A 144179-nucleotide genomic window follows, 5' to 3' on the forward strand; every position below is an offset into this window, starting at 1 on the left:
GAGCGTCGGCCTGGCATGCAGGAGTCCCAGGTTCGATTCCCAGCCAGGGCACACAGGAGAGGCGCCCATCTGCTTCTCCACCCCTCCCCCTCTCCTTCCTCTCTGACTCTCTCTTCCCTTCCTGCAGCCTAGGCTCCATTGGAGCAAAGATGGCCCAGGCGCTGGGGATGGCTCTATGGCCTCTGCCTCAGGCGCTAGAGTGGCTCTGGATGCAACAAAGCAATGCCCCAGATGGGCAGAGCATCGACCCCTGGTGGGCGTGCTGGGTGGATCCCGGTCGGGGCGCATGCGGGAGTCTATCTGACTGCCTCCCATTTCCAACTTCAGAAAAATACAAAAAAAAAAAAAAAAAGATATACGGCTGAAGTGATCCTTCTACTATATTTATTAGAAACCTCAATATTGGGGGAAAGAGGAAAGTGAGGAAATTTAACAACAGTTTATCATTTATGCAACATAGTGGATGAATTAATACATACATTTATTGAATTCAGTGAATGAAACGAGCCTCTCTCCAGCACACTCAAGGTAATTACAACTGTATCCATCACTTGTCCCAATAACATAACACTAATAATAATCATAAAGCTGGAACTGTCACGCAAGTGCATATTCAAATGTCCCTTTATCAAACTCTTCAACTTCATCTTCCCACGTAGAGGAAGGCATACTACTATATGGATCTAACAGGATTTTGAAGCATCTGATAATAAGAAGTCCCAAGAAAATACACAAAATCCCAACAAAAGCAAAGCCAGTTTTTTGCTCCAAAGTCAATGAGAAAGCTGATACTTCATTGACACTCATCTTAGCTGAAGAGTTGCTGCAGTAGATACTACTCATTATTCACTGTCACATCATTGTGGTTCTTCAGAATTCCAGCTGGAGTCACCTCTTGGCCTAGATATAAAATTGGAATCAGATTAGTTTCATCCATGTGTGGTATTGAGCAGGTAATTGCCTTATAAAATCTGGAATTTTTTAAACCCTCTTGAGTTAACTCACAAAAGATGTTTGAAAACATCAGTAGATATAAATCAGGACCAAATTAGTATGGGAGATGTGACTGTTATTTTAGTAGTTACAGAATTGTTTTTGTGGACACATAAAACTGTTCCGATATATGCTAAATATGAAATTAAGTATGAAGGTAAATATTCAAATAATTAAATCTAAAAGCTTTTAATTAAAAGTATTGACAAGTCACTGCTTCTTTGACCTAAATTGTCATCTAATTTTCACATGTGTAGATACTACCATAAATAATGACAGGTGTTATTAAAGAGAAATTGTATTTAAAAATTTTTTGTTTATAAGTGCAGTACCTAACATAGCAACTTGCAAGTAACAGGCAGCAGTAGCTATGGATGGACCATTAGCCATCTTTCCACCAACTCCATTAGCTGTCAGAACACCCTAAATAAACATACAGTCCAAATCAGGGGTCCCCAAACTTTTTACACAGGGGGCCAGTTCACTGTCCCTCAGACCGTTGGAGGGCCGCCACATACAGTGCTCCTCTCACTGACCACCAATGAAAGAGGTGCCCCTTCTGGAAGTGTGGCAGGGGCCGGATAAATGGCCTCAGGGGGCCGTAGTTTGGGGACGCCTGGTCCAAATTAAACAGTATGTTTTCTATGGAAATGTAGCTTCAAGATAAGTCCTCTCTCAACCAGATTCCCACCCCTAAGCTCCTACTAGACAGAAATTCTAAAACTACAGAAAAACTGTTGGGAAAGTGTATGTTGAAATAAAATTTAAAAATTTTCCCATTTGATGTTTTAATGTTAATTAAATTAATTATTATTAAGATCTGTTGATTAAATAAGGAGTTACTAATCCACAAACACTTTTCTTGAGAGGACTGTCACCAAATAGCTTATCATCCAATATCTGAGATTGATAGATTGCTAATGTTTTCATTTTGGAATTTTGTTTTTCATTGTTGTTTCTTCTTATAATTTTTAAGAACTATATATATTAAAATGGTCCTTCTGTTTTGAGGAGTGGGAGGTAAGGAGTGAAGAAAGCAAGCAATTAATAAGAACAAGCCTTGCAAATTTCAAAAATTATTTGCCAACTAATACAACCATTAATATCACACATTTTATTTTATAATGGCTTGGATTATATAATACATTCTGGAGTGTGATGATTATTTCACTTTTTCTTTGTTTAATAAAAGAAAAGAAGTATTGTCTCAGTCCCTCTGTTGAATTTATTTCTATTCAATAATTTTTATGTTCTAATAAATATGCTATAGTGAATATACTTTTTAAAAAATTTAGAATCACTTAAGTGGCTCAGAATGGTTTTTCTGAATATTGAGTTATTGTACAATTTATCCCATAGAAGGTATAGGAGACTGGACTGAATATCTAATGACCTTGGGACTTACTAGAACATTTTTTCCTGTTGAAATCTCTAATTTAATTGCTTTTGTCAATTGAAGGTCTTTTGTTGAGATCCATATATGATTTGTTTAATGGGTGGAAAAACTAAAAAGTAGGATGTTTCTACTTTGAGATGATGGACCAAATATCATTTGTCACGTAACTTACTGATTTAGCCAAATAACTTGTTTGAATTATTTTTTTTCATTAGAGCCATGATCTTACTAATCCATCTCATTAGAATATTTTAGGGGACATATGAATAAGAGAAAGCAATAAACCTGGCTCACTGGTGAACACTGTGTGGTGCCCAGCAGACTCCCTTAAATGAATGACTTGCCCAGCAGCTGGAGTGCTGCCAGCATGGACATAGTCAACTGTTAGTCCCTTTTACAGATGGCTTCAGTAGCTGAAAGCTTCCTCTTCAAGGTCAGGACATTTCTTAGAGAAAACTATTTTCAATGACTGATTATGTAAGAAGAAAAAGATTGCTATCTTGACTCCAAGGAGCACAACTCTAAAGGATCATTCCAGCTCTAGAATTGCACAGAGATAAACCAAGACTGTCATTGGTTCTATGCTACAGTTCAACTTCTTTCCACTCCTGCTTAATTCCCCACTCTTCCACAGGGGTTGAGTCCAAGGGCTCTACTTAGTCAACATCCTGCACAGTAAACTTTGTCTCAGAATCTGATTTCTGAGGACCCTAACCTGCAACAATTTGTATCACAAAAGTTAAAACATCTGGGCAGTTTCAATAATCTGTAAATTTTTCAGCTAGTTCATTTTGCCATTGTGTAGGAATAGCCTAAATTGAGTATTTATGTGTTTTTTAAAAATCATAATGTACACAGACACAGGGTTACAGCTGATCATTAGAAGGCTTAAGTCCTGTTAAGTTAGCTCTTAGCCAGTGATTAATCCTATACTCTGTTTTTATGAAAACTCACCAACTGACTAAACAAACAAAAAAGTATATTTTCTAGTTATAGCAATATAACAGAACTAATTCGTCACTATTGTCTTAAAACAAGGTATCTTCCTAAACATGGGTAGCTACAAAATGGAGGATAGTGAGCAATTTGGCCCAAGCAAAGGAGAGTATGGAAGCAAACCATTGGAAAGACAGGTTGAAGCTAAAATGTGAAATATCTTGACTGTTAGTCTAAGTTTGAAATTCATTTGCCTGCAGGCCAAGTGTTTTGATGACAAGACTGAAGTACTCATAGATTTCAGCAAGGAAGCACTGTGGGAAAAAATGGCCCAGGTGAAAAGCAATAAGGGCCTGGGATGTATATGGTTGGAAGAGGGTATGAGTTTGAAAGATATTTATAAACATATGAGGGACAGGATTCGGCAACTGATATAGTGGGACATGAAGAAAGAGGCATCAAAGGTTACACCACTCTACTAAACTGCACAAGTGTAAAGACAGTCTTTTCATTCACCAAAATAAATAAAACATGAGTAAAGTGTAAATTTAGAAAGTAAATGAAAGATTTTGTTCTGGACTTTGTGAATTAGTGGCACATAGTAAATACTTTAATAGGCAGTTTAAAATAAATTAATCCAGATCACTTTGTCCAGCATAAAATTGTGAGTGGGGAGAATATCTTAAGGGCCTTGTTTTCAAATAAAGTTTGTATAAAAGAAAGCATCCTTCCCCTCCCCCCCAAAAAAAAGAAGTAAAAAAGCATCACAGATGGAGAGAGTCCAATTCATAGTAACATCAAAACTTTGCAGATCAAAATTTAAGAGATAGAAAGAACTGCTGAGTTTTGCCTAAGAAAGGAAAGATCAAGATAAAGGAATATGACAGCTGCATTCTAATATTTGAAATGTGGTCCTGTAAGAAGCCAGATTTACTTGCTCTGGATTGATCATGAAAGCAATTTTGTTGTACTTCCACTGAGGTTCTATTTGCAGGTACTAGAAAGGATTGAAAATAGAAAAAAACCTAGGAATGAGCATCAATGAGTGGTTCTCTTACAAGGAGAATATAGGATCTGCTGAGAAGTTGTCTATAGAGTAAGCAGAGACATGAGTAAATCTGTAGTAGGAAGTTCACCCAGAACAAAAGAGGCTAGAGCGTCTAAAAGGTGTGCATGAACAGTGCCAAATTCTTCAGTGGTAATGGGAAATAGGCACTGAAAAACTCAGTGTTGCCATTCAGAATTTTTTCATCATTTAAAAATTTCAGTTGACTGTCCAGGAGGGACACTAAATTGAAGAGGGTTTAGAAGTGATGGGTAAAGAGAAAATGGAGTCAAGCTGTAAAGGAAAGTTGATAGAAAAGAAGTTTTATTTGCACAAAATTTAAAAGTTAGTAAGTTGAGATTATTAGACTAAGTACTTTCAATAATGAGGACATGACCATACATTCAGTTTTTCAAGGTAGAAACAAATAAATTCACTTGGAGTTCAAAAGAGCTATAAAATTTCTATTTTCAATAAAAATTTGAGGTAAGAAAAAACAGATGCTTGGTTAATATCATAAAAGGAAGAACTTAGATTTTTATATTAATCTTAAAATTCTACTTCTACTAAAAATGAAAACAAAATACAGGTCAAGGAGAATAAAGGGTAGTATTTCCAGTTGAAGAAAGTCTGGCCATTGCTGTAGGCTGGGTCTGTACAAGAAATAAGTAAGAAGTTAAGCAACTGTTTAGGAATGTCTTCAGAAAGAAAAAAAAAAAAGCTCTTGGTAATTTAGGCCATATATATAGCAGTTGAAATACCAGTATTTTCAGGCTTAAAATTTTCAAGTATTTGCCCGAACTTTCAGTTTTTATTGTTCTGTGAAATAAACAACTTGTCTCATTTCAACACCAAGTCTAAAGTATTTGAAAATATACTGCTAAATGTGCTTGGCTTTGCATCTTTTTATTGGTATAGAGGATAATATAATATAAAAGCAACGTTGATAACAAGATACTGTTAGGAATAAATAGAAGTCTTCAGTTACAACACTGATGTCTTCGTAATTAATAAGTATCCAAAAATTACTCAACAACTGTGGATAAATGATATATTTTCAATTTCTCTAATTCCTGAAAGAGACAGAAAAGCAATAATAAATAAATAAATAAATAAATAAATAAAGCAAGCAAACAGCAGGTTCTTCCTGCACAACAGACATTTTAATGCCTACCTCAGAGGGAAACCATCATCTTAATATCTTGTTTACTGGGAAATAGTAAATGAAAGAAAAAGGAGAAAAATTAACATCACAAAGTTATAAAACCATTAATAAATAAACATTTATGAGAACAAATAGTTAAATAAAATTTCTGAAAAAGACTAGAATGCAAAATTGTGCAGTGAGAGTTATTTTAAACATACTGCATAACAAAAAAAATGGGTACAAAAATCAACATTGCACAGTTTAAATACCAAGGTCCATATGTATTATGATTAAAGCACTCAAGTACACTTTTGTAGTACTACTGCAATGATAAAATATTGCCTCAAGCTATATTCACTAGAATAAATATTTAGGTACTTTCGGAAATGAACAATTTAGTTGAAAACACATCATTCCCTTCATGGCAATTATAAAAAACTGGGATCTCTAAGTCCTGACAAGTCATAGGATTGGGCCAAAGATATACTTGTAGATACCAAAAGGCCCAAATCTCACTGAATTGCTTTGTAGTTGGTAACCAATAAATAAAATATTTCTATGTTAAGTCTTACAGATCATACCATTTTGAGTAGTCAAGCAAATGTGTGATGTTTGTTTCTTCTATGAAATAAGTTTGCTGATTAGAGGAATAAAAATCCATTTTTTCAAAATATATAATCGTTTAATTTGTATGCAGCAATGTGCAATTGAAGAACCAATATTGAAAAGTATGTGTCCATTAAAAATAAAAAATTCCTGTATTTTATTTTAATCAACAGGTTTTTTTCCCATTTATTTATGTATTAATAATATTCCAAACAGTAAATCTGAAATAACAACTATTATAGTAAAATATGATGTTCTGGGTGAAAAGTATTTTAATATTTGTCATTGGATATATAATAATCTCTAATGCTAATAATATGAACGTTTATAATTTCATTAAATAAGACATATAATAAAATCCAAGCCTAAAAAATAATGAATCCTCCCATATGCACACATACACACTACCTACTATATATCAAGGTTATTAAATCCCATTAAAAGTAAAGAAGGAAAAGAAATATGATTGAGGCTGTATCTGCACAGAGCTAGTTAAACATTTAGAATGGAGTATGTTGGAATCAAAGGAAAACCTTAAATTACAAACCCAGATATCTTCATCATGATGAAGTGCATACATTTCAGGCCTTCCCAGGGATCCAAAACCTTGGGATCTGCCAGAATCCACCCCCCTCCAAACCTTTCATATTTCAACCTTAAGAGAATTTTCTTCTTAAAACAATCTTTGGAAGACTCCTCAAGGACTCCGATTTTCATTCCTTCAAAGCACTAAAAACCTTGTCTGAAAATTCTCAAAATGTCTCACAAAAAAACCCTAGACTATCATTTCTATTCTGCCTTGTTTTTCTCCAGTTCTCTTTGGACATATTAAACTGAAGAAGCACGTAACCTAAAAAACATGGGAGAAGCATCAGCAAACTGATTACACACAAACACATGCTCTTTTGTTTTGTTTTGCTTTTTCTTTTTGGCAGTAGCAACAGCAGCAGAAATATTAGTGCTCTTTCTCCTTTACAATTTAAACTCACCAGACCTGCAGGCTCCTTCCCCCCATCTCCTTTCCCTCTTCCTAGCTTCAGAAATACAAGAGAATGAGGACATGCTTCTCATCTGGACCTGCATGGAAAACCTTTAGTTAATGCGGAGGGTAGGGGGAGAAAGTTACTTCTTAGGCAAGGTTTTCTCACCTTCCATGCTTGTTGCCATGGAGATGAAATCCAGCGAGTAGACTTAATTGTTGGCAGGTTTGTCTGTGATCGCTGATCGGTTCAGTAATAATGTAAAAGGCGTGTCCTGGGAACCTGCGTGGAGACACAGGACCGTGGTTAGCGCTTTCCTGGCCTACGTGTGTAAATGTCTGTATCTGTCGGTGAGAGGTAGAGGACGTGGGCGCCCGCGAAGTACGTGTGCGCGCGCGAGTGTATTTGCAGGAAAATGTGCATGGATTTCTTCGATGTAGCAGTGTGTAAACATTTGCGCGCGCGTGCATGTGTTTGTGAAGGCTCTAAATTCTTACGTTTTTCTTCTCCAATACGGGAAAGACGCGAGTGAAAGGTTTAATTAGGGACTGCATGCGGCGTTTGGAGTTATTTTCCGGTCTTCCACCGTTTCTCCTCTAGGCAAGCCTAACCAGATCCCTTCCCTTTTTCGTGTAAGTGCTAGGCGCTGTCCGTAGTGCTGAAACATTGCGTAGTAAGACCCAGCTTCTACACAGGAGCTGGAAGACACCAAGCAAGGGACACTTGGATAAAGCCCGTATGTACTTGTAAGGCACGTTTTCTAAATAGTGTTAAGTATATATAACCCATGCCTAAATCGCGCTGAAAGCAAAACAAAACAATAACAACAAATCACCTTTCCCTTAGTTGTCTTGTCTACAAATCCCGTTATAAGGTTCCAATTCTATTCACGTTTGGATACTATATCCAGAACCTACAAGTTGCAAACACCTGTAGATTTTCTAAAAATTCAACTATTGACCTTATAAATTATTAAATTGTCAGCGATTGGGATAATGTAAATACAGGATTGGGTCATAGTTCATGTAAAAATAAAATAGTGTAAAGGTGTGTTATAATTTAATAATAAAGTGAAGACAAACTTTGTGGTGATTTAGAATATTTCCCAATTTAGAAAATTTTATGGTCTTACAAAAAAATGGGCAATGTATAACTGGGAGCTCAAATAAGACTTTACTGAAACAAAAAGTTATTCTTTTTCATTTAAAGTTAGTGAACACCCTATACTATAAATGAATTAACTGCCCACCAAGAAAAAAATAGAAGTATCTTCTTTCAGTAACATGATCATAGCCATGATTTTATTGACTTTTCAAAAAGCTCACTAACATCCATAGAAATTTAATGTGCATATGAATCCCCTGGTGATCTTGCTAAAATGTGCATTCTCATTCAGTAAATGTGAGGTTGGGTCTCAGATTCTGCATTTCTAACAATATCCCAGGTGAGGTCAGAGGTTGGTAGTCTCAGAACCATTCTTCAAGAAACAAGGTGCTAGTGATAATTGTATTCTGGCAATGCAGTCACTTATAGAGTATGGGAAAGGAGGTCATTTTTTTCCATCTATTATTCTATGTATGTTTCTAGACTGTTGCAAGATTATTCTATTCATGTAAATGCAGGGGTTAACCATTTTGTTTGTATGATATTAATAAAACTTTATGAATTTAATTATTTGATTTTGATTTTGACATTATCTGGACAAACACTATAGTTTACTCCATTCTGTATTTCCATACAATTATCTCTCATCACCCATTCTCTTTTCAAGTCCAGATCAAGGAATCAGGACTAAGTTACATGATTCTACTGTTGATGTATGGGCCCTACTCCAAGAACTTAATATGATTGGAGACCTTGACATGAAATTTTATGACTTTAAGTATGGCTACATAGTAAATGCTCAAGACATTGATTTAAAAAATCTGGATGTTACAAATATAATTCTAACCCAGTTTAGAAAGTAGAATATGTACATTGGTTCAGAGATCATTTGAGTGAATGCTGATCTGTCATGTCATTAACATAATTAGATATAGTTAGATTTTGAAGGTTTCTCTGGATGGTTTTTGTTTAAAAAAAATCCATACCTACATCAATTGATAAAGTGTTTTTAGTTAATGATTTTGAATTGATGCCAAAGAGAATTTTGACTATAAATTAGGTTCCTTGGTGTTAGTTGGTGCATGACCCTGACCTTTTTCAAGCTGTATTAAAATGAATGATGCTCTGAAGAGTCTGCCAAGTGGCTGATTCAAGAAAACATAATGCATTTAGATTCTGGGTTACAAACATAGTTCAGATTTGGTGTCTACCCTTGATGAGATACATTGCACAACAACTTGGCAATTTCTACAGAGTTCTGCAGAAGCACAGAGGTTAACAATTTATATTTTATTCTCTATTGCCAAAAAATTAATGAAGAATAAATACTATATAATAAAACCCAGAATACCTGTATTTTAGATTCTTACCAATGTTTGCTGCCCAAATTTTATATTTAAAAACATTGTTGAAAGAAATGAAATATTTGAATATTCATCTAAAGAACATGTGGTTAAGGCAGTGGTGCAGTGGATAGAGCATTGGACTGGGACACAATTGACCCAGGTTCGAAATTCCAAGGTTGCTAACTTGAGCGTGGGATTATAGACATGACCCCATGGTCGCTGGCTTGAGGCCAAGGTCACTGGCTAGAGCAAGGGGTCACTCGCTCAGCTGTAGCCCCTCAGACAAGGCACATACGAGAAAGCAATCAATGAACAACTAAGGTGCCACAACAAAGAATTGATGCTTCTCATCTCTCCCCCTTCCTGTCTGTCTGTCCCTCTCTCTGACTCTCTCTGTCTCTGTCACACACACAAAATATATGTGGTTAATCTACACTTCTGGATAGTCTATGATTTACACTGCTCATAAAAATTAGGGGATCAGGGAACATGCAGATACTCTAGTACTTTCAGCCTTTTGTATAGTACATCTTCACCAATGAAATAAAAGTTGGTTTTGCACCTCATTTGCAAAATCAAACAACTTTCTTTGACTTGTCATTTACTTTTCTGATGTTCTTGTTTAATAAATAAATCAAATGCTTCTTTTTTATCACTTCATATTCATTTTGAAATATCCCCTAATTTTTGTGAAGCAGTATATTTTCAGAGTAATCCAAATTATTAGAAAGATAACTCTGTGGGCCTGACCTGTGGTGGCGCAGTGGATAAAGCGTCGACCTGGAAATGCTGAGGTCGCCGGTTCAAAACCCTGGGCTTGCCTGGTCAAGGTACATATGGGAGTTGATGCTTCCTGCTCCTCCCCCTTCTCTCTCTCTGTTTCTCTCTCTCTCCCTCTCTCTCTCCTTTCTAAAATGAATAAATAAAATAAAAATAAATATTAAAAAAAAAAAAGATAACTATGTGGTTGGCATTGTTTAGACTTCTTCCAACCAGAATTGCCTTTACTATTATTTGACATTATACTTTCAGATAACACAAATACTATATATAAAACAAACCTCAGCCCTAGCCGGTTGGCTCAGCGGTAGAGCGTCAGCCTGGCGTGCGGGGGACCCGGGTTCGATTCCGGCCAGGGCACATGGGAGAGGTGCCCATTTGCTTCTCCACCCCCACCCCCCTCCTTCCTCTCTGTCTCTCTCTTCCCTTCCCGCAGCCAAGGCTCCATTGGAGCAAAGATGGCCCGGACGCTGGGGATGGCTCCTTGGCCTCTGCCCCAGGCGCTAGAGTGGCTCTGGTCCCTGCAGAGCGACGCCCGGAGGAGCAGAGCGTCGCCCCTGGTGGGCGTGCCGGGTGGATCCCGGTCGGGCGCATGCGGGAGTCTGTCTGACTGTCTCTCCCCGTTTCCAGCTTCAGAAAAATACAAAAAAACAAAACAAAAAAAAAACCCCTCAGACGTCACGGAAATGGCGCCGTGAGAAGCGCGTCCGACAGCTCTCCCCTAAATCACAACAAATTTATCAACTAGAAACAGAAAAATTTATCCTCGGAGCATTCTGGAGTTCCACACAAACTGAAAGCAAAAGGACTGTTATCACTTGAATCTGAGAGATGAGGGTGTGGAGGAAGCTACCGCAGCGACGCTCATTCAAGCCGCGAGGGAGTGCGCCTGCGTGCTATCAATAAGACCACCCTCAGATGCCAATAAGAAAGAGGAAATCGAATATTATGGATACAAAAGAAAGAGAGGTAACACAAATAGATGTGGAAAAATCTATGGAGAAAAGACAAGATATTGGAAGCCTTGGAGCTAAATGACAGAGAATTTAAAATAGAAATCTTAAAAATACTCAGAGATATACAAGAAAACACAGAAAGGCAATATAGGGAGATCAGAAAACAACTCAATGAACACAAAGAATATATTACCAAGGAAATTGAAACTATAAAAACAAATCAAACAGAAATGAAAAACTCAATTCACGAGCTGAAAAACGAGGTAACAAGCTTAGCTAACAGAACAGCCCAGATTGAAGATAGGATTAGTGAAATAGAAGACAAACAACTTGAGGCACAACAGAGAGAAGAGGAAAGAGACTCAAAAATAATAAAAAATGAGAAAGCCCTACAGGAATTGTCTGACTCCATCAGAAAGAATAACATAAGAATAATAGGTATATCAGAGGGAGAAGAGAAAGAAAATGGAATGGAGAATATACTCAAACAAATAATAGACGAGAACTTCCCAAGCCTGTGGAAGGAACTAAAGCCTCAAATTCAAGAAGCAAACAGAACACCGAGTCTTCTTAACCCCAACAAACCCACTCCAAGGCACATCATAATAAAGATGACACAAACCAATGACAAAGAAAAAATTCTCAAGGCAGCCAGGGAAAAGAAGAGTACAACATATAAAGGAAGGCCTATTAGATTATCATCAGATTTCTCAGCAGAAACTCTACAAGCTAGAAGAGAGTGGACCCCAATATTTAAAGCCCTGAAAGAGAGGAACTTTCAGCCAAGAATACTATACCCATCAAAGCTATCCTTCAAGTATGAAGGAGATATAAAAACATTCACAAATACAGAAAAGATGAGAGAATTTATCAACAGAAAGCCCCCACTCCAGGAAATACTAAGGGGGGTTTTCCAACCAGATTCAAAGAACTAAAGAAAACAACACCACAAGTAACAGCTCCACCAAGAACACAATAAAACCAAACTTAAACTGTGACAACAAAGGAAAAAAAGGGGGGAGAGGATGGAGATTAACAGTAGCAAAGGATGATGAAGTGCAGAAATACTCATAAGATAGGGTACTACAATGAATATGGTAGGTACCCTTTTCATTACTTAATGGTAACCACCCTTAAAAAAACCACCACAAAAACACTTGACTTAAAAAAGGTAGCAACAGAGGAAAGAAGTATGGAACACAAACAAACAAAAACAAATGATAGAAAAACAAAAGAGAAGAATCAAACTAGATACAAAACTAACAGAAAGCAATTTATAAAATGGCAGTAGGGAACCCACAAGTGTCAATAATTACACTAAATGTAAATGGATTAAACTTACCAATAAAAAGACACAGAGTAGCAGAATGGATTAAAAAAGAAAATCCAACTATATGCTGCCTACAAGAAACACATCTAAGCAACAAGGATAAAAACAAATTCAAAGTGAAAGGCTGGAAAACAATACTCCAAGCAAACAACGCCCAAAAAAAAGCAGGTGTAGCAATACTCATATCTAATAATGCTGACTACAAGACAGAAAAAGTACTCAGAGACAAAAATGGTCATTTCATAATGATTAAGGGGAAGCTGAATCAAGAAGACATAACAATCCTTAATATATATGCACCAAACCAAGGAGCACCAAAATATATAAGACAGCTACTTATTGACCTTAAAACAAAAACTAACAAAAATACAATCATACTTGGAGACCTCAATACACCGCTGACGGCTCTAGATCGGTCATCCAAACAGAGAATCAATAAAGATATAGTGGCCTTAAACGAAATACTAGAACACCTGGATATGATAGACATCTACAGGACACTTCATCCCAAAGCGACAGACTATACATTTTTCTCTAGTGTACATGGAACATTCTCAAGATTTGACCATATGTTGGGCCACAAAGACAATATCAGCAAATTTAGAAAAATTGAAATTGTACCAAGCATATTTTCTGATCATAAAGCCTTGAAACTAGAATTCAACTGCAAAAAAGAGGGGGAAAAACCCACAAAAATGTGGAAACTAAACAACATACTTCTAAAAAATGAATAGGTCAAAGAAGAAATAAGCGCAGAAATCAAAAGATATATACAGACAAATGAAAATGAAAATACGACATATCAGAATCTCTGGGATGCAGCAAAAGCAGTAATAAGAGGAAAGTTCATATCACTTCAGGCATATATGAACAAACAAGAGAGAGCCGAAGTAAACCACTTAACTTCACACCTTAAGGAACTAGAAAAAGAAGAACAAAGACAACCCAAAAGCAGCCGAAGAAAGGAGATCATAAAAATCAGAGCAGAAATAAATGAAATAGAGAACAGAAAAACTATAGAAAAAATCAATAAAACAAGGAGCTGGTTCTTTGAAAAGATTAACAAAATTGACAAACCCTTGGCAAGACTCACCAAGGAAAAAAGACACAGGACTCAAATAAATAAAATCCAAAATGAAAGAGGAGAGATCACCACAGACATCATAGAAATACAAAGAATTATTGTAGAATACTATGAAAAATTATATGCCACCAAATACAACAATCTAGAAGAAATGGATAAATTCCTAGAACAATACAACCTTCCTAGACTGAGTCATGAAGAAGCAGAAAGCCTAAACAGACCAATCAGCAGGGAGGAAATAGAAAACACTATTAAAAACCTCCCCAAAAATAAAAGTCCAGGCCCAGACGGTTATACTAGTGAATTCTATCAAACATTCAAAGAAGACTTGGTTCCTATTCTACTCAAAGTCTTCCAAAAAATTGAAGAAGAAGCAATACTTCCAAACACATTTTATGAGGCCAACATAACCCTCATACCAAAACCTGGCAAGGATGGCACAAAGAAAGAAAACTACAGACCAATATCTCTAATGAATACAGACGCTAAAATACTAAACAAAATACTGGCAAACCGAATACAACAACATATTAAAAAAATAATACATCATGATCAAGTGGGATTCATCCCAGAATCTCAAGGATGGTTCAACATACGCAAAACGGTTAACGTAATACACCATATCAACAAAACAAAGAACAAAAACCACATGATCTTATCAATAGATGCAGAAAAGGCTTTTGATAAAATACAACACAATTTTATGTTTAAGACTCTCAACAAAATGGGTATAGAAGGAAAATATCTCAACTTGATAAAGGCCATATATGATAAACCATCAGCCAACATCCTATTAAACGGCATAAAACTGAGGAATTTCTACCTTAAATCAGGAACAAGACAGGGTTGTCCACTCTCTCCACTCTTATTTAACGTGGTGCTAGAAGTTCTGGCCAGAGCAATCAGACAAGACAAAGAAATAAAAGGCATCCATATCGGAAAAGAAGAAGTAAAGCTATCACTTTTTGCTGATGATATGATCCTATACATCGAAAACCCGAAGGACTCCACAAAAAGATTATTAGAAACAATAAACCAATACAGTAAGGTCGCAGGATACAAAATTAACATACAAAAGTCCATAGCCTTTCTATATGCCAACAATGAAATATTAGAAAACGAACTCAAAAAAATAATCCCCTTCACGATTGCAACAAAAAAAATAAAATACCTAGGAATAAACATAACAAAGAACATAAAGGACCTATATAATGAAAATTACAAAGCATTGTTAAGGGAAATCGAAAAAGATACAATGAGATGGAAAAATATTCCTTGTTCTTGGATAGGAAGAATAAATATAATCAAAATGGCCATATTACCCAAAGCAATATACAAATTTAATGCAATTCCCATCAAAATCCCTATGAGATTTTTTAAAGAAATGGAACAAAAAATCATCAGATTTATATGGAACTATAAAAAACCCCGAATAGCCAAAACAATCCTAAGGAAAAAGAATGAAGCTGGGGGCATTACAATACCTGACTTTAAACTATATTATAGGGCCACGATAATCAAAACAGCATGGTATTGGCAAAAATATAGACACTCAGACCAATGGAACAGAATAGAAAGCCCAGAAATAAAACCACATATATATGGTCAAATAATCTTTGATAAAGGGGCCAACAACACACAATGGAGAAAAGAAAGCCTCTTCAACAAATGGTGTTGGGAAAACTGGAAAGCCACATGCAAAAGAATGAAACTCGACTACAGCCTGTCCCCGTGTACTAAAATTAATTCAAAATGGATCAAAGACCTAAATATAAGACCTGAAACAATAAAGTACATAGAAGAAGACATAGGTACTAAAATCATGGACCTGGGTTTTAAAGAACATTTTATGAACTTGACTCCAATGGCAAGAGAAGTGAAGGCAAAGATAAATGAATGGGACTACATTAGAATTAAAAGTTTTTGCTCAGCAAGAGAAACTGATATCAAAATAAACAGACAGCCAACTATATGGGAACTGATATTTTCAAACGACAGCTCAGATAAGGGCCTAATATCCAAAATTTACAAAGAACTCATAAAACTCAACAACAAACAAACAAACAATCCAATAAAAAAATGGGAAGAGGACATGAACAGACACTTTTCCCAGGAAGAGATACAAATGGCCAACAGATATATGAAAAGATGCTCATCTTCATTAGTTATTAGAGAAATGCAAATCAAAACTACAATGAGATACCACCTCACTCCTGTTAGATTAGCTATTATCAACAAGACGGGTAATAGCAAATGTTGGAGAGGCTGTGGAGAAAAAGGAACCCTCATTCACTGTTGGTGGGACTGTAAAGTAGTACAACCATTATGGAGGAAAGTATGGTGGTTCCTCAAAAAACTGCAAATAGAACTACCTTATGACCCAGCAATCCCTCTACTGGGTATATACCCCAAAACCTCAGAAACATTGATACGTGAAGACACATGTAGCCCCATGTTCATTGCAGCACTGTTCACAGTGGCCAAGTCATGGAAACAACCAAAAAGCCCTTCAATAGAAGACTGGATAAAGAAGATGTGGCACATATACACTATGGAATACTACTCAGCCATAAGAAATGATGACATCAGATCATTTACAGCAAAATGGTGGGATCTTGATAACATTATAAGGAGTGAAATAAGTAAATCAGAAAAAAACAAGAACTACATGATTCCATACATTGGTGGAACATAAAAATGAGACTAAGAGACATGGACAAGAGTGTGGTGGTTACCAAGGGTGGGGGGGGGAGGGAGGACATGGGAGGGAGGGAGGGAGAGAGTTAGGGGGAGGGGGAGGGGCACAGAGAACTAGATAGAGGGTGACGGAGGACAATCTGACTTTGGGCGAGGGGTTTGCAACATGGTTTGATGACAAAATAACCTGGACATGTTTTCTTTGAATATATGTACCCTGATTTATTAATGTCATCCCATTACCATTAATAAAAATTTATTAAAAAAAAAAAAAAAAAAAAAAGAAAAAAAAACCCTCAGTTTACACACCTGGTCTATGCCAATTATAGGATTGTTGCTAAAGATTTCCCCAATATAGCACTTTCTATTCTTTTGTGACATCCCTCCAAAAATATCTTTCAATATCAATTTTATGAAATGAACTCTCTCAGCCCTTCTCCTTACTGAAACCATCCCAAGGTAAGTGGTGTGTTCTTTTCTTATATACAATGCATTATATCATGTAACTGATTGCATTTGCCTTTCTTTCAGTTATCAGGTATGTCAGAGTCAAATTAACGGCTAGAAATCAGTAACTATATTAAGAAGTTAAGGCGTTTTTAGATGCATTGTTTTCTCTGTTGCCTTGACAGATATGATTTTTTCCCCTCAGGTACTGGTACATTATTTTCTTTAAATTTTCTGTTTTAATATACATCCACATGTAAATGTCTTCATAAAACCAGAAATTGAGTTAGTAAATAAAAAAGAAGTAAATAAACACATTTATAGCTCTACCTTTTGGCCAAAATTTTTGACTACTAGTGTGTATATATGGTTGTCTTAGAAATTTATTTTTAAGGGGATACTAAAATATGGAAAAAATGATCATCTGGTTAGGCATGAAGATAAAAATCTAATTTATTAGGACTAAATAGTAAATGTTAAGCTATCAAAAGAAAATTTCAATTTATATACCTATAGATTAGTTTTATTTCTAAACACTTTGTTTCTTTATTTCTTCTTCTATACACTATAAATATTGTCCCTTATATCACCTGGACATTTTGTGATGTCAGAGAGTACAAATGTTAAGTATCTACCTTGTAGAAGGCATGATAACTATAAAAATTTAAAGAACATGACAGTTCTGATGTAATGACTATACTCTAGAATGAAAATGTCACAAAAGAACTGAAATCAAGAATTTTATCTAACAAGTCAGCTCAGAGTTCTTTTCGAAGGAAAGTTTTGGTTGCTATGAATCCTTGCCATTTTGGCTCCAGTTGACTTCTTGCTCTCACTTTTAACAGTGGGATTATCTCTTGAATTTATTATATCAACTTGTTACCCTCAGCTTTTCATGAAAAGCTTCTGGCTGAAATTTGATTATTCTTTCTGAGCTGAAATGTTTTAACGTTGCTGTGCCTTTTATTTACAATATTATTTACTCAAGCATTAGATATTAAAACTTTCAAACAAAAAAATTTAAAAATAATTAAAGACAAATATAAGTTACTTTTGTTATAAACATTTTAAAAATTAATCCAATGTTTATTTGGCTTTAGACAGTATTAGATAATTAGCTATATCCAAAAGTAAACTGTTTATTTTTAAAAAATGCATTCCTACCTACTTTAAGTGTCATTTGAAGCTACCCATACTTTTTTTCTACAAAGTGGTAAGGGGGATAAATGGTGATGGATAAAGACTTGTCTGGGGTGGGTGAACACACAATAGAGTATACAGAGATGTGTTGTAGGATCGGGCACCTGAAACTGGTATAATATGTTAACCAGTGTCACCCAATAAATTCAATTAAAAAATGATTTTGAAATTCAAATAAGTAATACATGCCCTCTACCTAAAAATACATATAGAGATAATTTTACTTACAACTCCTGGCATTCAAGGGTCCTTGGAAGTCTGTTTCTATAATCCTGAAGTAATACAAGGAGCAATTTTAAAATCTGTTATTAACTAATGATTCATGGACTCGTTCTCAGTTTTGCAACTAAGTATTGACTGACTGAAAGACCTTTTTCTTTTCTTTTTTCTTATAATCCTATTAATTTTCTCTCTGTCCCCCCTTTGAATTTCCTTGGAAATCAGATGGAGTCATTTTACCATCTATCTGATCTCTAGAAAGTACCCAATGATGAATATGCTGAAATTGGATTAGAGGGTACAGTAATAGGATGACTCCATTTGATTAGAAAATGGCTGTTTGGGATTTTTGTCAACAATGAAGAAATTATCTAAGTAGACTCATAAAGGAATTGAGCATGATGACACTTTAGTGTAAATAATGATCTACTGCTGTCTATTTGATGAGTCCCACCGAAAATGAAATGTTATGTTTTCCTGCTAAACATTTCTGCAAAGAAAAAGCACTAAAAACTTCAATTCAGAATTATCTATAAAGTTTTATTTAATTGGTTTTAATTTTACTGCATATAAGCCTTAAACTGATTCATTTGAAGTGTACTTCAAACCCTCTCTTATATTTACTGTTGAATCTAATGAGTATGGTAGGGTACCTTGGGCATAATCTCCATGAATGTGTGAGCCATAATGACAGTATAATATATTTAACTGGCTTAAATTATTTTGCTGGGTGAAAGAAACAGGGAAACAAAAGCAGTTTATTCTGTTACGCTGTATGTTTCTGTAATATGAATCAGTCATTGGCAAGTAGGGATGTCAATAAAATGTGGAGATCAATTGGTTTATATCTACATGATTTTCCTCAGTACATTAGTGTTTTGATTACCAAGTAAAAGCAGCTTAACTCTTAACTAACACAGCTGAAAGCAGTAAGCTGTGGAGGAAAGCCGTCCTATGCATTATGCCCACTCACCACTCCTTCCTCTTGGCTCCATTTTGCCAAGTGCTCTGGCTTGAAATGCATATTGAATAGTTAGTTCTTCCTGACCTTTATGCATCTGCCCTTCTTTTCATAATTCAAACTTTTTTTTATACTTTTGCATCATCCTTAACGAAATATTTTGTGAATTTCTATATTTTGTAATGTATGTTTTTAACTTTCATTTTTAACTGTGCTAGTATTTTCATTAGAGTTATAAATGTTTTTGTAGTGTCCTGGTTGTGAAGTTGCAGGGATTTTACATTGAATTTTTCTTCAACATCATTCCCCACCCCCCTAAATCTTGCCAGTTGCTTTTTTTTTTAATTGAATGGACTTTATTTTTAAAGCCATTTTAGGATTACAGAAACATCAGCAGAAACTACAAAAAAATTCCCATACACCTCTTTTCTCTTACAGTTTCATCTGCTATTAACATCTTGCATTAGTATGATGCATGTGTTACTATTGATGAACTAATAATGAAAATTTATTATTAAATAAAGTCCATAGTTTAGAGTTCACACTTTATGTTGTTTTGTTTTATGGGTTTTAACAAATGCATAATGTCATATATCCACCATTATATATCATAACAGAATAGTTTCACTTCCCTAAATATCTCCCGTACTCAACTTATTCATTGTTCCCCTCCCCCGATTCCCCTGGTGAAGCTCTGGAGACCATTGATCTTTTCATAGTAGCTGAAGTTTTTTGTCTGTTCCAGAGCATATGTAGAGAGTCATGTAGACTGTTACCTTTTTAGACTGGCCTTTTTCACTTAGCAGTACGCAATTAAGGTTTCTCCCTGATTTTTCATGGCTTGATAGCTCACTTCTTTTTATTGCTTAGTAACGTTCTATTGTATGGGTATACCACAGTTTGTTTAGCCACTAACTTTCTAATTTTTAGAAATTATGATGAAATATGCTCTAAACATTCATGTGCAAGTTTTAACTCATGTAGGTAAGTAAGAAAGAAAATGGTTTCTGGATTAAATGGTAAAAGTATGTAAAAGCTTTGTTAAGAAATTGTAATACTGTGTTTCAAAGTGGCTGTACCATTATGCATTCCTACCAGCAGTAGGTGAGAGTTTTTGTTCCTTCACATCACTCATCAGCATTTGGTGTTGTCAATGTTATGGATTTTAGACATTCTAATAGCTAAGTAGTGGTATCTCATTGTTGTTTTTATTTCTGATTCTCTAATGGCATAATATATTGAACATCTTATGCTTATTATACATCTGTATATCTTCTTTGATGAGTTCTGTTCAGATCTTTTCCCACTTTTTAATTGGTTGATTGGTTTTCTTCACCATTGAGTTTTAAGAGTTCTTTGTATGTTCTGGATATATATCTTTATCAGACATGTCATTTGGTGAAGATTTTATCTCAGTCGAAGCTTGTCTTTATTTTCTTAGGTTGCTAGTTATTTTTAGTGCATAATCTTCTAGAACATGAGGTGAATTTTTTCAGAAATGTGTGAAGTTGCCTATTTGATAACAGATTTCTAAAACCAAGCTAGCCAAACAAAACTCACACCCCTCTTATTTTAAGTAAAACTAAACTAAATAAGTTTTAGTAAGATACAAAGTCACTTTAGACAACTATAGAAGATAATTGGAAAGACCTACAAAGGGGCCTATCTTCCAATGCTAACTAACTAAAAGTCAGTATAAAATAAGTTGAACTTAGTGGCTATTTTATAAAAAAAATATTTAAAATATGAAGATTTTAAGGGGACAGTATAAACTTATTTATTCTGAGGACTGATTAATTTTAAACAGTTTTTTTATTTTTATTTTTATTTTTATTTATTTATTCATTTTTTTTTAGAGGAGAGAGAGAGAGAGAGAAGGGGGGAGGAGCAGAAAGCTTCAACTCCCATATGTGCCCTGACCGGGCAAGCCCAGGGTTTTGAACCGGCAACCTCAGCATTTCCAGGTCAACGCTTTATCCACTGCGCCACCACAGGTCAGGCTAGGACTGATTAATTTTAATAGTTTTTACATAGTATTTTATATATAGTACATAGTTGTTCTTATATGACTGTTTCAGAATTTTAGATGATGCACAAAGCAATAAACAATGTGGGAAGAATAAGGTCTGATTTTCCAGAAATGTTTTTGGCCCTGGTTTCCAGAAATATCAGAAGGTCAGGTGCAGAATCATAGGTGGAAGTAAATGCAAACCTACATTTCCTCAATGACTTTGGGACTGTCAGAACATTTACTTATACAGTATAACCATCCAGTCTCCTTAGTAATCTTAAGAATATCTAGTGGAACTCAAAATTGAGATTGGTTTGTGGATTCAAGAGAATGACATAGGTTATAAGTGATTTTACATACTTAATCTTATTTAGAAGTGCGAGCATTCCTAAATCTAGCATACACAATGAATAAATGAATGAATGAATGAATGAACAAATGAACAAATATAGTAATTCTTTCTTTTGTATTTGAGTACCTGAGAACATATGCCATATGGCTTAGAAACTGTACCAAATATTACTTATTGATACTCAGCATCATCCTTAGTCTTCAAAGCTCTTGCTTGTATAATGTATTTCTCAGAATCTGTTACCAGCAGCATTCCAACTTGAACTCTACCAATGAGAGGCACTGGTACAAAATTTTAGAGGAGGAAAAGAAAGAGAAACTATTCATCTCTGTAGTAGTAACCTTGTAGGTATCAACAAATGGCTGATGAAATGAGACATTATGCTAATAGCTTTTGGGTATAAAAAATTTTGAGACTTGGTGCCACAGGCAACAGGGGTTATTGGTGATGGTTCTCCATGAGTCCTGCCCTTCGTAGTTTTTCAAACTCTAGCAATCACTACTAGACCTTGTTCCCCCAGCCCTACTAATTTTGGTACACTTCTAAGTCTATGCACATTAAATCCTACTTAATATAGCTATACTGTTTTACTTAATTCAAAACTTTATTTCTTTTCTGGGCTGATTGCTAAATAAAGGAAAACATGAAAACAATAGAAATATACCTAATCAAGTTTGTTTAAATACATATTTAGGTGTATATATGCACATATATACATATATATTTTGACATGTTTAAACAGTTTGTGAATTGAGATGTAATGACATGAAATCATTTTAGCCTACTATTCTATAATACACCAGGAAGAATGTATCATATTTGCATACTACTAAATAATCATTGCTTCTAACAAATTAAGTTCATAAGCAGCCACTAGGAACAGTGTGCTCCTTGTTAGAAAGGGCTGCAAAAGGGTAAAAATTTGGGATTCTGTTTGGTTTCATGAAAGTGAGACAGCAGAAATCCAATGGCAATGCCCAGAGGCAATGGTGGTTATTTTTCTCACAAAATAAGAAGTTTTGATTTAGGCAATCCAGGGCTTATCCAATGGTTCTATGAGGTCAATGATGGTTCAGTACTATCTGTAATTTTCCGGCATCCACTGGGGGTCATAGAACATATCTCCTGTGGATAAGGGGAAACTATTTTACTTTTTGGGTTAGAATAATTAAAAGTACTACCATATAATATCCATGTACAGAGAAAGCCCAATACATGGAATTATTTATTTATTTATTTGTGACAGAGAAAGACAGAGAGAGGGATGGATAGGGACAGACAGACAGAAAGGGAGAGATGAGAAGCATCAATTCTTCATTGCAGCACCTTAGTTGTTCATTGATTACTTTTCCATATGTGCCTTGATGGGGAAGGCTATGGTAGACAGAGTGAACCCCGCTCAAGCCAGCGACCTTGGGCTCATGCTGGTGAGCCTTGCTCAAACCAGATGAGCCAGTGCTCAAGCCAGTGACCACGGGGTTTTGAACCTGGGTTCTCCAGATCCCAGTCCAATGCTCTATCCACTGAGCCACTGCCTGGTCAGGCATGGAATGATTAAAGAAAGGGAGGTAGGGCAGAGCTCTTGAAAATTTGCTCTGCTGATCCTCCTTTTAATGGAGTTACTGGGGTGAGATTAAAAAAAAATTTTAATTAAGTGATTTAAATTAAGAAATTAGAACATGAATAAAAATTGAGATAAATATCTGGGAATTAAATGAATCTTTAGTCTTGAAAGAAAAAAAAGTCTCAATATTTTTACAAAGATCAAAAGTAAATGTTATTGGGTCATAACTCCAGCATTGTAAAGTTAAAAAAATCCAACAATTGTCTAAAGAATTTAAGCAATAAATTAAATTGGCACCCTTGGCAATATCTGGATTATTTGAATAATTGAGGTAAATGTAGAATTTCACCTGGATCATTCAGGTAATTGCCTTAATTCTACACTTCACTCGACTGGTAGAGTTCTATCTTCAGGATTTATTTTTAGAATGCTAAATGTTAAAAAAAACACAACAGATTTCTGAATTGAGCAGAGCAATGGGAATGGGAAAGGACAGAAATAGTAAATAATTGTCAGAATATAATTATACTTTTCTTTTTAGTGACAATACCAACATCCACATTTTCAACATGAATGAACTTCTATGATGCGAAAGACAACTGCATATGGATTTCAAATATAACTGGTAGTATTTTTGAAAGTTATAAATTCCTTTTTAAGTTTTAATTCTCTAAAGTTTGGAAACTCAATAGCTCCAAATTCAGACATTTAATTTTATGAAGCTGAGCAAATTGACTTCAAGTCATATCATTTCTGTTTGGTTTTGTCATTTAATTCTTTAAAAATTTTAAAAACTCAATTACAGTTGACATAAAATATTTTATTAACATTCAGTGTACAATATAGTGATTAGACATTAATATAACTTAGGAAGTAAGCACTTAGATAAGTCTATGACCCATCTGACAACATAATAATTATAATATTATTGACTATTGATATATTCCCTATGCTCTACTTTATATCTCCATGACTACTTTTATAACTGGCAATTTGTACTTTTAAATCCCTTCACTTTTTTCACCCAGTCCCTCTACCCCCCTCCCATCTGGCAATCATCAATTTGGTCTCTGTATCTTTAAGTTTGTTTTTGTTTTGTTTGCTTGTTTATTTTGTCCATTACTGAAATCATATTGTATTTGTCTTTCTTTGTCTAACATATCACTTAACATAATATCTTCTGGGTCCACCCATGTTGTTGGAAATGACAAATAATGTGGTATAATGTACCACAAAAGCAAAGATAAAAGGATGATCACATTGTCGTTGTCACTAGAGACTCTTCTTTGGAAGTAGAACTCTGGTCAGTGAGCCCAAATGAAGTTATTTGCCAACCTTTCCTACAGCTGGGTATGTCATGTGACTAAGTTTTGACTCATGCGTGGAAGTGTTGTGTGAGAATTCTGGATACAATCCCTCTTTCCCAGACTCCAATGTTGAAAAGATACCTAGAGCTCCAGCAGCCATCTCAGGAATAGATGACCTCAAGAATTGAAGCATTCCACTAGGTGATATAAGATTAAGATGGAAAGAACCCGAGTCTATGATGACTGTGGAGCTACCATATCAGTTCTGGGATACCTCTCTCTGCACTACTTTTTCTCAAGAGAATAATAACTTCCATCTTGTTTCAGACACTATTATTTAAGGATTAAATTTCCAGATATGTATTATATAATGGCCTCTCTCTCTCTTCTCTCCCTCTCTCCCACAGATGCACACACACACGTAATAAACACACATTTCAAGTTGTAAGAAAAAGCTAAGTGGTTATGTGAAGTTGTACTTCGCATATATTCTGTGCAATTACAAAGGATGACATTCATAATGAGAACTCTAAGAAGACAAAAGCTAAAGCGTTCCTCAATTATTTTACATATGTATATACGGGCTTAAAATTAGTAGAGGAAGAAAAAGAAAAATAAAGAAATGGAGTGTAACAACAGGATGTTAATTATTTTTTGTTTTGAAGATTTAGCTAAGTTAAGTACAATACTAATAGCAAAAGAGGAAGGAAAGATTAATCTATGGAGCAGTCAGATGGGGTGGTAAGAATTAATCATTTTCTCTTCAGAAGTTGCTCTTCATTTTTAAAGATCCAGCTCTTCTCTGAAGCTCTAATGGATCCCCGTGTAGGAACTAACCTCTGCCCTTTATGCATGTATAGAATCAAGACTAAGGCACAGTGAATAAGGCGTTTGTCTTAAGTACAAAATTTAAAAGGGGGCCAGAAAGCTCAATAATCAAGATAAATATTTTAATGGAATATTTTAATTACCACACTACAGCAGGCAGGCTTGTCTCCTTTTGTAAATAAAATTTTAATTACACTTTACTTTAATCTTTATCATAGAATTCAAATAGTGCTTTTTGTAAACATCCTCTCTCAACAGGCCCCTATTCATTTTTGTATTCCTCATACACCTACTATTGTGTTTTCAGCATAAAAGCCTCTTAAAAATATTAAATTGGATCTACTGAAGGATCTTACAAGAATATACTACGAATGTGGCATTAAGTTTTCATCATTAAATACTACTATAGCAAAAGAATAACAGAGTGTGATGAATTTTTTGAAAATACTTGGAGGTATTATCTGACTTCTTTATAAAACCCTGCCCAGTCTGAAGAGGTAGGGAATTGTAATACTACTTTACATTCATATAGTACTTAGACATACATAAAGTACTTTCTTTTAATCCTCACCTTAATCCTGGAAGGTAAATATTACTATTCCTATTTATTACAAAGTAATTGAGAAGTAACTTGCCCAAGGAGTTACAGGCAGAAAAGTGGCAGAGCTCGGGTTCTAACCCAGGTTTTCTGTGTCAAAAGCCCATTCACTTCTTCAACAAACACTAAGTTTTAGGATTGACTGAGGAGAGACAATTTAATAGGGCAACTATAATAGTGTGTATGGTATTTATTTTTTAAATTTATTTATTCATTTTAGAGAGAGAAAGAAGGAGGGGGAAGAGCAGGAAGCATCAACTCCCATATGTGCCTTGACCAGACAAGCCCAGGGTTTCAAAACGGCGACCTCAGCATTCCAGGTCAATGCTTTATCCACTGTGCCACCACAGGTCAGGCGTGTTGTGTTTATGAAACAATGTCGGTAGCACCTTAAACAGTAGTATTTTACCAAGTGTACTTATTAATGATTAAAATTGTTCTGATTTTTATGTGTTTGATGACATGTTAACTTTTTTAGCATAGCATCAGATGCTTTATAATTAAGCACAGAAACCTGCGTATTGAAATGTCCAAGAACGGGAAATTTTGTAATACTTGAGTATGTTTCTAATTACACCTTTACCATTAGTGTGTGTGATATTCTGCAAAGCATGTAAATCATATGTTTGCTTCTTTATGATAAACCTTTGGAAAAGTTTTTAAACTTTTCAGCTGAAAAAGGTTATTTCAATGTGAAATTAAAGCATTAAAGAGTTAGGAGTTGAGCTTAATGGAGTTCTTTTTCATACTTAGGGGGAAATCTATGACTATATTTTAAAACGCTTATATGGTAATTAAAATTTGAGAGCCTATAACTGCTTAAAATATAATTTTCATCAATCTGTAATAAAAACATAACCAAAACCCAAAATGTCTATTATTAGACAATCTAGTAGATTTCTTATATAAAAATTACTGGTTCTCCCCATTGCTGCCTGAAAAATTAAAAAAACTCCAGTCTTCTTTTTATAAGCCGATAGCTGAATTCTAAGGAAAGGCTTATTGTTAAGAACAACCAGAACACAGAGGAAATTCAAAGCCATTCATTTTGGTGAATTGCAACCAGTCATAACTTACTTTTTATTGCATGTCCATAGGGTGCCTAAGCATTGAAGTGTCAAGTGATTTATTTGCATTATTCAAAGGATTTCTGAGGGAAGCCTGAAGATTTACAGATGTCTTTAAAGATGCAAAAGGGTGTGTGCGTCTCTAATTTAAACTTCTCCCACCTGAAATGAATAGTCTGAATTGAATAGAGCTCTAGAGATTTCTAACACCCAGAGCCAACTTTTGGGCGAAGACCCCACTGGCCGCCAAGCGACAGGCCGGCTGGAGGGCAGAGCACGACCCCCCCATCAGGGAGTTCTGGACAAGTCAACCGCCTGGAGCAGGGCCGACCGCACCAATGGCAGCCCTGACCCGCCACCCCATCCTTGCCCTTCCCCCACCCCACACTCCCACCTCCCCACCCCCGGCTCGCACCATCTCCCAGTCGCCAGGCCCCGACTGGTTCTCGCGAGATCCAGGCAACTGAGCGCTCCGGGCCTTTTCAAATCGGGATCCGTTACCGCTTCTCCGGCCGCCGCCATTGTCACGCTCGGAGCCTTTTAGCGCAGGCGGCCGAGGCGGAGGCGGTGGCGGCGGGATGGCGGACGCTGGCAAGTCCGAGGTGCTCGGGGCTGCTGGCGACGACAGCCCGCATCCACGGCCCGCGGAGCCGCCGGGAGAGCCGCGGCGGGAACCCCACCCCCCGGAGCCGGAGAAGCAGCCTCCTCAGCCCAGCAGCAGCTCCAACGGCGTTAAAATGTATTGTCTTTTCCTCTGGGGACCGGGACGCGGTTGGGGGCGGGGAGTCGGCCTTGGGGGCCGGAGGCTGGGCCGGGCCCCGGGGGATAACGGCCCTCGGGCGGCGAGCGGCGGGAGGAGCAGGTGCAGCCGGGCCTCCCCCAGGCCCGACCCGCCCGCCGCGGCCCGGCGAGCCGGGGTGCGCCCGGGGCCGGTGCCCCCTCCTCCCTCTCTCGCCGGTGGCCGCGCCTCGCCCCCTCTTTCCGGGCTTGGGCCGCAGGACCTTTGAGTGGAGCTCGGCGGCCGCCCGGCTGTGCTGGGAAATGGTCTCCTTTAAAAGGCCCGCAGTTGGTGTTCATCACTAGGGAGTATCTAGGGGTGACATCATCGAGCATGTATCCCGGCCGCCGCCGCGGTGATTCAGAGGGAGAGCCCGCAAACCCCGGCCTCGTGCTGAGCTTCGTACATTCAGTTGTTTTGTTGTTTTCCAAAGTAAATATTCATTTCTGTACACATATATACCAGGAGGAAGTATATATAACAGTGCGCTCTGAGACCGAATCCATTGTGTTACCCTTGAACTGGAGGAGGTACTTTAAAAAGGGAAATGTGCCTTGTTGGACTTTCCCGGCCCCCAAAATGTTTGTCAACCTGCGGGCTTTTTTTTTTTTTCTTAAACAATGAGATGGTAGGTTCTTGATTTTGGTATAATAGTAAAGTAAGATTTTTATTTTTTAAATTGAAGGCAACCCACTACTTTTTAAGATTGCAGATGTCATTAGAACCTATAAAGAACTGAGTTGACTTGAATTTCTAATAATTTCTAGTTACTGTAAGGAAATGTTATGCTCCCCATTGTTCTTGAAGATGGGGGTGTGTGTGAAGTAAGGCATTTATTTGCATATGTCCCCATCTCTTTAGACCTCAGGTTGAAAGTATGCTATTTAAGTGAAAACATTGTGTTCTTTCAGTTACTCCTGAGTAGAAAGCAGTGAACACATGCTCACACTAATGTAGACCCGGGAAATGTTATTTCTTAGCTTTTGTATTACAATGTTTGAAACAATGTAGTAAATCCGGATTAGTGGGTTTAAAGGTTGATTGCAGCTAAGGTGTCTCTACCAGCTGGGTTGGTTATGACACTCTTGCTCTCAGCTGGGTTTGAATAGGATAGGCAGAGTAGAGGGGAAGGTATAGGAGATTTCCACCTCCCTAGAGTTTGCTCCTAGATGGAATGTGGTGCCCCTAAGTAATAGAGCAAACTAAAGTGACTGAAGCGTTTTCTACCATGCCTACCAGAATGGGCTTTCAGGGATTTCGCATCATGAATGTGAATAAAACCAGTGCAATAATAAATTTAAATGTGTTCTTTAAAAAGATCTAAGCATGGGTCAGACACCCTTCTCTCCGTAACATAAAGTGCAGCCTTGAATTACAGAGAGAAGCCCTAATATACTTGGATATGATCACGTATAGTAGTGTGAGTACAGGGAAAGCGGATATCTAAACCTCCCATCGGATCTAAAAATCTCTAATCCCTTTTAAAGTCTCATTCTGGTTTAGCTAGATAGGAGAGGAGAGAGGTGGAAAAAGAATCCATTTAACTTCCAGTTGAGGAAAAGGAAAATAAAAGTTGAAGAAGTTAGGAAATGTTACTAGTAAATACAAATGCTGATCTGTTTCATATTGTTTATAGTTCATTTCTCTCCTACCTCCTTTTCCAAGAAGTTGAGTGAAGAGGCCATTAATTCTCAAGTGTTTCTTTTACTGTCTATTCCATAAAAGCATATAATGGCTCCGCATGAGTCACTCACGCTGAATAACTAGGGACATTTACCTCTATCAACCTAGCAACCTTTTTTTTGACCCTGTGAACCAACAGGAGTAGTTAACAACTCAATGCATAAACTTCAGTTGATCTCATGTTTTATATATAATAAGAATTCAGAGAAATGATAAAAATGACCAACTATTGGTCATTAAAATATGTATTGCTTAGAAGGGAACACAGTGTCTGTAAGCAGTCTTGTTACAAGATTGAAATGACTTTTGTTGAGGTTAATCCATAGTCATTGAGGATGGAGACCACTATGTCTTTCATCTTTGTATCCCTAAGGCCTTATGCTTTAAAAGTTCTAATAAATATATGTTTAAGAAGTGTAAAAGTGAACTTTCATGGTCATAAAAGTCATATATAGAAGATTTAGTACACATGTTTACTTCTTTTGAGAAGAAATTAAAGATATTTCATTAGGTGTAGTCTTTCTCTTCATGCCAAATGGTATACTAGCTCTCCTTTTCTTTTTTTCTAAGTGATAGGAGGGGAGATAAAGAGAGCCTCCTGCATGTACCCTGACTGGATCTACCTGGCAACACCTGTCTGGGGCTGATGCCCTTCCCATCTGGGGCCATGCTGGCAACCCAGCTATTTTTAGCCCCTGAGGGGAAGGCTCCAGGGAGCCATCCTCAGTGCTTGGGCTGATGCACTGGAACCAATCAAGCCATGACTGTGGGAGGGGAAGAGAGAGAGAGATAGAAAGAGAGAGAAAGAAGAGGGAGGGGGAGTGGCAGAAAAGCAGATGGTCACTTCTCTGTGTTTCCTGACTAGGAATTGAACCCAGGATATCCACATGCCGGGCCAGCGCTTTACCACTGAGCCAATCGGCCAGGGCTTAGCTCTCTTTCTTAAGTGAGTATGAGGACAAATAGTATTTGTTGAACTCCTCATTATTCAAGTGTGATTAAGTAACACCTTGGAGTATGTGGAGATAGAGAATTACATTAGGGTACTAGTATAAAATATCAGGCATTGGAATAAGGTGAAGTGGTTGATGTAGAATACTATTTTTTATCATATTAGGAGTAAAGAATGGAACTGGACTTAATTTTGGATCTAATGCTATAGCTTTATGTTTTTAAATCATTAAAATGATGTTTTCTTGTTTGATGTTCAATATTGATTTTTCAGAAATTTATGCTATAATTTGGTGGATAGCATCACATAGTTGCATTGTGATTATAGTTTTATAAATTAAATAAATTTTCAGTTAGAGCCTCATTATAAAGTAGATTTATAAAAATCTGGTTTGTGTTGACTTTAAGTACTGTTTCTCTCCTCCATCCCATCGCCCTATTATAGATAATAATAATGGTGTGATTCTATGAAGTACCCTATTCTAGTTTACAGGTTAAAACACAGAAAATGTTGAGCATGAAAATATTAGGACAAGTTATCAGTTTCCTATGTTGATCAAAACAAAATAGAATTATTATTATTATTTTTTTAGTGAGAGGAGGGGAGGCAGAGACAGACTCCCACATGCGCCCTGACTGGGATCCACCTGGCAAGCCCCCTAATGGGTGATGCTCTGCCCATCTGAGGTCCTTGCTCTGTTGCAGTTGGAGCCATTTTTTAGTGCCTGAGGCAGAGGCCCTGAAGCCATCCTCAGGGCCCAGGGCCAACTTGCTCTAATTGCACCATGGCTGCAGAAGGGGAGAAGAGAGAGAGAGAGAGAGAGAGAGAGAGAGAGAGAGAAGCGAGGTGGTGGGGGTTCGAGCGTTGGAGAAGCAGATGGTCGCTTCTCCTGTGTGCCCTGTCTAGGAATTGAACCTGGGACTTCCACATGCCCGGTGGACGCTCTACCAATGAGTCAACCGGCGAGGGCTGAAAAAATTTTTGAGTCACATATACGTATCTGTATTTGTGTTCATATACAGATACGTAGATATAACTGTGTATGTTATGTTTTTAGGCAACGGAGGAGTAAAGTTCTGGGAAGAAACTGTTAACGTTAAAAAGATGAACTTTTTCAGAGTATTGTCTTTTTAGAGTTTTGAATAAGACCCAGAAAGTTAGTTCTGCATTAAAGGTGGCAGTTTTACATATGGGAGGAATAAAATTACCTGTTTTTCCCTCTTAAGTTCTAATAACATTTATTATGTGTTATGATGGGAAAAACTGGGTGATTGTTTAGAGATGTTGCAGCTATTTAATATGGGGGAAAAAGGGATTGTTAAATGAGAATTTTGGTACTATGCCCAAATCCTTGCTTTGAAATGGTACTGGGTGATTTCAAAGCCTGCAGTCTGACTCTCCAGCTCCTTTGCTGAGATCTAACTTAGCGGAGAGTTTTGTGAAGGGAAGTGATAAATATTGAGTCTTAAATATAGACTTTGTTTTGTTTTATTTTGTTTTTAATTCATAGGGAGAATGATGAATCAGTGAAAGAAGAGAAATCTGAATTGAAAGAAAAATCTACAGGAAATAAGAAGGCCCATAGATTTCATCCTTATTCAAAAGACAAGAATTCGGGCACTGGAGAAAAGAAGGGTCCAAATCGTAACAGAGTTTTCATTAGCAATATACCTTATGACATGAAATGGCAAGCTATTAAAGATCTAATGAGAGAAAAAGGTAAACATCTTTGACAAACCCACTGTTGGATAATCTTCATATAGAAGAGGGGGAGAACTAAGCAGACATTTTTTTATACCTCTAAGCCACACAGACTCAAAAAAATGATTTTTATTTCTTGACACATGAATTAATCATTTCCTCTTCTTTCACTTGACACAATTTCATTACAAGGTAGTATAGATAAATAACGTTGTTATTTTTTCTTTTCTTTTTGTTATTTCAGTGGGATAGTAGTGAGCCAGCATATGCATGCCACCAAGAATTTTGTTAAAGTGATTGCTTTGTTTAGTTGAAGTTTTATAGATTTTTAAAGGACTATTGCATTAGTTAAGCAATACATTTAGCTGTTAAAGTATGAATAATAAGGTCTGATTATTATTTTTTTTCTAAAAGCTGTTTTGTTTATTATCTTGGTGGAGTCTGGAATCTGGCTGTGGAATTCATTTTGTTTGCATTGTCATGAATGCGATGATGCTGTCTCTGCAGTTCTATATTAAAATTGTGTTACTGCTGTTGCAGTTTTGTTTTCAGTATAACCTGAAAAACCTTCATAATATATACATAGTTGGTTTTGGGGAAAAATAATTTTAATATTTGATCTTGTAAAAGTTAGTTTTGTTATCTCTTGAAAAATTGAGTTTCATCAGTCCTGCAAACTATGTACTTGGCTTTGAGGCTGATCTCTTCTAATAAATTTTTAAAAATTGCATTGGTGTGTCTGTTGTAAGGTGACAACTATTTGATTGGTTTTATTTATTGACTTTTATTTATTTAGAAAGTGTGTGGCTTGCTGTGAAGCATGATTTGTAAATTTAGTTTGATGGCAAACATGATTGAAGACATTCAGGTAGAAAGTCACCTTAAAACAGCTGTTGTGTGTAGGCGACTAAAGTTATTTGAAAAGTGCTAATGTTGATGTTTTAATATGATAGGCTAAGGGGCCATTTGTATGTACATGTGCATTTGTTCACCAACTATATCATGCTGGCCAAAATATGATCTGTAGTATGAATTAGGTTAATATGGTTGTTAGTTTTTTAGAGAACGTGGATGATGTATATTTCTGAAAATTAGTTAAATTTACATAGCCTTTGACAGGAGGTATGTTGGTCTGGTTTTGATTGTTGGTGAATAATAGGTGCTTCTCTGTAGAGTTGTGCACAGGTGTGCAGTAAAGCAAGATACTGGTGTTTAAATGTATTGTTTCTTGGTATCTTCCTTTTGTGTGTCTTATGTAGTTGGTGAGGTTACATACGTGGAGCTCTTTAAGGATGCGGAAGGAAAATCAAGGGTAAGTGCTGTGGGCAGTAATCTGCTTGAGGTTTAAAAGTTCCTCAGCAGTTTACTTTTTGTATAATACTTGTACCAGTTTTTGGAAACTTAAGTTTCATTTTGTTTTACTTTATTATGCAAGATTTGAGGCTTTATACTAGCAAGTCTGACACTTACAAATCAAGCTAGCTGCCTGGAAGGGATGGGTTTATAAATGCTCATAAAGGGCATTCTCTTTCCTAATGCCAAGGTAATGCTTCTTTTTAGATAGTAGATTTTAATATAGGAATTTTTTTTGTTGTGTTTTGATGTCTTCAGGGATATTTTAAAAGACATTGAATTGATAATATTCCCTAAGAGTTCTATGAGAGGCCTATAGCTCAAAGGTGTTAATTCAGAAGTATGTTTGGAATTTCTACTGATAACACTTAATTTGATTGCCTACAGGACTACATAAGAGGCAGTGCTCTGACCAATTGGTATGAATGACATTGATGATTAAATTGACAGAAGGAATTGGATGATAGTCGATTTAATTTTTTTGCAACAAGAAAGAATACACTTACAAATACAATGGAAAGCTCTTACTAGTGTTTAATCTTATTAGCAAAAACCAGTTGGGTGCATGAAAAATAAAAAACTGACATTACATTCAGTGACACTTTGAACAGTAACAATGACGAAATTATTTTAAAAAATGATATTTCAGATTTGTTTCTTTAAAACATTGGTGACAACATTCTTAAAACTGGGTGCTCTTAAATTGTGTGCAACCAGTTTCCCCTGAGAACTTTGTTATAAGATTGATATTTTCTGCTTTGATTTTAATGAAAGTAAAAAATATACATTAAAAACTATTTGGGCAAAATACAGCTTTTGAAAATAAATAATTGTAACTATGTAAGGATAAGTACGGTGGAGCCTTCAATTATTTCATTGAATTACTTTTGATTGAATTTGTGCAATGATATTACATTAGTTTGAACTTAAAGAAGAGGCATCTAAAATGTGCTTCAGGCTTATTATACTACATCCTACTATCTTAAATTGATTTGTTTAAAAATTTACAGAAAATTTGCCATCACTTGCCTTTTATGTTCTGGAGGTATAAAAGTAAAAAAAAAGAAATGACTGTATTAATGTTTGCTTTTAGTGACTTATTAACTTTGTGTACTGATAAAACATTTTTTCTTTTGCATATATTGAAAAATCTACCTGGATATAGGGTTGTGGGTAAGAATTTTTTTTTAAAGTTTTTTAAGTCAAATTTAAACTTCTGATTGTAAAAAGTAACCTTATATACATAAAAATTTTCCCCTAATTTTTTCCCAATTAAGTGTGGTTGAATTTAAAGATGAAGAATTTGTAAAGAAAGCACTAGAAACTATGAACAAGTATGATCTTAGTGGAAGACCCCTGAATATTAAAGAGGTAAGAAACCTTATGTTTAGTATAATTTAAACATTTGACTATAAGGAATGTCTTCTTTGGATTTTCATCTTTGGTAATGTGTTTATCTGACTATGACACTGATTTAGCATAGATGCTTATTATAACATTTTGATAATAGTTATGCTTGTACATGATTGTTAGCTTTTAAGCAGTTATCCTATATGTTTGATTTACTCTTAATTATTATAAGCAGAGATCCATGATTTAAAGAAATTTTAGGACCCAGAAATTTAAAAATTACACACTTTATTTTAGGTGCTGACTTTATTTGGTATATACGTTTTTACTTTTGAGATTGTGTTGTTTAATTTGAGAAATATAGTAGATATTCTTACAATCAATAATCAAAGTTTGCTTAATAATGCAAATACCTTATGGATTTGAATAAAATTGATACTTTTAATAAAATTCATCTGAAATTATACCAAATTAAAATTTATAACTGGAACTTGGAAAACTCAAAAATGGACATGTTGGCCTGACATGTGGTGACGCAGTGGATAAAGCGTCGACCTGGAAATGCTGAGGTCGCCGGTTCGAAACCCTGGGCTTGCCTGGTCAAGGCACATATGGGAGTTGATGCTTCTAGCTCCTCCCCCCGTCTCTCTCTCCTCTCTCTCTCTCTCTCTCTCTCTCTCTGTCTCTCTCTCTCTCTCCCTCTCTCCTCTCTAAGATGAATAAATAAAATAAAAGTTAAAAAAATTCAATTATTAAAATAAAGGACATGTTTCCTTTGTGTGGAATTTTTGCATTATAAATATATTCCTAAAAGAATGATGGGAAGACACACAAACAAACCTATAGTTGAGTGTAATTGACCTTAGAAATAATTAGCTTGAAAGCAGTCATTATCTTGTCTTCATGTAATTCATAATGTTGATCTTATCTGAACAGTTTGATGACAGACCAGTTATGTATATATCTTTGCTCAAGTATGTATATATTAGAAAAGGATAGAGGATATAACTTTGGGACCCTGAAGAGTCTCTACTAGCATGGATGTTAGTAGAGCAGTACTATCAGTCACAGTTTAACTTAGTGTAGTAGTGACTTGAGTCCCCGCTCTATCACTTTCTAGCTGTGTGAGTAACCATGTTACTTATTCTCTAAACCTTAGTAATTATAATAGTGCTACTGATAATACTTAATCTAATAGGGTTTTTATGAGGATTAAATGAGATATATGGTACAGAACTCAGTCCATGGCATAAGAATTTGTGCGACTGAGGGAAAATTACTTAACATCTCTATTTCTTTGTTTTTTTTTTTTATCACTAAAATGGGAATAATACTGGAACCTATTGATAGTGTTATGAGTCAGAGAGGTAATATATAAAAAAAATAAATTTAGCTGTTATATAAAGCACTTAGCATAGTGCTTAAAATATAACTACATAATTGATGTTAGTTGTAATAATAATCACCATATTTCCTCATGTATAAGATGCACCGTGTTTTGAAAAATTTGGGGTCTAAAAACTGGGTGCGTCTTATACAGTGGTTGTAAAGGTTGCTTTACTTGCATTTCCCGCTTTTTCGCTCTTGTTTTTGCACTCGAAGACAGTGATTCATCATCAGACACAGATGAGGACAAGCTAATGGATGGGAGTTTTGACAGCGATAAGAAGTTTTCTGAATTTTATGACAAATACAATTTGAGTTGAATAACTTTTTATAATACTTTTGTTTCAAGTTTCGGGCTCCAAAATTAAGTGTGTTTTATACATGGGAGCATCTTATATATGGGGAAATGTGGTATGACTTGTTATTCCTGTCCGAGGTGGGAATGTTACTGGTTATTGTTTTCTTGTTCCTGAGTATGAAGTGATAATGCAGTAGTTCTGTTCCTCCTTACCCAAGACCCCCGGAAGATGCCTGAAACCACAGGTAGTATTGAACCCTATATACACTGTTTCCCCTAAATATACATGCCTTTTCACTTAAAGGAAGCACTGTATGGCTTTCCTTTGGCATGTTTGAATTGCCAGAATCTCTACTCTTACTCTTTGGGGCTATTATTTAGTAAAATAAGGGCTACTTGAACACAAGCACTGTGACACTGGGACAATCTGATAACCTCTGTGGCTACTAAGTGACTAAAGGGTGCGTAGTGTATCCAGGGTGGATGACTCTGGAAAAAGGGGTGATCCACATCCCCAGGTTGGATGATGTGAGACTTAATTTGATCGGCTAAGGGATCATTAGTATGTATATGTGGGCAAGATTTTATCACACAACTCACCATGGCACACTATTTAAAACTACGAATTTTTTATTTCTGGAATTTTCCATTTAATATTTTCAGACTGTGTTTGATTGTGGGTAACTGAAGCCAAGGAAAGTGAAACCGTGGACAAGAGGGACTGCTATAGCTAAATGAAAAGCCATGCTACCAACATACACAAATATCCCGAATCTCTTTATTTGTGTCAACTTCTGAATTCCTCTAATCCTTTTTGAGCTTGAGGGTTTATTCTTTTTAAAATATTTTTTTCTGACTGGAAAGTGGAGAATTAGTAGAGAAAATTTAGACTTTTATGGTCTTTGCCAGCCATTTATTTAGTGACTTTTATGTGTAAGCCGGGACCGGTGTTCCAGAAATGTGTTGATATCCTACGATAATTCCCCGTAAAGGTGGTATTTGTAGAATAATCACCCTTCTGGGAAATTATTATTTTGGGGATTAGATTTTGTGTTATGTTTTTTATTCTTCTACAAAAGACAAGTGTTATAGATTCTCAGTGTTATGTTTTTAATTGGAAAAAAAGTTTATTGGATGCTAAAAGTCAAGTCCATGTTATTTGTATTTTTTGAAGTTTTAGCAAATTATAGGTCCTCAGTAATATTTCAGAAACCCTAGAATAAAGTTATCTGATCCATGCTGATACAGGATACTTCCATATTTAACCTTTTTAAGAGGACAAAGTGGTATAGTTTGGCCTAACTAAATGATGAGATGTTCTTGATTCAATTAACTTTTTTGTATTAATATCACTAAAGGCCCCTTTTCTGGAGATTTCTGATATATAAATTGGTGGATGGGGTTAGCGCTGAGAACTACTAGAGAGAGTCTAAGGAAAAGTTTATTTCCAGTGTTTCTCTACAGATACTAGAATTGTACATTTTCATGTAATTTAGTGGGGGTTAATAGCAATTGATAACTTATTATAAGTTCTCTAATAGCAATAGCACGCAATGACTTGCTGGCTGACATCAAGAGAAAAAGAGGAATAAAAACTATGTTATATAATAGGTAATTTGTGTTATATAAATTGTATATATGTTTTATATGTATGTGTATATATTTATATATCATGTATGTAAAAGACAAATCAAAACAGAGTAATATGCTTTATTAATGTTAAGATAAGAACAAACACCTGCTCTGGTTGGATAGCTAGGTTGGTTAGAGAGTTATCCTGAAGCACAGAAGTTGCCAGTTTGATTCCTGGTCCAAGCAAATACAGGAATAGATTGATGCCCCTCTCTCTCTCTCTCTCTCTCTCTCTCTCTCTCTCTCTCTCCCCCTTCCTCTCTCTAAAAATTAATAAAATTAAAAAAAAAGAGCAAACGACTTATCTTAATAGTTCATGAAGATCTGTTCTACTATGTCCCCCTAAGTAACCACAATTCTAAATTTTGTATATGTGTAACATTTTGAAGAAAAAAAGATTTTGAAACCTTAGACCTGCAGAATTTATTTTGTAGCATTCTTTAAAAATATTTTTTTCTTTTTATTTTTCATAGTGAAGAAGTATATTGGAAGCCAGAATACTTTTATTCTTATATTCACTTTTTCACCTTCTGTTCTCCCAGCCTTCCTATAGAATTTATTAGTCACCAAACTTTCCTTTTATTACTATTCCTATACAGGCCAGCAGAGTAGAGTTAATGGTTACATATATAATCATTACTTGGTATTACAGATGATAGCCTATTCCCTGTTTATGTGGTTTTTTGTTTTTTGCATTCCACATAGTAATATGAGAGAGAAGTATGTTTAAGCTTGCTTTTCTTTGGTTTAAAGGTAGAATATTTCTCTTATAGAGTTAATAAACTAAAACAAAGTGTTTAGTATCATTCTTCATTTGGACATTTAGTCTTTCTTTATTCCTCCTTCCCCTCCATCTTAGATCATAATCATGTTGAGGAAGAAAAGAGGTTGAAAGGTGGATAATTATATTTTGTTTGTTCAGGAATGAAATTTACACATTAATATAGTTCGCGATGCTAGCATTCCTGGTTTTATAACAATCTGTTTTGCTGTTGACAAGCTTTGAATTAGTCTTAGTTTGGCATTTCTTTGATCATCCAGTGGTGACAATTCACTGTTAGTGCATTTGAGAAAGGAAAGAGTCAATTTTGTGACAGAGACAGAGAGAGGGACAGATAGGGACAGACACACAGGAAGAGAGAGAGATGAGAAGCATCAATTCTTCGTTGCAGCATCTTAGTTAGTTGTTCATTGATTGCTTTTTCATATGTATCTTGACCGGGGGGCTACAGCAGAGTGAGTGACCCCTTGCTAAAGCCAGCAGCCATGGGGTCATGTCTGTGATCCCATGCTCAAGTCAGTGACTCCACGCTCAAGCTGGTGAAACTGCTCAAGCCGGAGACTTTGGGTATTTGAACTTGGCTCTTCTGCGTCCCAGTTTGATGCTCTATCCACTGTACCACTGCCTGGTCAGGCGAGTCAAAGTTTTTTTTTGTTCTTTGAGTTATGTGTATTTATGTGTATGTGTCATATACTTGAACAGTAGTACAAGGGCAAAATTAAACTAATTTCAATTCCTAAGTGACTTTAGTGATTGGAAAGAGATATTTAATTGACATCCTTGGAGACTGTAATCTTTTGTTTGTTCACAGGTTTTTATGGGACTGAGTTCTCTGGATGAGCAAAAAGCTCACCCTTCAAGGTGGTCAGTAATTTGACCCAGATGGGATAGCTACTATAGAATTTGAGGTTGTTTTAATTATATAGACTTTCTGATGTATCTAGTGGTATTTAACATTCAATGTGTGTTACAGGATCCTGATGGAGAAAATGCTCGTAGGGCATTGCAACGAACAGGAGGATCATTTCCAGGAGGACATGTACCTGAGATGGGATCAGGATTGATGAATTTACCACCTTCCATTCTCAATAATCCAAATATCCCTCCTGAGGTTATCAGTAATTTGCAGGCTGGTAGACTTGGTTCTACAATTTTTGTTGCTAATGTAAGTTTAAGCTTTACTCTAAAGTTTTGTCATTTAGATATGTAGTTCTGATTATAAGGTTACTTAATTAGATGAGTGGGTAATAGGTTTATAGAACATTTTCTTTTTAACTAAAATAAACCAAAACATAATTATTATTTCTTTTTAACTAAAATAAACCAAACAAGCAATTGAAGCAGTTCAAACCTAATTTAAGTTTATATATATAAGATTAGAGTGTATATACAAGTATTTAGAATTTTTTAAAAAGAGAACTATGAAATATACAAAATAAACAGCAGTTTTTGAAATTATTTACTTTTATTGTATGTGATTTTTGTTCATATTGATAAAAGGATTTGTTTAGCTTTAATATTTGACATTTATGAATATGCATGTTGTAGTTGGTTTATTTGTTCTAAGCTTTTGAAAGTTAGTGGTATCAACAGTACTTTTTCATAATCTGAATTTCTCTCAGTAAAAATAGATGTGTACATTTTAAATGTACAAAACAGGATTGAGTGGATGAGAGACTATTTTGGGAATTTAAAAAAAATTATGGACAAGGAACAACATAGATGTAGTTTACCTGATGGACAACTTAAGATCTTTTCATTTGAATATTATTGATACAATGTTTAACACGAGTTATAGCTCTTATAGTTTTGAGAGCTTAGAAAAGATTTTTTTTATTTATAAATGGGGAGGGGGTTTATTAGGTATGTAACTTGATATAATTTTATGTTAAGCTTGACTTCAAAGTTGGTTGGAAGAAACTAAAAGAAGTGTTCAGCATAGCTGGAACTGTAAAGCGGGCAGATATTAAGGAAGACAAAGATGGCAAAAGCAGAGGAATGGGCACAGTCACTTTTGAACAAGCAATTGAAGCAGTTCAAGCAATTTGTATCCTGATTTACTCTTTAGGATTATTTAATAAGGTTGAAGAAACATAATACCATTTTAAGGGAGTCCTGGAGTTTAAGGTTGCCTTGGCTTAGAATTTTGTGTTAGACTTTAGTTTCCAGCACATAAAACCTTTTCTATGTCTGAAGTACTAAAATCACTCTGAAAACTTGAATTAGCCATATTGTACAGGCCTCGTATGAACCTTTTTTCTACCACAATTTTATATATATGTGCTTTTGGTAGTTATATAGTTCATTGAGAAATAATGCAGTTGCTTTAAATGAAGCCTTGTTAATTTTCTTTTTTCCAATGGTTGAGTTAAAAGGTTATATTTTATATATACAATCAAACTATAAAGCAAAAAATTAAAGTTTTTTTGAGTATATAAAAGAGAAGAGACTAATACAAATTAGTAAAATATTAAAGATGTTGATTTAAATATTAAAGATAGTTTAACTCTAAATGAGATTATTAAAAATATGTTAGTATTCAAGTATAATTTTATAATTGTCTTAACTGATTTCCTTGACTGAACCAACAGCTATGTTCAATGGGCAGTTTTTGTTTGATAGACCGATGCATGTGAAAATGGTGAGTTCTTGTATATCACTTCATCTCTTGAAACTTTTCAAATCTTTTATCTGCTCTCTACATTACAATTTATTTTAGTTATATATTAACCTTATAATAAACTTTTTGGCTGTTAGGATGACAAATCTGTCCCTCATGAAGACTACCGTTCACATGACAGTAAAACACCACAGTTACCACGTAAGTAAAAACCATTAGAACAGTACAGACTGTTGTTTTTCAATTTTATTATGTACTAAGCAGAACTCTTTCTGTGTCTATCCCCTGAGTTGCCCGAAGTTTGGAGTTATGATGGTAGTTTGGCATAATTCATTAGGGAGACTGAGAAGATAAAAATGTGCCATTATTTTCCTTTTTTGGTAGATTTTCCTCACTATAAAAATAATATATATTAAAAAAATTGGTTAGTTTATATACATGAGGGGAGAAAAGGTCTGTAATTTTCTTACCCATAAGTAGCCTCCATTATAACATTTTTTTTTGTATTTTTTCAGTTCTTTCCTTCAATGTATATTTTCTGCATAGTTGAGAATTGCCATATAATAATTTTTGTATCTTTTTGTTTAACATAGAGTATAATGTTATTCCATGTTGAAAATTCTTTCCAAATATTCTTATTGGCTTCATAACTATTCTACTGTTACCTATATTTAGGTTTTCTGACGTTTTTCCTTTTAATCATCAACAGAGTTATTCATGTTTTTTGTATACAGATTTTTGGTATGTTCTTTTTGGTTATTTCCTTAAAGTAGATATCCCAAGTAGTTTTACAGATCCTCAAGGTATGTTCATTGATCATTATTATCAAAATGTCTTCCAAAGGATTATGAAACCACAAAGTAATGTGCTTAACATCTGTGTCTCAATACCACATCTGTAAAATGAGGATGATGAGTACTTCATGGGATTGGCATGAGTATTGCATTAGTTGATATATTTATAAAGCACATAGCACAGTTCTCACATAATGTAAGCAATCAATAAATACTAGGGTTCTTAACTTTTTACTCTACCTTGTATATTACTGTGTCTCATATATGGCACCTTTATATAAATATTCCAGGTGTTCTTGGTGAATGCAGCTTTCTATGTCTAGTAATCAAGTTTTTAGATGATCTTATCGCTCTCCTAATTATTTTGTCTGCTTGTTACTGAGGGATGTATATGCTAAAGTTTCCCACCAGAATGGTAGATTTATGTTTTTTTTCTTATTTTTACTTGAAATATTTTAAAGCTAATTTAGTAGGTGCATCCATGTTTAAAAAAGATGTTTTCCCAGTGAATCTAAAATTTGTCACTATAGAGTAATTTTATTTCTAGTAACGACTTTTAAGTTTTTTGTCTAACATTAACAGATAAAACAGCTTTGCTTTGTTTATTCACATTAATTGATTTATTTGGATTAATCCCCATTATCTTTTCTCCTATCTTGCTTTCTCTTTTAGTGGTTATCTTAGAAAATTTAATGTCTTTATAAAGTCTCAAGTTAATATAATCATTCTTTTATTCAATAATAGAGTGATCTTTGAATGCTTTAATTCTAATCATTTTTCTACTGAATTATATGCCATTATTGCTCAGTGTTTTATTTCTATATATTTTTTAAAATATCACAAATCTGGCATTACTATTTACCACTTTTTTATCTCATTTTTTCGTGCTTTTCCTAGACCCTAGCACTCATTTTTTCCCCTGATGCATATATTTTAAAAGTGCTCTCTGAGGATGTGTTGTTAGTAAATTCTTTCAATTTTGGTTTTTCTATAAATGTCTTCAAAGATAGAGTCACTAGTTATATATTTGAAGATTGATAGTTATGTTCTCTTAGCACTCTGAAAATATTCCACAGTTGTCTGTCTTCCATTGTTGCTATTAAGTCAGCTATCTGTTGAATTGTTTTTTCTTTATAGATAAGCTACATTCTTCTTCATCTTTTTTTTTTTTTTTTTTTTTTGTATTTTTCCAAAGTTAGAAGCAGGGAGGCAGTCAGACAGACTTCTGCATGCACCTGACCGGGATCCACCCGGCATGTCCATCAGGGGGTGATACTCTGCCCATCTGGGGCATTGCTCTGTTGCGACTGGAGCCATTCTAGCGCCTGAGGTGAAGGCCATGAAGCCGCCCTCAGCTCCTGGGCCAACTTTGCTCCGATGGAGCTTGGCTGCGGGAGGGGGAGAGAGAGACAGAGAGGAAGGAGAGGGGAAAGGGTGGAGAAGCAGATGGGCACTTCTCCTGTGTGCCCTGACTGGGAATCGAACCCAGAACTTCCATACGCTGGGCCAACGCTCTACTGCTGAGCCAACAGGTCAGGGCCCAGGTATATTCTTCATGTAGCTGATTTAAAGTCTTTGTCTTTGGTATGCAATTTTACTATAGTGTATGAGTGGATTGCTGTTTATTGGGCTTTCATAACCTGGATTAAAAAATCATAATCATTTTTAAAGGATAAACTAGAAAATTCTTAGCATGTGTCTTTGAATTTGCCTCTTTTTCTTTTATAGGGCAGTTCTTTCTGTCTCGACCAAGTTTACCTTATCACTTGGGTATCATCTTTCAAGATCCTGGCTTTATGCAGGATCTCCCAATTTACTTTTCAACTATTAATAATCATTTATTTAAATAAAAATTAAACCCTTTATTACATTTATACTTATTTTATATTGTGTTCTTTTTGAAATTTACGTTTTTATGTACTCTTTATTTAATAGGGGAACTCATAGACTGTGACAGAATCAATTTGTTATGGTTATGTTAATTATTATTAACCTCCCTGTATTATTTTCTCCTTCCCTCCCTTTCTTTGTTCAAATTATAACTTGGTAGTTGGGAGCCTCCTCATTTCCTGTGCTTCTGATATTCTTACTTTTTGCTAAAAACAGGATTTCCCAGAATCATGAAGGTTTTTCTTATTTGAATACATGGGAATTTACCTGCTTTCAAGGAGCCCTAGTTTGTTTTAGTGAAGAATGGTTACAGAGATGAAAATATGAGTGCTAGGTGTAGATATGAACATTGTTGATGTTCAGATGTGCTGTTGCTTTCAGTTGGACCATTTTTAGGGACTGAGCTGAAAAAAAGTATTTCTTTTACAAGGTTTACATAGATCTTCCCAATTTGCTTCTGTACTCTACCTTTTAAAATATATAAAGTATTGCTTTTTTTAGCCCCTAATTGCTACATTAGCTAGCAAGAACCTTAACCGTAGAATAAAATAGTTCCTATTCAAATATTAATTAGTTCTGTTTTTAAGGTCATCAAGTCTATTTTTAATGAATTTAATTTGTTTATTTTAAGAAAAGTGGTCAGAAGAGTATTGGATTTAGTGACAAACTTAAACTCTAGTCTTAATCACATAAGTAAATGGCATTGCACAGGTGACATAAGGTCTCAAAAATTTCCTCATCTATGAATAAGAGAGATGAAAACACGTAAGGTACCATATAAATATAAATACCTAGTTTTATCATTGACATAAATATTTATTGTAACATTTGCTTTATTCAGTATTATGTTTTCATGATAGTTGACTTAGTTTGATTTGAGTCATTTTGAAAGTAATTCTTAGATTTTAAGTAGTTCTACAAATTTGATAAAGTCTGGTTTTCAGATATGTCTGCCACTTATAAGGTGATACAATGTTCAAAATCCTCTTAGTGTTTTATTAGTCCTTTCCAGAATGCCTTTAATTTAGATTTAAGACGAACCTGCTTCATAAGACATCTCATTATTTCTTAATTGTGTATTGTGGGGGTTTAGTGTGTTTCATTCCAATGAAAATGAGAACCAGTGGTCTTATTTATAAATTTGCAGAATTTTGGAGATACTACTCCAGGTTCATAGCTCTTTAAAAAAATTGTAGTGCCAGTTAATTATAGATGGGTTGGTAATATTTTTATTTGTGTTTCAGGTGGTCTTGGAGGCATTGGAATGGGACTTGGTCCAGGTGGACAGCCTATTAGTGCCAGCCAGTTGAACATAGGTGGTGTAATGGGAAATTTAGGTCCAAGTGGTGTGTATTCTAACTTTCTTACTTCTTTTTAATTGATACATTTGCTAGGTCATAAAGGTCATGTTTACTACTTTGTAATGTGTAAAAGAGTGTATTTTAATAGTATATTTAGATGTCACTTCAGTTTGCCAAAGGAATGAAACCTTGGAGAGCAGAGAACATGAAAGAGACGGGCAGATGTCAGGAGGTTTCTCTGAGGTTTCTCTGAGGTCAACTGTGCTGTAGCTAGCCTTTTAGCACTGTGGATTTTTGAAATGGCTTTAAGGCAAAAGGAGAATGTTCAGCATAGTGCCTTGTGGATTATGGACTTGTGGAATGGCTGAAAGGCTACCATATCATAAACAATTTAAATTTCCATATCTAGTTGGGTAGGTAGCTTTTTAGATAGCTACTTGGCCCTTCACCTGGACTTAATCACAGTTTATTTTTGAAGATTGGTTTTTAAACTTTATAGTTTCAGAACTCTTTTATATTCTTAAAATTGGTTGAAGACTCCAAAGTGCTTTTATTTATATGGTTATATTTATCAGTATTTACTATATTAAAAATTAAAGCATTTATAAATTTATTTAAAGATAATAATAAATATTGTGTCAACATAAATATGCTCTTTAAGAAAATAAGTTTTATTTTCCAATACAAAAGAATTAGTGGGAAGAGTGATATCGTTTTACCTTTTGTACATGTCTTTACTGTTTGACTTAATGCAAGACAGCGATGCTGTTATATCTTCTGCATTTAGTTTGTTATACTACCATGCATCATGTATTAGTTTTTGGAAATTCTCATTATAATCATGAAAATGAGAGTAAAATAATACTTTAGTATGAATGAAATCATTTTGACCTGTTGGACCCTCATTGGTCCTAAGACCATACTTTTGAGAATTACTATTTTAATTGATAGGACTAAGAAATGTGATCAGATTCCTAATTTTTGAGATGCCCTATAGCTACACTTTAATTTGTGAGTGTAGTTATGGTAATCCTTCTAATTCAACAGATGGAGATTTTCTTTCTTACTCTTAGACCCTCCACCCTCCCCAAAACATACTATTTTTATTCTTTTATTTCTTACTGTTCCCTTATCTTCATGTGTAAGAGTGCTTAACTTTTGACCTGATGTGTAAATCTGCTATAATGATACTCCTCTGTTTTAGACAAAATTGGTGATAATGATTTTTTTTGTCTGTTCTGCAAAAAATAAAAAGATTATATAGTCCTAAATCTTTTCTAATTGAATGTGAGTGTGACTAGTGAATTTTGTTTTCTTGTCTAATAAATGTTCAGAGAAGCCTTTTCAAGGACTGGTGATTAGACCACTGCTATAGCATAGCACTTTAAACCACCCACCTGTGCCTGCTGCTTCTCTAGTGTTCCACTGTGATTAAACCAATGGTATCTGTATTGCTGTGTTGCGTTATGTCATTCTTTAGTCATAAAAATAAGATTGACTTAAAGTACATACTGTGTATTTTATTTGAGGTATGGGAGTGGATGGTCCAGGTTTTGGAGGAGTGAATAGAATTGGAGGAGGTATGTATAAGCACTTGTTTTTTGTATGTACCCATCACCATTTTTAGTAAATAAGGAACTGTGTTGAGGATTCCAAGGGAAAAAAGTCATGGTTTATTGCTGGCTCACTTCCTAAACGCTGTTAGCAGAAACTGAGCCTGGTACATACTTAAAGGATATAGAAGGTGATGGGTTAAGAAGCAGCTGCACAAGGTAGAGTAGATAAAGAGCTTACTGGTGAGACTTAACTAACATTTATTTACAAAACATACTTTCAGCCCTACAACTGACAGATCTTAAAATTAATCTTTATGCCATAGGAATTGGGTTTGGTGGTCTGGAAGCAGTGAATAGCATGGGAGGATTTGGAGGAGTTGGCCGAATGGGAGGTAGGTAAATGTATCCAGTGGGATGTGTACACTATGTTTAGTATATTTAAAATGTTCCCCCTACTTAGGGATGGGTAGTGTGAATGTCTTCAGAAGGCATATGTGGACACTTGGTGATAGGGACAGGCATGGTGAAATGGGATCTATGTGACATGTGAGGTAAGTTGGGTAAATCACAGGCCTTTTTTGTATTTGTGATTTGTGCTGCCGTTTTAGTATCTAAATGGATTACTCTGTATTGATGAACTTGAAAAAGGGTTAATTTGTTACATAATTTTTTCAGAGCTATACCGTGGTGCGATGACTAGTAGCATGGAGAGAGATTTTGGACGTGGTGATATTGGAATAAATCGAGGCTTTGGAGATTCCTTTGGTAGACTTGGTAGGCTGGCTGAATACTTTTTTTTTCCCTACAGGTTATATTTTCAAAGTTTGTTTCTTGTGTGTGAAAAATTGGAAATTATAATGTTTCACACAATTTATTACTAGAAAATAACACTTTACAGATTTTAATGTAACTAGCTCTCTTTTTCAATATCTTACAGATTTGAACCTTGTTTTTAGAAGACTACTTTTCAGTTACTGTACATCTTCTGAGAACATAGTACCTTGGGAATTTTAAAGTGTGATTATTTAAATTAATTAGCATATTATTTTTCCATCTTTGTTTAGGCAGTGCAATGATTGGAGGGTTTGCAGGAAGAATAGGAGCTTCTAACATGGGTCCAGTAGGATCTGGAATAAGTAGGTTTAAATTTTACTAGAATTTATTCAGTAATATTTGCATTCTTGCAAGACTTTGCTAGAGTTGTTATTGTAATACTTTATTTTTATATGTTAATAATGTCTTGTTATAATTTAGAGAATCTTTGATAGTACTTGAGCTTTTCTGTTTGATCACTGAAATGTCTAAAGTAACTTTGAATTTTACTTCTTTGATATTTCTAAACTAACACCAGAGTAAGATGTTAATTATAAGCTAATCCAGGAATCTTCTTGCCAACTAAGATATCTGGGGATTTCTCTGATCATCTGTCAAAAATAATTTTTGTATTAGCACCAATTTTGTTTCCTTGCTTATTATATGCAACTGCTGTTGGTTATTAGCTTATTTCATCTGTGGATACCTTTTTGTCTTTTGGAAGATGCAGGTGAATTGCCCCACATATACCATATTTCTCCATGTATAAGACGCCCCCATTTATAAGACACACCTTAATTTGGGGGCCCGAATTTTAGAAAAAAACCCGTCTTACATAAAGTTATTGAACTCAAATTTTATTCATCATAAAATTCATACAACTCTTCATCACCGTCAAAACTCCCATCCATTAGCTTGTCCTCATCTGTGTCTAATGACGAATCACTGTTTTCATATATCTACATACAATGAGCGCAAAAACAAGCGTGAAAAAGCTGGAAATGCAAGTAAAAAAATCTGCAACCACTTTATAGGACGCACCCAGTTCTTAGACCCCAATTATTTTGGGAAAGGTGCGTCTTACTCATGCAGAAATACGGTAACACATCTAAAGAAACCTCCTGAGGTTGAGAGCTGAGGCTGAAAGAGATGCTGGTTTCCTCTCCTCTTCAACCTCTCCTATGCTAGAATCAAGAGTAGTTCAAACACTGGAGAATGCCAGATTTCTTCCACCTACTTCCAATACCACATTTTAGGCCTTATCTTAAAGCCTTAGCACATGGCTTAGTTTTGGACCTCTTGCTGACTGAACCATGCGTCTATGAACTCTCCATACTTTATTGGCTTTCTTTACTTGATAAAAATCTCACAAATAGGAAATAGTATATTTGAACTGTTTTAAGAATGAATTTTGAAATCCTGTCAGCTGAAGATACCTATTTTCATTGTCCCTTGCTTCTTATTTTATTCCTTCTTTTCATCATCTTTTCAGCTCTGGTCATTTTCCTGTTAATGGTAACTTCCCTACCTTCCTTTTATCACTCAGTGTTTACATTTCTGTTTCCCTAATTTTATATTTGTTATTCACAGAAAGCCAATTTTAGGGTTATGTTAATTTTTAGAATTGTATGTATGAGAATTACAGGTATGAGAAAAAAAGATTAGTTTTGAGCCTGAGTAGGATTGGAATAGTTAAAGGGACACAGTGCATAAGAATGAAGTGGATATGAGCTCTGAGCTAAATTCTTAGGCTCTGGCCAAGGAGGTGTGATTTCATTTATTGTTGCTACTTCCACAAGTTTTGAATAACATTGAGATTAAAAGTTAATGTGTTTCTGTGGTTATTGAAAGTTAAATTGATAAAAAGGGGAAATTTTATGTGAAACAGGATACTGAGGTGAAAGGGAAGCTAGGAAAAGAATATTATGTCGGAGAGTGTGATGAGAGCAACAGTTAATGTGTTGGAGTTGTAATAATTTGAATTTGCCCATATATCTTTGTTCTGGCAATTATTAAGGTTGGTGTATTATTAGAAAATAAAAGTGACGATAGCTATTACAATATTAATGGATTAAAGTATTAGTAGAAAATTTAACATGCATGATGAGTTTTATGATCAGAGTATAATTTTAAAGATGTATATGTATATAATGTATTAGTGGCTAAAAGTAACAAATTTAATTAGCCATTAACATTCAATTAACAAAAGGTGGTATACCAACTTAAATTCTGTTCCTTGGAAGATTGTTATATTGTGTGTAAGAAAATAATTTTATGCTTACATACATATTATCTAATTACATAAATGAATTTTTTTCTCCCTTTCTTTCTCAACAATAATTCTTTCCCTTTTCTTCCTCTCTTTCTTCTTCTTTTTCTTTCTCCTTCTGTTTTTAAAACAAAACCACCAAACTCCCAAATCCTCTTGTCCCTTCCTAAAAATCCAGGTGGTGGAATGGGTGGCATGAACAGTGTGACTGGAGGAATGGGGATGGGACTGGATCGGATGAGTTCCAGCTTTGAGAGAATGGGACCCGGTATAGGAGCTATACTGGAGAGGAGCATCGACATGGATCGAGGATTTCTATCGGGGCCGATGGGAAGCGGAATGAGAGACAGAATAGGCTCCAAAGGCAACCAGATATTTGTCAGAAATGTAAGCAATTAAATGTAAAGGATACTTAAGATTTTTTTTCCCTTGTATATATGTTACTAATACCTTTTTTCATTCTAGCTGCCTTTTGACTTGACTTGGCAGAAACTAAAAGAGAAATTCAGTCAGTGTGGTAAGTATGCCAATGATTGCAGATGTGTTGATAGTGATTATGTAGGAAACATTTATTTTAAACTCTTAAAACCTGTGTTGAGATCTTTACCTGTCCAGATACTTAGTCCTTGGTAGTATGACAGGTCTAATTTCATTTCAGATAAATGAATTATTTTGCTTTACTCTGACTTAGAGCTCTGTAAATTACTACTAAATAACATGATTTAGAGTAGAGCCTGTCACTGTCTCCTGTGGATAAAGAAAATTCTTGGTTTATTACCGATAATTATGATTGTTCACATTGAAAATTTTTTTTCTTGTGGGAAATACTAATGAATGGTATATTTATTTTCTTGTTTGTAGTATAGTGCAGTACATTGTCAGCATGACCCAATGAAATGCTGTGACATCCAAATGATATGGAGTTAATAGATGACGCAGTCTGCATACCCCATTGCCTACACAGCACAGAAAACTTACTAATAGCATAGAACTCACTACCTGGAACTCCAGGCATCCCCAAACTACGGCCCCGCGGGCCACATGTGGCCCCCTGAGGCCATTTATCTGCCGCCCCCCACCCCACCCCCCACCCCACCCCCACCGCCGCACTTCCAAAAGGAGCACTTCTTTCATTGGTGGTCAGTGAGAGGAGCACTGTATGTGGCGGCCCTCTAACCGTCTGAGGGACAGTGAACTGGCCCCTTGTGTAAAAAGTTTGGGGACCCCTGCTAGGTACATTCTGTTGGCCCTTCTAATTCTTTTGTAAATTGTTCTTGGCTATGATGATACCACTACCTATACAATGTATGCATTCATTAAGTCTGTAGAAGATTAGGTGGTTTAATACTTTTAAAAGAAGGCCTTTTTTTGTTATGATGAGAGAATTAGTGTGAGTGGAACAAGTAACAGATTTCCTGCTAGTATTTTTTATACAATTGGGTGGGGTTCCAGAGACTATAATCATAATAGTAAGCTATATAGATGGCATATAATGATGAAAAAGGGGTAAAAGTGGTACATTCAGTCTTTGAGAGTTAATGAAAAGTTAAGAGTCTTTGAAATACATAATTTTTTAAGATAGTGAAAGGGATAAGTTTAATGTTCTCCCACAAAAGTAGTCTGTGTAGGCACTTACCACAAAGTGATAAATCACTTGTGATCAAAGTGGTTTGTGGAATCAGTTACCTACTGTGTTCTCAGAGTACTTTATACCTAACTCTACGTAAAAATTTGTTCACAAGTTTTCTTCCCTCCTAGATGAAGACTCTTGAAGGCAAGCACTCTCGTTTTATCCTAGCACTGTCATTGCCTTGATACATATAGTAAGGCTTTATTAAATGTTGTTAAGTGAGTGAAACATTCTGGCCACACCTTCATTTATTTAGTTATTTATTCATTCATTAAATTTACTAATGCTGTATTTTTGGCAGTTTTCTTGTCATTATTATTTGAAAGGTGAACAAAGCAAGATATTAGCTCCACCTTCAGAGAACATTCAGTGTGAGTCTATCTAGGATGTTCTTTTGGCCCTTTTTGTTGTCATCATTTTATAATATTTTATTCATAAAAGAGAAACTAAATTTTTTTTTAAAAAGTTTGTTGAAAATGAATCAGCTAATAAACAGTCACCAGTAAGAGAAAGCAGAATTCATAAAGTTGTGTTGAGGTGTTGGTAGCCTGTCAGAGTAAGATCTACCAGACTGTGTAAGCAGCATCTGGCCATGAGTCCCCTAGATTACAGAGGAGTGAACATAGTAGGGCCTACTGAAATAATCACGAGAAGCAATCACAGTAGGTATAAGTAATAGCTGTTGTACTTTCAGTGAAAAAAAAATATTCAAATGAGATGTGACATTATTTTTAAAAGTAGAAATGAAACAAGATAAAGAACAAAGTGAGGCAAACAAATGACATTAATGAAAATGGGACCAATATTGAGTTGACTGTTCCGGTTTAACCTATTATGGGCAGATTTCCTCTGATACCAGGTTTGTGCAAGGCTTACAGCAAACTTGAAGGTTTTTTGATGGTCTTCTACCTGGAGTGGCACTATTTTGACAGAAGGGCATCAGCAATTCAAAAACATTTTCTAAAAGAAAAAATGAGTATCAAAACCTACATTTTATTTTATTAGTTTTTTTCTTAAGTGAGAAGCAGGGAGGGAAACAGACTCCTGTATGTGTCCAGCTGGGATCACCGCTCCCCCCCCCCCCCCAGCTGGAGTGTTGCTCTGTTACTCTGCAACTGAGCTGTCTGTCTTAGCACCTGAGGCGAGGCCATGGAGCCACCCTTGCCATCCACAGTGCCTGGGCCAACTTGCCCCAGTGGAGCTATGGCTGAGGGAGAGAAGAGACAGAAGGGGGAGAAGGTGGAGCAGATGGCTGCTTCTCCTATGTGCACTGACAGGGAATCAAACGTGGGACATTCACTCACCAGGCTGACACTCCACCACTGAGCTGACTCACCAGGGCCTCAAACCTACATTTTAACAATTTGTATAGCATTTTAGTTAATGAAAAGTGGTTAAATTATTTTTTACTTTTTTTTTTTTTTTTTGTATTTTTCTGAAGCTGGAAACGGGGAGGCAGTCAGACAGACTCCCACATGCGCCCAACCATGATCCACCCGGCACGCCCACCAGGGGGCGATGTTCTGCCCCTCTGGGGCGTCACTCTGTTGCATCCAGAGCCACTCTAGCGTCTGGGGCAGAGGCCAAGGAGCCCTCCCCAGCGCCCGGGCCATCTTTTTCTCCAATAGAGCCTCGGCTGCGGGAGGGGAAGAGAGAGACAGAGAGGAAGGAGAGGGGGAGGGGTGGAGAAGCAGATGGGCGCCTCTCCTGTGTGCCCTGGCCGGGAATCGAACTCGGGACTTCCGCACGCCAGTACGACGCTCTACCACTGAGCCAACCGGCCAGGGCCTTTTTACTTTATTTGAGCTCTATTTTTTATGTCCCTCTTTGATCAGTCTATAGTTATAGTATGAGAGCAATGATTTTTTTTTTCTCAATTCTAATTGTAAAAGCCTCTGACTTGGATTATATTAAGGTAATACTGTACTTAAATAATTTGTTACCATCTTCCTGTTTTTAATCTTGAACTGCGTTGATGGATGGGAAAGAAAAAAAGTTATGTAGTAATACAGAATTAAGTGTCCAGCTATTGACAGCTGGAAATTACCTGGTTTGTATGAACTGAACCATCCATTTTTTGGCCACATAACTTTTTAAAGAGTTTTCCTTTCTTATTATGGGAAATTTCTTTTTAACCTGATCCAAGCCAGCAATAGCCTCTTTTGCAGTAAAAGGCAGTTTTTTGTTGTTGTTTTCTTACTTCTGAGTCCAAGGCACACATGCATATTCTCTTGGCTGCTCCTAGGAAGAGTCTAGTGATACTCTGTGCATCTCCCCCGGCATTGCCTCTGGTAAATGGCCCACTAGCAAGCCATCTGCTTATTAGATTGCTATAGTTGTTCATTGTCCTTGATGGGGCCATTACAAGAGCTAAGGAATATTGTATTATGGGTTATATTGCCCTCAAGACAAGCAAAAGGTGTTCACATAGCCCCCAAATATAAAAACTGAGTATAATAATATAGGCCTCTTTTATCTTACCTTATATAATTCCTCAGTGATAAGCATTTTAAGAAGGCTGAGTAAATTAATTCACCGATCCCTTCACAGTTGGACCCCACATTAATTCAGGTTGTACTAATGAAGTCAAATGGGCAATGTCTTTGAAATTTGCTCCATTTTTGTGCATACATTTCCAGTTAAGTGTGGTGCAGGGCCATAACATTTTAGAATTGCAGTGCCCATTCTTAATTGTTACTACAATAAACTACATAAACAAATCTAGTTTTTCCCACAGGTTTTCATTATGGGCTTTTCTACCTTAGTATGCTTGTTAATTGCATAGAAAATGGAGATTTGATAGATTTTATTTACCAAAAGCACATGCTTCAAGCATGAATAGTGGACTTTGACTCTAGAAAAACATAACAGTAAAAACAATGCAGTGACAGTAAAAATATATGAAGAACATTTATTAATACATTCTTTTATTTGTAAAGAAACACTAACACTTTTTTTTCTTTTTGTCCCTTGTGTTATAATTATTTTTTGTAGAATATCTGAGTCTTTGCATCCCCTGCCCCCCGTGGTTATGTTACAACTTTGCTTTGGAAGTAGATTTCAATGAATCATGTATTTATTTATGCATTAACTTGGTCTACTTTTAGATATGCTTTTATATAAGCATTTCCCATAGTACATACCACAAGAAGTTAACAGGCTAGATTAAAGTGCAAAGGTTTCTTTTACTGAAATATAAACCGTTTTTATAACTAGTAAATATAACAGCAGTATGTTTGTTTATTCTGTGGTACCAGTTTCTCATTTCATACTGTTTTGTCCTATACTATTGCTAAAATAGCAGTCCTGTTTTTGTTTTTCTTCGAATTACACAAGATATTTGTAGATATTTAAGTCATATGAGAAAGTGCTCAGAGAATATAAAAAGCCAGAGTCTATGGAATAAGTGCCTCGAGGCCACTTTTGGATAGCCTGAGTGTCCAAACTGTAAGAAAGTTCAAGTGTCTTTGCTGAAAGACCATGTCAGATAGAAAAGCCTGAGATCATTGTGAGGTCAGTAATTTGGGGGTCCCTAAACCAAGAGACAGAATTGAAAAGGAAAAAAAGAAACTTGTCCTGAAAGATCGAGAGACAGATTTTGCAAGAGATAATTACATATTTTCCTTTGAAGTTTAAAAAATGGTCTTACTTAAGTGAACTGTACTGTTGCTAATAAACCTAGGGTGGAATACTTATGTTAAGAAAACCCTTCATTTTTAGGTTAAATTAGGATGAGGGCAAACCTTTAAACTTAAAAGCCCTTAAAAGGATCCACAGTTCCCTTTAAAATCAATGTAAAGTGCTGCTTGCTGCCATTGACCAAGGTATGCTTCTTTAATTAAACTTACTTTTTTTCAGGACCCAGCATTCAAAATATTAAGAGGACTCTGGAAATTGCTCTGTGTCTGTCTTTAAAGTTTTTTTAAAATGAATTTTCTACTTTCACTTTATGATGTTTATTAGAAAACGTGATTCCTCTGTATGTGTGTATATGTTTTAATTGTTTGGGTTCTCTTTAACCTTAATAATTTCTCTAGGGAATTAGTCTGTTTTATAACTTTTAGAACACAGATAAAGACTTCCTGGTCTGAGTTACCAAATCATGGTTTAGGCTCAACATGGCATTTATTAACTTGTACCATTTAGTTAGTTTTGAGTGATTGCCTATCCGTTAGTTTAAAAAATATACAGTTATGGGGTCAGAGAGAGGGTATATCAAAAAACAATGGAAAAGTACTCCAGGATGTTATAGATAAGAAATCAATCAGATCAGTATTTAAAAAGAAAAATAATCTTACTCATGCAGGGAGATTAAAATTATTCCCATTGTCTGAAAAGAGTTTATGGAATTTTTTGCTAAGCCCTTTTCTTTTACCTCCTCCCTTCTTCATTTTTCTCCTTTTTTAGAATTAACTAAATATGTCTGGCTCTCTGATTTTGTTGCCAGACTAAAATTAGCCCATAGCGATCTGGCAAGTACAATATTCAAGGGGAGGGAAGTATTATGGTAAGTAGTCATACACCTCAAGCTTAAATCCTTGTAGATCAGTGATCACACATCCAAGTTTGCCTGGAGATGGTCTCACTTTACATATGTTATATATATAATTATTAATAGCTCTCCCTTTTACTCTCAAGTGTGCTGGTTTGAGTGATGGATTTTTATGGCCACTTTGTATTTTCATAAATGATAATTGATTTACTTCAAATACCTGTCTCTACTAACTGTATATGGAATAATCATTGAGTTTTCCTCTTCTTCCTAGAAACTCCTTTAAGTTCTTTGTGCTCTTACCATAATTGTTTTTACCTTTATTGATTTAAATCTGCAGTATCTCTTCCATGCCTATTTGGTGACACTCTTACACTTGGAATTCAAATTGTGATATTGAATCAATGACATTCTCACTGTGGTTGAAAAGCAGAATTAGTGGGGCCCTTCATGACTTGGTAAAAATTAAATTTCTGGGTGGTTGCTACTGTTTTCATGGGATAAAAGAGTTGAAATAAAAAAAAAAGAGTTGAAATAGAGGATAAAAGGGAAGTAAGAGGAGATTGGGAAGAAAGCAACAATTTTGTCTAAAAATAATTTTGTTTAAATTTGTAATTTGTCATTGGACATGGTGATTTGGTGGCATTTTGTGCTGGCTTGCCTTATTGCTGTAAAATTACCTTCAGAAACTAAGGATTTAACATAAAAAGTAAAATGTGTGTTTTAATAAAAAATTCTACTGGAATGCTGAGGTCACTGGTTCGAAACCCTGAGCTTGCCTGGTCAAGGCACATAATGGGAGTTGGTGCTTCCTGCTTCTAACCCCTTCTCTCTCTCTGCCTCTTCTTTCTGAAATGAATAAAGTCTTAAAAATAAAATAAGATAATATGTTTTAAAAAAATCCTAAGCAAATTTTGAGTCCCATTTTTGTATATTCTAACCCGTATATGTTTATTACTTTATATGAATTGCATTATAGTAAAATGATGTGAATAATGCTTATACATATATGTTATTTTTAAGTCATTAATGTTAATGTTTCTAGACAAGTTACTTATCACTTTATTGGCAATGAGAAATTTCAGACCTGTGAAATATGGAACTTGTTTAACTGGTTAGAAATTCTGTATTTTTCTTTTATAGGTCATGTAATGTTTGCAGAAATAAAAATGGAAAATGGAAAGTCGAAAGGCTGTGGAACGGTCAGATTTGACTCTTCAGAATCAGCTGAAAAGGCCTGCAGAATAATGAATGGCATAAAAATCAGTGGCAGAGAAATCGATGTTCGCTTGGATCGTAATGCTTAATTTCAAAGCATGGTTGGAACATTCTTACATCTGTTTTGCTGAATCTTCTAGTAAAAGTCATTTTTAAAGTAATACTGTCTGCTTACAAAGGCTGTAAAAATGAACTTTTAACACTCCCACCAGCTTTTAACAGTATAGTGTTAAATACACTGTGATTTTTGTTAATCTCAATTTTGAGTTTTTAAAGATAGCAAGTCTGGTCATTCAGTTTAAATGAATGGTTATACTGTTTTTTAATGAAATAAGCCATTTCCTCATTATTTTCAGTACTACATAGTGGGATTTGTTTGTTCAAGTTTCTCCAGCTTTTATCAACTTATTTATTGTAAGGTAAAACAGGTGGTTTTTTCAAAACTTCTGTTATCTATATATAATTGTTCTTGATAAGAAAGGACTCAGACAAAATGGAGTGTGATTTTGGTTGATTTTAAATTAGTTTTCTTTGGTGGTAAAGAATTACTGTGAATAAGTTTTAGAGTCTCAAGTTCAGGATATTTTTTTATTTGACTTAAATGAAGAAAAGGAAAATTCCTTCTCTGCCCCTCCCTATCGTTCCTATTTTCCACCTACCACTATTAATATTAACCTCCACAGCCCTCTATTTTATTATTTCCAATAATTCCAAATTCATATAGCACTGACAGTGTAGCAAGTCCCAAGTATAATAATAGGCAGATTACTCCCAATTTTCTGTCTAATTTCCAGCCATTAAAGTGAACTGCTAAAAAAAGAAAAATAATTGAAATGTTGAGAGAGATGGTTATGTAAGTTAGTCCTTTGCTGTTCACTTCTACAGGAGCTGATGTATTTATAAATACAGTTTTAATCAACCATGGAACACCTAGGCACAGCATATCAAACACATTGGATCCCAGGATGTTAGACATAGCCATATCTCCTTTGCCTGCAGGAAAAAAAAAAGCATGTCGTTAAAATGTGCATACCAATACTGTATTTTATTATTAAGCTTCATAAGAAAAGACACTGGATACTTTGTTGCTTTTAGTAAATTGTATTAGAACAAAAGTTGTACTGATTTGTATTTTTTGATTTTGGGAGGTTAGTGTTTAAAGTAGTAACATTAATTTAATACTATCTTTATTAAACTTTTTCAATAAGATATGTAGATTACTTGTTGCTTTTCATTCTAATTTGACATGTTTAATTATAATTTAATGCATTTTTCAGATGAATTTTATTTGGGAAATTAGATTTAGTGAATCTGTTTGTTATTAAATATTGATAGTAAATCCTTCCTAGTGAGTTACTTCTTTTTTTTTTCCTTCAAAGTATGTTACTGAGGAAATAAATATTTTGAAAGGTACCTTTGCTTAGTGTATTTCAGCCAGGTTTGCAGAATGGGCATTGCAGCTGGAGAGACCTGATCCTTACCTTTTCTTGCAACCAGCACACTTGCAATCGTGTCTGGTATGCTTGTTCCTGCTGCTAGTAAAGTAAGGCCCATTATTGTATCTGGAATTTCTAATGTTTCCCCTGTAATAAACAGAGATATTATAAGTTACTAATCATATGGATTCACTAACAATTTTCTGCAAATATTTTAGAGATTTCCTTCCTGAACAAAAAGAAATAGGCTGATTTAGATTTCAGAGCCATTCTGTATGTACTTACATTTTAGCTAGAAAAATATTTGAGTATAATTGGTAAAATTGGCAATATAAGTAGCACAGATTTTTAATGATAGATATTTAATAGACAAGATTCTACCAAGAAGTCAGTCATTCACCTCCTTGGTATGCTTACAGAAGTTTTGGATATCATCACTGTGATATCATCAAGGCTATTGCTTAATGTGTGCTAATGAGATTGGTCATTTTTTTTTAAACCTTTTCTTAAAGTATTGTTAATCAAATTATTTATAGCTATCTTTAAATTATAAATGTGTTAACATGGTATACATTTTTAAGTTCCACTTTAGTGATATATCTTAATTTTTAGTGTTTTCTTTGAGAAAGTACTATAAATCTTAGGAAAACAAAATAGGATTCTTTTTGAGTCTTTCTGACATTATAGTCCCAATTTATTAATGCTTCAGATAAATTTTATGTCAGTTCAACATTTTTAGAAGTACATTTATTCTAGGAAACAGAACTAATGGGAAGTTAAAAAAGAAGTACATATAACTGCTCCTTTAATGTTATAATTGAAAATTTGCTTTAGAGTTGTTCTTTTTTCTTCCTTTCAAGTATCAATTAAAAAAAAACACTTCTAAGTAGCCTATTTATTGCATGTTTATATATATTGATATCAGAGTTGTAATTGATTGTTAACTTTTGTTACTGGTTGCCAGAGTTTATATGTACATAAATAACAATAATAATTTATCATCTTGGAAGGGGTGTTCTATGGTCTGCTAACTTGATTTTGCTCTTTCTGTTTTGCTAATGTCAAATATGTTCTAGTTGAAAAAGTCTGGAGAGATTTACTATGCAAACTAATTGAACTTTTTCATCTTTATTAAAAAAAGAAAAAAAAATTCTACTTTTTGCTAGCATACTATTCTAAGCCACATGTTAATTTGGAAAAAGTCAGAGGTCAGCAAACTTTTCTTGTAAAGGACCAAGTAGAAATTATTTTAGGCTTTGCAGGTTATGTGTCTCTGGTGCATTAATTCAGCTGTCAATGAAATGTACATGCCTAGGTAATATGTAAATGAATGGACCTGATTAGCAAAAACAGGAAACCCAGTGATTTGGGTACACAGTATTTTGCTTACCTCTCTGATATTATTGGTTTATTCAGGTTAACCTCTGGGGAGAAATTCCTGATTTTTGTTGTTGTTGTTCTGTTTATATTTAGTTTTTCCTTCTGGACTGAGTTCTGTGGAACTAGAGCTGATTATGGCCAAGCATTAATCAGGAAGGTAGTAGAAACCCAAAATGAAGCTTTTTTTTCCTTTTTAGTCATTTCATAGTACATTTGTATTACCATAGTAGAAAGCAAAATAAAATGGATTCCAGTTAAGCATGAGCACCCATTATTTTTTCAAAACACTGGCATGTTGCTATAGTTTTTATTATTTAATCGAACTAAATATAGTGTATTATGGATCCCATGCAATGTGATTTAATTATTAACCTAATTAGACTTCTAGTGAATTTGATTTCATTTATAAGATGATCCTTTGACTTGTACCCCTGGACTGTATAATTGTGAGAATATAGTTGATATGTCACATGCTACGCTCAAAACTTGGATAATTGGTATATTGATATTTGTTTATTTTGTAAATAGCCTTTTTTTTTTACTCTTTGCGGAAAAAGAAATTTGCTCCTCAGTTAAACTACTTTTAGTGAATATATGGAGTTCTTATACAAAATTGATCATTTTCCTTTTTAAATTGTGCTTTTGTACTAAAAATACATACCAGTTATCGTAACCATCCAAACCAGGATATAAGTAAATGCAGATATCCATAGTGCCGACATGAAAAAGGTTATTACAAAATATTTTTTCCAAAACTTTCTTCTACAATCTGGTGTGGTTAGAAAAAGTAATGTAATAATAGGAAGGGATAATACCCAGACAATTCTTTTTAAATCTGCTTCAGGCATGTTGAAAACACTTGGTGGATCTGTTGAGGAAAAATTAAATGATTCTGAGTTTACTCAAATGGCCAGTTAAGTTAGAAATGTCTATTTAGAAAGCTATATTGAAATAAATTAGCTGTATCAGTTTTTAAGAGGCAATTTTAAACATTTGAATACCTCATTACTGATATTGCTGGCAAAAAGAAACTGAGACTTTAGGGCAGACAGGTGAAATATGATACTAAGTATTTCTTGATTTGGGGCCTTAAATCTATCAAAATGTCTTGGGTCATTTGCTAAATATATTAGAGAGGTTTATGAAGTATCAGTTGGACATCTCCTGGTTCTCTGCAGTGTATGGATGGTCATTAGTAATTTTTATTTGTTTATTTTTGCCTATGAGATTAAGCTGGCTTTTACCTTAGCTGTTCTAGTTGTCTCACTTCCCAATATTAATGATGCCACAGCCTGCTCCGTATATTGGATAATGTTTACTTATGGATTATAAAGTAATTAGAGCATAATATTTTATTAACTTGAATATTCCATTCTAATTCTCATTGTACATAATTTTGAGGAGCTTGTTTCATTATATTTCTTATTACTAAATTCAGAATTCACCACAATTCTTAGAACCTTAAGAAAATAGGAACTAGCATAGAATCAACATGTAATTTATAAAGCTTGAATATGTTCCTTTATTCAATTTGTTTTATAGAGTTAGTGGAAGACAATAATGTATCAGATAAAAATAGAATTCATTTTAAAATTGTTTAAAATTTGTATGGCATTAACAAAATAATGTACCCATATATTTGATCAAATCGCATTACAACTAATGCTAGTAAAACAACTCATAAAAAGATTTGCCAAGCCTTAGCCAATTGGTCATTAATATTAGAATAATTTTAGTGTAATAATAATTTTAAAAATTTTGTCTCCAAGCTTATTTTATTGACTTTCAAAGAATACAGGGACAAGCAACATTTTAAAATTACCTCATAACTGTAATAATAAATGTTGGACTCATTCTTTTGAGTTTCTTTTCGTAAAAGTTAACTTAGAGACGTATAATGCTTGTACCTGAAAGACTACAAAGTAGTTTTTGTCAGAAGAGGACAATTCATGTTTTAATTTTTCTAGATAGTGAACTAGAATAAATTCCCTTCCTAGTGTACTAAATTAAATTTAGAATCTGTTTTATATAATTTTATTAAAAAGTAGCCCATAAATTTATATTTCTGGCTATAGCTGAATTTGACTTTCTACTAAACATATTTACCCAGGTGTTTTGCTACTACTTCAACGGCATGTTTAAAACTCAATTGTTACCTTCCTTTCTTATCACCAGCCCTTTTCCCTAAATTCCTAGTTTTTGTAAGCAGTGTTTGAGTTTCTTAGTCATTTATGATCACAGCTTCAGAATTGTCTCTGCTCCCTTTTTTGGCCCCATATAGTCCTTTAATTGCCTAGTCTTCCTGACACTTTCTCTGAATGGTCTCATGTCTGTTTTCTTTTATTCCCACTGCTTTTGCTCTGTCTAGGCTTCTGTTAAACACACCAGCTGTTCAGTAGCCTCTTAACGACCTCCATGCCTTTTATCCCATGTTTCAGTTCTTACAATTTTCTTGCTCACAAACCTGCCAAGACTCTTACACAAACAGTTAAGCCTCTTCCTGTCCTGTTTCTTTCTGGACACCTTTCCTCTGCTTTCTTACCTAGCACACTTCACTCAGTTATGCTAGTACTTGCACAAACATTTTGCTCATGTCAATCTATAGATTATATGTTATTCTAACCTCTGCATCATTACCTAATAAAGACTTCAGGAGCTGTTATTTATTGGTTATAAATCAGATCATCAGTTAAAATCTTACCTATTCTACAAGGCTGTTTAAATGCTCCCTTGTTTGATAGTCTTTTCTATCTAACCATCCTCATCAAATTTCAAATAATATATCCCATTTAGGAAACGCAGTTATATATTATTTCTTTAGTACTTAACCCTTCATAGTTTAGCTATTTTGTTTTTTTCCTACGGTATTGGGAGCTTCTCAAGGATATGGACTGCCTCTTCACCCCTGACTCTCCAGCGTCTCTTACATAATAAATAGAGAGTACTTGCAGCATTAAAGTAAAATAAAGTTTCACTAGTGAGTAGACTTAATAGTGGGCATGATGAGGTTATTACCTTCAGAAACCTGAGTAAGTCCATGTAAACTTATTGAAAGATGGGAGTAACCAGAATCGTCATGAAATATTCCACTATCATTTCTTGATTGTCGACGAATGAATGCTTGACCTTCATCTCCCCATCCCATCAGTGGCTGTTGTTCACTTCTCTCCTCCATAGCTTTGGCAAGGCGAGTACAGCAAGGAGTGCATTTCTTTATAATATATTGGTTAATTTTAATGTCAAAACACAGCACCAAAATATATAATCCATATATCAAAAGTAGTAAAGTTCCTTCATACCTATAAATTAGAGAAATGTGTGTTTTTTAATAAAAAATGAAAGTTATTTGAGAGTTAATAGCTTTTGGGCGGTATCTGCTTAGGTTTTAATGCAGCAATAGAACAATCATATTTCTAGATAATACTTTGTTCTTTTAGGGATGTTACAGCATTATTATAAGTTTATTGATAGGATCTTGACTATCTTTTCTATGTTAAAAAGAAAAAGGATTGGAACCTTGTATTCATTTATAGATTTCTTCAAGATGGAAGGTATAAAACATACTTATAATAATTATACGTTTTTCAAAATTAAGGTGAAACTAATGGATAGTAATGGGTGTTTTTCACCTCGCGGTTCATTGGCAGAATTCATTCCCCAAAATACAAAACAATTGCAAAAGAATATCGCATGTTAGTTCATTTCAGCTGTGCCTATTCAGATTTTCTAATGTACGAATTTTGTGTAAAATATTCAGAATTTGTTAGGTTTTGGCTGGGGTGTTTCAGTTTGCTATACGTATAGAGATTTTTTTTGATAATGTAACTGAACAAGAAAACAACTTTGAGAGACAGACTGGATTTCAGAACAATTCCTTTAGGAAGTTTTCACCTTGCTAGATTTTGTTTCTCAATAGCAGGTATGCAGCGCTGTTGTACTCCAGAGGGGAGCCATTCACGTTGTTTTCTATTTTCTACTGGCCTCTGGCAGTGTGCAAGGCACAACCTGTGCAGCTGTGGGTTTTACATGTCCGTATCCCTTATGCTTCCTAGTGTAGTGATAAATACCTGTTAGCTACCTGGTGCATGTTAGCTGAAAAAGTTATCTGCCCAAGTCACTTTCTATTTTTATTTTCTTGGAACAGCAAACGATAGGGAGATTATAAAGAGAGCAAGTAGTTTTTAACATTGAAACCTAAATATTTTTGATTCTTAGAGGTAGAAGGAAGGGTATAGTTCCTCTCCCTAAATGAACATCAGAGAGAAAGGTGCAGGAATTCAAAAGGACTTTTACTTCCATCATCATCTCCAATCTTGTGACCATGACCACTTCTGAGGTAAGGTGAACAATAACCCAATTGATAGAAAAGCCAACTGTTAGGATTTTACTGTACAGGAAAAGTTGGGAGACTTTCTGAACAGTCAGTAGGGAGAAGAAAAGATGGTAACGTCCAGCGATTACGAGGCAGAAAAAAGATTACTAAAAAATTGCAAAGAAGGGAGAAAACAACAATTGTGATGTGGAGCTTTAGCTCTGAAACCCACTGGGAAATGTTGCGAAAATGGCCGATATTTGAGAAGTGACTGAAGTAACATTTCTGAAAAAAACGTTACTAAACCATTAGAATTACATAAACTCTCTAGTTGTGTTTTACATAGGAGTAACAATTATTTCAGGCTTACCAGTACACTTGGTTGTCAAATATTATGCCAAGGACTGCCGCTATACTAATTGCGTATGCCACGCAGTCTCTGAACAGGGGCCAGCATGATAGTGTTGAAACCTGTAAAATGATCATTAATTAATTTCATTACACTGTAACCTCTTTAAAAATGCATAATATAATAAAATTGTATGTTTATAGTTAAATATCTTTTGCATATTACTTAGAGAAAAAGGAACTTGAAGGAAAATTGTTTCTAAACCTCTGATTTTCATAAATTTGACCAAAAGCTGTTTGTGGGTTAACTTAAAATTGAATACTTGTTGGTTTTTCTACTGATTAATAAATTTGATTGAACACATGACTAGTGCCTTACTTGTTTTAGACTATAAACAGTTTTTTAATTTGTCAAGGCAATCAATTTTGTTGAATAAAGTTTTTGTACATACCACATTAGCTAGCAAGCCACAGGCTGCACAGATCCCAAGGAGGTTATAAATTGCAGATCCAAGAATGGTGCTAATACCAATATCTCCCTTTGTAATAAATACACCTATGAGCAAGGTAGTACGCAAGTTAGTGTTCATTTGAAATAGATTGAAGTAACACAGGGTTAGCAAAAAATATATGGCGCAATACTTACCTAGAAAAGCAGTAACTAATTCAGGAGCTGAACTACCGGCTGCCATAAAAGTTGCACCTGCAACATCCGGAGACAGTCCAAGGGCTGAAGACAAAGGGAAGGATGTTATGCCCGGTAAAGTGACTGACGAAAAGAGCATGTGTTTATAACTAAATACGATAGGTATTCAAAGCTACATCTTCACAGAAAAGGACTAAGATTGACTTCATCTGGAAAATTAAAATATGGAGGTTATAGAGGAATACAGTGTCTTGTTTTCCTTATGATTTCCTGACTTAAAGCCGCTGTGGAAAGGGAGATAAGGCTAGAAGCATATGGAAACTGTGCTGCAACTCAGTGTTCTGAGTGCAAAGATGGATCTACGAGACCCAGAAAAGACTCCTTTCTAGTTGTGAGTATATAGCAGCAGCATGACTTTTTAAAAATTGTCAGTGCCCCAATAGCCGAGAAAATTAATGTAATTCAAGAATACTAATCCAACTTAAGAAAAAGTGAATATTGGTGGTTTTCAAGATCTATAGGTAAAGCTGAATTAAGAAGCATATTCACAAATTGACAGTTTCAACTTTGTCTAAACACAAATGGGAGGAAATTAGTTAACTAAAAACAAGATTGACTTGTATAATAACTATTGATTTAAAACACAGAACCATGAAAACTGCTCTGGAGTAGGAAATAAAATACTATTCATATTGAGTGTATCCCCTGTTTGTAATCATGCAAATCCATTATCCTCAGTGATTGATGGGATGAGAGCCTTAAGACATTTTTTGCCTCTTCAATTGTAGAGCTAAGGGACCTACTATGGGAAGGAAAGCCGTGTTGAAGAAACCACCTTGCTTTGGAAAGGCCGAGACAAGGTTGCATCAGAAATCCCCAGCTGGGTTTTCCTGGTAGAATAAAATGCAGCTGATAGAGGTAGCATGCTGGGTGTTATTTACCCTAGGTCACAAAGTTAGGACTAAAATTCAGGTTTCCAAGGCTCTTATAGCAATCAGTTGTTGATGTTTATTGTTTATTGTTCCCATTGGTTCTTGACACTCCAGTCTTCCTGGGACCCCCAAATTCTGGTGTGCATGGTTGAGTCTCTGTCACCTGTGGTCCATATTTCCTCATTCTTGCTTGTGGGGACCACTACATGTTGCTCTTTCTCAGGTGCTTTTCATGTTCTACTTCTCTGCTGGGAGATAAGCCTTTGACTTTACCGATTTTTTTCTTGGTGTGGTAGATTGTATTTTACAAAAATGACTACAGTATCTACAGTATTTCTGCCCACATGATTCCCCAGAACCTTTTCATTGCCTATCAAAAAGTAAATAATAAAAAGGTGAAGTTTACGGTGAAATTTATGTCTCCTCCTGGACCTAGATGAGCCTTTGTGACTAATGCTTTGACTAACAGAGTATGGCAGAGCCATAATATTTGTGAAGCTAGGACATAAAAGGTGACAAAACTTTCTCATGTTCTTTATGGACATTTGCCTTAGAGCCATAATCTGCCACATAAAAATCTCGCTGCCTTGAAAACCCCGTAGTGGAGAGATCTCATGAAGAGCCCATGTAGAAATAGAGATGCTTGAGGAACCCCTCCTGTTTTGAGTCTCCAGGTCTCAGGCACCAGCCATATGAGGGAGGGATCGTCAGATGATCCCACCTCCTCTTCTGACTTGGAGGAAGAAACACTGAGCTGAGCCCAGTTTTGGGGTGATTACTTAAACAGCCGTGGCTAATAGGAACACCCGACTATTGTTCATTTATTTATGCATTTACAGACAACCTACTATGCCAGATGCTTTTCCATGTGCTAGGAATATGGCAGTAAGGAAATAAATGTTTCTGCTCCTGTGGAGCTTTAACTCTGGTGAGAGGAAACTGACAAGATAAGCAAACTCTACATTATGTTAGAAAACAAGGAACAGAAGCTCGGAGTGGGGATATCAAATGTCATGATGCAAGGGTTGTAATGTTAGATTTGGTTACCAGAAAGATTTCACTGAGACGGCGGTAACTTAACAAAGACTTGAGAGGGAGGGAGCCAGCTACACATACATATACCTGGGGTAAGAGTATTCCAGGCAGGAAGAGTGAGCACGAAGGTTCTGAGGTAGAAGCTTACCTGTGTGCTCAAGAAACAGAGGGCCAACATGTCTGGCATTAAGCGTGTGAAGGTAGAGCAGTAGATGATAAGGTCAAAGGTAATAGGTTGTCAGATCCTATAAGGCCTTGTGGATCCTAGTGAGGATTTTGGTTTTTATTCCGAAAGATATGGGAAGTGCTTGGAAGGCCATCCACATACTGCCTGCTGAAGATATTCAGCACCATTTTTTAAAAATCCCTTTGGGGTTATTTGGTCTCAGAGGCCCAATCAGCTCTAGACTGAATCAGCTGTTTGGCCACCTGTTAAGCCTTGTGAAAAGTCCTCTCAGGGTACTGTGACGATCCAATCTAGGCCTTCTCTCCTATTCCTCACTATTTGCTTGTGGTCATGTCACTTATGAACATGTACCTGAAGTAGCTAACAAAGTCACTGATTAATGAAGTAATGATTTATAAAAGTTGTATGTCAGCATTTCTTTACTGGTTTCTTTACATGGAATGGTATGTACATATACCATTCCATGTAATATATAACAATTATATGATTACATATATAATTTATATATATATATACTCTTATTATAATTCTGTGTTATGTACTCAGATCAATTGGCCATAAAACAAAATAGAACAAGATAAAACATATTGCTCTGTGATTAACTTTTTTTTTCATTTTAGGTGTGAAGTAAATATCTTAAATCAATAGTATGCTATTCACTTTCACATACATAATTTATTAACTTCATCTAGCCTCAAATATGAGTGGTGGTATTTGCATTTTTCCAGATAAAGAAACAGGTCCAGGAGGTTAGGTAATTCAAAGTTACGTGAATAGAAAGGATCTTAAATGTGAGAAGTTACAACATAAACTACAAGTATATTGGTTCTAAGGCCAATGCTATTTCAGCTTCACGACAGAAACCCAATATAAGAATGGCAGTGAGGTAGACCAGTGGTAACACAATTGAGTTGTTTTCTCCGCCTCTTGGCACTGCCATATAACTGCCCCCAATTCATTCCTTCTGTGGGGAAAAAGTAGTTACTGGGAATCAGAGATACTTTAGAAGTTTCCCAGCTCATTCCAGAGAATGTGTAAATTTAGTAACATTGGATATTATTATGAATTTTCTCAAAGAAAATATAGGCTAGATAATATGTGGAGGAAATTGAAAAAGAACATGTTTTATCTTGATGTTACTATTCAACTTGGTGCAACTGGGGAGTCAGTGACCAACCTTCATTAGACAAAGAATGCTTCATTAGGGAAATTAAATCTCAAGTGTGATCTATTGGGTTGTTGCAAAGTAGGGAAACAGGAGCCCTTTCCAACACTCTCACTATCAAAAATCAATAACAGTAAAGCATGTTTCTATTAAGAGGGCTCTAACTGAGTTATGAAAGGAAAGAGCCCATACTAATAGATGTGTAAAACTTCAAAGATAATTTAGCAAGTTATATCTTAAGGCTCTAAGCATATTTTGTAAAAATGGTTTATATATCTGAACTTTAGAACAGACTGGCTTTGAATTGCTGACCTTTGGGTAGCATTTCTCTCTGCTATAGTTTATTATTAAAGATAAAATTGTTCAGGGTTTTTTTTTCCCCCCTCCCAGAGCTATTACTTTATTTTCTCTCTCTTACTCTAAAGGAATAATCGCATCTCCTTCAGGACACAGTAGAAATCATCAAGGTGAGTTTGCTTGGTAAGATTAGATAATCACATTGTTTATTTAAAGTGCAACTTTGTGGTAATGAACTGATTACTAAAACTTATCAGACTTTTTCCTAAGTGTGTTCTCTTCTAGGGTACCATGTTGGGAAGTTTATAACAGTTTGTGAATATCCACTTCTGGGAATATAGTAGGCAGTGTTTAAACTAGGCTGGAGACCTGGATGCTGGCCATGACTGTAAGTACCTTAATAGAAAATTTTAGACAAGTCATTCAGACAAGGTTTGTATTATATTTTGCCACCTGTAAAATGGGAGGTGGAACTACACAGTCTTAAGGTATTTCTAATTTTATCAATTTTTATTCAAAATGTAGAGTATGAATTCTGTGCCTTAGATGGTACCATTTTTCATGTTTAATAAATTCCTTTAATAATTAAACCCTACATTATTGAAAATATAGAACATGGAGGAAAATAAAGGGGAAAAGTCACTTATACTCCTCCCTTAATATTTAGCCACTGCTACCATTTTAATGTATTTTCAGTCCTTTTCACATTTAAATAGAGTTACAAGTACAGGCTATATGCAATTTGGCACAATTTTAAAAAGTCCTCAAAGATAAAATGCCTTGTGAATGGATTAGAGTTTTGGAAGCAATCAAAAGTCATTCAGGCCCTGGCTGGTTGGCTCAGTTGTAGAGTGTTGGCCCAGCATGTGGAAGTCCTTGGTTCGATTTCTGGCCAGGACACACAGGAGAAGCACCCATCTGCTTCTACACCCTTCTCTCTCTCTCTCTCTCTCTCTCTCTCTTTCTCTTTCCTCCCTCAGCCAAGTTTCCATTGGAACAAAGTTTGTTGGGCGCAGAGGATGGCTCCATGGCCTCTGCCTCAGGTGCTAGAATGGCTCTGGCCACAACAGAGCAACGGCCCAGATGGGCAGATGATCGCCTTCTGGTGGGCTTGCCGGGTGGATCCCGGTCAGGCGCATGCGGGAGTCTATCTCTCTGCCTCCCCGCTTCTCACTTCAGAAAAATCCAAAAAAAAAAGGCCATTCAGACCCAACTCTAGTGATTAGGTTGGATAGTCATGCTGAGTAATTTTATTCAGGGTCCAAAATGAAGTGTGATGGTTTGCAAAATTCATTCTGTTATTAATTTCAAGTATTCTTCTAGTAATATTTTGAGTAAAGTTAGCATTATTTGAATGAATGCCTGCCTTTCAGTGCACAGCTGCACATATATGCTCTGTGAGGTTTTTAACAATAAATAAAAACATTTTGAGCACTTTATAGTTACCACCTTATATTTGGTCTGAGCTACAATGCAATAAATCCTGAAACCTTGTACAATGGTTTTAAATGCCTGATTCTACTGAAACAGGACTCCCCAATATAACAGCCATAATACAATGAATGTCCAGCTGTCCTCAGCCTATTATATAAAGCATATGCAAGACTTTTTATCATTAAACTTCACAATTACCTGTGTTTTGGCTCCGTAATTTGCTCAAGGTCACATAGTAATTGTAGAGATGGGATCGGCACCTAAATCTTATTTACTTTAAAAAGCATCTCTTCCAGTCATCCATGTAAGTGAAGAGATTAATACATACCCTTATCATCATCATCATCATCATCATCATCATCACTTATTCCTGCAATAGCATCTGGGTACTATCCAAATGACTTAGCCCTTATCTAGATCCATGCACCTGGAGGAGGTTTAGATGGAATTCTAGGGGACCACAATTTAGATCAGAGAGAAAAGAAAAACAGAGCATATGAAAATGCTTTTAAGGGGAGGATGAGTGCCCGTGTGGCAGGGAGGAAGCACTAATTCTTAGATTCTTTGTTCTTTGGGAAGGCTTTGCCTCTGTAAATTTCATAAGGATTAAGAATCAAAGAATCCCTGAAACTGTAGGCTTTCCAAATGCCATACTCGCAGAATTACTTAACTCCCTTTCAATTTTATCAATTTAGAACCAAATCTACCTGGAATTAAAACTTGCATTCCTTTCTTATTGTCTATTTCTGAAACATAAAGTAGCACATGAGCAAATATTAATTCAAAGCAGAGTGAATAAAGAGAATTTTTTAATAAAAAGGTAAATATTCAATTATGTTTCTTCATATTTTATTAAGATAGTTTTCACTTAAGACATGTTATACCTCAAGGATCACTATGGTCAAAGAATTAGAATTTCTAATTGAATAGTACAGTATATTAGTGTAACATTTAAAATGAAAAGTTTCAGAGCTAGCTCATTGTGAAATTTGGACTGTATCAGGTGACCAGTCTTAAGGGGTTCTCAGTTTTCTGTGTAGATAACATGGAAGAAGTTTAAAAGAATCTGCTCTGAACAATGGTTAAATAATTCTAGGAGAGCCCTATTACTTATCGAAAAAAATATGTGAGAAGGATTTTTGGCCTTATACTAAACATTTGTGTTTCTAAAAATTATCTGAGAGATAATAGTCCTATTTGGGTTATAAGTTAAAAATAGTTTATATTGTATTTTTAATTTAATTTATATTTAAATTAAATATACTTAAAATATTCTTTAAACAATAAAAGATCACTAAAAATGGAATAAAACGGTATGGATTTTAATGTGAATTAAATAAAAGAAACTCTAAACAATAGTCTAGAGATGTTTAAGGTATCGTTTAAAGTTGCCAAATGTGTCATTCGAGCAAATAAAAGAATGGATTTCATAAACTTACTTCCTACCTTGTGAAATAGTACTTGCTTTATTTGCATCAAACTTACCGTTGTTTCCAAGCTCTAGCAGATACACCCTGGATTTGGTATGTGCCCCAAATATATTTATATTGACTTTCATCATTCACTTCTTCATGCTCATCTTTCCTGAGTGAAGAATTCTAGTCTTGGTAGTCTATTCTTATGCAATAATGAAAATTTAGTGAATGCTTCCTATGTGCTGGGTCCATATGTAAGCAGTTGTATTTCTTCATGTACTTGGCACACAGCTCTTTGAACAAAGTGCTCTAGTCACCCTTGCTGCACAGCTGAGGTAGTTCTAGCAGGAATATATTCAGTACTTTGCCCAAACTCAGATATAGTCAATGGGGGGGGGCAGCAGTTTGAACCTAGGCGGTGTCAGGCGCCAGGGTGGACACTTTCTATCATCTCACCGTATGGCACTATAGCATAGAATGGCATTCTCCCCCTCCAACACCTCTAAGAAGTCTCAGCATTGCCATAGATCGTTCAGCAAGTATAGCATAAAGATGTAGAAGAAAGGAGACAAAGCCCCAGCAGACAGTACCAGGTATGCCTACAAGGTAATGTGACTGACCTCACAAATGGAGCATTTAGACAAAGTTTCATTAGTTAGGCTTACATCAATGAGCAGAGACCACACAGGCTCCCCTTTCTTCCTTGTTGCTTGGAATCCTCTCTGCCTCTGACTCTCTCTGTCTCTCTCTCACACATATGCATATACATACTGCCGAGAGCATATGACCAGTACAGGTCTAGAGCAGCACGACTGACGGGAATGAGAGAGCTCTTCGTGGGTTTTTTCCCTTACCCCATTACCCTTAGCTCCAGCTTGTCTCAGATAACATCCCTCGTCTGATGACACCTTTTCACCCCCTTCCCTGACCTGTTTGCACCACAGAAACCAGGCTTTATCTGCAAGGTAAAATACCCTGCATAGCTGGAGTATGATTTTTATTCCTTCTAATAATGTGGATTAATTTCACTTAGGCCCTTTGGTCAAAGAATTGTTATTAGCCTCTTTTCCTAAATGGAAAGAAAAGGTGATGGGATTAAAGGAACAGGGTATAATAGCCTTTTCTCACATTGGTTCTATACTCTGTTAGGATGGCAGCCCCATGTCTCAGGTTGTCTAGTAGGGGCAGACGCTTGCTTTTCTAGTGTTGAGTGGGGGAGAGGAAGTTGTGCGACTTTTATGATTACAATTAGAACAAGCAGAAGGGAAAGCTCCTTGCTGAAGCCTCAAGTGGTGGCAGCTCTAGGAGAACTTGTCAGACCAACATATATAGCTACAGACAAAGAGCACTTGCTTGCCCAAGCTGGGTCTGGGTCTGGGTCTGGGTCAGGGTGTCAGCAAGAGCCTCTGTCCTGCACCTCCTCTGCCCCCTGCACAGAGATGCCATTCCTGAGCCTCTTCTAATTGTCACCTTGCTGAAGTCTCTCTGCTGACCTAATGAACCACTGCTGGTGATTTGAGGAAGGGGGAATGGGATGGCGGGGTTGGGGTGGGCCAGGGGCCTGCCAGTTTTACCATTGTGTTCTAGGTTAGGACTCAGAACATGTACTCACTGAAAGTCATTGCATCATACGTGATAATATGACTCCACAGTGCTATACTATGATCTCATGTACATTCTAAACAAAATGTGTAGGCCTCAGAGTTCAATTATTGTGGGTAAATGTTTATAACATTATAGTTTCCAGTAGGTTGCTGAAAGTCTAAGCTAACTTTTTGAAGTGGATTCTTTAGTTTTTAGTGTAGTATATTTCCTCCATCATTACAATGGGTATTTGATGGTTTTTTGGGGGGTGGGAAGGAGGAGGTCAAAATTTTCAGTGCCCTTATGAGGAAAATATCTTTTAAGATTATTCATATAGAACAGTTCTTCTGAAACAACCATGTTATGGTAGCTAATCTCAAACCAAGATGTATAAAATTATATAGCAATTGAGAACATTCTTGTGTTTGGGCATTAGAGAGACCAGGGCTCTGCCATATATATTGACTGTGGCATCAAGACAAATCAAATATCTTCTCAGCCTGTTTTCTTCAGTGAAATAATCCCTACTTTGTAAGGTTTGTGTGAAGACTAAAGAAACCATACATATATAAGTTAGAACTATGCTTTGCCTTCTGTAATTATTTTTATGATAACTAACAAACAAATAAATACTTTCTGCCTGACCAGATGGTGGCGCAGTGGATAGAGCATTGGACTGGGATGCTGAGGACCCAGGTTCGAGACCCCGAGGTCGCCAGCTTGAGCGTCGGCTCATCTGGTTTGAGCAAAGCTCACCAGCTTGGACCCAAGGTCGCTGGCTCGAGCAAGGGGTTACTCAGTTTGCTGAAGGCCCGCGGTCAAGGCACATATGAGAAATCAATCAATGAACAACTAAGGTGTCGCAATGAAAAACTGATGATTGATGCTTCTCATCTCTCTCTGTCCCTGTCTATCCCTCTCTCTGACTCTGTAAAAAAATAAATAAAATAAAATTGTTTCAAATAAATAAATAAATAAATAAATAAATACTTTCTGTGATGCTTCAGTAAACTATTTTTTGCTTGTTTGTTTGGTTTTAATTTATTTGGGTGACACTGGTTAACAAAATTATACCGGTTTCAGGTGCACAATTCTACAACACATCTTCTGTACACCATGCTGTGTGTTCAGTAAACTGGTTTGAAACTAATATTTATTAGTTGACAGGATGAGTGGAACTATTGTAACTCAATGCTCACCAAAGAACTCTGCGGACATGGAAAGCATTTACAGACATTTCTGTGGACATAAACAATTTCCAGGGGGATTGTTTTTTATTGCTCACGTTCTAATTTGGATAAGACTATGCTAGACCTTGAAAAGAGAAATGACAGAATTAATTTACAGACATTTAAAAATAAATCAAGCTAGCACTGTTCCTATCTCATTTTGTTGCCAGTATTTTCAGTACTCAAAACCTGGGTCAATTCTTAGCCGCTGAGGGAGGTTCGGCACCCATCAATGTCCATATTATTCCTGTATTCTGTTTCAGAGCAAAGAGCAGTGCCCTTGAGAAATGCATGTTGCTGATGATGTTTCAGAGTAATTCCACAAGTGGCATGGTGGAAGTGATTATTATAGATATTCTATTAAGCCACTTAATGTAGATTGTTTTGAAGTAGCAATCTAAACTTTAATGCAGTAGTGTATTTCTGCAGAGTTAGAAAAGTTATTTAATTACCACTCTGAAGACAATTTTTTATAATAACATTTTTGATGGATTTATTATTTCAGTCAAGTCATTGGAAATATAAAAGCAAAAAAAATTAAGTGATTATTTTACTTTTCATAAAGAGAATGATTCTAGGTGAGATATACAGTAGTACCTTGAATATTAAGTTTCTTAGGTTTATATAATTAACATGATCTATTTGGGTTTCCTATTTAAAAATATGGTTCTTCCCATAAAGATAAACAAATAGATTATGACAACAGAGTTAAGAGTATAGAAACAGATCCATAAATATATATGAATTTAGTATATGAAAGTTGATCAACGTTTGAAAAGGAAAAACATTGTATCATATAGCAAAACAAATTCTCAGGGGAAGAAATAAACAAACATAAAGAAAAACCAACTGTAAGTAAATTATGACAATTCTTTTGACCTAGAGATAAAAAGTCTAAGTAAAACGAAAAAGAGATTTATAAACTTTATAAATTTACTTAAAATATGTAAAATTTCAATGTGGTAAGCACACAAAACACAAGAGCAAACAACAAACCATGAAAAAGCACATGATATAAAAATTCTTAGAAAAAAGATTAATATCCCTATGTTAAAAAAAAAGTTTTGGAAATCAAGAAAAAGACAAATTACCCCCCCCCCCCATTAGAACATGGGCAATATAACACAACAGAGAAAGACAAATTTCAATGAACATAAAATGTTGAATCTTACAAATAAGATAAAAGATAAATACAAACATTATAAAATGAAGTTCCATTCATGGTTTTCTGGAATGGAAGCTACCACACATTCTGGAGGTTTAAGTTCACACACCCTTTGTGAAATGCCTGTGGCAGTGTATAAGATAAAGCTCAAAATGTGCACAGCTCTGTATCTTTATCAGGAAATCATCAAAGAAGTTGGCAAATATTTTATACAACTAAGGCCATAACATTATTTAGAACAAAAAAGAATTAAAAATCAAATGTCTCATGGGAATCAGTAATTTTAAAAATTAGAAATTTCTACACGGGGCTCAAATCATTTATAGAATCCTAAACTGCTACCATTTAAAATTATGCTTTTGAAGAGCATTTAATATGGGAAAGGATACACAATACAGTATTATGTGACAAAAAATAAAAGACCTGAAACTATATCAATAGCAAGATCCAAGAGACTGAAAGGAAACACACCAAATGGTAGCTGAGGATCTCTGGGTGGCGGAAAGGTCAATGATTTTACTTTTCTATTTTTCTTGTATTTCATCACTCCAAGTAAAAACACTATGTTAAAGTAATTTCATCTCTATTAAATAAAAATATCAATATCAATGTAAAACCAGGTCAGTGTAACAATGTATGCATTTACATCTACTTGAGTTAAATAATAACAGTAAACTTAAGCTGACCTATTTTATATATTTCTTTTTCATTAAACACGTGTTGAGGGCGTCCCTACAATTGCCAGGTCTTGTTTTAGGTCCTCAGGATTCTGCTATACTGGAGTGAACCAAGAGAGAAAAATCCTGACTAGCATTTCAGCGGGGGTGGGAGTGGGCTGTGGGTAAAAGAGAATTTATGTTCATGCTCTTCCCCTTTGTGAAGAAATGCTAGCTGCTTCGGGGGTGGTGTGTGGGGGGGGTGCTGCTTCGGTCCAAAGGTAACCAAACTCTGAACTTAGACTTTCTCTGGAGTGAACATGCTCAAATATTTAACTAAGGAGAAGACAGAGACTGGAAATTCTGGTGTTTCTATTTCTGTGGCATAAAACATCACTGATACCTCAATTTTAGGGACGAGGGCGCAAATGAAAGGTCTAGGCTCAGAATTCTGGGTGGTGTTCATGATGAAGGGACCTAACTAATAGGCTCAACTGGTAGATCTTATTTTCAGAAACCAGTAACTGAGCTTAATTTCTATTAGTGAAATTCTGCAACTAGTCGATAGAATTGTTGCTGAGCTATTTCAAAGACAGCCATATATGTGTGCGGCATAAAGTCACAGGGTAGATTTCTAGCCACTTACATTCACTGATGATTTCCAGGGAAGGTAGGAAGTAGTCATCACAGACAATAGACAGGGCCATGAGCATGTAAAGGATAATTAGGAAGTAGATTATGATGCCTCCATCTACGCGCTCCTGTTTTGTGAAAAACCCTTCAGGAAACTCGGATGATGGAGAAATAACACATTGGGTGCTATTTCCTGGTAAGGAAAAGGAGATAAAAATTTAAAGGATGTTAGATTTACACATTTGTAGCCCACAAAGGGAAATTGCTTAAGAAAATTGTAAAGTGTGGGGTTTCTGGGTAAAATTTTAAAAGCCCTGGTGAAAATGTATAAAGCATGTTTGAATCTGATGTAGTTATAGATCCTTAAAAAAAGAATTAGTCTTTGGGACTCGAAAGAGATGCTTTAATGAAATAAACTGATGATAGTAGAAGAATTAAAAGAGGAAATCATGAAATCACTCCTCTTTGTTTCATTTCTAAATGGGGAATTCTGAATCCCTCTTCCTCCTCAAGTAGAAACTATATCTCTGATTAAAAAGATTTCTAATACTTGTACAATTTTATTTTCCCGTTTCAAAGCCCAAGTTGTTCACAGGTCTGCAAAGAATCGTCCACTGTTGGCAGAGTGCATTTCTAGGATGAAAGATTTCTTTTTTTTCATAATGAAGTCTCCAACAATAAAAACTGGAGGCTCTCCTACTTCGTGATGGCTGTGAATTATTTTGGTGCTATCTTTGAGAACTTATTTGGAGGATCAAAAGTGTTTCATATTCTTTCAAATGCGAAATATCAGAGCAAGTGCAGGAAGAAGCATAAGCAATAGAGAGTCGAATGAGATTGTCCCCTTCTGAGTCCCTTCATCTGCATATGGCAGCAGCAGCAGTGGGGGTAGTGACCCCAGTGTCACCTACCTGTGTCCCTTGGGAGACGCTGGGGCAGGGAGGCGCCTGGGAGAGGCAGCCGTGCTGTAGCCCAGAGGATGCCGAGGAGTAGGGCCCTTCTTGTCCACTGTGGACCCCCTTCAGCCTGCATTTCTGCTGCACCCTTGCTGCAGTGTGCAGCATGCAGGAGGGAGGAGAGGGGGATTAAGCTGAATCATGTGAGGAGTCTCCTTCCTGCCCAATGCCCTGCCCAGGGCACAATTCAGCAAGGCCAGTGCAGGAGGGAGGGTGCTTGGAGTCAGCCTAACTTCTCTGATCTGGAGCCTCAAGTCCCAGGGAGGCTGGAGGAAGTAGGGAAGAGAGCAAACAATCCTTGTGGAAAGCTGCTCTGGGCCCACAGTCCCTGAGGGCAGATCCTGGAGGCTTGCACCTTATGAGGTCGGTTTATTTAATGTCTTCATACAGGCTCTGCTTTAGTCTTCCTCTAGATTTGTAAGGATCTGAGATTTCCAACTGCTTCCACTTCTCTTCAGCTCTTGTTCTTAGAAATTGTTGAGGCTGGTGTATGTGTATTCTTGGCTAGCTTTTGTATTTCCGGTTTTGCCATTCATTCTTGTCTCCAATTAGGGCTCGAGGCAGAAGGTCACCTAGGAGCTACTGCAGTTATCCAGTGGAGAAACGATGGTGCCTTGAACCAAAGCAGTGGCAATGGGAATGGAGAGGAATTGACAGCTTCAAGAACTACACAGGCGACAGACTGGATGCTATTTGATCATTGGTTAGCTGTGCTCTCTGTCAGAAGTTATCTAGAATGCAAATTCAACGAGGCAGGGAGTTCTCAAATATAGACCATTATCTTTTCTGCCCTAACATTTACTGGGCCTGTCAAGGTGTTAAGAACTTGTGGCAGTATAGTAACATGTAGCTAATACACAGGTCTGGCCTGTGCAGCCAGACCAATTGGTTTGAGTCCTAGCATTGCTACTTATTAGCTTTGTGGCCTTGGGCCAGTTGTATAACCTCTATGCTCCTTCATTCCACTATATGTAAAATGGGAATGTTACAGTACCACCTCTGTCTGGGTGGTGGTGATAAAAGCATAAATGAATGTAGGTAATCTACTTAGAACAGCCTCTTTCACATGGTCAACTTATCTATCATTAATCTGTATCATTATTATTACCCTTGACTGAGATAGAAACTCTTTGGCCTTAAAGGAATTTTATAGCATTGCAACACTTCTAGTTCCTTTGCTTTGCAGAAAAAGCATATGCTTGCTAGCTTTTAGATTTAGAACCCGGGTTATTCTGGAAAAGAGTTGTTTCTGGATGTTTGTGATCTTAGGTTGGTAAAAATTCTCAAACACCCTTTAGTTTTGCTGGGAATTGATACCCACTATAAACCTCTCTGACACTGTCATTTCGAAGAATTGGCTATCCTAATGTGTGGTGTGGTTGTGAAGCTGGGGCGATGAGTCACTAAAGAGTAGCCCAGTAACAGAGCTGATTCTCAGCAAGCAGAGTTCCTGCCACAGCACCCGCAAAAAGAGGCGCCCTGGACCACTGGACCATGGCCTCCAGACCAGCAGTGGCTAAGACCAGGGAAAGAAGCCATTTACTTTTGTGCTGAGTGGAACCGTTTATGAGCCTTTCTTCTCCAAAATGCAGAATTAAAGCAATTAGTAAAACTAAACATTGTAAACAAACAAAATAGCACAAACACTCAAACCCATAGTGAACACATTCAATGCATGATGTTAATCCAAGAAACAGCAAGCATCTGAAGATATCATCCAATTGCAATGAGACAGCAATGTCTTACATGTGGTAGATCCTTAATACATATTTGTTAACTAATAGCATTGCAGTGATTTTTTTTTTGCATTTTTCTGAAGCTGGAAACGGGGAGAGACAGTCAGACAGACTCCCGCATGCGCCCGACCGGGATCCACCCGGCACGCCCACCAGGGGCGACGCTCTGCCCACCAGGGGGCGATGCTCTGCCCATCCTGGGCGTCGCCATATTGCGACCAGAGCCACTCTAGCGCCTGAGGCAGAGGCCACAGAGCCATCCCCAGCGCCCGGGCCATCTCTGCTCCAATGGAGCCTTGGCTGCGGGAGGGGAAGAGAGAGACAGAGAGGAAGGAAAGGGGGAGGGGTAGAGAAGCAGATGGGCTCTTCTCCTGTGCTCCCTGGCCAGAATCAAACCTGGGACTCCTGCACGCCAGGCCGATGCTCTACCACTGCATTGCAGTGATTCTTAAAAATACATTCTGAGAACAAATGTATTTGCTCTGAAAAAATATGCTAATATAAGTACTTACCAAGAAAAGAGAATTCAGGGTGTTATTAGATTTGCTTTGAACATTTATTCTTCATTTTGCAAAAGGATCTTTAAAAGCTTTTTATTGTAAAATAAAACAGGTGAAGCCACACAAAATAACTGTAGTTGATTGTTATTATTATTTTTATTTGACAAACACCCCAGGTTAAGAAACAGAACTTGTCAGCCACCCTAGAAACCCATTCATGTTCCTCAGTCTCAGCTCCTCCTTTTATCTGAAAATGACCAGACTCCTGAGTTGTATAGAACTCACTTTTGTGTGTGTATTTTTAATAGTTTATTACCCATCTCTAATTGGGTATATTTTTAAGATAGTATAGCTTAGCCTTAAAAAACATTTCTAAGTCTTAGTATATAGAGTTTCCCTCCTTCCTTTTCCTTATAACTTATCTGTTGGGAACCCCAAGACATTTGATCTGTGGAGTTTCCCAGATTGTGTTGATTGTGTTCTATAGTATATAGCTCGACATGTTTGTGTTTTCTATACTTTTGTTACTTAGCAGCTGGATGCAGAGGCTTGATCAGACTCAGTTCTGTTCCTTTGGCAATACTATGGGCAGTGGTGTGATCTTTCCTCAGAAGCACACAATGTCTGCTTGTCTCTCTTTGTGATGTTAGCAGCCTTTCATGCTCATTACCTTACCCCGTTCATTCTGTAGAGTTTGCGAAAGGGTGACATTCTAATTCTATAGTTTCTTCATTTGTTACTTGGACTATTTTCCAGTGACATGATTTCTAACATCAATTTTTTTGATTTACAGGGGTACCCAGTTTATATAAAGACAAAATACATGCTTGATTCTTTTTCTTTATCAGTTCTCAAGATTATTGATTCTTCATTTTCATCAAAATATAACTAACTAGATTGTTTAAATTATTATAAATTAGTGTATTTAAATATATTTGATGGGCTTCAATTGCAATTATCTTTTTTTTTTTGGACAGACATAGTGAGAGAGAGAGAGGGACAGACAGAGACAGACAAACAGAAAGAGAGAGGAATGAGAAGCATCAATTCTTCGTTGTGGCTCCTTAGTTGTTCACTGACTACTTTCTCATGTGTGCCTTGACCAGGGAGGTACAGCAGAGAGAGTGACCCCTTGCTCAAACCAGCAACTCTGCGCTTAAGCTGCTGAACCCATGCTCAAGCCAGATGAGCCCGCGCTTAAGCCAGCGACCTTGGGATTTTGAACCTGGGTCCCAGTCCAACGCTTTATCCACTGTGCCTGGTCAGGTACAATTATCTTTTTTGAAGCTCAAATGATCTCATCTTTAGCTGGTGGGAGCTTCTTCAGGTCATCTTCCAAGGGTCTTTCACATCATCTTAATAGGTTTTGATAGCTTTCTCACTACCTAATATAAAAAAGATGTTCCAGGCTCATCTTATACATAAAACTAGCCATTTATCCAAAATACCTGTTTAATTTTTTTTTAATTGGAAAGTGTATCAAGACCATGATCAAAGAGTCTAGGTTTCCAGGGATGCTCATTACTATTGGGTTGCTTCCATTATCTGAAGAGATGCTATTTTGAAACTTCATCTCTTTTATTCTTATAATTTTGTGTAAGATCTGTCCTCCACATCTTTCTTATCCTCACTTTCACGGGAAATCGTTTTTTCCTGAACTTTTGGAAGAAGATGTTATTCAGCATAGATGCTCAGCATAGGTTTTCTCAATTCACAGAGACCCTCTTTTACTGTTTTCTTGTAGTGAGATTTCCTGGCTCTGTCCTCAACTCCTACTTTTATTGGGAACTCCTCTTTCCTTTCTTTTTCTGTTGTCTCTACAATGCTTAGCTTTTGTTCCATGATTAGAAGTTTCAAATATTTATGCATTATCCCTGGAAGGGCACTTTGACTGATCAATTTTTAGAGTTCATACATGTCAGATCGTACTGTGACCCCAGGTACCCACTTTTGGACTGAGTCAAACCTTTTTTAGTTTTACCTGCTGTTCTCCAATAACCCTGCTATACTTCAGAAAATGCCTGTTGACATTTTGGGATCCTCTGTTGGTCAGATTCCCTTTTCCTTTCCTGTGGTTTCTCTCACAGGAACTAATATCAAGTGTGTTTGGTGTCACGAGGGTGGTTTGTCCCCACTTATTTGCATTTGGGGTTTGTGGAGATAGCTTGACACAATTTTATTTAAAATGCTGTCCATGGGTCTTGGGTTTTGCTATCTAGTTGTGTTGACTGTTGATATATAGAGATTTGGAAAGATTAAAAAGCCATGCCACTCCTGTCTCCATCTTGAAAAACCTTTTTGTTTTCAACCAAAAAGATTCATAGTTTTATTCTCATCATCAGAAAGTTTTTTTAGTACATTGAAGAAATGCTTTTTTTTTAGTATGCATTAGTCATCTTTTGATATCTGATATATAATTTCATGCAAGGGGCATAGCACCTGAATGTGAGCTGAATAGAAGAATAATTTTTAAAAGTCTTGAGACTATGAATGTCGGGACAAAATAAACCATGTTTTAGTTGCATTTATTTGGGTGGCACTAGTTAACAAAATCATACAGGTTTCAGGTGCAATTCTATAATACATCATCTGCACACTGTACTGTGAGTTCGCTACCCCAGGTCAAGTCCCCATCCATTACCATTTATCCCCCTCCTCTCCCTCCTCCCCCTCCTCCAGAGCCCCTCCCCTCCACAATCACCACACTGTGGTCTGTGTCTATGAGTTTTTTTCTTTTTTCCCTTTTTTGCTCAACGCCCCACCTAGCCCTTCCCCCAACCCTGACATCTGTCAGCCTACTCTCTATGAGTCTGTTTCTATTTTGTTTGTTAGTTCATTTTGTTCATTAGATTCCACATATGAGTGAAATCATATGGTACTTGCCTTATTCTGACTGGGTTATTTCACTTAGCATAATATTCTCTAGGTCCACTCATGCTGAACAAATGCTTTATTTTACAAAGATCCTATTTACATACAACCAGTAAGAAACTCATCTATTATGTAAAGCTGCAGACAGTTAAATTGTTAGATAGATTTATGCTGATCAAACAAAACAAAATCGAACCTGTTGGATGTTTGATCTTGGGAAAATCACACGGCTTCTTAGGTCTTCCTTGTTCTTATTTGTAAAATGCAAGGACTAGGCTAATATTATATAATTCTAAGAGATGGTCTTAATTCTTTTTTTTTTTTTACTAGCACTATATTAAACATTATTAAACTCTGGATACTGGTTTGTACTCTAAATGGAAATGAGAATAAACCAATAGGGATATTCCAGAACAAGCCATCTCTTGAAATGGCTAAGTAAACTAACCCATTAAAATAAGCACTGAAGTGGTTATTGAGCTGTGATCAAGTACAGATGGGTAGTCATTTACTTTTCAAACAGCAACATTATTATTAATAGAATTATCTTTAGCTCTTCCTTGCTCACTGACCAACTTCAGCTTAACAGTCTTCAAGATACACGGACCTATGCTGAGTTAGACAGCACCTGCTATGGTCGGGAATCAAAGCTTACAGTTAGGTGTTTACTAAATGGGAGGCCTTCTTGTGCATCATTCAGTGCAATTATCCTATTAACCCTAGGGGACAGAGGAGGAGTACTCACTGGCTGCTCAATAGAAGTACCCGGTGGTTTAAAATTAGTGATGATTTGGCATGTACCCAGAACAGCTGAATCAAAATCTATGGGGGAGGCTCAAGCATGGATATTTAAAAAGTGTCCCAGGTGACTCTAGGAAGGTTGAGAACTACAGCGATGGATATTGCTATCCCTGCTTTATAGGGTATAGCTTGAGCCAATTGCCTAAGATCTAAGATTACGTATTTCTTAACTTAAGTAGCAGAGCCAGAGTGTAGACAAAGGTCTAATGCCAACGTGCGTGGACATTCTTGCCTGATAAGCTGAGCCAGCACCTCAGAATGTAAATTTTGTGAGGGCAAAACCAAGTCTAACTTCCTGCTGTACTTCCAATGTTCAAAACAAGGCAGGCTGAGCACATGATGGGAATGTAATAAATATTGTTGAATGAACAAATAAGTTCCACAACAACAGCTTCTTGATGGCACCCACAAAACTGCATAGGAATACACGGGGTCTTTGTAAGTTGACCCGTTTGTCCCATCAAAATGCCATCTGCTCCGCTGTCCGAAGGGTCAGAAGCATTTGTCTGTTGGACTCCCTGAGTGGCTCTATTAGCTCTCTGGCTCCACCTGCTGACGTGTCAAACACGGTTGGGATTTACAACTTCCTGTAGAGGGAACATGGGAGAATCTATCAGGAGCCCTGTGGAATCTGTCATTTGAATAGATATTTTGACTTTCCTTCACTGAACAAGAGTTAGGAATGTTGGCCACTCTCAGCCTTGTATTCTGTGCACCTCAGCACAAACAGAAGTCTTCACAGGCTGTGCCTGTTACTGTGAAGGTGGAGGAGTAGAAATAATTTTAGAATTATTTAGGGACAATGCAAAGCAGATGGCTCCAGCTGTTCCCGTGCTCTGACTCTAGCTTGTCAATATTACCGTTTTATTTTTCTAAACCATTCATTATATGATATATAACTATACATGTATAATATGTAAAAACTAAGAAATATACATACACATAGTTTGCCACTGCCTTTTGCAAATTGACTATGCAGAGTTGAGTCCCAGGGGTAAACCTTCATCAGGTGAGGGATTGATTATCGCCACATTAGGAACAGCCTGGGAAGGCTGAGCCAGAGTAAGTGTTAATGTGAATGCACTGGTGTAGACAGCCTTCAGTGTCCGGATTGCTGCTGTCTCTTGGGTGGCCCTCCACAGGCTGCTTATGTGGGAATCCCAGCGACTCAGTGGTTTTAGCTGAGTCTACCTGCTCCTTCATATTCTGTCCATTGTCACGGGAGCTGCTCTCTTGAGCCTCAGCTGTGCCTGTGAGCTGCTCACCATTCCACTCAGTGGTTCCCACATCCACAAGGTGCCTGCCAGCCCTCTTCCCTGCCCCATCTTTAGCAGCAAGTTTACCAGCAAAAATCAGGGTTGAGCACTGGTTTAGAGTATAACTGAAAACTTGCCATTTTCAACCCAGTTCAGAGTGGTCTCAAATAAGTGAAAATTATTTAAAATATTTTCAATTTGGAAAAGATCTTAATGGTTTTCTCAAAATTTGTATTTTTCCCCCTTTTACTAGAGGGCATATTTCAAGTCTCTGACTACTAAAGGCAGATTAAATATTATTTAAAATAAATACACTTTAGAGTAGAAATAATTTTAGAATTAGCTAAACCCAAGTTAAATCGACCTTTCGTCTTTTTTTTTCTTCAGTGCAATGCAGGGGGATAACAGCACATGCTCTTTATGCTGTGTGATTATAAACCTGGGACATACATGTTCACCCCTTTTCCCTCTGCCTTGTAACTCTATGTGGTCACGTTTTCTGTTCCCAGAACTTGGCAGAGGCTTGGTTTTCAATGAATTAAATGCATTGGGCAGACCATCAGCTGGAGGGAGAAAAGAAGGGATTTTTATGGGCTATATTTACTAAAAATGAAATTCCATTTTTAGACTGCTTTTTTATTTTGTTACTCCCACTTCATTTGCTCTAGCTAGCTTCACTTTGTCTTCGTTCTGCTAATTTAAATAAAAGTCTGCCCCAAGTGTTTCAGCACTTGGTGGCCCACAGAGTGTTCTGGAAAAAGGCACCTGGGTCCGGCTTTGTCATTTCCCCTCCAGCACTATTTCACAGAGTTCTGCAGGGGTGGCCAGTGAGACAAGGAGGGGAGGGGCCCCGACTCAAACAGGCTGCCCTGTGGAGATTTATTGTCTTTACTTTAATATAATAACCCCCCTCAGGGTCTGAGTTAGCCTCATCATTTTTCCTTAGCCTGCTCTGTGAAGGCTGCCAAATCTACGCGGAGAGATTGATGCCTCCTTTGCTCGCAGTAGTGGGGACAAAGGCCTGCGTCAGGAATTCTTCAGATTCGCTGGTCTTAGGCTTTCTCCCAGAGGTTGGGACTCAAGAGCCCTAGAGCTCTTAGAGGCTGAACCTAAGAAAATCCAGCCTTGATGAGAAAAAGCCGGTATGTGCTTTGTAATTTGCTCTGTGCTGGGATAGGCTATTCATGTTACGTCATGTGCTTTGAAATCCTTCATTGCTAAGCAGAGATGAGGTTGTCTGTTGTATATAAGTGTGAGTGTGTGTGTGAGTGTGTGTGAGTGTGTGTGAATGTGTGTGTGGCGGGGAGAGCTGGAGGAGAAGTAGGGAAATGACCAGAAAGACCAACTGTTGCAGTACCACTAGCTCAGTGTGCTATGCCCATGCGGTCCATGACTGTTGTTGGGACTGAGACTGTGGTCATTCTTTGTAAATCGATCCCCTGAAGGCATTTTCTGCACAAGTCTCTGCGAAAAGAGGCCCTTGCTTTCCAGACCACTGGGCAGCTTACTTCATTCTGTCTTTAGCTACATGGTTCCAAAGACTATAATTGTATTACTTTTTCTAGAACCCAAGGACACTCCTATCTCACCTTTTGCGCTCTCCCCCTCTTTCTCCAGCTTTCCCACAAACTGGAAGGTTGCTGTGGTAGACATGCCCATGTGCCTCCCAATTTCCCTTGAGGGAGGACGTGTTGTCTCAGCACTGGGGTGCTGTCAGCAGATGGCCTTCAGGGTCTGCCTGAGCTGCAGCGGGATGCACACCGTCCTGATGTTACACCGTCCCCAGCCCATGCCTAACAAGGCAGGGATGGAGAAGCCCAGCCATTTTATCCTGACGCAGATAACTCGGAGGAGCACTCCTCATTTTGGAGCTCGTCACTGGCCTGACAGAGGCTTCACTGGACCTGCCTTGAAGTTCAAGTTCTTCCACTTTCCAATTCTGCTTTCTGCTTCCCCTCTCACCGGTGCTGAACCCCAATAAACATCATACATCCCAAACTCCACATTTGTATCAGCTTTAAAGTGCCCTAACTGTGAGGGGCTCTAGCCTGCTTGGTAGCTTGATAGTGTTCTATGCTTAGAACTCTAGCCTACTCTTGATGCGTCAACAGTGAGGTTTACAAAAAGCCCGTCAATAGATGACTGGATAAAGAAGATGTGGCACATATACACTATGGAATACTACTCAGCCATAAGAAATGATGACATCGGAACTTTTACAGCAAAATGGTGGGATCTTGATAACATGATATGAAGCAAAATAAGTAAATCAGAAAAAACCAGGAACTGCATTATTCCATATGTAGGTGGGACATAAAAGTGAAACTAAGAGACATTGATAAGAGTGTGGTGGTTATGGGGGGAGGGGGGAAAGGGAGAGGGAAAGGGGGAGGGGGAGGGGCACAAGGAAAACTAGATAGAAGGTGACAGAGGACAATCTGACTTTGGGTGATGGGTATGCAACATAATTGAACGACAAGATAACCTGGACTTGTTATCTTTGAATATATGTATCCTGATTTATTGATGTCACCCCATTAAAAAATAAAATTATTAAATAAAAAAAAACAAAAAAAAACAGTGAGGTTTAGAATTTAGAAAACACTTCTTTCCTTCAACAGTTTTGGGCTTTGAAACTATTGCTGTCATGTATAGAAAAAACAAATTGAACTTAAAACCCAAAGCTGAGAAACAGCTTCTTTGTTTGGCTGTGTCTACCCTTTCTTTGAAGCCATGAATGCCATTTATTCCATGAGTGGGTAGCCACAGGGCAAAAGGAAATTAAAAAAAAAAAAAGAATTGGACAGTATTTATAAAACATAATCCCCATTATATCTATGTTACAAAGCTTTGTAAACTCGAGCACTAGACAAGCCCTGATGGGTGTTCCTCTTGGTGGAAGAGCACTGGTCTGTCTGCTCAACTACTGGGCTGTCCTCATCCTGGTCCCCTCAGCCGTCTCTGTTACAGATAAGTTAAGAGACTGTGTACATAGGATGAAGCAGCAGCCACAATGGCAGGAATGGATTTGATCTAGTTAGAATATTGTAATTTCAGCTCCTATCTTTTTTTTTTTCTTTTTTTTGGTATTTTTCTGAAGTTGGAAATGGGGAGGCAGTCAGACAGACTCCCGCATGCACCCGACCGGGATCCACCCAGCATGCCCACCAGGGGGCGATGCTCTGCCCATCCGGGGTGTCACTCTGTTGCATCCAGAGTCATTCCAGCACCTGAGGCAGAGGCCATAGAGCCATCCCCAGCGCCAGGGCCAATTTTGCTCCAATGGAGCCTTGGCTGCAGGAGGGGAAGAGAGAGACAGAGAGGAAGGAGAGGGGGAGGGGTGGAGAAGCAGATGGGCGCTTCTCCTGTGTGCCCTGGCTGGGAATCGAACCCGGGACTTCTGCACGCCGGGCCGACGCTCTACCACTGAGCCAACCGGCCAGGGCTTCAGCTCCTATCTTTATTGTCTTTTCTGTCCGTCTTTTACTCACGTGATCATTTCTTGGCTCTGGAGTGTCCTTCTAATCCAGACATTTTTAGATTTCCTCCTAAGATACAGAGAGAATGATAGGTTCATTGTCAAAGAGTAGCCCCTTTTGCTTTGACTTTCTGTTTTTTTGACTGTGACTATGCAAGCCATCAATTTGTCCTGTATGGGGACACCTGTTTCTGAAAGGTGTGGGCACTAGAACCCCAAGGAAGCTGCAGCCTTGGATTTTCCTTTAAATAAATTTAGTTGCAACATTTAACATTCACTCAGCACCCCCTTAGCAGACTTGGCTTCTTTTTAGGAGGGGTCACAATGAGAAACAGGAACTGACCTGCCATGTGAGTACAGTCTCTCAGCTGACTACTTTGTGAAATAAAGGTCTTTTATGTGCCTGTTATATCAAACCAGGACTCAGATGTTCTAGACAAGTCTCAGAATTCTTTCTTTAAGATGCATGGTTTCCTTTTTTCTTTTTCTTTTTTTTTTAGTGAGAGAGAGAGACAGATAGGGACAAATAGATAGGAAGGGAGAGAGATGAGAAGCATCAATTCTTCATTGCAACTCCTTAGTTGTTCACTGATTGCTTTCTCATATGTGCCTTGACCAGGGGGGCTACAGCAGAGTAAGTGACCCCTTGCTCAAGCCAGAGACTTTGGGCTCAAACCAGTGACTTTGGGCTCAAGCCAGTAACCTTGGGTTCAAGTCAGTGACCTTTGGGTTCAAGCCAGAGAACATGGGGTCATGTCTTTGAGCCCACACTCAAGCCAGCAACCCTGCACTCAAGCTGGTGGTGAACCTGCGCTCAAGACGGATGAGCCTGCACTCAAGCTGGCAACCTTGGGGTTTTGAATTGGGGTCCTCAGCATCCCAGGCTGCAGTTTTATCCACTGCACCACTGCCTGGTCAGGCAAGATGCATGATTTTCTTAGAAAAAAAATTACAAAAGTCATTTGTCTCTTCACATGAGATGTTTCCCTGGAAAAAAGAAAAGAGTATCAATAATTTTTAAAAGCTTATTTTGAGCATCTATTATGAACCAAACACTATCTTATATTCTAAACCTTTGCATGTATTATTGTATTTAGTTCTTAACAATAATTCCAAGAGAAAGTTGCTACTAATATTTCTATTTTATATAAGAAACAGACATTCATATCAGTTTGGCTTTTCACCGTTCATAAGGAGGCACTAACTACCTTTTCTTTTTCAATTGTTCAGTTACTATTCACTGAGCACCTATTGTGTGCCAGGTGCAATGCTGGCACTGGACGATAGTACTGAACAACATGGACATGGTCCCTACATTGCTGGAAGTCGAAGGTGGTCAGAGCATGTGGTTCTTGAGGAGCAATACTTGCATATGGCTTTTTTTGCTGGGGAATAAATCTCAAACCCCCTACTTGCTGCCCAATTCTTCTTAAAGGCTCAGTCAGAAGAAACCAGGTTTCTGAAAAATTTCTAAAGGATGTATTGTACATAGCTTATCTTCCTGCCAAGGTCCCAGACTTAGTGAATGACACTACCCTGGTGGTCACCCTTGACAGCAACTTTTCCCATCTCTTACCACATTTACCAATCACCGAGTTCAGGTGGCTCTTTCTCCTCAGCTCTTCTTTGTCAACTCACTCTTTTCCATATCCATTGCTACCATCAGCGGTTGCCCAGAGTTTTATAATAGCCTCCCGACATGTGTGTCCTCTTGTTGCCACTCTACAGCCACTGTCCTTCCAACACCTGTGTGTCCAGTGGTCATTTGAACATGCAAGCACACAGCTCAGAGGTGCAGCCCGGTGGAAGAAGAGGTGTCAGCAAATGAATCTCACAGAGGCTCACTGAGGCAGGAGGGAAACTAGAGGAATGTGGTTTTACCCGGGAAGAAGATGGGTGGTTTTCAAGGAGGAAGTGATAACAGCTGAAGGTGAAATACAAAACGGTCCCTTAGATTTGCCAGCACAGAGATCATGGGTGACCTTAACAGAAAAGTTTCACTGGGGTCCTGTGGACAGAAATAAGTTCTCGTCAACTATGAGAAGGAAAGAACAGAGGTGTGGGTTGTTGTTGTTTTTATCTGCACGTGAAAGAGAAGTTGAATTAGCAGCTGGAGGTGAATATATTAGATGAGGGATTTGGTTTTTACTTGTTTGTTTTTACCAGGGGAAATCCTACAGCATGTTTGTGCATCCATGGGAATGATCCAATAACAAGCCAGAGATTGCAAATGCAGCAAAGAGGAGGAAAACCTTGAGAAGGTGCCGGACCGTTCCAGAGGACAGACGGCCTTTGTTGGAGGAGCTCAGCTTGCTCCCCTGAAACAAGAGAAGTGGAGAGGAAAGACATAGAAAAAGGAGACTTACAGATTTGGTGGGAGGAAGATGGTAAATTCTTATCTGATGGTTTCTACTTTTTATTCTCTTGAACAGTATTTAAAATTTTTCTTTTTTAATTTTTTCAATTATAGTGTACATTTAATATTACTTAATTTTAGTTTCAGGTGTACAGAATAGGGGTTAGACAGTCACATACTTTAGAAAATGTTGGCCCTGACCAGTTGGCTGGCTCAGTGGTAGAGCGTCGACCTGGAGTCCAAGGGGTCCCGAGTTCGATTCCCGGCCAGGGCACATAGGAGAAGCGCCCATCTGCTTCTCCACCCCTCCCCCTCTCCTTCCTCTCTGTCTCTCTCTTCCCCTCCCGCAGCCGAGGCTCCATTGGAGCAAAGATGGCCTGGGCGCTGGGGATGGCTCCTTGGCCTCTGCCCCAGGCGCTAGAGTGGCTCTGGTGGCAACAGAGCGACGCCCCGGAGGGGCAGAGCGTTGCCCACGCCGGGTGGATCCTGGTTGGGCGCATGCGGGAGTCTGTCTGACTGTCTCTCCCCGTTTCCAGCTTCGGAAAAATACAAAAAAAAAAAAAAAAAAAAAAAAAAGAAAATGTTCCCTCTCCTCCAGTGTTTTTAATACTCACTTGTCAACATACATAGTCATTACAATATTATTGCCTCTATTCCTTATACTGAACTTCACATTCCCATGATTCTTCTGTAGCTACCAATTTCTACTTCTTAATCCCTCCACCTTTTCCACCCATGTTAAAATGCCATGTTTCATTCACATTTGAAGAAGGTTTGAGGAACGAGATTGTAAAAAGGTATAAAATAATCATTGAGACAGGAAAAGCTTACTAGGGAAACAGAAGAGGAAGGTTGAGTGTTTTGTTCAATTTGAGCTTTTGATCATGAATTTAAATTGAAACTTGTAAGCTCTATTTTGGGTGTGTATTTTTTCTCCAGTATCTTTTTAAAATGCAAATGTGGATAAATTGGATGCAGCTAGGCTTGGTTTTAGTCCAGGCAAGTGTGACAAAAGTAAGAAGAGTATAGGAAGAAAGGAAATTTTCAAAGAGGTGATTATAATTATAGACCTGTGATCTAAATAAATAAGAAGAAAAATGTCGAGGGAACTTACTGGTGGATAATGAGAATGTGGTTGATGGTTTGCGGGTATCAGTGAGGTTAAAGAATTATGTTGGTGAGCTGGAGATAGGGGAGGAGGTGTGGGTTAGAGAAACAGATGTGGAGGTGATTCTGATTGCAATCATACCAAAGTAGTGGGTAATAATAAGACTAGATCAGCTGTAATAAAGGGGAGGGAAAAGAAAGTGAAAAGAAGAGGTCAATGAGCTAAAAACTCAAGTTTAGCAATTATTTTGTAGTTGTTGCTAGCTTTTTATTTTTTTTTTAGAGAAAAGAGAGAGGAAGGGAGAGAGAAATGAGAGGCATTAACTTGTAGTTGAGTCACTTTAGTTGTTTATTAATTGCTTCTCATATATGCCTTGACTGGGGAACTCAGGTTGAGCCAGTGACCTCTCACTCAAGCCAGTGACCTTAGGCTTTAGCCAGTGACCTTGGGCTTCAGCCAATGACTTTGGGATCATGTTGATCACCGCACACTCAAGCTGACGACCCCAAGCTAAAGCTGGTAACCTCGTGCTCAAGCCGAATGAGCCCGTGCTCAAGCTGGCAACCTCGGGGTTTCCAACCAGGGCCCTCAGCATTCTGGGTCGAGGCTCTATCCACTGTGCCACCTGTGCTTAGGCATTGACAAGTATGTTATATTCAGAAGGAAGGGACTACATTGTCTTGTCACTGCTTCTTTCCTAATTCACAGCATAGTCCCTGACCCATAAACCAAAATACTCAACATATATTTACTGAATGACCAAATAAGTTTATTCTTTAAAAAATTTTTTGAAGTTATTTATGAATTGAGAGCTGCACCCTGGGACACCATCACCCTGACTCCTCATGGCCCACGTTCTGTGAGCTGCTCCGAGGGTAGTGATATTTACTGCGGCCGTGGATGCCATAAGAAGCGCTCCTGTTTAATTCTCCCTGGTATTTTACGTAGGAGTACGCTGAAGAAGTAACTCACTCCCTCACACAGCATTCCTTTCATTAGGACCCACGAGGGAAAATTTTCTAGGATTTCATTGTTAGGAAGACTTGTGACTCTCTTAAGTGGACGGACGCTTTGGAAGTCTCACAAGCAAATATGTTGTTCTCTTTATTTTGCCCATTTCGATCACATTTGTGGCTCAGGCTTAGCTCTAGCAATTGTGCAGAAAAATATGGTACTATTTCTTAGGAATAGTTTTATCCTTTGCTTTATCTGCTCGTCTTTTCCTGATTTCCTCATCTCGTTGATTTCTTCTCATGTTTCTTTTTCTGTTCTACAATCTCTCTTGAATATTTAATGCTAAAGTGTATTTTTTCAAGGTTCAGCTGTGGGAAATTTTCTTTTAACCACTTCAATTGGTACAAGCCTCTGGTGAGCATGTGAAAAGCAAACCAGTTAATTTACAAACTATAATAGTAAAGAGTCATCAGATTATGACTATTCATAAATAATACATGCTTCTGAGGATTTATGGAACTAACCTTTTTGAGTTCAGCTTAGTATTTCTACAACATACACTGTTAAATGTATCACTTACTTTGGATGTAATACCAGGCACACAATTGCCAACGAAAAGGAAATGCATTTCTCAAATCAAAAACTCCTATCTGAAGCTTTGCTAATTTAATTAAGGAAACATACATTTTTGAACATATATATATTTGCTTAATCAAAGAATTAAGAAGTGTAAAGAGAGAAAAATCATGACAAAGGAGTCTGGGAACCTTATGAGAAATGCACATGCAATAATAAGCAGAGATCAAAGTGACACATGCAGGCAGAGGCACTGCAGAGTGAGAAGAATGAACGGAACGAGAACACAAGTGAAGCTTTAGCAGATGAACCGTATAGAAGGACTGTACACAAAAATCTACAACTGCAAAGAAAAAGAGAAGGAAAAAAAGAGGAAACACGTTACAGTGTAAGTTTTGCAATACACGATATTGGAGAGCCATTAAAAACACTGAGTCAGGCCCTGGCCGGTTGGCTCAGTGGTGGAGCGTCGGCCAGGCATGCAGGGGTCCTGGGTTCGATTCCTGGCCAGGGCACACAGGAGAAGCGCCCATCTGCTTCTCTACCCCTCCCCCTCTCCTTCCTCTCTGTCTCTCTCTTCCCCTCCCTCAGCCGAGGCTCCATTGGAGCAAAGATGGCCCGGGCGCTGGGGATGGCTCCTTGGCCTCTGCCCCAGGTGCTGGAGTGGCTCTGGTTGCGGCAGAGCGACGCCCTGGAGGGGCAGAGCATCGCCCCCTGGTGGGCAGAGCATCGCCCCCTGGTGGGCGTGCTGGGTGGATCCCGGTCGGGCGCATGCGGGAGTCTGTCTGACTGTCTCTCCCGGTTTCTAGCTTCGGAAAAATACAAAACAAACAAACAAACAAACAAAAAACCCCACTAAGTCAGTACATGAAATACTGTCACGGGAAACCTGACTCAGGAACACTAGTTGAGACGCCTGCTGTAGTTTACAAGAGTCATTTTCTGCAGGTAGAAACCTCAAGCCTGCAGGACAGAGAATGATGTATGGGGACAGCTCAGCAGAGGGACTTGCACCAGTGAAGCGAGACCAGACCAATGCCTGAAATTTAGGTAGGGACAACTGTGTGCTTCCTCCTCTAAAGTTCGATCATGAAGAGCTGCATATGAAAAGAAGGAGATTGTTAATGGTGTTTGCTGTGAAATAGATGAATAAGTAAATAAAACACATTAAAGTTGTATCAACAACTGTAAAAATACTCCAGAATGCTACGTTATATTGACACAGCTAGTTTTACATATTGTGGTTAGCTACCTTGCTTGGAAGAAGCTGGGTTATTCATTAAAGAACATAAAATAAGAGTATATAAAGTCATATTTTCACTATTGGATTTTTAAAAAACTGACTCTGGGGATGTAATGTTTACTATTAGTATTATTAGGACTACTAGCTATCATACCTCGTGTGCTTCTGTTAAGCAATATGCTAAACATTTATATGCCTTATTTAATCCTCATAGCAATGTGATGATAGGTACAATTACTACTCCCATCGGTGCAACCAGGAATATTTATTGAGTTCTTAATATGTGCAGGCAACTTTTCTCAAGAAAGGGAGAGAAAGACCTTGCTTTCTTGGTGATTCCCTGTTAATGGAGGACAATGACCTAATAATAATTCAACAGGGTGTTGAAAGCAATTAATGCCAGGAAGAATGTCTAGTTAGACAAGGGAATGGAGAGTGACAGGAAATGCCATTTTAGACAGGGTGGTCCAAGAGAACCTCTCTGAGGACATGACATTGGAGAAGAGGCTGGTATACAGAGAGAGTGTGTGTCATTTTACAAAAAAGGTAACCAAAGCTTGAAAAGGTTAAAAACTTGCCAAGATCACACAGGTAGAAAGTGGCAGAGTTGGAATTCACGTGCAGGGGTATCCAACCCTGGAACCTTCCCTTTTCACCATTCACTTCACTGCCTCAGCGTTCTGGGCTCATTCCTCTGCAGGCCCAGAGGCAGTATGGAAGGTGGGATCTGACCTCCTGGAATTCCAACTTCCCTAGTCAGGGCTTGCTGCTCACTCGCTCCTGCGGCTTTCTTGCTGTGTCCACTGCAGCGTGGCGAGGCTCCCTTTTCATAGCAAAAAGAAAAAACACTTTCTTTGATTGACACTGACTTGAAAAAACAGCGGGGAATCTGTTTTGCTGTGTGAAAATAGTAGGAGGGGAGTGTTTGGGGGAACTGCATTGTACAATGTTAGTAGTTCTAAAGGGTGACTTGATGATGAATCTGTAGAATGTTCAAATTCCTTGAGGGTGATTCACATTGTATCCTTAGCCTGAGTCCTGCATGATAAAATTGATGGCAGTGGAGACACAGTTCACCCCTTTAATGTCTTATTTATTTTCCCTAACATGCTCCTGTTGCTGCTGGAAGGGAATGCAGACTCGACCATTTACACTTACCAACCTACTTTCATTCAGCTAGCATTCCTGTAAGCTTTTCGTCTCTCCCTTGGTGCCCTCAGCACGTACGACAGTCCCTGGTGATCCCATGGCACTCTGCACATGAACTGGGTTTGGTCTCCTCTCTCAGTCCAGGGAAGAGCACCAGCAGTAGGTGCCTGTTCATAAGAAGAAGGGAAAACCATTTAATTGAGGGGAGCTTGGATCTGGCCCCTTGATGTATGCAAAATAACAGTCTTCAAGCTGATGTAGATTTGAATAAATGTCTGAAGTTTTTGAAGATGTCACAGATAAACTCAGAAGAGTTATAACCTGTTCATTTCCTTGCTCATTTACACATTTATCAAGTTCTTATTAAATAACTTTAATAGGTATATCACAGTTTTTAATTCAGGAGATACTTGGTCTCATGAGAGAAACAGACATGAATAAGATCATTGGATTTAGTGTTAAAAGTGGTTTAAAAGAGGGTGATGTGGGAAAAACAAATAGTAACACTGTTGGAGGATCTATAAAAGCTTGACAGAGAAGTTGCTGTTGGAAGGGGACCTAGATGAAGGAGTAGGATTTGCCAAGGGAGGAAAGAATGAAGGGTAGTATTCTAAGATACAGGGTGTGTGTGTGTGTGGGGGGATAGCTTGTCCAAAGACACAGAATTCACACTTGGACTGGCTTGCCGGGAGAACAGCAAGGGGCTATGAGATGACCCTGCAGGGAACTGGGAGGTGGTGCGGGGGACTGGAGAGAGGGCTGGCCAGAGCAAGGGCTGCTGGTCCCAGTCAGGGGAGCTGGGCCTTTTTCTTTCCTCTGTAGAAGGGAACTATAGGTTTTTGGAACAAAAAAGACCTTAGAGAACATCTAGATCAGAGAGAACCCAAGACTCAGATGATGTCTGAATTAAACTAGAAATTTAAAAATAGAATATGATTTAGGAGTCACTATCAAATGAGAATCTCTTGAGGATTTTCATGCTGATGGAATATATACGTATTATATATCAACATAAATATTATGTTTCTTAGGTGTGCTGTGTGCCAGTGATGAACGCTGGGCTGTAAAAGTTTCAGGTTCTTACTGCTGTAGAAGTCGAGTCTGTCAGTAAGTTTACTGCACAGCATTAAGAGTAATGCTCTGGACATTCACCCACACTACACAGGTGGGGGTGTAAACGGGAACAGCTCTTCTGAAGGGCAGTTTGGCAACGTACATCAAAACAGCCTATGCAGTCAGAACAGTGTTGACCTGTAATTCCATTTTAAAGAATTTGTCAGAAGGAAATGGCCAGAAATGCATCTACAATATAATTTATTCATTGTAGTATTGCTTATGATATCAAAAATAACCCAGATAACTTACATTTTCTAATAAAACAAGGTACAATGGAGTGCTATATAGTGTTAAAATGATTACATAAGGTATTTGTTTATAAGGAAATACAGTCTTCAATGAAAAAAAGGTTACAAAATAATATGTTCAATAACTCTAATCTTGTAACATTTAGATATATAGTCTACTTATGTATATATATGAAAAACTCTGGAAAAATATATACCAAGGTATTAATAGTGGTTATGACTGGGTGGTAAAGTAATAGTCCATTCTTAATTTATACTATTTGTTTATCTATATAATTTCTAGGCTTTTTTGTTTTGTTTAACAATGAATGTATATTACTTGATTACTTGTGCAGTATGAAATTATACATTATTTCCCCACATGTGTGCAGGCTGGCTGGTTGCCCATTCACCACACCAACTTCAGACTCTTCTGTTGTTCCATCTAAGACTGACCAACAACTAGGGGAAAAGGAAAGGAAAAAGTTTGGGAACCATGTATCATGGTTGGAAACATTCTGCCTGCGGAGGCCATGTCTGTGATGGGAAAGATAAGCTAGGCTTGTTATGGAAAACACAAACCTTTAGATTAAGCATGGCTGGCCAACTTCCAAAATTTTCATTTCCTTAGTAATTGAGCAGTGTAATAAATTGAATAGAAGCATCTGCTATTTTTTAAAAAAAAATCATCTATGCTGAGCAAAAATCTTACCTGAATAGTTAGATTCCCTTTCAAAAACTGTGCGTTTCATATTCAGCACATGCAGATGGAAATAATCTGGGGTTACACCAGTTTTCTTTAGGGGAGTTGCTTATTTGTTTTTGTTCACTTAGTTTGACTCTGATATTCAACTGTGTGTCACCCAAAGCTAGTGTCTATTTCTAGAACCTTTACAAAGAATTCTGTTCCTTGGGTTTTATGAAGATGGTGTGTGTTGTGAAGAATGAATTGAGCCCTGGCCAGTTGGCTCAGTGGTAAAGCATCAGCCCAGTGTGTGGAAGTCCCGGCTTTGATTTCCAGCCAGGGCACACAGGAGAAGTGCCTATCTGCTTCTCCATCCTTCCCCCTCTCTTTTCTATCTCTCTCTTCCTCTCCCACAACCAAGTTTCCACTGGAGCAAAAGTTGGCCCAGGCCCTGAGGATGGCTCCATGGCCTCCACCTCAGGTGCTAGAATGGTTCTGGTTGCAACGGAGCAACGCCCCAGATGGGCAGGGCATTGCCCCCTAGAGGACTTGCGGGGTGAATCCCCGTCGATTCATGCAGGAGTCTGTTTCTCTGTCTCTCTGCTTTTCACTTCAGAAAAATAAAAAATAAAATAAAATAAAATGAATTGAAACATCCTTTGCTGTTCTTATACATAGACTTCAAGATGCAAACAAAAGATACCAGCAGATTCTGCCCTTTTCTCTTTTCCCTCCTCACCAAGGAACTTAGAGATAACCTTTTATTAGAGTAGTTCCGGTCCACACTGATTTCTTTTCTGCAGGTCTCCTGTTGCTCTTATCTGAAAAGGTCTTATCTGCCCTGGGAGTATTCATCCTGCTTATGCCTTTGTTGCAGAGCCTTTGTTTACGGCTGAAGAAAGGACAGAGATGGTCATTGGTGTGGGTTTTCCACTTTTCCTCCCCCTTCCTCGTTGCCGATGGGAAACAAGGCTGTTCGTATGTCTTTACCCTGGAAACTTTTGCAGGTAAGAGAAGAGAAGCTGCTTACAGATAAAGACCCCTTGAGTATGTATGAAATCTTGAGCTCATCACCGAGATTGAGTTGGGTGTTCTGGAGAACAGTGGTGCACAGGCAGCACCTTCAAGGACAAGGGGAGAGAAGGGGGATCCTGGAGATGAAGAGGGGTCTGGAGGCCAGCCAGTCTGGACAGCTGTTGGGACCCACACCCTGTTCCCAGCAGGGCCCTGGGAGGGTGAAGACTTTGGAGCATGAAGGCCACCAGAGCAACTGGGCGAGACAGGCATAGGTTCTCCGGCACAGCAGTCAGACTTCAAGGGACCATGTAGACCAGCGGCAGTCAACCTGGTCCCTACCGCCCTCTACTGGGCGTTCCAGCTTTCATGGTAGGCGGTAGCAAAGCAACCAAAGTATAAATAACAAGATAGATTTAACTATAGGAAGTTGTTTTATAAAGATCTATTCTGCAAAACTTAGCAAAAATTCGACATAAAGTACTTGGTAAGTAATTATTATTATATGCTTTAGCTTGCTGTAACTCTGCTTTATAAATTTTATAAAGTAAAGTTACTTCCCTACTTTATAAATCACCATTACTGTGGAACCGGTGGGCGGTTAGAAAATGTTACTACTAACAGAGATACAAAAGTGGGTGGTAGGTATAAAAAGGTTGACTACCCCTGATGTAGACACCAACCTTGAAGCCGTTAGAAAAATGAGGACCTGCTCCTATTTTCGGGTTTCTTATCATCTTCCCCATACTGGAGGCTGAAATAAAGTTTGAGGTGCCATCTATCTCCGGCTCTGAATGACATGAGCTTTGGGGATGTACTTAGGCTGAGAAAAACAAAATGCTGTTTCTGGCTCCAAGGTTACCGTCTCTGAGTTCATTAGATACATTTTTTAGAAGACCTTGTTCCCTTCAGTGTTCCCCAACATGCAGCTTATGGTTTATATAGACTTCTGAGTTTTGTGGCAATAGGAAGATATTGATTGGACTGTTGCATTCACTTTGTGAGAGTTAGTAATTTGGGAGCCAGAAGCTGAATTTTTAGGGAGGTGTGGTTATTAATAGGATGTGCAACCCGTTTATGTGGGAAAAGCCACTTCTAGTTTGGAGCTAAGAATAGATAACCCATTTTTATAGCTTTATAAGATTTCCTATATCACATTATTAAACATCATCTCTCCCCTCTAGATCAGCTCCAGCTGTAATTGTTTCTCTATGCCTTGGAGCAGGTAATCCATTTTTAGTTGCACTATTAAAAATTATGCCATTGATTATTCCTTGGTTTATGTCGGTGGTTTTTAAGGCTGTGCTATATAGCCACGGTATATTTGGATCTCTGAACAGTTGTTGCATATGCATCAAAAGGGTCTATCAGTGCAGGCCGGAGCAATGAGGATAACGCAACATAGGAAGGAACACGGATTACAAGCTGTGGATGAAAGATAAAGTCAGGAGCTCTGACCTAAGGTTTCTGAGGGCTGAGTGGAAAAGTTAGAACATTGTAACTGACACCTATCACACACAAATAGCCTTAAAATAAGGCTGGTATTTACAAGGCTGGAATCAAGTTGTAAGGCTTTATGGGCATTTAAAGAAAGGAGAGGATTTTTTGGTTTTTTTGTTTTGTTTTGTTTTTTGTGACAGAGACAGAGAGGGGGGCAGATAGGGACAGACAGACAGTAAGGGAGAGAGATGAGAAGCATCAATTCTTCGTGTGGTTTCTTAGTTGTTCATTGATTGCTTTTTCATATGTGCCTTGACCGGGGGTGGGGGCGCTACAGCAGAGTGAATGACCCTTTGCTTAAGCCAGCGACCTTGGGCTCAAGCCAGCAATCATGGGGTCATGTCTATGATCCCATGCTCAAGCCAGCAACCCTGCACTCAAGCTGGTGACCTTGAGGTTTCAAACCTAGGTCCTCTACTTCCCAGTTCGATGCTCTATCCACTGCAGCACCACCTGGTCAGTCAAGAAAGAAAAGTTTTATTCCTGGATGTACCTATAAATTGTCTTGAATGAGGCATAGGATTTGGATAGGCAGAAGAAAAAAGATAATTTACATGTCCATTTTTTGATGAGGTATTGCAACTAAAGCCTGTGGGCTTGATTCCCAGGATAACCCACAGGCAATCCAATCTGCCCTATTTTTCTATAATATGTTAAGCCGCAGTTGGAAGTAGATTGGAACAAGGTCAAGTCATGTTCCATTTCTTTTTAGAAATGTTTTAATTTATTCCTTTTTCTTTTTTCCCTTTTCATTTCTTTTAACTGAAGATTTAACTGATTCGATAGTGTAAGCTCCGCATTCTCCAGATACGAGGGAAGACTGGGAGGAGGGGGGTCTGGGAACTCCCTTATGCCTCAGAATGCCATACTGGCCCTCACTCTTGTGCCCATGCCTGATAGAGGCATCCGGGCAGAGAAGAGGAGGGGACAGGAAAGAAGCAATGTCTCCAGGCTGTTCAGCTATAAATTGCTGGATTTCTAACATGGGAAAAGCCTGAGGCAAAATGAGGGAGTGAAATGTGGAGAACATGATTATCAATAGTAGTGTGCTCTCCACCCATGACAAGCTCTTCAACAAGGCAAAGGCACAAAGGAGAAGCGCCTGGATAGAAAAGTTTCCAGATACAATGGCACCAAGCCTGACAGCTGTATTACAATATATATAATAATATAATAGCCAATATTTACTGAGCACTCATTTGCTACAAAGCTCTTGACAGACATGATTTTCTTTACTCCATGTCACTGCCCCATGAAAGAGAAAACAATTGTTATCCCTATTTTACAGATGGGGAAACTTAGGCAAAAAACTTATTGGTCAAGTTTATCTGCTAGTAAGCATCAAAGTCTGGTGGTTGTAGAGCCCCAAACCATAATTCTTATGCTTCACTGGCTCTCTGATTTCAGAGAGCAGAACAGGGTGTGCATAGGGAATTTCTCTTTACACTTCCAATATTCTGGTGGGTAATGGAGATATTGTTGAGTGTACTTGTATCAGCAGAGGTAATTTAATGAACCATATTAAAATAAAACAATGGTTGTATTCACAGAATTCATGCTTCTCATTTCCTCAGATGTTTTCTCTTTTATCTCTGCTATCAAGAAGGCAGTGGCTAAACAAAGGCATTTTTAAAAAGCATCAATAATGAATTAAAATAGTTCTTTTGATGGAAAAACTATTGATAGCCTATAACAGAGTAAGACGTTTAATAAGTTGTCTGGAGTTGACTGAAGACAGCAAATGAAACACATTTACAGCATGTTGTATTTTGTTGGTTTAGTTTCTGAAAAATAATAAGCCAATAAACTCTACTATTGAAGATTGCTGGCTGCGTGTGTCTTGAGTTACAGGGCTGTAATATTGATGCACCAATCAGGAAACATGACTTTGCATCCCTAAATATGCCTTAGCTTCTCAGACACATATTTGTATAATTCTTCAACTTCCTGTGGTAGGAGTGATATTGAACCTTTATCTATGTTCACTTGTCATTTACAGGTTCACAGCCAATTTTAGACTATTTCCAATACCAGGAAGAGGAAACATTTCCAAGGCAACCTTCAAATTTTTATCTCCAACAAACTATGGTGCAAATACATTGAAATTAATAGAAATCTTACCCTTGTGCTGTCCTGGAGCTGGCCTGCACTGTTCTCTAGGACCCTAGTACAATGGGTCTATTAAAGGCATATACAGTCTTAAAGAAACCTCATTAATGTTTTGGTCAAAAGGTAATGCATGCACACAATATAAAGTGCCAAAAAAGCTAATCATAGACCCTGAAAAATAGAGGTCTCTCCAATCCTACCCCTTAGCTGCATCAATTACTGCTTTCCTTTCCTTGTGTCACATGACATCTTGATTTAGATAATTTCATATGAAAATATTTTGACTTGACTGAAAAATAAAGAAACTTCTACCTTTAAAGAATTTATCAAGCATTAGTTATGCACAATGCACCATTGTACTCCTCACCTCCTCCCTTCTAATCAGTTCTTTCTATACCACAACTCTGACTCTCACCCCATGAAAGATAAGGGAGTGATACTGTGAGACTCAGAGAGGGGCAGGGATGATAGGGATTTGTTGATCAAATAAGTTTGTAAATATGATACATATGTTTGCTCGCTTATATAAATAGTTTGCATTGGGTGTGGGTGACAGGCTGTAAGCAGGCAGGATTCTTATAGCCTAAGGCTTAGTTTTAAGACTAAGCTTTTCCCCACACCCTTGACTGTTGCATGATAGGGGGTGGTGCACTCTCATGAGGAATCCCATTATGCCTCAGATAAGTGACTTTGTATCAGAGACTTCCTTATTTGTATATTGGATTAAAGATTGTGATATCTATACTATAAATTGGAGCAGAGGAGCCCATGCTGGAGGAGAGCAGAGAAAGGCCACGTGGAGGAGAAGAGAAGCAGCCAAGATGGCAGAGTGCTGAAGGAGGAGAAGCCAGTTTGTGCAGGGAGAAGGAGATGGGGAACAGAGCTGAATAAGGCTGGTGAGGCTGAAAACTTTGATTCTAGGAAACTCAGATAAGTCAGTGGCTTTGGGAGCCCTGAATGGAAAGGGAAGTGTTTTCCCACTGTGTGTATTTCTTGCCTGCCGGGTGCAAGCTAGGATAAAGATGATGGCCCACCAGTTCTTGGCTCCGTTGTTTCATTACCGTCTGTTCGAATCAAATGTGAACCTGCTTGAGCCAGGTGGCCGTGGCTACTGGCTTACAGGAGTCAAAGCGGGGTAAGAATCAGAATTGCACGCTGTGCACATTAATTTTTAAAATTCAATTTTTAAAACTCAAATTGTCTGCTTTGTAATGTCGTGTTTTATGTAAGCAAAGCTGTAGTGATAGCCCTCAGATAAACTTGGAATTGATCAGGACATTTCATTGTTGAAGGTAACAAAACAGGAGTTCGTGACTAAGCCTGACAGTGAGTAAGCAATGAAGGCATTCTGTGTGTTCCAGCCTCCACCTCCACCACCCCTACTGTAAGCGGCATGAGCAGTGGAAAGGTAGGAGGCTGTTGTAGGACGTGCTCCCAGAATTCACTGAAGCTCTTCCACACCCAGAGGCTATAAATATTTTGTAATACATGTTCTTATCTCCCCCCTCCCCAATAAAAACAGTCTGCCATAGCTTCTAGTTCTAATTCATTGCAATGCAGTGTAGTGGAAATAGAGGTATATATCTCTATATCTATCTATCTATCTATCTATCTATCTATCTATCTATCTATCTATCCATTCAGCAGGACAAGAGAGGATGGAAGTACAGGCAGGGAAGTAGCATGAGCAAAAGCATGGAGGAGTAACAGCCCTGTGCATTTGTGTAATGGACAATAGACTAGAGTGGTATGGTTAGAGTGTGAGTGAGGAACATGACCCATTTCTCTAGAGCAGCGGTTCTCAACCTGTGGGTCGCGACCCCGGCGGGGTTGCCTAAAGCCATCGGGAAATACATAATGCATATCAGGTATTTACATTCCAAATCATAACTGTAGCAAAATTACAGTTATGAAGTAGCCACCAAAATTATTTTTTGGTTTGGGGGTCACCGCAACATGAGGAACTGTATTGCGGGGTCACGGCATTAGAAAGGTTGAGAACCACTGCTCTAGAGAAAGCTTAGGCTTGGGTTATGCATGGTCTTATATGAGATGAGGAGTTTTAGGCCATTTAAATCAACAGAATGATGTGACCTGAGTTCAGAATGACTTCCTTGTTCACACTGTGGAGGGTGGCTTAGAGAGAGAGGTCAGAATCCATTTCCACATGCTTACTGGCTCACAGTCTTAAGTGTGACTGTACCAGGAATATATTTAAAGCAAATCCTTTATTATCTGTTGCCAAAGACATAAGGCATTTCAATGCTGATTGTCTTCTTATAGGTTAGGCTTCTTAATAAATGTGTCTAACCATCTGACTGACTCTGGACACTACCCAGAGTATTACCATCTGTTTGGGGGTTGAAACTCAGACACTTTGGGATTGTCCTTCATGTCTCTGTTGTTTGTCCTTTTAGATCTCTGAGTTAAGGTTAAGCTGTATGATTTGGCAGGTCAAGACTGTCAGTATATAGGTAGATTTGCCCTATCTCAACTAGGCTGGAAACAAGCTTATTCAATAACAAACACAACAGCAATAACAAGGGCCAAGATGAGAGTGGCAACACAGGAGCCTGTGGCGTAGCTACCTCACTCTCTCAGAGTGGCGCTGGTGCGGCTCAGCCCAGGCCGGCAGGGCACGTGAGGCCGATGCACAACGACACGTGTTTGAGTGGTTCCTTCATGGTGAGTACAGGTGGGTGACAGAGTAATAAGGAGAAATGCTAAGAGAACATGCTCTGGAAGAATTGCAGGCAAGGCGACATGCATTTAAAAAGATGGGTGAGAAGCTCTAAGAGCAGATCGAGATGGCATGCAGCAACCAGACCTAGGTGACCCATTCGAATGACCGCTAGCATCTGTTACTGACCGACTGAGGTGGAGGGAAAAAGACACACTTTCTGCCCTTGAGTACCTTTCCATCTTAGAAGGGAACAGACACCCAAGTAATTATAATATGGAACTGAATAAAATAAGTCCACATAAAGTGCTGTGGAATTGAGGATAAAAAAATGCTAAGACTCTTGAGGAAAATAGAAATACATTAGAATGGGGTAACAATTGACTAATAACATTGACTAATAAATATATCATGACCTAGGTGACTTGGGCTCATTGTACATCCTGCTTTACCTTAAATTTGTGCTCAAGATTTACTCTTGGAAGTGTGCCCCAAAGATGCATGTCCAGAATACAGTTTGCGTGGATCAGAGAGCAGGCCAGTGTCAGGCCAGAGGAGTAAAGGGGGCGATAGCACCTGGCTCCATCGGCGGGGGAGCTGCTCTTGCTCAGAAAGGTTTCCAAACCCAGAACAAAAAGTGTTGTGAAGCATGTGAGCGAAACAATGGGTTAATTAATAAGCAGGCATTTGTTGAAGACCTGTCTTGTCTCCAGCACTGCACTGTGCGCTCGAGGAGAAGCAGGCAAACACCACGCCTTGCTCCAACCACCCCCCGCCCCCACCATGGAGGATAAAAGACCAGGGGATAAGAAAGACCCAGGGATAAGAAAGAACAGAATCCATGCAAGCTGGATTTCTTTTAAAGGTCCCTAGATTATTCTAACGTGCACCCCGGATTGGGAGCCTCTGCTGCGTTTCCTGTGGGCAGTGAGAGGAGCCAGAAGCTGGGAGAGACTAGAGCTGTCAGTTCAAGCTTCCCAGAGAAAGCAGAACATGCCTGGATGTCCAAAGGCTGAGAGGGATTGATGAGGCCAGCGGGGCTCCCCCGTAAATGAATATTTCCAGCCCAAGAAGCATTCAATTTCCAGTTCTCATTTTTCTCTTTTTCTGGTGATGGCTACATTTCTCTTAGAAGCTTGATTTCTTATTTTAAACGCTCTTGTGGACCCTTTAGTTTTAAGAACTTTGAACAGGGTCTCACCAGGCTTCATGCAAATAGAATTAAAAAGCAATTAGTCTTGTGTACCTTAAATATTACTTTATCTAATTTGTACTCTTTTCGATGTTTCTACTCAAGATCCAGTAAGCCCTCTAGAAAGCGTGTTTGAAATAAATGACTGGAAAAACAAGCCTCAGCATACAGGTTGGCTCGTAGAAGCGCTCCCTGTGGTATTAGTGATCAACTGCAAAGACGTAACATGTTTAAATGTTTAAAACTGGAACAAGGAGGCTTCTCAGGGGCAAGGATGGATGGGTCTCCAGCTTACAGTGGAACTTACGTGTGTGTTGCTGTTTATGATTATTTTTTATTTTTTATTTTTTTTGTATTTTTCTGAAGCTGGAAACAGGGAGAGACAGTCAGACAGACTCTCGCATGCGCCCGACCGGGATCCACCCGGCACGCCCACCAGGGGCGAGGCTCTGCCCACCAGGGGGCGATGCTCTGCCCCTCCGGGGCATCGCTCTGCCGCGACCAGAGCCACTCTAGCGCCTGGGGCAGAGGCCAAGGAGCCATCCCCAGCGCCCGGGCTATCTTTGCTCCAATGGAGCCTTGGCTGCGGGAGGGGAAGAGAGAGACAGAGAGGAAGGAGGGGGTGGGGGTGGAGAAGCAAATGGGCGCTTCTCCTATGTGCCCTGGCTGGGAATCAAACCCGGGTCCCCCGCACGCCAGGCCGACGCTCTACCGCTGAGCCAACCGGCCAGGGCCTATGATTATTTTTTAGTCCAGACAGTCCAGTTGACCCACTGATGAATGTCATACTTACCAGGGGAAGAGGAGCTATAGAATCTCCACCAGGAACATCTGTGAACTTATCATCGGCATTTTCATTCTGATAGCCTTTACTTCCTTGGGCTTATTCTAGGTAAGAGTGAAATAATGGCTGAACTTTATTGAATGTTGACATCACGCCAGGCACTTTGTCAAGCCCTTTTCATGAATTATCTTATTTAATCCTTACTTCGATCTTATGCAGCCTTCCTTGACAGAGGAGGAAACTGATTTCCAGGATTAATAACTTGGGCAAGGTCCCAACAGCTGTCAAAGGCCAAGCCCGTTATATCCAAGCAGCTGACTGCCAGACTACGCTTTTAACTGTGATGTGATTCTGCCTATTGTTGTCTTGTAAAGTTGGGAAAATGTGACCCTGTAGCACTTTGTCTTTAAAGCTCTGCCCTTCTTTCCTTCCCAACTCAGATTTATCTCACCCCACTCTATGTCCCGTGATTTGTCACCTCATCTTTCCTTCTTTTCCCTCTGGCTTCCTTCCTTCCCCTGATACTCACATTTATTCTGTTTCTCCTCTCCCACTTCTTATCTCTGGAAGAGTGGGTGTTGAATTATGTCATACTAAGACGTTTGGGATTTGCTGAGTAGTTTCTCTCAAGAGCAATTGCATTTGCAGAGAAACTCTGTGAAGAGGACAGTACTTCTACAAAGATGATGTCAACTAGCCCAGGGCTCAGCCAACTAGCAAACTATGCCAGATCCTGTTTCGGTCAAAAGAAAAAAAAAAAGAAAACAAAGCTGTGCCCTTCCGTGTTTTTATTACTCATGGCTGCTTTGGTGCCACAGGGAAGAGCAGAGTAGTTACCACAGAGGGTGTATGGACCGCCAAGCCTCTTTACTGTCTGGTCCTCATAGAGAAACTTGGCTCACTGCTGCATCACTAAGGGGAGATGCTCTAGTCAGAACTGGGTGCACAGGCACACAGGAAGTGCCCATTTCCTCTCCTGTGGGTATCAGGTGTCTTCCTGTGATGACTTCTGTGCGGGTTCTGAAGTCACCTCACATGGGTAGCAGCTGCCTCTGCTCATTCCTGGTGGGCATAAAGGGTTTGGTCCTCGCTGAATATTCATTTGCACTTTGGCAAGGGAAGAGTGGCAGAGTCCTCAGAGAACCAGAGCAATGTATTATTCATTTTGCAGATTATTTCCTGGTCTGCAAGCAGCAGGCAAGCCCTGGCCGGAGTGGGAGCAGCTCAGGATTGGGAGGGTCCTCTCTGTGCCAGACTGCCCCAGCACCACAGATACAGGGCAGTGACGTATCCTGACAGCTGTTTCTTTCACTAGATAGAAGGGACTGGATTTCTCTTTACAATTATGTTTAACAGTATGGTGATTACAAGAGGGAGTGGGGGGGGGGTGAGGGGAGGTGGAAGAGGGTGAAGGGGGAATAAACAGTGATGGAAGGAGACTTGACTTGTGGTGATGAAAGCCTAATACAATATACAGATGATGTATTATTATAGACTTGTATACTTGAAACCTACATAAGTATATCAGCCAATGTCACTCCAACACATTCAATAATAAATAAATAAAATTATGTTTAAAATATTAAAAACTGAAATTAGTCTTAAAGCACTAGAAGTGAACTGCAATGTCTGCTTCTTTATTATACTTTTGTTAAAGATCATTTTCCATAATGCAATCCTTGTTTTCTACTGATTTATGGCTGGGATGGCACGGGTTAGCTGTAGACAGAGACATCAAATAGCTGGCCTGCAAATATACTCACTATTGGCTCCATTCCACAACTGCATTAAATGCAACCCCCCTATTCTTCCAATAATTCTACTTTTCTAATTTGGGGGAAGTAGGGATCTTGCATTTATAGACCATTTTTCCCCCCCAGGAAATGTATTTCCCTTCTTAGGGACACCTAAGTACTGGGGTTTAGTATTTTCTCCTGGATAACTTAACCTCTTAAACAGGTCATATGAGACTTGATATCTTTCCTTGCACCTCTCAACACTCTAAATAAGACCTAGTCTCTGTGAGGCTAGCACAGTGATGGAGATGGGAATTAATGAAAACTTAGTTCTGTTGAACATTTCATTCCTGGGAGCAGGAGTTAGGGAGGAGGAGAGTGAGGCAGGGAGGAGGAGGTGTGAGGATGGGTTGTAAGGCTAGCCACTTCTCAATGAGAGAGATCGCCTCATCTCATGAGACCATTTTCCTAGAAGATGTACTGATGGTATGGGAGAGTTCACCCTGAGGAAAGAGATGGGGGAGAAGTTACCCACCAGCTCCCATCTTCCTCACCAGCTTGGGAAAGTTTTACACACGGGTTCCTAAACACCCTGCGTTTCCTGGCTGCATGCACGAGCCCTGAGTGGTCCTGAGAAGGCCCCGGGCTCCTACGCACAGGTGTAGCCACTGTGTCAGCACTGCAACCACGCCCCTCAGCACCCAGTAGTTGTGTACATACCTTGCCTTTCCAGGTGAGAACTACCTGCAGCTCTCTGCCTGAGGCTTTCCTTGGTGGCGGGAACATGCCTGTCCCGAGCACCAGAAAGTTCACATCCCTGGGATAGGAGAGTCACTCCTGTGGCTGGGCCAACTATGAAGATGCACTGTGCATTTTCCCAGGGGCTCTGAGGGCGTGGAGCCCCGTTACCACTGCAGCAAGCTCTCCTTAGCAAATGCTTTCTGGGCTTTCTTCTCCTCCTCATCTCACATCCCCCACCCCCATATCTGTGTTTCTAGAATCATCTTTAAATTTTTATTTCAGCATGTTTCTTGGAGAAACCAACCACAGACAGCAGAGAGGTCCTTGAGGAGGTGAGAGGCACAGGCACAAGTATGTAGTGGATGTTGCCCGTGCTCCACCTGCGTAGCCGCTCCAGCTGTAGTGACAGCTGCGGCAGAAGTCAGGGGCGCTCAGGAGGACCTGAGGTGGTGCGTACAGGTGTCTGATGGGTGTCTGCTTCACCCGGCAAGAGGATTACAGTTCACTGATTTTAAGTCGGCCCCGAGTAAGTATTGATATTTACCCTGTGCGAGCCGGTTCTGAGCGCTGCATGTGGGTTGATGTGTTTAAGCCTCACCATTGTGAGGCCGGCACTGTGATCATTGCCCACATTTTATAAATGAGAAAACTGAAGCTGAGAACAATGAAGCAACCTGCCTCGGGTCATACAAAGAAGCAGCAGAGACAGACGTTGAGCCCGAGCCCATCTGCGTCCGGAGCCCGTGCCTGTACGTTAATGGTTACGGCTGGTGCGTTTTCACCACTACTGTATATTTGCAGGTGTATGATGACCTGACTTAATTTTAGAAGACAGAGCCTTTTTCAGTCATCCTGTTACATTAATCTTTTATCAGTCTCGATTTCTTAGTTGCGTGTGTATGTGTGTGTAAGTGTGTGAGAGTGTGTGTGTATGCGTTGGGTGATAGGTGTGGGTTTCAGGAGTTTGAAATGTAAAGACTTCTTTCCCTGCAGTTATGACCCAAAGAAATAACCTCCCACTATTTGTAATCAAAGCAGGGCCTGAGTCTCGTAACTGGGTTTGGGTCCTTTTCCAGGACCACAGGCTATTTCTAAATTAGACTGACTTACTGGCCGTCAAACAGCACAAAGCAAAACAACTTTTTGATGAGTTAAGTGTAAATGAGTCAGAGGCAGAGAGATTAAATTTTCCCTCAAATACACATGGGTTAAAAAAAAATTATAGTCTCCAGAGGCGCCAGCTCCTGAGGACTGCATTTCTGCCGAGTCAGCACATCAGAGGAAGAGTTTGTGATTCTGCCAAACCCCAAGCGCCACTGGCTTTCTTGCCTTAACTTCTTGCTGAACCCAGGAGGAAATCCATCTTTCTAAATCCTTGCTGTCTGTCAGACCTGAGAGCCCATTTCTGTGCAAATGATTCACTGTTATAATTTGTTGTGTCACCTCCTCACAGACTCAGGGACTTTTCATTTTTTTACGCCAATCCCTTTGTAGTATTTCAAGAAGTCTCTTTTCCTGCCCTGGCCGTCTCCTGCCCTTCCACCGTCTCTCTGCCAACAGTGGAAATAGGAGCTCACGCCAGCACTTTCTTGGAGTCCCCCCCCCCCCCTGCCACGTCTCCCTCTGCTTCTGGCAGTATATTTCTGACAGGTGCAGAGCAGGCAGGAGAAGTGACAGCATCATACAAAATGCAAGCAAATATAGACTATATATCACCATCTCTCCTGCTAGGGGCCCTTTGGGTTACAGTGAAATTGTTTTTTGGGACCAATTTTTATTCTTTTACTTAAACAAAGATGTCACTGTAGATAGTATCCTTCAATCCCACTTTTAAGAACACAACCGTTAGAAAAGAATTCAGTGATTTGTAGTATCTAGATACTTCCCACCCCAAGGTTTGGGGTAGCAATATGTCCCCCATTCAGGGTGGCTATAAAGGTGCAGGTGCAGAAGGACCATCGAGGTGTCCTTGAATACTGGTGGCAGGTGGCAGCGGGACCGCATTTATTTGGAGCACACAGACTGATTGGTGTGAAGACTGAGCACAGACTGGACCAGCTTGCCTGGATTTGCTCAGTTGCAGGCAATTCTAGTCCTGAGGAGAGTGAAAGGAACAATCCAGAGCCAGGAAAAGAAACCTCGTCTTTTTGCATTTTAATACCAATGGATATAGTTTCTGCAACTGAGCTGTGGGCACTTGCCAACTCCTTTGCATTTGGTGTGAATTTTAATGAGCACCCAGACTATTGTCTCTCCCAAACTTTCTGCAGAGGATCCAGATGACACCTCAGAACCCCACTGTTCGAACCTATGCTGTCACCTGCGGCATTCCAGAGGGCTTGTCCATTTGGGCACTTCTTGTTCTATGGATCCTGGAAGGTGGCTGGATTTGAGTGGGGAACAGAGTCCAAAGGACATGCACATCAGCCTGTCCAATGTTTTGTTGAGTTGGTGGCAGACGCGGGCAGAATTGTGCTCATTTCATGGCCTGCATGCAGCTCACGAAAGGGTTCTGAAGTGCAGCTTTCTCTGACTCTGAGCCGTGCACGTGGAAGCCCTGGTTAAGTTGAATGGCAGATGGAAAACTCCACCGAAACTTTTATTGGCCATATGTCACTTTTGAGTGCTGGCCAACAAACTAAATCTGCAGCTAATATACAATGATTTAAACAGCAAAAAGAGCAGCTGCACTTTGATTTCGGATGCCTTTCCTTCAGGCTTCGCCAGCTTGCCGGCGTTCCTGGAACTGCTCTTGAACCCGGCGCCACCTCGCGGAGTCTGCACCAGGCGGCACCAGCTCGGGAGCTCCAGCCCACTTACTTGGTTGACCTCTCTGCACTTTTTTCCTTGAGGCCTGAGTGTTATACTTCCTTGTGATTTTTATCATTTAATTGATAAGAAAATGCTGGAAAGCACAAGACTTGAATATGTTTATTCTTCTGCCTGCTTGGCTCTTTCTCTTCTTCTTCTTCTTCTTTTTTTTTTTCAAATCCCTTTTGGATACAGAGCCCCTTGCATTCCTTGCTGGGGTGAGTGGGCTGGCCGTCTGCTCAGGCTACAGGAGTAAACTGTGGGAGGGCAGCTCATTCTGATTTATGAAGACATGACCTGGGAGAGCATTCCTCTGGAAAAATTCCCCTCTCTTACTGTCAGAATCTTCTAGAAGGAAATAATTGATGTCAGAAATAAGGAGAGCAGCCCACCTCTTGGCTTTCCAGTCTCTTCTGGCTCTTCTATCCCGCACAGGTAAAGTGCCAAGGCTCCGCCACAGCTGCCACGGGCATACTAGTAGGCACAGTGCTTGAAGCCTCATGGAAGAAGAGGCTCCTTGTTATAAAGTGAAAGTTACACGGTTGTTTCTTGGGCCAATGTGCTGGAAACCTCCAGGAAAGAGTGGGAAAACAATATGAATTTAAACTTCATGACTGCCCACCACTAATCCAATAACTCAGCTTAGGAATATATGATTGTTGAAGTTACGTGATCATAAAATGGCTCTATAGTCATCACTCTGACAAACTCCAGCTCCGGTTTCTGTATGGAAATTCTTGCAAAATGCACCCGGCTCCCTAATGTTATTCAAAAGACTTTGAACAGAGCTGTGAATAAAAATCATAATGGAGTACATCAAACTTGATGATTTCTATAACATCTGGAGCAAAGCACATTACATGGGGAATAAAATGTACATTTATCATGGGTGTTTGGGTTGGTTTTCTGTTTTTACAAAGAGAGGAAGTCAGAAATATCTTTCCTCTAGGGAATTTTAGTTATCTGTTCCTGCGCTAAACTGGACACCCTACAGAAGAGTTGTAGTCTTGGTTTCTGTATTTACAGGAGTTGATTATCTTTGTAGGTCCTTCTAAGATTTTGTTCTGTAGCAACTTCACTTTGGGGAATTGATCCTATAGCTAGAACTGCTGTGCGAAATAACATATTTAAACGGTTTAGCATTCCAACATTTCTTTATGAAAGCAGGCGATTGGAAACAGCCAAAATGGTCATCAGTAGAGAATAGACTGATTTATAACATATTCACACTGGAATGCAGCTGTGTAAAAGAACCAAGATATTCTTTATAAACAGAGATGGAAAGAGCTCCAGAATGTTTGCTAGTAAGCCAGGTACAGAGCCTGACATACAATGTACTCTATTTCATACCCATGCATTATTTGTATACATGCATAAATAAACTTTAGGAGGATCCCTAAGAAAGAAGCCTCATAAGACAGCAAGAACAGAGCCAACAGGAGGAAAGAAGCCGCTTTCTTAACCTCTTGAGATCTGAGTCCCAACTATTTGACATAATAATCTTCATACAGTGGGGAACTCACACTAAGATCTATGTGATCAAATGCTAATGAAGGATATATTCAGAAAGATTCCATCATATGAAAGGCCAGGTGTGCAAATTATCGCTAAGTTGCTAATTCTCCTTAAATTAATCTATAAATGTAATAAGACTTCAATAAAATTACCAATAGGGATTTTTCATATTTTTCGGTAACCAGAGAAGATGACTTAAGAGTTCTAATGAAAAAATAATCAGTCTAGAATATTTCAGGAAAATCTTGAAAGAGAAGAATAAAAAGGAAGAACTAATCGTAAAAGATATTAATATCGTTATAAAGTAATAGTAATTAATAAAAGTTAGTGTCTGTACATGAATAAACAAGTAGGACAATAGACAGAATATAATTAGAAATTGGCCCCAATATTTTTATGAGGACTTAGTATTGTACTTGATAAAGTTTGCATATCTTAATCAGTGGGGAAACATTTATAATTCAATAAATGATGTTAGGACAATTGGGCAGCCATCTGGAAAATAATAGGGTTGTATTTATCCTAACTCTTTATACCAAAATAAGGGCCAGATGGACTATCAACATGAAAATTAATCAAGTTCCTAGGGAAAAAAATGGAAAAAAAGATTTAATGATCTTGGAGTAAAGAAAATCTTTCTAAGCATGATAAAATTCAGGAGACATAAAAAAAATATTGATAAGTTTGGCTCTAAAAACCAGACATTTCTGCCTGGTCAGAAACATTATAGATCATGTCAAAAGACAAATCATAAAAGGGAAAATATTTGTAGCATATATGTCAGACAAAGGGCTAAATTTGTTAAAATATAAAAAACCGTAACAAATCAATAAGGGAAAGACCAACACTTGGGTGGAAAAATTGGCAAAGGACATGAGCAAATACATTAGGTAGTTCCCTTGCATCCTCAGGGGATACATTCCAAGGCCCCCAGGAGATGCCTGAAACCATGGAACTTTCACCTTTTCACTTCAAGGAAGTGCTTTACTATTTCTCTTTGTCATATTCAAATTACCAGCATCACCACAGTTGCACTTTGGGGCAATTATTAAGTAAAGTATGGCTTTCTTGGACACAAGCATTGTGACACCATTCCAGTCAATCTGCTCACTGAGAAGCTGCTAAGTGACTAAGGGGCAGGTAGTGTATACGGTGTGGATCCGCTGGACAAAGGGGTGATTCACAGTCAGAGTGGGAGGGGGGGAGAGGGACAGACAGAATAAGGTTTCACACTACTCAGAATGGCATGCGTTAAAACTTATAAATTGTTTACTTCTGGAATTTTCCATATAGTATTTTTGGACTGCATTGACCATGGATAACTGACATAGTGGAAAGCAAAACAGCTGAATCTGGAGGAATGACTTTAATCCACGAAAGAAAATACAAGCAGCCTGACCAGGCGGTGGTGCAGTGGATAGAGCATCCGACTGGGATGCGGAAGGACCCAGGTTCGAGACCCTGGGGTTGCCAGCTTGAGCGCGGGCTCATCTGGCTTGAGCAAAAAAAGCTCACTAGCATGGACCCAAGGTCACTGGCTCTAGCGGGGGCGTTATTCAGTCTGTGAAGGCCCGCGGTAATGGCACATATGAGAAAGCAATCAATGAACAACTACGGTGTCGCAACGAAAAACTGATGATTGATGCTTCTCATCTCTCTCCGTTCCTGTTTGTCCCTATCTATCCCTCTATCTGACTCTCTCTCTGTCCCTGTAAAAAAAAAAAAGAAAAGAAAATACAAGCAGTACTGAGATAGTTGAAAAGATGCTAGGTTTCCACACAATAAGCACATGTAAATTAAAGCTGCATTTCTCCATCTAATAGCCAGAGTTTCTTAAAATGTTTTTTTGACAACCTATTTTTGACCAGGGTATTTTGGGAAACAGACATCTAACCCTTTTTAAAGGTATGTAAATTGATACAGCCCCTGAAAAGGGTAAGTTCAGAAAACCTCTCAAAATTTAAAATGTGCATATTCTTTCACACATCAGTTCCATGTTTGGGAATTTCTCCTACAATTATATTTAAGCTTGTGCCTGAAGAAATATACAAGGATAGTTACTACTGCACTGAGTGTAATAGCATCTTTTACCATCTCAAAATAGAAATGAAAAAACAAAACAAAACATGGAACCTGCCATGTTTAGCCTCTACTTAACTCCCCTAATTGTTTCCCATCAGCTACTGAAATGCTGGTGATGTGGCCCAGCCTGCCTTTCCTGACTTGTGGCTTGTGTCTCTCTAGTCTCCTTATATTTGGCCAGATGAGCACATAGTTTGCCCCTCCCCTCCCCTCTCCTCTCATCCTGCTGATCCCGTTGCCCAACACGCAGTCTTTCCGGCCCCTTCTCTTCCTCATCTCTATAAATCTTAAGCTTTCCTTTGTAACCTGACTCACATGCTACCTCTTTCTGAAGATGTCCTGAAACTGTGTATAATTCTTCATCCCTAGTTGAAAATCTCTATGTGCTCTGACTTTTGACATGACCCCTTTGTCACAACAAGTTGGGGGCAGTCTTTGATGTAACTGCTTCATTTTGGGGCATTTTGGTCCAACCTACATAAGACACAATCAATTTAAATTTTCCCAGGAATAAAACTATTTTCGTTGTTTCTAATTATATCCATAATATGCACATACTCAAAAAATAGAAAATAAAAAATCTAAAGATTCACTTTTGTTTATGTGTATGTGTGTAATAGAAGGAAAAAATAACTTTCCCAAAGTAGAGTCCTGGGTCATACAATATACATATTTAAAGACTTGACATATGTTGCCAAGTTGTTCTGTGCAAAAAACTTGTAAGTCAGTCAAAGACATTTATTAAGGTCCTGGCATGTGCCAAGTACTGTGTGCTAGGTATTTTAGTTACAATGGTCAGGCGGTGGCGCAGTGGATAGAGTGTTGGACTGGGATGCAGAGGACCCAGGTTCGAGACCCCAAGGTCACCGGCTTGAGTGTGGGCTCATCCAGCTTGAGTGTGGGCTCATCAGCTTGAGTACGGGTTTCTGGCTTGAGCATTGGATCATAGACATGACCCCAAGGTCACTGGCTTGAGCCCAAAGGTCACTGGCTTGAAGTCCAAGGTCACTGGCTTGAGCACAAGGTCACTGGCTTGAGCAAGTGGTCACTTGCTCTGCTGTAGCCCCCTCGCCCCGTTAAGGCACATATGAGAATGCAATCAATGAACAACTAAGGAGCCGCAATGAAGAATTGATGCTTCTCATCTATCTCTCCCTTCTTGTTTGTCTGTCCCTATCTGTCTCTCTCTCTGTCTCTGTCACAAAAAGAAAAAAAAAAGATACAATAGTGAGCAACACCAAATGTGGTCCCTGCCCTGTGGAATCTGGTGTGTTACTAAGGAAAGATTCATAGTACTGTTAGAGAGTATAACAGAGTAGATTTGGCCTATTAGGGTGTTCCTAGAGGAAGTGACTTTTTATATAAGGCCTAAAGGGTGTATGTGTGTGTGTGTGTGTGTGTGTGTGTGTAATATATATATATATTTATATTAGTCAAGTAGGCTAATAAGGGGTGTAAGAGGTCTTCAGCTGCAACCTGTGCAAATATGGCAGGACGAGTTGTTGAAGAAGGCATGAGTGTCTAGAGTGAAAGGTGAGGGGAAGCACAGTGCGAGATGAGGCTGGAGATATGGGTAGAGAGCCATAGATGAATTTGTAGGTCTTATGAAAATTTGATTGTTATTCCAACCTCAAGCAAAGGTATAAACAAGATTTAGAAATCACATTTGTATTTTGAAAAGATAACCTTGGCTAAATAAGGAGAACCCATAAACAGAAGAAAGAATGAATGCAGATTGACAAGTTAGGAAGCCATTGTAGTAGTCCAAGTGACAGATGATAGTAGCTTAAACTAGTCAAATTACGGACACTACTAACAGAATAATCAAGGCATAAATAAAAAAAGTGGATGATTTTATAATTTTACCAATTGATATCAGTATTACAAGTGATATCATTGATCATTTTTGTCTGTTAATCCAAGGTGTGTGTATAATATATATATATATATAATATGTATTATATACTGCCTACAAAAATCAGGGGATCAGGGAATGTGCTGATACTCTAGTACTTTCAGCCTTTTGTATAGTGCATTTTCACTAATGAAATAAAAGTTGGTTTTGCATCTCATTTGCATAACTGAACAACTTTTTTTGACTTGTCATTTGCTTTTCTGATGTTCTTGTTTAATAAAAAAAATCAAATGCTTCTTTTTTTATCGCTTCACATTCATTTTGAAATATCCCCTAATTTTTGTGAGTAAAAATTATATATATATCATTTTATATATATAATATTATGTATATATAATTTTCATGTGATTATTGGTGAGGTTGGAGATCTTTTTTACTTCATTGGTCATATTTCTTTCTTTTTTTGAATTATCTGCGTATACCCATTGTCTATTTTCTTACTGGGGTGTATGTTCTTCTGTTCCAGGGTCCAGTCCAGGATCCCACGTTGCATTTCTTCATTGTCTCCTCTTAATGATAGTTTCTGAGGTGTGTATATTTTTATTAACGATTTGAATAAACCATTGTTATACTGAGGCATTGCAGAGCTTTTTAAGAATCCAACGGCAAAATCAAGGTAAACTTAAACCAACTTAAACAAAAGCAAACGACTACCTGTGATATATGCTGTCAATATTTTTCCAGATTTTTTAAAACTTGGTTCAAGTTTGTGTGTTTCTATATATATGTGTTCATATGTGATACTATAGTAGATTAATCTCTTCCTTTACTTTTTCTGCCTTTGGTATAATGTTTAAAGATCACTCTATCCCAACTGATAGAAATATTAAAATGAATTATCTTCTATTATATTTACAACTGTTCATTTCCAAGGTACATTAAGTTAGATGCAAAGCAGACATCTTCACTTATTCTCCCAGCCTTCAACTTCACCAGATGGGATGATAAAAATAAGTAGTGAGGTGGCACATATGGTATAAAATCATCAATGTCAAAGCTTTGTTCTGATCTACTTTGACTTTGTACTGAATTTGGGTGCTGACCAAAGCGTTCCCTGTATCATCAATGCTATTCTTTTATTATTCTACCAATCCTACCAGATCATGGATTCCCTGAGGGCAGGAGCCACATTAATCTTGTTTTGAGTAGCACGTATGTAGCTGGACCCTCCTTACCAATCTCTGCCAACATGGCATTTCAATGTATCCATTCCCACAGAGAAAACCCACTGTAAACACATTGATGAAAATGCTGATTTTCTTAAAAGTTTTATGAGGTATTTATTGGATGTGAGGATGCAACATAAATCATTCAGCATGATAATCAAATATCTAGATCAGACAGCATTTTTTTCACTTTCTTTTTCTGTCTTCTTCACAGCTTCTCCAATGAGAATAAAGTCTACTGAGCAAAATAAAACCCTCCAAGTTAGCCTAATGATGGCCATATATTTTCTCTAAACCTCCCTTAAGGGTTTTAGTTCATCTTATTATGGTTATATCCCTTGATAATTTTATCACAAAATTTTGGATATGGCACAGAATCAATACATGTTTGTGGGAAACAATGAGTTGGGTGATCATGCTGTTCTGATACTAGACTTATGCAGTGACTTATGCTATCTGGGAGATAAAAAAGACTATTTATTCTCCTCATTTCTCTTTGTTTTTATAAAGAGGGCTCTATTGGAAACCCACCATAGTTTCATGGGCTACCAGATCCAGTTAATTATAACAAGGACTCATCTTAAATTCACACCAAAATGCTTAGTTACTGAAGCAGCATTTTCCTTAAGTGGTCCCTTAGCATAGTCACAGAGGACACTGTTACTGCCAAGTGAGCAGATGGTCTGGGTGAGTTGAAAATGTGGATATCACCTGTCTGCCCTGGGTGGCCTGCCAGACGCAGAGCCATTTGGGATAAAGACTTTGGGCCAGAAGCCAACTGCCTCCAAATAGAAAGTTTTATCTCTTCCCTGAGGGGTGGGAAGGGAGGAGGTGAGATGCTAGTGAAGCACCAAAGTAGATATAAAAATCTTGATTCTAAGGAGGAAGCCATGTGCCTACAGGTGGGCAAACCAGATTAGGGAGACTGGGAGGTAGCTGGTGCCTCACCCAGGGCTAGGTTAAGAGCTGTGCAATGGGGCGTCTTAGTATCAGTTAAGCACTGGGACACAAGATGGGGTCAAGTTTAAGTTATTAGAGGACTGCCTTCTTGGCACCTGAATTCAGGCCCCTGGCAAATAATGGGGGTATTTCCCTCCTTTTCTTCCCTTCTTTCATTTCCTAGTACCTCATCCTGCTAGTCTTAATTTATCTATAACAAGCTCATCTTTATGTGAACTTATCTCTTGTTGGTGATGTGACCTCTAAAGAAATCACTTTTTCTCTCTTAGCCTCAGTATCCTCAACCAAAAAAACAGAAGGAACATAAATGAAGAGAAACTGTGGGTAGAACAACCAGCACCACACGGAGCATCTAGTAGGTGCTACTGTGGTTTCTCTTAGAAGCAGCTCGGGCTGTTTCCAGCTGTCAGGATGCCTGAGGCTCTCTCATTGTCTCAGGCCTTTGGAGGGGGCTGACGCGCAGCAGAAGCAGCGGGAGCCTCGCTGTTTCTTGATTCCTTGCAACATCCAAGTTCTCAGCATTAAGATTTCTTGCCGATATTGAAAGGCTGAATGATGGCTCCCTGGTATCTCTTCAAATACCACATCCCATGAGGTGCAGTTTCTGCTGACCCCTCCACAGGGCAGGACAATGGGCTAGTGACAGCTGCGGAGACCCTGGCCAAAAGCCAGCAGTCAGAGCTGCAGCTGGGTTAATGACACTGTGGTGTTGGGGTGGCTGTCTTGAGGATTATAAAAAAAAAAATAAAGAAAGGAAGAAAAACAAGGGAAAAATCCCAAGCCCCAAAACAAAGACAGATGTTTTGACTTTGGAAAAGAGCATAAAGAGATAGCAGTTTAGAAATTTGTTTTCCTAAGAGCAAATTTAGATGCGACTTAATTGGCTTAATATAAAATAAATGAAAAGACATTTTATATTTACATCAAAATTAACACAAAAAGATAAATGAAAATCTGGTCCTCTCTACTCCATTTCTGCCTTTATTTCCTTTCCCTGCTCCAACACATAAACATCCCTCCTGATCACCCTACAGGGCTCAGGTAGGCAGGAACCAGTGCTGGAGAAGGTGTCATCCGCTGGTGGGGAGCATGCAAAGTTCACCCCCGACTGGTGCTACTATGTGCACCTGAATCTGACCAAGGCAGACTCTGTCAATGTAAACGCGAGTTTAGCATGCTAATGACATCAGGGGAGACAACTGTTACCGGCATTTGTAGAATAAGGCAAGGAGCCCACGGCTGAGATTCAGAAGACATAGATTTCAGTTCTGAGTTGGCCTTTGATTGATGTATGACGTTGGAATCGTACCTCAATTTCGTGGGGATTCCACTCTCCGCTGTCTTCTCCTTGTCTAATCAAAGTCCATGCCTTGGGCAGAGCTGCTGTTCATCGCTGTGGATGTCTGCAGCCCATTCTGGGGACAAGTCAGGATTGAAATCCAGTTTCTGCTCCCCTTACCACAGCTCTGCCTGCTCAGAGAGCAGGGACCTGCTGAGGCCCTGGTCATGGGCCTGGTTAAATTTGGAGCAGAGATGAAGAAAAGGAGAGGCATGTTTTAGAAACTGGGTCCTGTAAGCTCAAAGATGTGATTATGCTTACAGAATAGTCAAGAGTGACCAGAGGACAAGAGAAGTCTACACGACAATCTTTGAACAGTTTAGGAGAGTAAAGAGGAGGCTGAGAGTTTAGCAGGGGAGCAATCAGCAAAAAGTCTGCAGGAAGCAGGGGGAGTATCCCCTCCCCAAATGTCAGGGCTATTTGGAGTGCAGCCCAGCCTCGGGTGCAATACTAAGACAGAAAAACCAGTCAGACAAGACGGTGCAGTCCAACAGCCTACACAGTTAAGACAGATGCTGTGTTTCAGACAGGTGTCCAAACAGTGTAGGGCTGGATTATGGGCATGGGGATGAGCATGAAACTGACTCAAAACCTGTGCTTTTTGGGAATGGAATGCTAGGGTTTGTTATGTAGTTCAATAGAATCTTACAACTCATAGAAAAGTGGATTTGCCTGACTGTGCTTTTTGGGAATGGAATGCTGGGGTTTGTTATGTAGTTCAATAGAATCTTACAACTCATAGAAAAGTGGATTTGCCTGACTGACTGACCTCCGGTTGTGTTTTGAGGTCCTAAGATGCTGAAGATAAATGATGGAGAAGTAGAAGGCACATGTAGTGTTTAAAATAATACCTTCTGCTAGGGATACCCCTAGACCTGTTTGTCTTAGAGCAGGGGTCGGGAACCTGTTTGGCTGAGAGAGACATGAACGCCATATATTCTAAAATGTAATTCCATGAGAGCCATACAACGACCCGTGTACGTTACGCATTATCCAACACAAATTTGGTGTTGTCCCGGAGGACAGCTCTGATTGGCTCCAGCCACCCGCAACCATGAACATGAGCGGTAGGAAATGAATGGATTGTAATACATGAGAATGTTTTATATTTTTAACATTATTATTATTTTTTTATTAAAGATTTGTCTGCGAGCCAGATGCAGCCATCAAAAGAGCCACATCTGGCTCGCAAGCCATAGTTTCCTGACCCCTGTCTTAAGGGGTAACATGAATTATGCCCTGGAGAGTCAGGACGGGAAATGTGAATACAGTGGTCCCTTGTCTATAGCGGGGATTAGGTTCCAGAATTCCCCCCGCGATAGGTGAAAATCTGTGAAGTAGCGACCTTATATTTATTATATTATTTATATATATATTTTAAAACTTTATAAACCCTTTCTACACTCTTATAAACCTTTCCCACACTCTTATAAACATTTCTTATGTTCTTAAACACTTTTAAATAATTAAGATAATAAATATATATAAATACATATATACCGCAAAATCCCGCAATAAAGCAAAAAATCCACGATACAACATTAGATATATACAATTTAAAAATCCACGATACAGTGAGACAGCAAAAAAAGTGAACCAGGATATAGGGCGGGATCACTATGCATTTTTTTAATGGCTGCCAAGAGATGGGTAAATACTGTACTAGAGTGTCACAAGAGGAGTCTGGGGAGGGGGGTAAAGTTAAAAGAAGGAGGAAGAGGAGCAGAAGAAGAAAACTTTTCCCAAAATACTGCACGTTCAGACCTCTGGGACCTGGGCAAAGTGGGAGAGAGTGTTTGGGAAACCCAGGGGAGTGAATCAGTAGCTTCGGGTGGAATTACTGTGGAGAGGATGAACTTGACCTGGAGCTGGGACGGGAGAGTAACTAGGGTCTGCACTTTGTGCTCAGGCAGAAAGGGCTGGTTTAGTTGCATGGGAAATAACAAGCAGCCTGCAGATGTTGGGGCCCTCTTGTAAACTGACATCTGTGGGCCAGGCATGTTGTAGGAGTTGGTGAAAACCTGTACTGTGATAGTCAATACAGAACTTGTACCCTGGACGCTCCCAAAATGTGCTGAAGGGGTTTTCTTCTTTGCCTGAGCTGAGAGCCCAATTGGGAACTAGGGGAGAGGAGGAGTGGAAGGTAGAGGCACTAAAATATCAGAAAAGAGTGAGGACTGGGTAGCCAACCTGTTTTACCACCTGTCTGGAGGCTGAGAAGGATGAGGGGAGCACACTCCGGGAGTTTGTCATGGAGCAAAGGCTTCAGTGAGTTAGAGGAGGGAGATGGTGGGTGCTGCCCTTCCCCAGGCATGGACCTTGACTACCCAGTGGGCCCTTTGGTCATTGTGTGTGTATGTGTGTGTGTGTGTGTGTGTGTGTGAGAGAGAGAGAGAGAGAGAGAGAGAGAGAGAGAGAAAGAGAGAGAGAGATTGAGAGAGAGAGAGAGATTGAGAGAGAAAGAAACAGATAGGGACAGACAGGAAGGGAGAGAGATGAGAAGCATCAATTCTTCATTTGGCACCTTCATTGTTCATTGATTGCTTTCCCATATGTGCCTTGACTGGGGGGCTACAGCAGAACAAGCCACCCCTTGCTCAAGCCAGTGACCTTGGGGTCATGTCTATGGTCCCACACTCAAGCCAGCTACCCGCACTCAGACTGGTGAACCCTCGCCCAAGCCAGATAAGCCTGCACTCAAGCCAGGGACCTTGGGGCTTGAACCTGGGTTCTCTGCGTCCCAGTCTGATGCTCTATCCACTCTGCCACTGCCTGGTCATGTGGCCCCTTGGTCTTAAAGGCTCTTTTTTGTTCCTTGAGATCAGGAAAGGCCTCATGCCTCTTTACTGAATACCCTCAGCTCAGAGTTCATGAAATAGCAGAGTCTGGTTCCTATGCATGACATCACAGCAGATGCGGCCCATTCACTGTGCCCAGAAAGCCAGTCTCCAGGGCCCAATACATCAGCCCTGCAGATTCTGCCCATGGGCACCAATGCCACACAGTTCCCCACTGTGATCCCTGCTTGCTGAACACCCAGTGTTGCACACCCTGCCTAGAACCTGGGCATTGTTTTCTTATTAAGCAGATGAGAAATTCAGAGTTCAGGAAAGGTAAGTGGGTTGCCAAAGTCCCAGAGCTGCAGGCAAACCAGACTGTCTTTCCTGTTCTGCTTCATCTCCCATGAAGTTCATCTCCATCCTCACTGCTTGAATTGTCCTCATTTCCTCAAACTGCCAAGTCGTTATTTTACAAAAGAGAATTCTATTTCTTGTAGCAAAGTCGAATACCTTCCTGGATATACTGGTCCCTGGAACAGACACATTTGCAAAAACTCACCCTTAGCAAACATTGTCAAATTACGATTTGTGGCCCAGAAAAGAAAATCAGATAAAATTATATTCTTATGTTTCTTTACAATCTACTATAAAGCCAGAAATCTCCAATGGACCAGAAAGATCTCTCCATAAAAATCATTAAGTTAAAAATAAACTTTAAAAATTGTCTGGCAATCAACAAGAATAAACAGAAAACTTAAACCCTTCAGACTACAGTGGTATTATCCTATTGATCTGAAGGAATAAAGCAAAAAGAGGAAACTTGGGGATAGAAAAAGATGAATGATTGCTACCCTTTGTCTGGGAATTTTGAGGTGTGAAGGTTGGTAAAATCTTAGGACCCCAGGAACCTCCCCACCATGAAGACATTTGTTTCAACAGGCTGTACCCCAAAGCAGTATTACTAGGACCTCCAAATATGCACATACAATCAAATCAAATCAAAGTGCTTTGTAAACTGTGAGAAGTGCCTTAGTCCCGGAGGCCAGACTTTAGCTCTGGACCATAGCTGTATTTTCGGAGGTCCAGGGCTCAGTAAATATTTGTTGAACAAATGAGTCAAATATTCTAGAAATAATACCCTTCAGATAATAACTCCTGATTATACTCCAGGATTGAGAGAGGGTAGGGAGGATCATTTGCCTTCTATTTGCAGCCCAAAACCTGCCCTCAGTGGCTCTATTGCATCCTATTCTGCTTGGGGAATAGTATAGAAAAGGAGTCCTTTTATTGGGAAGCAGAACGGAGAAGATGACACTGACGATCCTTTCAAGGACCACGATTCAAGGATTGTGAACCCATTGGGGTTCTCCTAGTGACACCATGTGATTTCCCCTTAGCTTGCTCACTGCCACCCTCCTCTGGTGGCCCGACTAGGCTGTCTCAGGATGTTCATTTTAACTCTTAGAACCTCAGACATCATTTAGTTTTTATGCTCCAGTCATTGGAGTTTCCTTTCCCAACCCATAGATAAGCCCATTGAAGGTACACTGAGGTAGTCTTAGAGACTTCTGTTCACTCATTTATTGAGCAGATATTATTGATCACTTATGAGATGCCAGTCACTCTATTACTGAAGTTCCAAGCCTGGGCAACACAGACGAGTCACTCTCCTCCCGTGGAACTGGAGTGTCAGTGTCTGAGAGAAGGGCCCCGGTGGAATGGGCTATGCTGTGACCAGCCTCCACTTTCCCAGCCCATCCTCGGGTGAGTTTTGCAATTGGAAAGAAAGTAATACCATGTCTGATAAGTCTGGGTAACTGACAGAGGTGACATGAAGACTCTATCTCACCCTTAGGAAATTTTAGGCTTATTAACTTTGTGTTTATATGTTTTTTAGGATCCTCGACATTCTGATTAGCCAGTGGACTGGGCTGCTAGTACAGATGGCCACAAGAAGTTGGAAGAAGTACTTCCAGCGATAACTCCTACCTAGTGTGTTCCTTTAGCACCCTTGCACCTTTGCTGTCTTTGTAGAAGTTGGATTGGTTCTGATATTCACTGAAACTATTTGGATTGAAATTTAGGAACAATTTTCTGCCATCTTGTCCTCAAAGTGTGCCCTGGTAGGAACCTGGCTGCCTGGACATGTTCTTCTCTCTGTGAAACCTTATAGTATAGTAGCTGTGATGTATCAGATCTCAGCTATGTGCTTGGGGCTCCAAAGGCCTCCTTCTAGGGTCATGATGAAGCAAGACTTTATCTGCCACAGGGGCTTTGTGAGAATGTTGGGCCTCATGGAGCTGTGAGCTCTTGCCCCCTTTGCCCTAGTTTCCTGCAAAGAGCTTGCAAGGAAAACGTGATCCCCATTAAGGATCCTTGCTCCCTTGAGCTGTGCGAATATGTGCAGTGAGATACCCCCACCCAACCCTCCAAAGAGCTCTGATGAAAGGAGCTGACAGAGCCAATGACTGGGTTTCCTTCAGAGGTTCTATGTGACAGAGTACTTTACCGCAAACCTGGGATGACTCCAGCCAAGTTGTCAATTTCAGGTTTTAGAAGCCCCTGAACAGATCTGACCTGGTCATATGAACTAGTTTGGGAACTTGGCTCCATATCTTACCTCGCTCCCAGGAAGCTTAAGTCATTTGGCCAAAGATCTGGGAACTCCAAAAAGTTGTTTTGTCAACCACCAAAATAAACAACAACTCCTTGAATCCACTCAAAATCTATTCTGGAATAAGATGAGGCTATAAATACAGAAAATAATCAAAATAAAAGATTGATAGTTGGCGTTGAGAGACCAGAGGAAAGTGAAAATTTCCCATAAGATTTGCCTTTGCTGTAACAAGAATGCATGTTGTAGGGCTCCGTGCACCTCACACTGCTCTGTTGCCTGGGTATGTGTTCATCCCCTGCTCCATAGTCAGGACTCGGCTTTCCTTTTCCTCTTCCCACCCCTCCCTGATAGTGGGGAAACCAACAACCGAGACTCACAGGAACAACACTAAAAACTACAAAACATTAATGGACGATTCAGTGAAAATGAGATTTTTAAAGAGGCACTTTAAATGTAGCAAAGACCTTAGCAATGACATCAATGTACCTATAAGCAGAAAATAAAACCTACAAATAAAGTTTTGACAGAAGGTGTATCGTTTATTTCATTAATATTCATATTCCAGACTCGTATATGCGATGGCGCAGAACTTCATGGGAACAAACACCAGCCCCCGACCAGCTTCAGAACCATTCAAAGCCTCCCTTGCAGGGGGCACAGGTGTTCTCCACTTGCTGCCTGTGCTGATGTGTCCTAGGCCAGTGCCCACCTGACTCTGGAATGAAATGGAACAATCTGTCCTGCCTTTGTGTTGGAGAAGGCGAGGTCCCCAGGGTCCTCCTAGTAATGGACCTGTCTTTCAGTGTATCATATCTGTGGTCAAAATGACACCCTCTCAGCTTCCCGTGACTGCTCAAGGCCAGGTTAACTCTGAAGAAAGGTGCTTGAGAGTCTCCTGGTCTACTCCTGTTTGGGGTGGCCCCTAATCACAGCTGAGCACTGGGGAGGCCTTTAGACCTAGACTGAGTGACTTTCTCTGTGCAGGTTTGAGGTGGTGAAACAGTGTTTACGCTCCGTCCAGAACCTGGAGAAGAGTTCGATGTTTTGATAAACTGGCCTGGCCTTGGAGAGAATTTATTCAGCTACAGGAAACGATGGTGCTTTTCTCCTTATAAAAAACAAATATACTCTCTGTGTGACTCAATCTGCGCATTAGCATTCCTGTTTTACCCCGAAGGAATCCGGAAGTGACTCTACAGGCTCCCTGCCCTGGGCCATTGTCCCCAGGACCAGTGATGCTCTCCTCATTCCCCAGCTGCTCTGTAGAAGCATGAATTTCCAATGGAGTTACCTCCACATTTAAGTTCCTTAAAGTCATTGGGGGCAAGACCTGCCGAAGGGAAGGTCTGCCAGGTTAGAGACATAGGGAAGAAACCTGTGGAATACCAAGGGTTTCAGCCAAATACATTTGAATCTGAAGATATCTTAAAGACGCCCTGGTGGGGGAGGCCCCACAATGGCAGCTGAGACACCAGGGGAAGTGTCTGACCCAGATAAATAGGGCTTGGCTTAATCTCTAGATTCTGGTTGCTTAGCTCCTGGACCGTTTGCTGTCAGGCCTGTACAATCCATTGGCCTAAGGAGATAAAAGACCTGTTTAGATGAATGTCAGAAAGAAGAAACCAGCACATTCTCCAGTGGAAGTGTCAGTTTTTGTCAGCAAATCAGCTGGGAAAGTAGAGCAAAGAGGTGCTGGATAGTTCCACTGCATCCCACCATCCAGAGGAACTACTGGTCATCCTGAGCCTGGGACCCCCATCTCTCCCTTACTGCCTGGGGGTGGCGGGGAGGAGGGAGTGAGCTGATGTGGAGAGAGCACGGCAGGTGGAGGGCGGAACACGGCTTTGTGTCTTGTCTCCAGTCTCCGGGAGCTGAGTAACAGACTGGTTCAGAGCACAGGCCTTTGACTGATTTTGTGGGATCACTTCTGGTGTTGCCACTGTATGTTGTGCCTTAACTGCTCTGTGCCTCAGTTTCCTCTTCTCTTAAATGAGAATAATAAGACCCATGTGCAGGTCAAATGTCTAATATTATGTCTGCAACAGTGCTTGGCACATGCTAACCTCCTAACCAGGTTTCATGCATCCGGATTCTTCTGTTTCAATAGCTCCTAGTTGTTTCTAGCTCCAGGGCTGAACTCCAGACCTACAGAATCAGAATCTCTGTGGCAGTAAACTATGTTTTAATAAATGTCCCAAGCAAGACTGGAGAACCCCGGTCTGCCAAGCCAATTCCTCATCCGGACCCTGGAACCAGTCGGGAAAGAATCCCATCTCTTAGCCCACGTTGCCTCTCCTCTCCTACTCTGCCCGATAGCCACAGTTTCCCTTGTGACAGGAAGCATTCTGTTTTCTCATGCTTGTGTGAGGAAGTGCTGTTCTCCTCTGGGTACACATGGACTTCCCTGCACCCAGACCTGCTCTTCTGTTGCTGCTGCTCCATTCCCTCGCACTAACAAGCCATCCCCGATGGGCCATATACCAAGGTTAGGCAGTATTTCTTCTTTGAGGCCTTTCTCTTCCCCATGTCCAGCAGGAGTTCTTATGCAGCAGAGCTAGTGATGATCCCCTTTTCCACAGACCTGTCCCCTAGCTCACTTGCGATCCCCTCTAAATTGCAAATTGGATTCTGATGGAGAGAAACTGAGAAGCTGTGACCCCTGAGGAGACCAGCTGGTGTCTCCTCTCCTCACCAGTGATGGTGTAGTGTGGGTGAGAAGAGGCTATTTATTCTTCCAGAAGTCAGATTCTCCACTTTCTCTCACACTTGCAGGTACTGATCTTACATCACGTGGCAAACCCTTGGCCCCTCCACACTCTGTGTAAGCCCTTTCCCTTGTGTTAGGAAAATATAGTTCCCCAGAACCGCTCTGTCGCCACTTCGCTCTCTCCACCATCGCTGCCCACACAGGATGTGGGTCCCCTCTCCACTGCCTTTGCACAGGCTTTGAAACAGCCTGATGCAGCCACCCCTTGGTGTAGCCAGCTCCCTCGGGACTGCTAAGAGCAGCTCTCCACTTTGGGCACTGTGGTCTCGCCGCCGGTGGGAGAGAATTCTGTGAGTCTGGGTTGCGAGGCCCCACAGTGATAAGGAGGTCAGAGAGGAAACTTGGGACCACAGACCAGCCTCAAATGGCAGACCTCCCTGGAGACACTGAACTGGCTCAGTGGCAGTCAGGGGGCAGACATTCCTGGTGTTTCTGCTGCTGCCTTTATACCTCCTGGGGCTCACCACATGCTTATTTAGGTCTGTTGCCTGACTGGCTTTCTTATCAGATCCTGTCTTCCTCCTCCCAGCCCTTCCTTTGCTCTGTCCTCTGCCACAAAGGCCACCGTGGTGAGGGTACAGAGGCTGGTGGGGGGTGTGGCAGAAGGTGTAATATTCTGCACCCTATTGTCCTGCAAGGAAGCCCCCAAGTCTCGGGGCTACAGCTAGGAAAGGTCCTCTGTTTTCCCACATTGGCGTTTCTCCAAGAGATGGCAGAGAACACACAAGGATGGTGTTTATACACCAAGACGATTAACTTTTTTTGTGTTTGTGTGTGTGCAGGTTCTATTTCAATAATCAAAACTGACTTTTTTCAAGAACAAATGCATGACTTCCTACTTAATTTTTTCTTTTGTTCAACAAATACCCACTGAGAATGTACTCTGCCAGGACTCTTGAGGTAGCTCCACCGGGAGGAAGGCCGAGAGAATGGATGAGAGCCTGTGGTGGTGACACAGTGCCTGAGGATACGTCTGGTCTGCGTCAGAGAATGGCTCTTAAATGGACTCAGGCAGCTCTAATGAAGTAAACAAAATATGTAAAGGCCAGAAACTTGCTCTTGGCTGCAGTGCCTGGGGGAATGTCAAAGTGGAGGTAACCCTTGGGTTGGCTTTGAGGGATAGGTGTGAATATCACTTTTCAGGAGGAAATGAGTCGGCCTGAGTAGATATAGGGAGATAGGAGGGTTCTGGCATAGTTGAGAAGTGAATAATGTGTAGTTTGACTAAAGACTAGCATTTCTGAAGGGAAGTAGTTGAAAGTCTGAAAAAGCTGGCCAAAGCAAGCCCACGGAGGGCCTTAGACAAAGACCAGGAATTTCGACTTGAGTTGGCCAGATATATAATAAACCGATGAGTGAATGTGGCAACAAGTTGTGCTTTAAGAAACCTGGCCCATTGGCCTAGTGGTAGAGCTTCGGCTTGGCTGCAGAAGTCCCAGGTTTGATTCCTGGTCAGGGCACACAGGAGAAGCAACCATCTGTTTCTCCACCTCTTCCCCTCCCTTTCTCTCTCGTTCTTCCTCTCCCACAGCCATGGCTCAATTGGTTGGAGCAAAGTTGGCCCTGGGTACTGAGGCTGGCTCCATGGCCTCACCTCAGGTGCTAAAATAGCTCAGTTGCCAAGCAATGGAGCAATGGCCCCAGAGGGGCTTGCCTGGAGGATCCTGGTCTGGGAGCATGTGGTAGTCTGTCTTTCTGCCTCCCAGGCTCTCACTTAATATTAAAAAAAAAAAAGAAAGAAAGAAGAAAGAAAAAAGAAAGCAAGAAAGAAAGGAGGGAGGGAAAGAGGGAGAGAGGGAGGCAGGGAGGGAGGGAGGAAGGAAGGGAGGAAAGAAGGAAGGAAAGAAAGAAGGAAGGAAGGAAAGAAGGAAGGAAGGAAGGAAGGAAGGAAGGAAGGAAGGAAGGAAGGAAGGAAGGGAGGAAGGAAGAAAGAGAAACTAAATCTTGCCATCTACATCAGGAAGACCACCAATAAAGATGTTTGAGAGGAAAAGGGTGGTGGCAGTGTGAGCAGAAGGGAAAAGGTGAGGTATTGACAGGATCCTGAGGGACACTAAACATGGAGGAGAGCCCAGGCTGGCTGGCAGAGTCTCTTGGGGAAAAAACAACAACACAAAGATGATTAAATGTTTTGTTTAATATCTTCCATGTAGTGTATGTGGATGAGGGAAAGGAGATCTAGCTTTTATTTGGCTTTGTTTCATTCAGTAGATATTTCTCTTTTTTCTTAAAATTTCTATTGAATTTATTGGGGTGCCATTGGTTAATAAAACTATGTAGGTTTCAGGTGTACTATTCTATATTACATCATCTATATCGGTATTGTGCATTCACCAGTCTAAGTCAAGTCTCCTTCCATTAATCCACCTTCACCTTCTTTCACCTTCATCCACCTGCTTTCACTCTTGTAATCACTATATGTGCCTATGAGTTTTTGTTGTTGTTTTTTGCTTAATCTCTCCACCTTTTTCACCCATCTTCCAACCCACTTCCCATCTGACAGCTGTCAGGCTGTTCTCTGTATCTGTGAGTCCATTTCTATTTTGTTCGTTAGTTCATTAGATTCCACATATAAGTGAAATCATATGGTACTTGTCTTTTTCCGACTGCTTATTTCACTTAGCATAATACTCTGCAGGTCTATCCATGCTGTCATAAATGTAACATTTCCTTCTTTTTTATGGTCAAGTAGTATGCCATTGTGTAAATGTACCACAGCTTTTTTACCCGTTCATCTATCCATGGGCATGTGAGCTGCTTCCAAATCTTGGCTATTGAAAATAATGCTGCCATGTGCTTATATTCTTTTGAATCATTGTTTCTGGTTTCTTCAGATATTCCCAGAAGTGGAATTGGTAGGCCATAACACAGCTTCTTATGTGTGTGTATGTGTGTACTTTTCTGAATCTGGAAACGGGGAGGCAGTCAGACAGACTCCCGTATGCACCCAACCAGGATCCACCCAGCATGCCCACCAGGGGGCGATGCTCTGCCCATCTGGGGCATCGCTCTGCCGCGACCAGAGCCACTCCAGCGCCTGGGGCAGAGGCCAAGGAGCCATCCCCTGCGCTCGGGCCATCTTTTGCTCCAATGGAGCTTCAGCTGCGGGAGGGGAAGAGAGAGACAGAGAGGAAGGAGAGAGGGAGGGGTGGAGAAGCAGATGGGCGCCTCTCCTGTGTGCCCTGGCCGGGAATCGAACCCGGGACTTCTCGCACGCCAGGCTGACGCTCTACCATTGAGCCAACCGGCCAGGGCCCACAGCTTCTTTTTTAATTTTTGAGGCACCTTCATATTGCTTTCCACCGTGGCTGCACCAAACTGCATTCCCACCAATAGGTTGTGAAGAACAAGGGTTCCCTGTTCTTCACATTCTAACCAACACTTGTTGTTTGTTGATTTTTAATTTTTTTTTGTATTTTTTTTGTATTTTTCTGAATTTGGAAACGGGGAGGCAGTCAGACAGACTCCCGCATGCGCCCGACTGGGATCCACCCGGCATGCCCACCAGAGGGTGATGCTCTGCCCATCTGGGGTGTTGCTCTGTTGCAACCAGAGCCATTCTAGCACCTGAGGCAGAGGCCATGGAGCCATCCTCAGCTCATGGGCCAACTTTGCTCCAATGGAGCCTCGGCTGCGGGAGGGGAAGAGAGAGACAGAGAGGAAGGAGAGGGGGAGGGGTGGAGAAGCAGATGGGCGCTTCTCCTGTGTGCCCTGGCCAGGAATCGAACCCGGGACTCCTGCATGCCAGGCTGACGCTCTACCACTGAGCCAACCAGCCAGGGCCTTGTTGATTTTTAAATGATAGCCATTCTAACGGATGTGAGGTAATATCTCATTATTATTTTAATTTGCATTTCTCTTATTATTAGTGATGTTGAGCATCTTTTCACATGTTTATTGTGTTTATTGACCATCTGTATGTCCTTTTTGAAGAAGTGTTTATTCAGGTCATTTGCCAATTTTTTAATTAAATTGTTTAGTTATTATTATTATTTTTTAGTCTTGAGTTTATAAGTTCTTTATAAATTTTGGATATTAACCCCTTATCAGATTAGTGAATATGTTCTCCCATTCAGTGGGTTGTTTTTTCACTTTGTCGATGGTTTTCTTTTTTGTACAAAAACTTTTTAGTTTTATGTAGTCCAGTTTGTTTATTTTTCCTTTTGTTTCCCTTGCCTGAGGAGATGTATCTGAAAAATATTGCTATGAGATATGTCTGAGATTTTATTGCCTATGTTTTCTTTTAGAATTTCTATGGTTTCAAATGTAACATTTAAGTATTTAATTCATTTTTTAGTTTATTCTTATATGATGTAAGAGGTAGTCTAGTTTTTCTTTTTCTTTTTTTGAATGTATATAATTTTCCTTATATCATTTATTGAATAGACTATATTTACCCTTTGTAGAAAATTAATTGACTATAAAGGTATGGGTTTACTTCTGGGATCTCTATTCTGTTTCATTGATCAATATGTTTGTTTTTATGCCAGTGCTTTTTTGATTATTATGTTCTTGTAGTATAGTTTGACGTCAGGTAGCATGATTACTCCAACTTTATTCTTACTCAAGATTGCTGTTGGCTATTTGGGGTCTTTTGTGGTTCCATATAAGTTTTGGAATATTTGTTCTAGTTCTGTGAAATATATCATTTTTACTTTCATAGAAATTGTGTTGCTTTGGATAGTACAGACATTTTAAAAATGTTAACTCTCCTATCTGTGAACATAGTATATGCTTCCATTTATTTGTATATTCTTCAATTTCTTTCTTCAGTGTCTTATAATTTTTCTGAGTACAGGTTATTTACATCTTTAATTACATTTTGTTATAGGTATTTAATTTTTTGTTTGATGCAATTGTAAATAGGATTGTTTTCTTATTTTCTTTTTCTGATAGTTCATTATTGGTGTATAAAAATGTAACTGATTTATGGATATTTATTTTGTATCTTGCTATATCAGTGAATTTATTTATCAGTTCTAATAGTTCTTTGGTAGAATCTTTAGGGTTCTGTATATACAATATCATGTCATCTGCAAATAATGACTGTTATACTTCTTCATTTCCAATTTGGATGCCTTCTATTTTTTCTTCTTGTCTGATTGCTGTGGCTAGGACATCAGTACTATGTTGAATAAGAGTGGTGAAAGCAGACATTCCTGTCTTGTTCTTGGCCTTAATAAAAATGCTTGTAGTTTTTGTCTGTTAAGTGTGATGTTGGCTGTGGATTTGTCAAATATGGCCTTTTTAACAATAAGGTGTGTTTCCTCTATACCAACTTTGCTAAGAGTTTTTTAAAAAAAATTTTAAATGGGTACTGGTTTTGATTAAATGCTTTTTCTGTATCTATTAATATAATCATGTGATTTTTATTGTTCATTTTGTTTATTTGGTATATCATATTGTTTTGTAGATATTGTACCAACCTTGCCTCCTTGAAATAAATTCTACTTGATCATTGTATATAGTATTTTTAATGTATTCCTGAATCCAGTTTACGAATATTTTGTTGAGGATTTTAGTATCAATGTTCATCAGGGATAATGGCTTAAAATTTTCTTTCTTTGTAGTGTTTTTTTATTTGGTTTTGGAATAATTAAGATAATGCTGGCCTCATAAAATGAGCTTGGGAATCATCCCTTTCTGAAATTTTATTTGAATAGTTTGAGAAGTATAGATGTTAGTTCTTTTTTGAATGTTTGGTGAAATTCACGGTGAAGCCATTTGATCCAGGACTTTTGTTTGCTGGGAGTTTGTTGATTACTTTTATAATTTTATTAGTTGTAATCTGTCCATTCAGATTTTCTGACTCTTTCTGATTCAGTTTTGGTAAATTATGTGCTTCTAGAAATTTGTCTATTTTGTCCAGATTGTCTAATTTGTTGGCATATAGTTGTTTGTAATATTATTTTACAATCCTTTGTATTTCTTTGGCTTCAGTTGTTATTTCTCTGTTCATTTCTGATTTTATTTATTTGGGTCCTTTTTCTTTATTTCTTGATGAGTTTGGTTAAAGGTTTGTCAATCTTGTTTATTTTTTCAAAGAACCAGTCTTCTTTTTGTATTTTTTTCATTGCCTTTTTGTATTATTTTTTAGACTCTATTTTATTTCTGCTCTGATCTTTATTATTCTCTTCCTTCTACTCTCTTTGGGCTTTGTTTGTTGTTCTTTTGCAAGTTTCTTTAAGCATAAAGTTACATTGTTTATTTGAGGTGGGGTTTTTGTTTGTTTGTTTGTTTGTTTGTTTTTGTGGTAAGCCTGTAATGAATTTTCCTCGTAGGGCTGTTTCACTGTGTCCCATAGATTTGGGGTGGTTGTGTTCTCATTTTCATTTGTTTTAAGATACCTTTTGATTTCTTCCTTGATCTCAGTGTTAACTCATTCATTGTCTAGTAACATGTTGTTTACCCTCTATGTCTGTATGTGTTTTTCAGGTTTTTTTTTCTAGTGATTGATTTCTGGTTTTATGTTATTTTGGTCAGAAGAAACAGTGTTTGATATAATTTCTATCTACTTAAATTTATTGAGACTGGTTTTGTGTCCTAACATGTGTTCTATCCTAGAAAATGTATCATGTACATTTGAAAAAAATATATGTTCTGCTGCTTTTAAGTGAAATGCTCTGAATATATCTACTAAATACCTCAATCTGATTTAGTGTCCTTTTAGGCTGCTGTTTCCTTGTTGATTTCTTGCCTGGTAGATCTATACATTGATGTCACTGGGGTCTTGAAATCTTCTACTATGACTGTATTACTGTCTGTTAAGATTTACTTTACATATTTAGGTTTTCCTATGGTGTGTGCATAAATGTTTATAAGGGTTATATCCTATTGTTGAATCTCCCTTTGCCATTATATAGTGTGGTTTTTTTTGGGGGGGGGTTGTCTCTTAGTATAGCATTTGTTTTAAAGTCTCTTTTGCAAGATATAAGCTTTGCTACCTCAGCTTTTATTCTTTTCCATTTGCATAAAATATCTTTTTTATCACTTTACTTTTAGTCTTATGTATCTTTTATTCTGAGGTGGGTCTCTTATAGACAGCATATATATGGGTCTTGTTTTCTTTTTTTTTAATAATTTTATTTTTTTAATGGGGCAACATCAATAAATCAGGACACATATATTCAAAGATAACATATCCAGGTTATCTTGTCATTCAATTATGTTGCATACCCATCACCCAAAGTCAGATTGTCCTCTGTCACCTTCTATCTAGTTTTCTTTGTGCCCCTCCTCCTCCCCCTTTCCCTCTCCCTCTCCCCCTCCCCCCCGTAACCACCACACTTTTATCAATGTCTCTTAGTCTCACTTTTATGTCCCACCTACGAATGGAATAATGCAGTTCCTGGTTTTTTCTGATTTACTTATTTCACTTCGTATAATGTTATCAAGATCCCACCATTTTGCTGTAAATAATCCGATGTCATCATTTCTTATGGCTGAGTAGTATTCCATAGTGTATATGTGCCACATCTTCTTTATCCAGTCATCTATTGACGGGCTTTTTGGTTGTTTCCATGTCCTGACCACTGTGAACAATGCTGCAATGAACATGGGACTGCATGTGTCTTTACGTATCAATGTTTCTGAGTTTTGGGGGTATATACCCAGTAGAGGGATTGCTGGGTCAATAAGGTAGTTCTATTTTTAGTTTTTTGAGGAACCACCATACTTTTTTCCATAATGGTTGTACTACTTGACATTCCCACCAACAGTGTATGAGGGTTCCTTTTTCTCCACAGCCTCTCCAACATTTGCTATTACCTGTCTTGCTAATAATAGCTAATCGAACAGGTGTGAGGTGGTATCTCATTGCTGTTTTGATTTGCATTTCTCTAATAACTAAAGAAGATGAGCATCTTTTCATATATCTGTTGGCCATTTGTATTTCTTCCTGGGAGAAGTGTCTGTTTATGTCCTCTTCCTATATTTTTTTTTGTTTGTTTTTTTTTAATTTATTCATTTTAGAGAGGAGAGAGAGAGGAGAGAGAGAGACAGGGGGGAGGAGCTGGAAGCATCAACTCCCATATGTGCCTTGACCAGGCAAGCCCAGGGTTTTGAACCAGCGACCCCAGCATTTCCAGGTCAATGCTTTATCCACTGTGCCACCACAGGTCAGGCCCTCTTCCTATTTTTTTACTGGATTGTTTGTTTGTTTGTTGTTGAGTTTTATGAGTTCTTTGTATATTTTGGATATTATGGGTCTTGTTTTCTTATCCATTCAGTGACCTTATGTCTCTTATTTGAACATTTAAACCATTTAAATTTAAAGCAATATCGATAGGTACACATTTAATGCCATTTTATTCTTTTAATCATGTTCCTTTGTTTTTTTCTTCCTAAAAAGGATTCTTCTTGTAATAATTGTTTGATGACAACAAACTCCATAGGCTTTTTCTTGTCTGAGAATCTTTCTATTTATCTTTCAATTTGAAATGATAGTCTTGTTGGATAAAGTAGTTTTGGTTGTACTTCCTTGCTTTTCATCACTTTGAATATTTTATGCCAGTCTCTTCTGGTCTGAAATGTTTCTGTTGAGAAATCAGCTGATAGTCTTAAGGGAGCTTTCTTGTAGGTGAGTAACTTTCTTTCTCTTACTGTTTTTAAGACTCTTTCTTTGTCTTTAACCTTTGTTATTTTAATTATAATGTGTCTTGGTGTGGCTCTCTTTGGGTTCACCTTGTTTGGGACTTTCTGAACTTCCTGAACATATATATCTTTTTTTTCCACTAGGTTAAGAAAGTTTTCAATCATTATATCTTGAAACAGGTTTTCAATCTCTTGTTCTCTTTCTACTCTTTTTGGTATCCCCATGTTGTAGATGTTGTCTCTAAAATCACTTAAGCTAACCTCATTTTTTAAAATTCTTTTTTCTTTTTGCTGCTCTGATTGGTTGTTTTCTGTTACCTTGCCTTCCAAATTGCTGATTGATCCTCTGCTTCATCCACCTACTGTTTATTCCTTCTAGTGCATTCTTCATTTTATATATTGTATTCTTCATTTCTGACTGGTTCTGTGTTATTGTTTTTATGTCTTTTTTCATGCTATTGTGGTTCTCTAAGTTTCTGAGCATCCTTATAACCATTTTTAATTCTATAACAGATTAATTACTTGCCTTCATTTCATTTAGCTCTTTTTTTTCCAGAAATATCTTCTCTTTTATTTTTTATTTGAGACACATTTATTTGTATCCTGATTTTGGCTGCCTCTTGTGTTTGTTTCTATGTATTAAGTAAATTTGCTATGACTTCCAGTCTTGGTAAGGTAGCCTTATGTAATAGTTTTCTGTGGAACCCAGTAGCACAGTCTCCTCTATCACCTGAGCTACGTGCATCAAGGATGTCCATGTGTGAATATGTCGCTTGTGAAATTGATGGGATTCTGCTCTGGTTCTGTCTGAAGCTGGTCACTGGGTGTGGTAATCTCAGGAGGGACTCTGGTGCAGACCAATGTCAGATGCTGTCTGTAACTGCATCTGGGAAACCTGTTTGGAGTTACAAAGTTATTCACTGCTGGGCTGCCACTACTGGGACTGGGCATGCATAAGAAAGACCAAGGTGCAGACCATATCTGGCTTTTACCAGCACCAGGCCTGAGGACAGTTCAGCTAAAGTCCCAATGCACCCTGATATTCACCACTCCCTGCCTCTGCCTGCTGGATGTCGACTAGGCTTAGTCACTGAAAGAACTTCTGGTGGTATTTGAGTTGCACAAGGTAGGTTCCCAGTGAGTCATCAGCTAGGGTGAGTGGTGTTCACCAGATTGATACAGGTTCAAACTCGGTACCAGTGCTGGATCTGAGGCCAGTCAACAAATATCCTAGTGTATACAAAGTCTAGTTCCACTCACTGGGTACTCACACACTTTTGTGGTGGGCGGTGTCTCAGAGATTCAGTAGGGTAAGGTCATCAAAGTTTATCAGGCCCAAACAGATAAAGATTTGGCCATGTGAAGAAAAGACTCTGCACTGGTTTAGAGTGCGAGGATAAAATGATCCTCATCCAAGAGCCATAAAAATCAGTTTGTCTCAGATTCTGCCAGGAGCCTAATCTCAGCAGGTCAGGGCTGCCAGGAATTGGGACGATAGAGGCAGTATATCTGCTCTGTGGAGACAGTGCTCATCAGGCCTGGGGAAAGTGTGTGAACCTTGTTTCAAAGTCACACAACTCAAGTCTGTCCCAGATTCTGCTCAGATCTTGGCAGGTTGAGGCCACCAGGAATCAGGAAGTTGGGTCAGTGGATCTGCTATGAGGGTGAGGTGCCAGTCATGTTCGTGGGAAAGTGAGGGTAATAACTTCCATCCCAAAGCTTTACAACTCAGTCACTGACAACTCCTGAATCTGCCTAAACTTCTACACCTTATCTCAGGCAGCTGACTCCTCTGTAAGGTCTGAGATTTGCACAGTGAGGGTACAGGGAGTCCAGAGGATGGGGCTATTGCATTCTGCCTGGGTGATGCTGTGTGGAAGGGAGTGCTGCACTCGAGCAGGATGGCATCTGTGGTGTGGGAGAGTGACACAGCATAAGGATCCTGGTGGTTGTCCCTTTAGCTGTCTTCCCAGAGCCACAAACACCAGCCTCTCCTCATGCAACTCTAGCCCACTTGACATTCCCTCTGCCAGAACCCCAGGTGGGTGGCTGGGAACAAGATCTTGTGCGTTGGTCATTTAAGAGGGTATTGTGTCTAACAGACTTCTGTCTCTTCCTGGTATAGAGAATCCCCACCGATTATCACAGCCAAATATATGTAGGCACCTCTTCCTGAGTCTGGTGCTCTGGGCTGGGGAGTCTTGCTTGAAGTTGGGACCCTATTCTTCTCAGGGGGAACCTCTGAAGTTGAGATATCCTTCTGGAACCTCAGTTGCCATCCATATGAGCACAGCCAGCTCTGTTTGGATCTCTGTCCTTCTTACCAGTCTCAATATGGTTTCTTCTCCTTGGTTATAAGACTTCTCTTCAGCTAACCTTCAGTTGTTTATTCAGGTTGATTGTTCTATATTTTAATTGTAATTCCACTTTGGTTTTAGGAGGAGGTGAGAATAACATCCACCTGGTCCACCACCATCATTGACCTCAGTAGCTATTTCTTTTGACTTTAACATGGGATATGTGTATGGAGATCAAAGATAAGTGAGACTCCTATGTACACACACACACACACACACACACACACACACATACCCTTAGGTTCTCTCAGCTTTTGAAGAGCTTTTGAAGTTCTTTTCAGAGGAGCCCAAAAGAACTATAGGTTGGAGTGAGAAAGAGGACACAAACAGTGGTATGTGATTGAAAGGCAGTTCTTGTGCTGTAGTCAGGGAAAGAAGTTGAGGAGAGTTTTTGTAAGAGACATGGCATTTGAGCCGGATTTTGGGTGGAGTAGAAGATCAATAGGTGGACATAGGGAAATAACAGTGGCATTCCTGGTAAGAGCAAAGGCAAGGAGACAGAGAAGAAAAGGGCAGATTTGGGACATGTTACGCAGGACTGTTCAAAAGGGGCAGAGGCTGGATATAGTCTTATTTATAGTTAGGATTTTGTTTTGTTTTGTTTTGTTAATGGAGTCAAGAATAACAGTTGGAAATCCAATTAAGTGGTTTAGAAATTGTGGTTTGTTTCTAGTTATACAATGTTCTAAATTTTTTGTAGGGCCTGAAGATGGTCTTGTCTGTTAGCTAATTGTCAAGCATTCTTTGATTAGGTGATTTCTCCATTCCAGCCTGGAGATTTGTCTGTTGGGCTTGACTTTCAGCAGTAATGTGTTCTTAGGAAGGAGACCTTCATTATTCATCATGCAAGGGGTGGTAATCATGCTACTTTTCTTATGAAGTCTGTTTGGGGACATTAAAATGTGTGGATGCCTAGACACATAAAGAAATATATGGAAATCACTGAGTTTATAAACATATTCATGGAAAGTCAAATTCTTAAGGCCAAGACTGGGATGAAATTAGTCTTTTGTACTCTATTGCATCATTGTTCTGGGGCTTTCTTCTCTCTCAGAGTTGTTAATTCATCAAAGACCAACTAGAAATATTATGACAACAGTATCTTTTCTATTCTAACTAAGAGAAAAAGATGGACCACCCAAGGGTAAGAGACACAATTAGCCAACTTAATTACAGCAGCAAATAATCAGTAAATCTTAACTATGTTCTTTCAGTAACAGTATGTGCTGGCATAATTAAAGTAAATACAAGAATAGATTTTTTTTTCTTTCTGACAGGGCATGGTAGGAGGATGGTGGTTGGAATTATGGAACTGCTTATCAAAACAGAAAGGATTGTAATAAATCCACGAGAATCAACTCTTAGACATGTCTTCAAGCACAAGGTTTTGAACTTGGTACCTGATAGTACTGTCTTCCTAGGGCTGACATATCACACTACCACACATTTAGGTGACTTAAAACAACAGAAATTTATTTTCTCACAGTTCTGGAGACCAAACCTTCAAAATTATGGTGTTTTCAGGACCACATTTGCTCTGCAGTGTCTCAGGGAGACTCCTCTTTGCCTTGTCCAGTTTCAGATGGCTCCAGGTGTTTCTCAGCTTTATGCTGCATAACTCTAATTTTGCCTTCTTCTCTTGGTTTCTTTGTGTCTAAAATTTCCCTCTGTTTCTTTTTTTTAATAAGGTTATCTATCATTGGATTCAAGGCCCACCCTCAATCTAGGATGACCTAAGTTCCTAAGCTTAAGACCCCTTTTCCAAATAAGGACACATTCATAGGTTCCAGGGATTAGGATATAGACATATTGGGGGAGGGGGGTTGGGAGAGAACCACTCAACTTTTGTTATATTGAATATGCATTCTCTGCTGGCAAAAAAATGTGTCTTTGCATGCAAAAGAATGAAACTGGACTACAGTTTGTCCCCCTGTACTAAAATTAACTCAAAATGGATCAGAGATCTAAACATAAGACCTGAAACAATAAAGTACATAGAAGAAGACATAGGTACTAAACTCATGGACCTGGGTTTTAAAGAACATTTTATGAATTTGACTCCAAAGGCAAGAGAAGTGAAGGCAAAAATTAATGAATGGGACTATATCAGACTAAGAAGTTTTTGCTCAGCAAGAGAAACTGATAACAAAATAAACAGACAGCCAACTAAATGGGAAATGATATTTTCAAACAACAGCTCAGATAAGGGCCTAATATCCAAAATATACAAAGAACTCATAAAACTCAACAACAAACAAACAAACAATCCAATTAAAAAATGGGAAGAGGACATGAACAGACACTTCTCCCAGGAAGAAATACAAATGGCCAACAGATATATGAAAAGATGCTCATCTTCTTTAGCTATTAGAGAAATGCAAATCAAAACTGCAATGAGATACCACCTCACACCTGTTAGATTAGCTATTATTAACAAGACAGGTAATAGCAAATGTTGGAGAGGCTGTGGAGAAAAAGGAACCCTCATACACTGTTGGTGGAAATGTCAAGTAGTACAACCATTATGGAAGAAAGTATGGTGGTTCCTCAAAAAACTGAAAATAGAACTACCTTATGACCCAGCAATCCCTCTACTGGGTATATACCCCAAAAACTCAGAAACATTGATATGTAAAGACATATGCAACCCCATGTTTATTGCAGCATTGTTCACACCAGGACATGGAAACAACCAAAAAGCCCATCAATAGATGACTGGATAAAGAAGATGTGGCACATATACACTATGGAATACTACTCAGCCATAAGAAATGATGACATCGGATCATTTACAGCAAAATGGTGGGATCTTGATAACATTATACGAAGTGAAATAAGTAAATCAAAAAAAACCAGGAGCTGCATTATTCCATTCGTAGGTGGGACATAAGAGTGAGACTAAGAGACATTGATAAGAGTGTGGTGGTTACGGGGGGGGGGGCGGGGAGGGGGGAGAGGGAGAGGGAAAGGGGGAGGGGGAGGGGCACAAAGAAAACTAGATAGAAGGTGACAGAGCACAATCTGACTTTGGGTGATGGGTATGCAACATAATTGAATGACAAGATAACCTGGATATGTTATCTTTGAATATATGTGTCCTGATTTATTGATGTCGCCCCATTAAAAAATAAAATTATTAAAAAAAAATGTGTCTTTGAATGTTCAAGTCCTTGTTGATGGGTCAATCATCCTCAGGACAGTAGAA

The 144179-nt window shown here is 38.6% G+C and overlaps 3 protein-coding genes across 9 annotated transcripts; 1 reads left to right on the forward strand and 2 right to left on the reverse strand.

Annotated features, from left to right (window-relative positions):
* Positions 1 to 465: 465 nt before the first annotated feature.
* Positions 466 to 27476, reverse strand: CTXN2 (cortexin 2). 5 transcript variants are annotated; one of them, XM_066276495.1, is made up of 4 exons: positions 7601 to 7690; positions 7272 to 7385; positions 5545 to 5579; positions 466 to 900 (listed from the first exon to the last, which is right to left on the reverse strand). In XM_066276495.1, the coding sequence occupies exon 4, from the start codon at positions 841 to 843 to the stop codon at positions 598 to 600; it is 246 nt and encodes an 81-aa protein (XP_066132592.1). In that variant the 5' UTR covers positions 844 to 900; positions 5545 to 5579; positions 7272 to 7385; positions 7601 to 7690; the 3' UTR covers positions 466 to 597. The 5 variants fall into 5 exon arrangements, with proteins under 5 accessions (XP_066132592.1, XP_066132594.1, XP_066132595.1 ...); XM_066276493.1 differs by lacking the exon at positions 7601 to 7690 and adding an exon at positions 27370 to 27476 and having other exon boundaries at positions 847 to 900; XM_066276494.1 differs by lacking the exons at positions 466 to 900; positions 7601 to 7690 and adding exons at positions 5277 to 5443; positions 27370 to 27476.
* On the forward strand, positions 27393 to 57544 carry MYEF2 (myelin expression factor 2). 2 transcript variants are annotated; one of them, XM_066276499.1, is made up of 17 exons: positions 27393 to 27693; positions 31878 to 32086; positions 33328 to 33380; positions 34587 to 34594; positions 34699 to 34792; positions 39842 to 40033; positions 40762 to 40915; positions 41460 to 41509; positions 41626 to 41689; positions 45417 to 45518; positions 47003 to 47053; positions 47353 to 47421; positions 47705 to 47803; positions 48094 to 48165; positions 50290 to 50498; positions 50577 to 50628; positions 57377 to 57544. In XM_066276499.1, exons 1-17 carry the CDS (start codon positions 27533 to 27535, stop codon positions 57538 to 57540), a joined length of 1803 nt encoding a protein of 600 aa, XP_066132596.1. In that variant the 5' UTR covers positions 27393 to 27532; the 3' UTR covers positions 57541 to 57544. The 2 variants fall into 2 exon arrangements, with proteins under 2 accessions (XP_066132596.1, XP_066132597.1); XM_066276500.1 differs by lacking the exon at positions 48094 to 48165.
* Positions 57545 to 58121: 577 nt separating this feature from the next.
* SLC24A5 (solute carrier family 24 member 5) lies at positions 58122 to 78361 on the reverse strand. 2 transcript variants are annotated; one of them, XM_066276491.1, is made up of 9 exons: positions 78217 to 78361; positions 77319 to 77498; positions 65574 to 65657; positions 65380 to 65483; positions 64950 to 65050; positions 63283 to 63566; positions 60929 to 61135; positions 58933 to 59034; positions 58122 to 58444 (listed from the first exon to the last, which is right to left on the reverse strand). In XM_066276491.1, exons 1-9 carry the CDS (start codon positions 78335 to 78337, stop codon positions 58122 to 58124), a joined length of 1506 nt encoding a protein of 501 aa, XP_066132588.1. In that variant the 5' UTR covers positions 78338 to 78361. The 2 variants fall into 2 exon arrangements, with proteins under 2 accessions (XP_066132588.1, XP_066132589.1); XM_066276492.1 differs by having other exon boundaries at positions 58280 to 58444; positions 58866 to 59034.
* Positions 78362 to 144179: the final 65818 nt, after the last annotated feature.

The sequence above is a fragment of the Saccopteryx bilineata genome, chromosome 4 (genome assembly GCF_036850765.1).
Source record: "Saccopteryx bilineata isolate mSacBil1 chromosome 4, mSacBil1_pri_phased_curated, whole genome shotgun sequence".
NCBI lineage: Eukaryota > Metazoa > Chordata > Mammalia > Chiroptera > Emballonuridae > Saccopteryx > Saccopteryx bilineata.

Bases quoted from the DNA above. Each gene is read 5' to 3' on its own strand.
- CTXN2 (XM_066276493.1), bottom strand. From the start codon at position 27,476: ATGGCGGCGGCCGGAGAAGCGGTAACGGATCCCGATTTGAAAAGGCCC. The intron at 7,386-27,369 runs GTGCGAGCCGGG...GTCTCCACGCAG, and splicing joins GGCCTGGCGACTGGGAGATG to GTTCCCAGGACACGCCTTTT. The intron at 5,580-7,271 runs GTGAGAAAACCT...ACTATTTCCCAG, and splicing joins CATGGCAACAAGCATGGAAG to TAAACAAGATATTAAGATGA.
- MYEF2 (XM_066276499.1), top strand. From the start codon at position 27,533: ATGGCGGACGCTGGCAAGTCCGAGGTGCTCGGGGCTGCTGGCGACGAC. The intron at 40,034-40,761 runs GTAAGTTTAAGC...TTTTATGTTAAG, and splicing joins CTACAATTTTTGTTGCTAAT to CTTGACTTCAAAGTTGGTTG. The intron at 47,422-47,704 runs GTAGGTAAATGT...TAATTTTTTCAG, and splicing joins AGGAGTTGGCCGAATGGGAG to AGCTATACCGTGGTGCGATG.
- SLC24A5 (XM_066276491.1), bottom strand. From the start codon at position 78,337: ATGCAGGCTGAAGGGGGTCCACAGTGGACAAGAAGGGCCCTACTCCTC. The intron at 65,484-65,573 runs GTAAGTATTGCG...CCTTGCTCATAG, and splicing joins ATTAGTTACTGCTTTTCTAG to GTGTATTTATTACAAAGGGA. The intron at 59,035-60,928 runs GTATGTATTTTT...TGTTTATTACAG, and splicing joins TTGGATGGTTACGATAACTG to GGGAAACATTAGAAATTCCA.